The sequence below is a fragment of the Cyclopterus lumpus genome, chromosome 10, assembly GCF_009769545.1.
Source record: "Cyclopterus lumpus isolate fCycLum1 chromosome 10, fCycLum1.pri, whole genome shotgun sequence".
In the NCBI taxonomy this organism is placed as follows: Eukaryota; Metazoa; Chordata; class Actinopteri; order Perciformes; family Cyclopteridae; genus Cyclopterus; species Cyclopterus lumpus.
Window position 1 is genome coordinate 19,471,724 of NC_046975.1, and position 102,724 is coordinate 19,574,447.

The following is a 102,724-nucleotide window of genomic DNA, read 5'->3' on the forward strand; positions in this document are numbered from 1 at the left end:
CGTTTGTCTGTTGACTAATTATCTGACTTAACTGTCGGTCTAGCTGGATTAATATTTCCTAAATATTTAGCTAACCTAACTTCAGCAGAACTTTACTCAGCCTGGCTACAGCTAAAGCTAAAATAGTGTCTAGCTAACCCTAGTTAACGTTAGCTCGTTTACATATGCGTAAACTAGCTAGCTACAACAGTAAGTTAAGTTATCTGCTCTCTGGTCGACAAAATCTTCTATTCTATTAAACTATATTACAACGTTGACGTGGAAGTTAGACAAAGATCTGAACAGGAGGTAAGTCATGCATACAATTTGCTGTTTAAATCAATTCATTAACTTAATTTAAGTTACATTTTTTATTACTTTTATTACTGACGTGTTTATTTTAAAAGGGACATAATCACAACACATTTCATCAAATTACATTTATTATTTCCACACTGTATCCTCTGTCGGTGTGTGTGTCATGTTTTTATGAACAGTGTGCATATTTTGATATTATGGGAGCCAAACAGCGAAGCTATATTAAGGAGTATAAACACTTGTGTTGATATCGAAGCTAAACAAGATTGTAGTTAATTTAACTCCAGCCATGTAGTTTTAAGAGCAACAGAGTTGAAGAAAAGAAGGAGAAGAAAGAACCCTTCAGAAACATTGTAGTATTTGGCTAACGTTAGATTTTTCATATTACACAAAAAAACATTTTTAAAGCAGTGTTGGTGTTTGTTTGATCTGTCTCAAATCATTTAAATATTATTTTAGCCACAGTCAGTTTTTAATCCTATATGCTATATTATTTTGTTTAAATGCAGAGAGTATGCAGTCTACAGTAAACTGAGACATCTGTGGGCAGAACAGCTATAGGGTCATCTGAGAGCTGATAGGTCAGAGGTCATCATCATCATCATCATCATCATCATCAGACAAGCTTCTTAGCGATGAAGAAGTCTTTGAGTCGTTTCATCTGCCAGAAACCAACAGACAGCAGAACAGAGGTCTGCACCACGGCCCACCAGAGCACTTTACTGTTGGTGTCCTCACTGATCTGACGAAACACCTCCTCTTTCTCCTGAATGATAGATATATAGATAGATAGATAAGATGAGATAGATAGATAGATAGATAGTAGAGGTGGGGTTCAGAGAACAATTTCAGAAGAAACACTTACATTTATTGAAGATAGCATGTCAGATGGCCTATGATTTACCTTAATGCAGGCTGAAAGATAGTCCTCATTAGCACTATCATGGTGAATATTAAAAAAAACTTATTTTGTGGTGACGATTACTGTTAGCTAACTTTCTATCAGTTACGAATACTGTTGATTTTATAACAGCAGGTACCAGATTGCTTTTCTCTGAGCTCCTTCTTGTGCAATGGACTCACATGTACTGTCATATCGTGGGATTGCTATGTTTGCAGACAGGACAGTGAAATGCTGATTTACCCTCTGGTACTCCTGTTGACTGGTGATGTACATCATCTGATCTACAAGGTGTCTGAGGCTGTATTCCAAAATCTCCATGTGGTTTTTGGTCTTGTCAGTTTTGGGGTCAATCGAGTGCTCTCCCATCTGAACATCCAAATGTAGCTTCTGTGTAGCACGATGGGGGGGAATAATAAGTGGTTATTAAAAAAAACAATTCTCCGATTTGTTTTCACAGTAAACCACAGAGGTAACAGAGTGTGCGATATACACATGTAATAATGTGTTACTGTACGTGTCCCTCTGTTTTGATTACATTTTCTGTTTGTGTCTGTAGGTCTCACCAGCCTCTCTTCAGAAAAGACAGCAAACCTCGTGGAGTTGGTTTGGAAGCAAAGGTAGTGCTGACCAGAGGTGTGAGCTGTGAAGGTGAATTTACTAAATTTACCGTAGCGTTTGGACATCAGAACCTAAAGAGCAGGGAAGACACTGTCAGGGCAACATTTCCTCATCTATGGCTCAACAAACTGAGGGTCGGTGAAGGGAAGATGGGTTTGTATATGAAAAGGATTCAGGTATAGCTGGTAGATTATCTCATGGATGTCGATTCATTGTTTGGCATTGCAAAATCCTCCCCCAAAAAATGTTGTTTGAAATGAAACTGAAGAATTATTTTTCATACTGGGACCACATGAATGGGCAAAAAGCAGTGGGAGGAAGTTAATAAGCACATTTTCTCAATTACTGTACTAAAGTACACTTTAGGGTATTTTTATTTTGTGCTACTTCATACTTCTACTCAACAACACTTCAGACAATAATAATGTACTTTTTACTGCATTATTCGTATTCACATTTAAAGTACATGTATTTAATAACAGAAGAGTACAAGTTACTTTTCAGATCAAAACTTGTGATTTAACTGCCCAAAAGTATATATTGTATTTTAAATTAACTCCAATTTAACCAGCATATTCATGCTATATGCATCAATAATAAGGATCCATTAATCTAATAATATTACACTGACAGGGCTGACTTTTGTACTTTTACTGAGATACATTTTTTATTTTAATTTCTAGAGTTTGGTATCACTAATTTTACTTCAGTAAATGACTGACAAATAGCTTCACTGGAGTTCCAGAGTGATAATAACAAAAAAAAGAGAAAAAAATGCTGTAAGTCTTCATTCAAACCGTGCAGTGCTGATCTTCAGTAACACTGAAATGCATTTCATCCTTGTCTGGGTTTTGTTTGAATGGAGAAACCAGTCGGCACATGTTTTATCGTACCATCACACACACATGTGTTAGTGTGCTAATAGCTTGATGAACTTCTCCTGTGAGTGCAGTACCTCATAGTTTGGGTCTCTGACTGTCACAGTGACGCCGAAGTGAGGAGAGTGGGAGAACGTCTTCAAATCCCAAGGCTCCAACAAGAAATGACCTGAAGGTGAAGCACAGTCTCACATGAGTGCATTCACATACACAGTCGTAGTCAACGTCGTTAGAAAAGGAAACATAAGTAATAAGGATTAGATCAAGCATAAAGAGGGAATAGAAAAAATGCACTTTTATATAGGACTTTACTTTAAAATTCAGAATATTTACTGTGTACACACAATGTAATATTTAATATAATATATTTCTTGACATGAATAAATGTCAGCCAACAGAACAAACACTCTTATTGTTGGACATATTGTAGGAAACATTAAGTATTTTTGAGTACAATCAGCAGTGTGTACATTGAATGGAATACTCTTTACATTGTCATGACTTTTTGTTGTTATCACAAAGATGCTACATTATTACATAAATGGCTTTTGCACTTGCTGAAGTCAGGGACACACAAGCATGGAGGTACATTTGACATAAATGTGTTATTCAACAATCCCGTGGCCATCCACAATACAGTTTTCCAAATCTTACTCAACATTCATTACCTCTGTTGAGATTGTAAACGACACTCAGGAGGAATATTCCCTCTCCAGGACTCACCGGTGACCAGCATGTCTTCAGGAATCTCCTCGATGATGCACTTTTCCTCCTTCTCTCCGAGATCAAAATACATGGCTGCTGCCAACATCAGGTAACACTGGAGGAGGAAGCCAATGCCTCGCAAACTCATTTTCAGTTAACAATGTGCTATCCAATTACAATACATGTGACGGTGACCGAATGTTTGGCTTGTGGTCCAAGTTGACTTCTGCAAATTCTAACTCAAAATGTAGGTATTTTTCATCGACTATAGCCGAACAGACATGTCCAATAGCATAACGTGGACGGCTACGAGGGGAGCAGTTTGAGTGTGAGAAACTCACAGGTGCTGCTTTGTGTGACGAGACATTCTGGTCGTCTGGTGACTGGGTAAACTGGGAGCCAATAGCAAAGCTGAAAAAAAAGATAGTGATTGATTGGGACTGAATAGCTAAAGTTACAGATAATCCAAGTGTGCTGATAATACACCAGCATGGAAGTAGAAGTAGCATTGTGAGCCTTCAAATACATCCCTGGCACATAAAGTGTTTTCTATTGCCATTATAAAGAAAATATCCACCACTCAGGATAATAATGTGAGAGCGGCGTTACATTGGATTACACATGTTGATGTTTAGATTGCTAGGCTTGTTCAACACTGCAGTAGACTTACTTTCCACTGCATGGCCTGCTCAGCATTTACGATACTAAATGGAAAGGGATAGATGCTGAACTGTCCCCGAAGGCATAAATCACAAGCTACAACAAGATGCAAGAAGAGCAAGTAATATATCCGCTTTGGTTGTCCCTCCAGTGTGAGCATATGCACGAGCACACGATAGTGATTGATGGTTTATCTTGACAAATGCCCTTCTCATCTGGCCTACTGATATATTTCACATTTTTGGAAGTACTCTTTTTGTAATTTTAAACTTTGTTTTTCACCTTTTAACCTTTTAAGCAGTAAGGATTACCATTGTCACCGTTACTACAGTATGAGAGAGCGTTCAAATGTCTTTGGAGATTTTAATTCAAGCCTAGTTGCCATACACAAACCCTAAATGAGGTAACTTTCAGAGTAAACCCCCGCACACAGAATAAATCCTTCTCATTTTTAGCATCTGCAAAAGTGGTTATTCCTCAAAGTCAGCAAATAATCAGTTTTCCTTCTCCTCCCACACACACGTGGTGCAGAAAGTGTGAATACTAAGTCAACATGTTTAATATACTGTAACAGCTTTTGAAATAGTAAATTCAACTGCAATTAATTTATATGGCGTGTCCGTGGTACACATACTACTCTTATACTATCATTACTATTCTACAATTCACAGGGAACCAAATAGTGCTACCAATTATTTAGTTATTACAGTATTATTTTAAAGATTGTTCCTGTGGAAAGAGTTTTGATCTTCTTGTTTTTTGTATATAACGAACATTATTGGGGGACACACACAGTACCACATTTTTCACTTTCTTCATGTATCCTGAGCATACCAAAACAAACTCCCTGAACCCCTTTTGGTATGGCAATAAAACCATGTTGTTTAGTATACATTACGTATTCTTCATCATATAGTACTACTGTATACTTGGCGCATGCTTCACACTTGGCTCCGTCCGGCTTAAGTTGATGAAACAATTGTTAAGGAAAGCCAGAAACTCGGTCTGCTCGTGATTTTCTTGATTCTCTGTCGCAGTAATTTTCCTCTTCCTCGTCATTCAAAACGGAAGGAGCTCCCTTTTGCACCAGATGTTTCTTTCTTATTGCCGTTCAATCTGTCAGCTGCAGTGCGCTGTCTGTGTTGCTTGGTGGGTAGGGGTGGGGGCAATGAGAAGCTTTTTTCTGAAAAAAAGAGGTCACCTTACGTGTAACTGCTGTCTGTTCTGGCTATTAAATGGGACTCCCACTTCATAGTGGGATGAGCGGCACTGTACGTCGCAGCATGAAGTACACTCTGTGAAATGTCAGGTCCTCCTGAGCTAAATCAACATTTGGTGAACTGTTTTAAATCGTTGGTGAGCACAATCATCAATTTTATGAGCGACACCTCATCAGGGGGAATCCTAGCCAACACTGGGGGCTCGACCCCCCGGGTCAGCCAGTTGAAATGATTTCTCTCTACATTTAATTTGATCCTGCAGCGCCAGTGTTAGGAGCCCAAATGTGTGGTTCAGATTTAGAGGTTAAACTAAAGAAGGATTTTAATCCAGGTGTTTTTACTCTTAGTTGTGATTGTGTTGTGTAGGCAATGAGTCTCCAACTGTACACACTATAAGATACACTTATCAATGAGGTCACAATATCTTAAGATATATTTACACTTTATTGATCATACAGAAAAAAATACATACAACATTTTTGTGTATAATTTTCTTTTTTTTCCAAAAAAACTACTATTATAACATAAAGGCCTACAAATTATTACATTGAGATTTGATATACTGTACACTACAGGTTCAAATCCTGTCAATAAATATATTTGTTGACCACAAGGGCTCTGTGAATGTTATGTTTTGAATGCGGGGGAGGGCCGCACATAATTTCTATGTCTGACTCACTTTTTATCTAGCACAGCTGTACTTCTGCTCACTGAACAATTGAGGCATCATGTTTCCCCAAGTGCCATAGCTGACATTTGGATTTTCTGTAGTATTTCTTTGATAAAAAGGTTTCAGATTTCAAGTATTGTGTGTAAGTTTTCTTCTTCTTTTAAGTTGCTGGCACTTGTAATCCACTGTGAAAAACAAATGTCAGAAAGGTCCAATTATAACCAAATTGTAGTGTGAAATTAAAACAGCAATGTTTTATCCCCAGACAGTTTAGATAATCTGCCAAAACTAAATTGGTGTCTAATAGCCGCTGTGCCAAACTACACTTCTCTAGTGCTGTCAGATCTATCAATGTGACTTGAGGACGAGACCTTTTCTGCAGTTAAACAGTCAGACAATCAATCAGCCATTTCCACAGACAGCAGCTTGGCCAATGGAGGAAATATTGGCGTCCACTTCATCATACTTATGCCTCATGTGAATACACCGTGGACCTTTTCCTGTAGTTTCTCCGCCTTCGTCCTTTCCTCCCTTTCCTGGATTTCCTCTCTTTCTTGTCTCTCCTCTCCTTCCTCTCTTTCTTCTCCCTCCTTTCCTGGCCTAGTCATAAACAGTTGTCTTGTAAGCACTTCCTCTCCTCCTCCAGCAGGGGGCAAGCTAATCCACTGTTAGCTGAGTGCATGATGACATAGCGTGTGCGGTGCTGCACGCCTGAGTCTCCACACTTGCTTTTGCACAAGCCCCAAGGAGACCACACTGACACTTCGCAGTCCAGAGGGGTATCTGCAGAGAAAGGGAGGGGGGGATTATAAACACATTGACATTTAGGCTTGATTTGTAGTTTTTGCAGCTCTTTTGCTCTTTATTAAAAAAGTGTAGAAATTAATCAAAGGGAAATGCAATAAATGGTAGCATACTGCGTTTGCAGCTCTTTAGGAACCCACAGATTATTGGCAGTGGTTTTACTTTTGGCTATTTATATTATTGAAGTCTTATGTTACATGAGATGTAACAACATGTAAATGTTTTTTTTTGCTCTTTCTCCAACATGGTGAACTTGCCAGGCTAAGTCGTTGAGAGCTTCCGCTCAGCTGATTTGTATCACAGACTTAGTTGTCCGCTAAAGAGTAGAAAAGCAGCAGGATGGGCGGTGGCGGTACGGAAGAGACATTGATGGACGGTGGGACGGAAGGATGGAACAAGCAAGTCAGATCTCCCCTCACTTTGTGTGTGTGTCCATCAAGGACAGAGGTGACACAATGCTGTAAGAAGCAAAAGTGATCTTTCTTTGTATTTTAACAGATACTGTGGAGCAGGTGTTTTCTCTGCAATGAAAGTTGTTGCTCAAGCCCCGGGGAGGGGGCATAAAAGAGAGGGAAGGATAAGCAGATAGAGGGGTAGGATGGAGCATTGGGATCAAGGCAGGAAGCCCCAACAGATTCCTGGCCCTCTGTTGTTTGTTGATGTGTAGTCAGGGGAACGGACTTGTAGTCTGGGATGCTCAAAACCTTTAAAGTCAGGGTGACTTCAGAGGTTTGAACACTGAATCTGATTTCTGTGCTGTCTGCTCTAATGCCAGGTCTGTTTCCTTTTTTCGCCTCCCAAAAAAAACTATCCCGGTCAAGTCATCTGTTTAGACTTTCTGTGGTTAGTTGTTCTTTTCTCCCCTCCTTGGAGAACATCATCCACACTGACAGGTTGTTTGACTCGACTGCATTGTTGGCTTTGCCTCTAGTTTGACAATCTTTATCCTAATGTTTCCCAAGGCCTCTTTCTATTCTCACTTGCAGTTGGGCTTTCATCTTTTACTCTTTACCGCTAATCTGTACGACAGAGAGTCTTACGACAGAGAGTCTTACATTGTGTGCGAAGCAAATATAACTATACCCAGCGTCACCTTGTGGATCCAGATCTTGTTAAAACATGTGAGTCTGCATCCTATTTTGATTCACAACCAAAATGTTTCTATACAGAAGTGTCCTTATTCTTCTTTAAATGCATCTTTAGGGTTTTCCACTGGTTGCCAGATGTGCCCCTGGCACTTTCGGATGCCCTGCCCTCACTTGGCTCTTCTGGTTGGAAGTTATTGAGTTTGTGTGTGGCCTGTAATGGTTCCCAAATGCTTTCATTTGAGTCAGCAAAAGACTTAAGACCCAAGCTCCGTTCTTTTGCGCAACTTACAGCTTTTGATTATTTTTTTTGGAATGCTTCTATAACTCGATCAGTGCAAGTAAAATGGAGAGAGGCAGACGAGGGTAGGTTTTTTCATTTTGTTATACCTAAAAAATATTCATAGTTTAGTTTCACTATTGGATATTTTGGCCTAAAGGTACCTTGTTTTCTAGTAAACAGTGTTATGTTTACAATACATGTTTTTTCCCAAAATGAATTGGGTCAGACCTCCGAACCATTTGTGGGGTGGAGCTCTGGTCATTCAATTGAATTATTCCAAGTTTCTGTTTAATAAATACTTAAAGACATTTAAGTATTTAGTGTTTCGAAATTACATTTGTTTTCTCTAAAGAAGATTGAAAAGGTTAATTTCCATTACAGTATGTATGTTTGTAGTCTTCTTCTTTCCTGCCTTTTCGGGCTCATAGTTACGCTCTGAGCAATCCTGTCATTCACTGTTCATCGGGGAAAGAGTTTGACAGGAATTTGAGTGCACCTTGTGCTCATGCAAAATACAAAGAAATGTTGATCCACTTTTAAAAACTCTATTTTCAGGATAAAATCGAACACTAGTACATTTAAAGATATTGCATGTTTTGTTCTAAGACTACATTCAGACCAACTGTGACATTTTGAAAAACGCAGCCCTCCTATTCATTTTAATATTGGGACTATGGCAAACAGCAGGGTTTTCCAACAAAAAAGTTGAACCCTATACAAACTTTCCTGAAATGCGGCATTATCTGACAAAACATTGCATTGGCCAATCATACACATTCCTATTATATAATGTTAATGTTGCATTTTTACTGTTTTACTGTTTGTCGTAATGAAAGTTAACATTTTTACCTTTATAACTTTCCAGAGCTGTAAAATCCTGTCTATTACTACTATTCTTCAGTGTCTCTTTAGCCTTTTGAACACATTAATCTGTTACTCAACAACACACCTCCATCAATTTGTTTAGTAAGTATAATTACAGAACCATTCAGTTTTTTCTTTTACTGGTTATCATCAATCATTTATACAATGGTCATCATGCAAGTGCCTTATAATCATTAACATCCCACATTTTAGCCAGTGCGTGTATCTTTGCTCCTCAGACTTACTTATGACTGTGTCCTCAATCTCGTTTCCTGTTAGTTGGTTGGACTGGGTGGGATCCACGAGTAGGCTGATGATCTGATTGTTCTTCCTTATCTTAGTCAGCATTACCTTGGCAATGGGCGGCAGGTGCTTCAGGCGGGGGTAGTAAAAAGAGTTGGCAGGGTGGCTAGGGGAGGAAGAAGTGATCTATGGAGGGGAAATGGACCAGGTTAAGTTCATGTTCCCTGTTCATACGATTAGGGCTTTTTGGCTTTGGATTGATGGATGTTGCATGTCTTGGCTCAGGCTGACCCACCTGTGTGATTTTGTCCTGTGGCATGGTCTCGAAGTTGGGAGAAGAGAAGGTGAACCCGCTGTCGGTTCCTGCATCGTATGGGAAAAGCTCCAGCAACACGTTGTCTTTCCAGTGGTCGCCGTCACACAGGTCAAAGCTCTCCACTCCCACAAACCAGTCCGGACTTGGAACGAGATGCACAATAAACGACAGCTGCAGATAGAGAGGAGGAAGTAGACCGTGAGGAGGAAGATACAGCGTGGGGGGAGAGAAACAAGAGAAAGAGAGGTAAGTGAGGTTGTGGGCCGGAGTGAGAGATGGGAAAGACATTGGTGGGAAAGAAAATAGAAAAAAATTGTTATTATATGTCACCATATATGATTTGGACTTGGTGTTTGTCATTGGATAACTGTTAAACCTCATGACCTGTCAGTTGAAGTTTAATTTTTTCTAATTGTATTCAATGGGAATTACAAATATAAATGAAAGCTAAAATGCACAAACCCTAACCCTAAACCTGTATACCCTTGTTGTATCCATTCCTTTAGATTCTAGTGTAAAATGGCTTTAATATCCCAATTTTGGCCACAAAACCACATCAGATCCTTCCATCCATTTAGTTTTGCTGTCCTAAAACTCTACTGGACTCACGATGAACAGTTTCTGAAAAGTATCTGAATCAATTTGGCAGAGCTAGAGATATCGTCTTTTCTATTCCGTGGATTTGTCTTTCTTGTCAAAACTCTCCCCCTACATTACCTAAAATGCAACTCAACAGCCGCCAGTGTGGGTTTGCAATACTAGTTGCGGCCAATGTAAATTCATGCGGCTCGCCTAAAAGCAATGATGAATAGCTGGCTAGAGAGTTCGAGTAAGCTCACTTCTTAACTCCACATCCTCAGATTTGTTCTTCATTTTAGTCGTCAGCCCGAATCATGTGACATCACTTGAGGCAATTATTCAGACTACGTGCAGCTCCCTCTGCAGCCCCAAAAGACTTAATAATGCTCTTCACACATGGTGTGTATAATTGGATTCCCCTTTATATCGCCCAATTTCTTTCACTGTGTTATAATGTGTCTAAGCATGTATCATCATACGCCCACCTCCCTGCACCTGCTGTTATTTAAGCACCAGACTACAGATTCAGTTTCCAACTGGCCTTTTTCCATTTCTCTCATGTCGACGACACGCTCTCGCACACTCACTCCGGCTCGTCTGTTTTCCAAGCCTAACATTGTGGTCAGACGTGTCCTCGATTTTTACGACCTACCCAGAGGCTCATCGGTAAGGGGATTACCAGCCAAATAAATAAATTAGGCTTGCTACATTTCGGAAGCTCTTTAGGGTGCAGCACATGGAAAGAACCGTCTGGAGTGGTTGTAACAGTAACCGCTTTGCTGCGTCAACCTACTTTAAAAAAGCACAATACCGTTCTTTCTCATAATCGAATGCTTTTTATGATTTCCTTTTAGCGGTGATGAGACAGCTTATTACTTAAAATTTAGGTAATTATAGTTTCTTTTAACAACCCTGGGTCTCATTGTATAATTTTGGCTGTTGTTACTCACATTTGTCGTGCACATGCACAACCTCATTGGAAAACACTTCACAACAGAGTTCAGAGGGGCAAACACACTCCTGATCGAGTTCAAACCAGGAAAGCCTGTCACCACCTTGTTATACATGCAGACCTTTATGGAAGGCCTCTAATACACTTGATGCCTTGACCCAGAACAAAGGGAACCACTTGTTAAGAGACTTACATAAGAGTGCTTGGCGTAGACCTCAAACTCTGTGTTTGTCTGGCCTGTGCCTCCCACAACAGCGGGAGCGGAGAGGACCCCATAAACACTCTGGATACGTTCGCCGGCCGCTTCGACTTCCTTCATGAGCGTCCAGGCCTCGCCTTTCTCTGCAAACTCCCTCACTCCGTTGCTGGCAAACGCATTACGCTGCCACATGTGGTAATCGGAGCTGTGGGTGACACCTGAAAGCAGCGAGAGAGGGAAAGGATGTTAGTTGTTGCAACAGGTATTAGTCTGCATGCAACGCAAATGTATATATAGATTTAATGGGAAGAAACATTTATCCGTATGCTTTTCTACTTTTAGCAAATAGAAATCTTTTGCCCTTGACTTCTTGTGTACTGACCAACCAGGACATTCTTTTGTATTTACTATATATTTCTCTGTATGTAGTTTTCTACATCAGCTACCTGTTCATCTTCCGACCAGTATACTGTGCCACGTCTTCGACCAACGAGGACACAGTATAAAACCAGCTTGCTGTGCACTCACCAATGAGGTTTGACCACTGTGCAGGGGGACGGTAGACAGGATACTGTTTAGGGAAAGCTGCCCTGGTCCACTTGCCAAAAAACGTTAGCTTGTACTGGGCTGTTTCTGAGGCTGTGCACACAGGGCCGTCAGTAGGAACAGGCATTGAATGAGTGCCTTGACCCAGTGTCAGCATCATGACAATCAGGTGGTAGAGTGCTCCGGAGATGGAGAGGATGTTGCTTGAGGTGTCCATGATGATGAAGGCTGCAAGGGAGGAGAAAGAAGAGAGAAAAGTCAGTAAAGGCAGTCATTCTATCTATTTATCATTTAGTATAATCACCATATATTACTGACTTTTCCATGCTTTCTGCTATGCTGTTGCTATACACTAAGAGTAATTCAGGGTCGACCAGCTGTTAATATTTACGTCTTCATTCAAAGGAATTACCTCATTTTATTCTGCTAAAGTGGATTTTTCGTCACTCTTTATTGTACACATTCACTACCTCTGCCCCTGTGCATTTACAAGCTTTGCAGTCAGTAATTGTTTTCCCTATTCATTTTGACGTCTATACTTACAGTTTTTCTTTCACTGTCAGATCTGGTACATGACAAGACAAAGAGAACTGGTGAAAGGGCAACGGGTCTGGCTGCAGCATCAGTTTTGAGTTTAACAAGTGGGGCATGTGAGTCAGAAGGGAAATTTCTCAATTAAACGTTCTCAACAGTCTTTCCACTATTTAGACTTGCAAACGCAGTTTTACGATTAGCAGAGGGAGATCTTGCATCAATCAAGACGCAAGTAGTAACAGTTTGGTGTTTGTCGTTGCCATAGCGACAGTCTGGTGAGCTGCTGAAGAATAACACTGTGTGAGTTAACTTTTCCTAACTTTAGGTATCTCATCGTGTCTTCCTCAGCAGCTACATGGCGCTCATCCTGCAATCTCCCTGAACTCTTTGACTAGTCTGGGTCTCTTTTATACATACTTTTAAGGGTATGATTAAAAAAATGTCATGAATATGTTTGAACAGTCTCTGATTAATGAAGAGTTAAATGTTCCCCATTGGGACATTCATTTTTAATCATAGCAACACATCTTTGCTTCTTGCAAAGATACAAGTAACAGCATGCAAATAGTGTGAAATGCAGTTTGCGTCATCAAGTAGAGCACTTATTATCTCACATTTTGCTTAATGCTTGTTTAAGAAATGTCTAAACTAATAATAATAATAATAATCTTACATATTTACTCTTAATCGAATCATTTTGAATGTTGATATTTTCATGAAAGTAGAGCAGGACTCACTGATTTTGTTCAGGGTTCCAGATGAATGGAGGGTTGCAGCAAATGAGTGGAGAGGAGGGCTGGAGGTGAAGAGAAGGGGAGAGGAGAGTGGAGGATATGGCTGTCGAGAGGAGTGACTGCGAACCTCCAAGTCCTCTTTCGCCTATTTATGTCTTCCAGGAGGTTCACCCCTCTCTCTCTCTCCTCTCCCTCTTTCCCCTCCTTCCCCTTCTTGCTCCACTCCCCACTTTACATTTCTTTCAGTACCTTTCTATCTGCTTGTCAGTGACTTTCCTGCCCCCCTCTTGCCCTTTGACTCAGGTTCTCCCTCCTCCACTCTCCTCCTCCTCCTTGCTCTTCTAAGCAGACCATTAACTGGCTAATGTGTTCAGCAGTTCTAGATGCTCTGCCAGGGGTCCTGTCAGCTCTGTGGGTAGAGTGTCATTTCATAGTATGATACCGTAGGTGTCTATATCTACAATTATGACTAATGAGGCTAATGTATTTTCTTTAGAATAATCTAAACTTCTCTTGTTCAGGTTTTTGGAATTGCAGCTGAGCTGCTAGATCCAATCATGTCTGGAGTTGTATTGCCTGTGTCACAGTCATTTTGAAAACTCATTTGATGTGATATTAGGTCGACTTGAGGCTTCAACCAACAAGAAAATACTGAGGAGGAAAAGTCTTTACGAAGGTTATTGCAGGGGTGTACGTTACAGATGAACTCCATCCTGGCAGCAGTTCACCTCTTTTAGTCATTATTTTGTTAAAAATTGCACAGCTGTTACGTTGTAATAGAGGGGACTGTGGCAGATCGTCCTTCAATCAGAAGGTCGGCGGTTCGATCATAGTCCATGTCGATGTGTCCTTAGGAAGACACTTAACCCCAAATTGCTGTATTGCGATACAAGTCCATGTACTATTTAACATTTCATACAAATAGCTGTAATAATTTATTATTTTCCTCATTAAGTGATTTGCTGAATATTTCCTTAATTAAACAATTTATTTATTTATCTTATACCTTTCCAAAAAATGAAAAGATGCCTTTTACATTCTCCCAGAGTGACGTCTTCAATTCCTAATTCGTGTCTGACCAACAATCTGAAACCCAACGCAGATCCATTTTCAGATCCATTTTGTCTTGATTGCATTCAGTTGAATCGTATATCTAAAAGTAGTGGCAGGAACAAATTATTTTAAATCTCTTTGGCATTGATGTGATCAATGATCATTGTTGATATTGTGAAAGCATGAATGTTATTTTGCTCCGTTGCATTTCAAAGGCTGCATTTCTGCTATGACATTAAAGCTTTTTGGATGTTGAGGCAGGTGTATTTCCACTAAAAGCTCTTAACTTTGAGCAGCTGTCACCAAAAATAAAGTGTCAAACCTCACTTTTATATTCAAAGCGATGGCCATATTAATGCATCCTATATTTACATCACATAATCAACAGATTATAGTCTTTTTAGCTGTAATTGTTTTGCGTTTTTTTATCATGTTCCACAAATAAACACAAGAAGTACATTCAAGAAACTCACAAAAACAAACATGGCTACAAACGCGGAGTGCCTGTGGCCACGTTTGCGTTATAAAACTCCGGTTTAGGCTGGACATGAACAGACGAGACAGTGTCTCTGGGGTGTTTTACAGTGTGTGATGTGTGACTAACACACCGACAGACAGACACCATAACAGCTGCTGTTTTCTCCCAGATCCTGTGTGTTGTGTGTGTCTTTAATCTCTCAGCCAGGTTAGAGGGGATCTGTGTGTGCGCTTGTGTGTTTGTGTCTTTGGAGGTCGCGGGTGTGGCGCTTGACCCACTGAACCTGGAGGTGGCAGACTCCATGCGGTCACGTGCAAACACAATATGTGCCAGCATACTGAAGCGGCATATATGAATCATATGATTTCCACATGGTCACGTTTCTTACAAACACAAACTAAAACACACAGACCACTTCCCCTAAGTCCGCCTCTCCCAATTTCCATGATTTATTGTTTAAGAGTCAGTCAGTGACATTAAAGTCTCACCGCATTTAAGTCTGACCGAAGAACGAAGCAGCACGAGCAAACGGGTGGTTTTCAGTTTTTCTCCCTGGGTCATAAGAGTATTGCTGGCTCAATTTATGAGGTGGATTCTCTGGTATCATCACGGTAGAAGGCAGCATGGTGTCATATTCACTAGAATTCCTGTGTATGCAGACATCCACACTGTGGCTGTGTCCTTTTTGTCCTGTATCCTGTATCCTATGTCCTGTGTCCTGTATCAAGACCCTCAATCCCAACCAAGTCCAGGTCTGTGGTGCTGGTGTTCTGACCCATGACTTGCTGAATTGCCATACAGGGATCAACGAGTGGTGGTAGTCGTAGAAGGTATCTTAATAACATTGAGACGGGTAGACCTGTCAATAGACACAACAATCCCCACTCAAGATCCAGTTACACACTGAGGGGCTGAATCACAAATAATTTGCCCTTTTTTTGCATCTGATTGCAGTTATTCACGTGGAAAAGAATACATGTTGTCTTTGTGTCGGCAGAACAATGGCAGAGAGAAACTTTGGGATGTAATATTCCAGAATAAATCCGCTTCAGTTAGCAGAAACTCTCTGAAGATGCTAATAATTTCACTTTTTTTGCGATGAGGCTCACTGCTTTATCCCGTTATTGTTTTTGGAATTGTTGTTGATCCGGAGACATAAATTGCGGACTCACTCTCACATATACTGTCATGGCCTCAACTTGTGCTATTTCATTATCGCCCCTTCTGTAGTGATGCACGACTTCTGACTGGCCTACTTTGGCTTTTTCTTCTCAGCATGTGACTATAAACGTACAGGCAGGTCTTGATTGTCGGAAAACGGCCGGTCGTATGTTGTTTGGAAGGAAACTGTAAAACCTGGGAGGAGGGTCGAGGAGAATGCACGTCAGGAAACACCACGCGAGCCAAAGAGGCGAGTCTGGCACGTGTCTGCAGCAACTGCAGTGGGAGTTGAGGATGTGGGTACATATTGTGGTGGGGAGCTGGGAGTACTGCCGGCATTCTACATATATATACTGTACATTTCAGTGGTAGTAATTATGATGATGATGTGTGGATAGAGTAAATCTCTAAAGAAAGGGGTCAATACACTATAACTTTACATCTGACTGTCCAACTGGCTTCATAGTGGCTGTGTTCATCTGAGCCCTAATGCTTTTTAAATGATACATAAAGGTTTTATTTAATTCAAGCATTAAGACATTTGACAATTAAAGTCATCACACTGGAAATGTGGTTACTATGGGAACAAAGTGACACCAATATCTCACACATACTGATGTTTGCATTGAAGGCTGTTTGCTCCTGCAGCCATATTTTCCTCGGAGATTTTCACTTTAGTTCACCTCTCTCCAAGGACCCCCCTGGAAAAAGAAAAAAAAAACGTTTCATTTTTTTGGACCATATAAATCACATATATATTTGAACATACAGTATAGATACGACATTTGATTTTGAAAAAATAAGCATGTTTGTTAGAATTTGAATTCTTCATATTTATATAATTCAAACCCCGTTCTTGATGCTATTTGTCACAAAGTTACTGATGAGTCTACAAAACAAGATGTGATCATCAAAAGAAACAGTCACAGTGTGCTGTTGGATGAAGAGCTGCTGGGAGCATCCTCCTCCTGGAGTCTGCTTTTTCTATTGCTCCCAGTTGTTGATACGCATGTCATTTATAACTCAAATGTGGGATCTGTGGTATTAAGACCTATTTTTCCGTTAGAAGGACAGGCGTCAGATCAAGTAGAACTGCAACATTTTAACTTAAACCTAAATATATTCCTGCTTTCTTTAGAAATATGTCTGATTTAAACAGATACTGTATATTTACTTTTGTTTGGGGGGGGGGGGGGGGGGGTTAGTTGTGAAAAGATCTGTGAGTTTGTGGAGCAGGTTTCTGTCCTGTGTTTTCAATTATGGTGATGAGTTGAGCTTTAGTTTACATTTTAATCATAGATCGCGCTTTAATCAGTTATTACCCAATTTACATAATCAGTTTTATTTTAAATCAAGTGTATGGAGTTAATTGTGACACTGTTAAGGCAATGAAAGGGTTGGAGACCATATGAACTGAGCACTGAAGTGTCAGAATTGGACATTTTGTCGAGTGCACAGTATTTCTTACATAATTCCAACATTTTATAAACCAGAACAATACTTTTCCTTGGCTGCACCCACTAACCCTTAATGGTGTTTCATATCAATAAGGGTTGTGAAACAGATCCAATAATTTTCATGTGCAGGCACAAACTTTAATTTCCAAGAAATATTATCCAAAAACTGGTTTTCAAGCTGGAATTTACTTTGTCGCCAAGTAACATCATCAAACCTTTCAACAGGAACATTGATTTCAGCGACTGGGTGAATGTCAGGCTGCTGAAGGGCCACCGAGGGGCCACCATGTGTCAACCCAATGGGCCGGAAAGCCTGTCAACAAAACAACAGGGCTCCTTGTTGTTGGGGATAATGGCGAGCGTGGCTATGGTGACAGAATGTGAGGTCATTGTTTTGACGCTTTGGCTTTGTGTAAGAGCGGTTTAGCTCAACTGACCACAGGGGAGCTGGAAACTATAATGAACACACATTCACACGTGGACACAAAAAGGGGTTCGGTCCTTTGCATTGAAACACAAACACACATCCACTCAGCTGAAGGCAGACGAGTGTTCTGCCTGAGGATGTTTTATCGTCTCATTTAGCCACTTGTTAGCAACCGCCTTTTTTAAGAAGCTGTGGGATATTTACTGAAGTATTTAGTGCCGTGGAACAAAACCAACCAGAAGCCCATTAAAAAAAATAAAAATGGATTTTTTGACGAGGGAACCTTAAGTGCAAAACTGCTTACTAATTTCCGGGTTTTAGGGTGAATTAGTCACTTTCTTCTCGTCTCGCTTACTTTCCCTTATACCCAAACACACCTGGTCTTAGCATTCAACCCTTTTCACACTGTTTACTCCCCTAACTTCCACTCAGCGTTTCCCTGGGGTCTTGTTAGAGCAATAATCACCCCTACTTTCCGGGAATAATTTCCTCCACTGTGTGGGAGCAATCTGTGTGCATGTAAATTCATTTGCACATTTCTGGATAAATTGTGTGTGTGTGTGTGTGTGTGTGTGTGTGTGTGTCCCTAATGGAAGCTACAGTTCATAGCAGAAATCGGGCCAGTGGTGATATTGTAGATATCCATGCAGCACATGGCTCGCTCTGGTTGTTGGCTGGAGCTTTTCTCGTGTTTATGCGAGTTGGGCTGCCTCGTGAAAGTCGCTAAGGCAAATCATCTGTCGGTGACCCCTCGGTCAACTTAAAATTATTAAAGTTTTTTTTTTTAGAGGCTAGATGTATAAAGAACGCTGTGCTCTTGTAAACACTGTTGTGCTCCATTAAACAATTAATTCACAAACACATTGGGCACTAGGTCCACGGGATGCTGTAAAGCTCACCTTTATTTACCCGGGGCTTTTCGAAGCCATCCTAGAGCCGGTTGCAACGCACATGGAGGAAATGCGTCCCGCCAGGGCCCGCCAGCACCGAGGAGAGGGTCCCCCCAAACCGATCAGCCAGGGTCCGATTTCAGGTCGTTCTTTTATTTCATGCCGTAGATTAGTTCAAAACAGTGGACTCTATTTACAAATTGTCCTCAAACTGTAGATGCCGTTTTGAGCAATTTTAAACTAGTAAATTATGTTATTATTTAATACATTTCAAAAGAAATGTCAATATTAACACACAGCATTGATGGTTTTCATTATAGTACAGTCATCTAATTTAGCTTAAGAAACACATTCAAGTGTGCACTCTTTAATGTCGTCAAAAGCATAACTGAAACTGATTTCTATATTTAAAAAAATTTACAAAAAGTAGAATCTTGGTTTCAATTAGCCAAATCTTATGTTAATTTTTCAGATTTGGGTACAGCCCTGTATACTAGTATAACCGTTCTGTGATTGCTGTTGGACTTCTTTGTTCATTGTTGAATTCATATTTTGTACTTTTACTGTAAATATACTCCGGATTTCACCCATTTAGGCTTCTTTTAGTGTTGGTTGTACAGACTCTGTGACCTGCCTCAACCCTGTGATGATACATTATCTGAGTCGTAATGTTTGACTCCATAGAAGCAGACTTATTGCAACCGACTTTGAAGGATTGTGCCATTAATCATCAAAAACGTCAGACAGGCCAATATTAGATGATCTAGACCAAAGCGGTTTATATCTGAGAATTATGCATGACCAGCTCTGGTCCAGGGTATTAGGTATTAGGTGACCACAGAGTATTGAACCGCAACGCGCATAAATGCATCTTTAGGGGAATTAAAGCTGCTGAGGATGCTGTTCTTGTTCCCTCTCAGTTGTGTTGTGTCTTTCACTGGGATTTGTTGGGCAGTTGGTACCTGGATTGCATTGTTCAGTTGTAGAAGAAAGCTGCCAGAGCACATTTGCACATGGAGAGCTGTAATGCCAGAGAGGGGTCATGTGGAGGAGAGAGACCTAATGGTGGTGAGTGAGCCATCACTGTCGTTTAGTTTTGAGTGGTCATAGCCTTTACCGGATTTCACTTTGGGGAAAAGGCTCCAGCAGAAAAGTGAATAGTTAGCCCATTTTCCTTATGTTTTTAAACTTTTTGGTTAGTTTTTCATTGCCTTTTTGGAGATCTCAAATGGGGCCTGTAAAGTCCATTGAACCATTGAGATTATTCTAGGGGTGTCCCAATTCATCAAATCCACCATTTGGCTTTTTAAGGTCACTTTTTCGATTTGATTTGCAACTTTATGCACTGACTTTGCCATTATTGCACTATCAAGTCTTGATTTGTAAAGGTCAACCACATTGGTTTTATGCCCTTAGAACTGTTATTTATTTACAAATTATTCTTTAAAACGGCTACATGGTATCATAGTGTAATATGTGCGGCATATTTTTGGCCATATGGTAAAATTGTAAGACATGTATCACTGGATTACTGAAGACTTATAAACACAATGATTCTTGGTTCTGGAGTTATAAGGAGCGTCTGCTTTCTGTTATTTCTAAGCACATTTAGAGATCGTGATGAACATCGGAAATAACAATATTCTCAGGAAGTGTAAATCACACTTAATCTAAAACTATTGGTATAATGTCTGTATGTTCAAATTTGACTTGATTCATAGCAGGAGTGTACATTTTGCAACAATCAGGCACCTATTGTTTAAATGTACCTTAATTTAAAATAAATTCAATAATGTAATGCTCTACTGCCCCCAGGGGAGGCGCAACTCACAGTTGGAAAACCTACAGTGGACTGGGACATTGTTCTGTGTTATTGTATGACGTTGTCTTGGGCAGCTGTCAAAGGTGGGTCCGTTGGTTTTAATGAGGCACGGTCACAGTTTAAGAGGAAACATTTACTTTAATTCTGGGTATTCAAGTGACAGGATGCGTCGTACAGGAGGACATCTAATAGACTGGTTTCCTGTGACTGAGACTGTATTGCTCTTAGTCTCTGTATCTCCAGCAACCTATACAGCAATTTGATCCACCTTTCAACTTCTTCTCATTCGTGAAAATCTAATCCTGAAAACAGTATGTCTTCGGAAGACATTTATTGTTTCTTATAAAGGGTGTAACAACTATGTTGTGTGGTTAAAAGAAAAGAAAAGTAGTACTAATATAAAACAGGTATTTGCTCTGACAAAGAGTGTCTCAAGAAGAAGCTAAACCAGAGACTCATAGAAGGATTTCGAGAAGCAAGTACTAACATTTTAAAGGCTAGAATCAGCTATTTGTCTGCAAAGAAAAAAGATTATTTGTTTTAAATGGTGGCTGATTAATTTTCTCTCAATTTATCAATAATTTATTAAACAAATTGACCCTTATCCCCATACATTGATTATTACCTGTGAAAAATGTAAATATTTAAAATTGTACCAGTTAAACTTCCAGGAGGAAGATGATACTTTTGTGTTTGGTATGTTTTTCGTTAGAAATGCCTGCTAAAGAAAGTGCATTGAATTATCTTCCAATAATCTGTCAAATATATGCAACTGTAGCCTTTGAAAATAAATAAAAAATAAGTAAGTGGAGAGGCCTATCATTACTTTCTTGGATTTATATATTTGTATTACTTTTTCTTCTGTTGTTATGCCCTGTATGTACTTTAGTCTTATCCTTGTCACCTGCTTAACATGTTTGATTTTTATTGCAGTTCCTTCAGTTCTGACTTCATATTCTTCTGTCTTCATTTCTTTTTCTCCGTCTGACTATATTTCAATATTTTACCCCCTGCTGTCTTTGTCTCTCTCTCCTCATCCAGTGTAGACATCTCCTCCTACCTCCTTCACAGCCTCGCATTCTCTTTTGGCCTTTTTCTTCTTTCTGACCCTCTAAAGTGAGATCCCATCATGTTTTTCCCATCATGCTCTCCTCCCACCCTGCGGTGAGGCGGTGAACCCCCGGCCGGAGGTATAAAGGACATGATTTACAGGGCCCCTTCGCAAAAATGAAAAAAGAAAAAAGAAAGAAAAAAACTTTAAATGAGAGATCAGTTTTCCAGCGCGGTTGTCTTTTTTTTCAGTGCAGGTTTCACTCTTTTAAAGCTTTGACTTGAAATACGGTGTTCCGGCTACGACGTGGTGTGGTCCAATTTTGCAAGGTTGCAAAAGTGCCAAAATGTAATTCCATGGGAGAAGAAAACTGATAAAGCCGGTTTCAGTTTTCGCCATGCTTGTTCAAAAGGGAAATCCAAATGGGGGAGGAAGTGGGAGTAACAGTTGAGCATTAGGTTCCAAAGCAAAGCATTGACACATTGTCATTTTCTAAGCCTACACATCCATGTGTAAAACTCATAAAAGCAGCTTTTCACAAAATGAGAAATAGCTGATCCCCCTTAAAGGTCCGCCCACCTTAAGTGAGCCTAGGATGAAGTTTTTGCTAACTTCGGATGAACCTCCTCCGTAGCAATTATTCACCGACAAACAAACTGCGCACACACTGCACTGCTACATTCACTTCTATAACGTTACTGCTCACTTTATACGTCACTTTTCTTTATCGACTGCACACTCGCTAACGTTAAGTTATTCTATAAAGTAGTTTGCAACTTGTTTAAAAATATCTATAAGATGTTGTATATTGCCAAATTTGGAGTAAGAATATCAGAACACTTTTGGTTGAATGTGAAGTTATTGGTACTGTCCGTGTGAACACGTTCGATAAGCATGTCAACATTTCTGTCAAAAGCAAGATTACCAGGACTGGATTTCTGATACTCTGTCACATGGATGAATATTTACAGTGAGAATCATTGCACAATGATGTTTTTGAATTACTGAAGCAAGACACCATTTCTTATTACTCAAAAATAGTAGTTTTTTAAGTACTGACATGGAGCGTGAGCTGGATTTAGATCGTCGTGAAACAGGTTAGTTTTACCCGAAGATGATACTAATCCTGCTCTAAATATATTATATTTGTAGGATTAATTTTTTCCTCAAAAAGACATGAGATCTAAAACTTCCTCCCTCTCACCTGGGAAAGGTTGGAAGCATGTCTGCATCTTTAACAGAAATAACCTGCTTCATTCTTATACAGACTTACACCTGGGAGCTTTCCAGCATCAACAGTCTTCTGCTATTGACGATAGCCAACAGAGTCAAGTTGATCATACAAAACCTCTAATTGTGCTATGAAACCACAAATGGTATACTAAAGAATCCATTTAGGGTTTGACTAAGCCGATCACTGATTCTATAAAGTGCTGTAAACCCTGTAGTCTTAAAGTGAGAGCATAAGGCTTGTGGCTGGAAAGTCACTAATTTACATCCTGGACCGAGTTTAGAAGAAAAATGAATACAAGTTTCCACTCACGAAGCAACCAAGACGTTTTATTCCCAACTGGTCTGATGCAGCAGGCCTATGGAGAAGACAATGTTTACATTGGAGAGCTCCAAGGTGGTTGTGTCTGAAAACTTAGCCCAGACTGTACTTTGATATAAATGAAGTGAATGAATGTAGTGAGAATATAACCTCTAAATGCTGAATTTATTAAGTTCTGCTGCCACAAAACGGTTGCTGCACTTCATTGAGTACTTATTTTCTTCTTTTAAAACATTTTTTCCATATCAAATTCACTTCATTAAAAGCTGAACACCTGTTGTGCAGAAGCTGCAGTGGTGACTGTTACACTCATTCAAGGAAATATTTGCATTCAGCCTGGCTTTGCTCTTACGTACATCTTTATTATATCATTTTTTTTTGGTATTGGCAATTATTGTTATTTTAAAATACCACTGTCTACCTTGATAATAATATTAGATGCAGTTTGAATTAAACAAAACAGCAAGACCACATGCTATATATTACCAACATTTCAAGCAGTCAGTTTAAAGTGTAGGCCAATCACTACATTCACAGAGTTTGTGTTGTGATTGTCGGCCGGACAGGGTGTCCCGACTGTTGATAGACTCGCCCAGTATCATGGCCTGTTGGGGAAGAGGCAATCCATTGGTTTTGTGTACATCGACATTCTTTTTTTTTAATGGCTGGGTGAAAAGCATGCCAATGAAAAGTCAATTAGCATCTTATTTCATGGTGTACACAAATTAAATTAATCCGCATGATTAAGCAACAGTCTGAGCAAGTGACTCAGTATTTAATATCCAAAAACACCTGGCGGGTGGGAGTGGGAGTGATTGGGTCCAACAAACACAAGTATTTCAACCACAGGTGTTGTTGTTTTGTTCCCTAAATCTAACTTTCACTTTTAACTTAAAGTCCAAAGGGAGTGTTATGAAAGTAACCAAGTATTTTCTTAGTCAATAAAGATTTAAAAGTTATTAAACATTTGATTATCTTAGTTTCATGTTGCTTCAATGTATCATAGACCTTTAACAAGCATAACAGAACAAATGCTTGAATACCAATGTCTCTAGTTAAGGATACAACATTGTTTTAAGCTAATTTGACATATTTCCATTTTGCATTTTATCCCCCGTTGATGTCATGTGACGCCCAAAATCGAACTTAAACGTCCATCAGTGAAGTTGGGCAGGAGCGCGACTCGTGTCAGGAAGACGTTTGTTGGGCGATCAAACATTCAACCCGTTGGGGACTAGTTGAGTTTAGGTTACAGGTTTCTTTGTTGCAACATAATAAGAAACACATTGAGTCCTGGTCGTCATCTTATCTCTCCTGTTAGTTGAAAACAACGTGCCGCAGACAGATGTTTCTGAACCAAAACACTGTCAGACAGTAACAGCCTAGGCCCATAAATTTCCCTGCTGGATACCCACCATTCCATCTGTGCTTCAGTGTCAAAACAAACCCCAAACACCCATAAATAAGGGTTGCTACACTCGCGTAACCACAAGAGTAAAACTACTGTAGGCCTACTTTCTGGAGTTTACCAATTTGGTTTTGATCTATTTATAAGCTCTGTTTATGTATCTAAAATAACATTTATCCCCGAAATCTTGTGTTTTTGGTGCAGTGATGAGGTCCATTTACTGGCAGTAAAGCACAACTAGAAAAGTAAAAGGCAGTTAGTTTGCAAGTCAAGTAAACAGGCTTACAGTTGGCGTGCACAGACCAGAACAAATCCAAAGTCAGAACAAGTTACAAACTTGCAATCTCAATAGATTGACATCATATTCTAGGTAATACATCTGTTTTGTTCCCATCCATTTTGATTATGTAATCGAAGAATAATGGTAGGAGTAAACTGATAGCACTGCTTCTCCTGACCATGATGTGGTAAAGCAATTTGTATGTCGTGTCCTTGACTGGAGTTTGGCTCTACATGATGATTAAATGCTGGTTGGAGGCTTGAGGATAATTATTAACTTCAATATCTAAACAAAACTGTAACGCAGAGGTTTGTGGCGCTAAAAAATAAAGCTAATTTAACCCATAAATTGGTCAAATACAAATCAACAGTGAAGGAGAAGTATTTCAAATGTAACATCTGTTTTGGACACTGTGGAGAGAAGCATGTAGCTGCAGTATCAGACTGTAGCAACGGGTCACACTAAACATCTTATATTCAGACTCTTAGATGTAAAACGTTTATTTTTTTGTGTGTATCGTATTGTGTATTTTGAAGAACAAGACATTTAACGAACACTATGAACCTTAATCTTTCCCCACATTATAAGATGAAATGAAATGAAAAACGGGCCGGTGAGAGGTCGTCTGTACGTTGTGATTGTTGGTCGTGAAATGAGTTGGACAGAAGTTTGTCTGGCGTCCAGGCTGCGATACAGAGGAGTTACTAATAGTTTGGAAATGAAGAGACGGGAGGATATTATATTATCACGGCAGTCAAAAGAAAAACCTTGAATCCCCGAAGACGTATACTTTTCACCCCGCAGAAAAACATCAATCTTAAACTCTTGTCTTGCTGGAAAAAAGGTGAAAACGTGTGAGATAATCTCCCTGGCTTCTAGTGCACGTTTAGGAATTACCTTTTAAAAAAGTGATGACATTGTGATTTGGGATATTATCGCTCCAGAGGTGTAGCGAGATAACATCAGTTGAAAATTGCTTACATTACACTGAATGACCTGTCAAGATGGATCGTTTTTGCATCCTGGAGAAAGCGAAAACCTTTTTCATTTTCAAGGTGACTATATATACTGTATTTTATATTTTTATTCTACAATAGGCTTCGAATGGTTTCTACAGACGTAAAGTTCGTATCACTCTCTCAGCATGTCGGAGGATGTCATCTTTAAATTGAAGGTGAAAATGAGGCAAATTTGAAAATGCAAAATGTCCACAGAATTGAGGAGTTACATAATGACACTTTGTCCTAAATTCTCTGGTGGCGGACGAAACTCTGGCCACTTAATTCTGCAAGTCAAAGCCTGAGTGACGGGCTGTTGAAGTAACCGGGACACACACACATTGGGCAAAGTACTCTGCATGCAAAACAGAGGGTATCACACACTTCCTGCGCTCACGGTGACACGACTTCGCTTGAAAATGAAGAACAGGATGAATAAAAATGCAAGAACACATACAGCAAACTTCTGTATGGTTTGATATTTGACCAGATGTCTGCACAAAGAATAAACGACAGACTATCGGGTTTTGTTATTATGTGATGGGAGAATTGCACTGCAGAAAAAAGTGTAGCCACACTCACACACAATCCGAAAGTCTCATAATAATGCAGACATTTCTCGATGGCGTTATTGCAGGACACGCTCGCACACCTTATTGGCTTTCAGCAAGTCAGCCAGCAAGATCGTCTCGTGTTCCTGGTGTCTCTCTCTGTTCAGGGATTTACCGTCTCTCTCTGGGGAACCATTAGGCAATGCTGCTCCGCTGCCCAGAAGTCTTCTGCTTCTGGAGAACACAGCCTTGCACCAAATGCAGAACAAACTATCAGGAGCACCTGTTGTTTCCATCAACCTGGCTGACCAGGTGAATCCAGGTGAAACCCGCCCTCACGGAATGAAATCGCCTTCTGCCGTCAAGGCTTTAACAATTCAAAATCGCAGACACCAAAAACCACAACGGCTCAATAAATACGAAGGGGATTTGTTTTGGTGGCAGCGCTCAAGACATTCAGGGGGAGGGGAGAGATAAACAGTAGACCATACTTGTCACTATAATTTAGTGTTTAACATCAAGCATTAAACAGCACGGCATGCCTGTGGCATAACCGTTGACTGTTTTTATAGTGTCTGTGGCATCGCTTAGATGTCGGTGCATGGGTTCAGGCCAATTTTCTTTTGTATCCTTTGTATGCATTACTGACATTTCTTTGAGCCAAAAAACGCATTAGCCTTGTTTCATGTTGACATTTGATGAGAGTTCAAGGGACAATGAGCTAAAAGGCTGTGATCAGTGAAGGTGTAGCCTTTATCCGCCCTAAAAGACACACTGAACTGCACACGTGTGACATTCGTAGTCACTGTAAGCGACGAACAAGAACACAACCAACACATTTTGCCTTAATAAGCGTATGAGACTGCCAACTGATACCAAGGACTCCCTTCATAAGCCGGACATTGTTTTTTATTTGTATTGTACTTCTTACCATATCCTTGGAGATAATACATGATTTAATGCTTATATCTTTTAATAGCCTTGTATATTATGAAGTCTTAAAACAATTCATCAGCTTGAGTGATCAACAATTATTTTGAGTACATCGTGTGAGTTTATATTGTATTCATGACATTAAAGAATATTTTAGAGTTAAGACAACTTCCATTAAAACAAAAGTCCACGTTACTGCCCCCCGTAAATACCTGGAATCGGTTATTGTCCTGTACTGCATGTGAAAGATTACAGTGAGAGTTATTATTTCCATTTCTTCCATACTCTCTGGTTTCCTGTGACGTCTTAACGGCGCAATAAGGTCCACACTTGTGTTTTCATAGGTGCGAGCAGTTACCGCACAATAATGTGAGCCGCCGTGCCTCTCAGGTCTCTCTTATAATTAAATAATAGCGATGGATTTGAGAACCAGAAATTTGAGGAAGGCGGGTTTCTGTACCTGACGGCCTCTTTCTAGATAAGCTACTGCAGCACAGCTCATGACAGTGACTCATGACCGCAGCTGTTTGCTCACATGTTGCTGTATACATAACTGCATTGCTTGGAAACAATGTAGTTTGGATCTAATGTATCTGATCCGTGCCGCGTGTGTGTTTGTGTGTGTAGCAGCGTTTGGAGCATTTGTTATCTGTATGATAGTCGTTTCAATTTTAATAATTATCTGTACGTGATTAAATGCTGCAAACATCTTTGTCAAGGAAAATTGTGTTTTTCTCTGTTTCACATTAGCTGAGTAGATTATTTATTTATTCTACAGTTATGGCAACAGAACAAAAATATATATTTAGACTCATGACACTCACATTTACATCTTTTTATTCAAGTGATTTGCTTTCATCTTGTATTAATAAACCATATATTCACAAGCAATGCAACTATAGATAACCAGTTCTTACTATATATGACATCCAACACATTTGTCCTAATGTTGTATATACACCAATATACTTTGAGATAAATGTGTAAAATTTGAACTCATCCTCAAACACAACATGTTAAAAGGTATTTGCTTCATTATTGTAGTCGTAGACATCACAGCATTTTCCTGTTCAATAAAATCAGAAAAATGTTTTCACCTGCTCCTTCATCTGTTCTCATTAACACCATAAAAGTAACCCAGACAGAAACGTGGCAAAAGATTCTTTTCGCATGACATCATCACTTTAATACAATAAGACATGTACATCTGGCCTGCAGAGCAGCCCAGTAGCTGGAAACGATATCATAACTCTGCAAAAAAACAAAACAAATCTGCTGCAGTCTTTTATTGCATCAATAAGACATTTAACCCGTTCCTTGTCTCTTATTGAAAGGATTTCTGAGTTAGAGCTTCGACTTAATGAGAATTAAGAATTGTTTTTCAATCCACTTGATGATAAAAACCTGAAGCTTTTTGTTTCATTTTCTCTCAAATATCCAGTGGGTATAGCTCTAGTCCTCCATCAGGAGTGAAATGACAAATATGGCATTGCTGTTATAGCATCATTGTCTGGACCATCCCTGTCACTACAGTTTAAAGCCTGTGTATGTGACATTCATCAGACGCGGACCAACCAGTAGGAATACAAACTAATGAGGATGATGAGAATACTCCTTAGTTATAACTTGTTGCCTTGCTGTAACTTGGCATTGGTGGGATGGAAATAGTTGTAGTCACAAATGTGATTTTAACTAGAGATGCACCGATCCCCATACTGGTATCAGACATCGGGCCCGATGCTGACTCAAATAGTTGGATCAGGTATCGGTGACAATGGGCTGATCTGTTATTCGGGGACCAATAATGTAATAAATATAAATTCAGAAAATGTACGTCTATGTATTTATTTGAAACATTCTGTTTAGCACTGGTATCGGATCAGCGCTGACACTCACAGACGAGGCATCGGTATCGGGACTGGAAAAGTCGGATCATTTTTCTCAACCCTTTTTAGTTTAGTTGCAACATGTATGTATTTTACAGTTCATTGATGGTCAAGATTCAATCAAAATAACTAATCAAATTAAACTGGACTCAAACACAGAGAAGACAACCAACACATGCAGCATAAAGCAGTTTAAGATGGGGTTACGTTTGCTTAAAAATGTCCATAAATAAATACTAAATAGACAAATGAATACATATTTCTGATGAAAGCAGGCAGAAAGCTTGACACGGCCCACTTGGCCTTGAATGAGTTCGATGAAATTCCCTGTCAAGTTTTTGTTTGTGTTAATATTGTTAGCGATCAGATAGTGTTTATATTATTAAAAGCCTGATTACTTTATTTTTGTCTCTATTAATCCGTTTTTATTTATGCAATGAGGAGAGAGGTTGCAAACACCCGGACAAATAAAAAACAGAAATAATCAGTATAATGTATTTTGGGAAGAATATGTCACGTCTGTGTCTGAACAACCATTGAATTATGATTGAGACAACAGGCAAAAAGTTTTTTTAGATGTTACATCACTCAAACTAGTTAACCTTTGAAACCATACTGTTCTCTACTGGTGGATACTGGTTAGTAGTGCTCCTTCTCCGACAGTGTGTTGATCACCGTCGACTCGGCAGAGATGGTGATTGGTACATTAAAGCACCTTCGTGGATGACGTGGCTGTAGAGATCATAATCCTGGATCTGTTTTGTGTGACCCTGTATGCATCACAAGTAAGCTCATCTGCGTTGAGCCTAACATTCTGAAGGAGTCATCCCTCAAAAAGCTTCCTGGATCAACGTTTCGGAAAACAAGCTGTTATTAATCTATGACAATGATGGTGAGCCGCTGACATGTGATCTGAATTTATTTTCCACTCGTTCCTCGGCGAAGACGACTTTTATTGATTTGTTCAAACACAATATTGGACGCTTCTGCACATGGTGAGATGTTTTTTTTGTGGAAATATCCCAGTTGGGATTGTGTTGTGTTACTTTGAATAGACAAAGAACTTTCTATGATAACAGGTTGTTGTTTTGAGGCCTGGGATAAGTTGCAAGTATGTAAAATGTCTTATAAACTCATGGTGAGTTTTAATACATAAAACCATCATAATAGTAGATGTGAGAGTGCCAGAGGGCAGAAAAAAAACACTCTAGCTTTAAGATGTTTTTGCCCAGTTGCATAAATCTTCCTCTAATATTTAATTTTTTCCACACAATCTATGTTTCTTAGCAGCCGATCAACTCCCATGTACACTTCTTCATTCCTAGCATGTTGCCCCTCCTTCAGTTCAACTAGGACAACAGAGGAAAGGTACACATAGAGGAGTTCAGTACGACATCTGAGTTCAAAGCTAATATGTTTAAAATGTATTGATAATTCTAACATCTGATGACATCAGTTTAGGTTTGAGACACTCCTGGGGAAAAACCAGCGCAGTCTGTCTCTAGTGAGGTCAGTCGATGTAGATGTCGTCATTCGATTCCTTGTGGTTTCTCCTCCTCTCTTCCTCCTTCTGTTTACATGGATCGTGGTTATCTGGATCGTGGTCCATGCCTACTGCTCATTGTTCATAATTTCTGTCGTATTCATTGAATGTGTTGTAACGCTGTTCATTCTGTCCACATGACATCTATTGCTTCTGTCCATCCAGGGAGAGGGATCCTCCTCTGTTGCTCTCCTTTTTTCCCTTGTGAAAGGGTTTTTTCTATTATTTGGGAGTTTTTCCTGATCCAATGTGAGGTCCTGGGACAGGGATGTTGTATGTGTACAGATTGTAAAGCCCTCTGAGGCAAATTTGTAATTTGTGAGTCTGGGCTACACTAAATAAACTGAATTGAATTGAAGTGTGTTTCAAACAAAGTGCTCGTTGGCCACACCTTTCCAAGTGAACACTTTTGGTACATTCACAAAACCAATAATCCTTCAAGCAAGGCAGCGACCGCCCTGGTGTGCTGAGAAAGTGGAAACATGGTTTGAATCCCAATCTTGAGCTCTCGTTTGTCATTCTGTACGCAACTAACTCGGCCTCTTTTTCACGTTTACAAATAAGTGGCTCTGAATACCTGAAACCTAAAGCACGCACTGATTTTCTTCGTTGAGCGATTATTGTGTCCCCCCTCTTTACAATGGCAGGCAGTGGGGGTCTAAGCTGGGGGTTTAGCCTCGCACATTCGCTGCAGTACAAATTGATATATATATATATATACAAAAATCCCCAAACCAATACAAGGAGCACTTTTCAGTCCCTAGACCAACTGATTGTGTTCATTGTATGCGTGCACGTAGTCCTACATTTATCAGTTTTCTTCTCCGTGTGTTTATGTGAACCACATAGCATCTGTCGACTGTCAGTCCCACCCAGCTCACATACATGTGGGCAGAAAACTAAACCCCAGAAACCTGGCCGCAGAATCTGGTTCACCACCTTCACACAGACTTGTTTGGCAAACACGCAGAAACACGTTGAGGGGAATGTGAAAACGTGACCGAGACTCAAAAATTGAAAAATTGTTGTGCAACATAAAATACTTTATTTCGGGAATCGTCCGCCATCTTTTTCTCATTTTCAATCTTTTCTCCCCCTCCCTTTTTTTCTGTTTTGTTACTTTAGCTGCCTTTCTCATAATCTCTGTCCTCATTCGATTCCTTGTGGTTTCTCCAGCAGCGCAGGCTCTATCCAGCAGTCTATTTATTTTTCATATAAACTATCACTGCGTCTTTCAGCATTGTGTGGGTCTAACAAAACCCATTGGCCAGAGATAACAATATGATCTCCTTTAACAGACCCAGTTCAGGCGTTAGAGCCAGTCTTTTTGACTGGTTAAAACCCCAAATATTGAATGCGGGACTCAGAGGCCTAAACTCCTCACAACCCTGCATGTATGGCCGGCAGCGGCAGTCAAAGGGTTAATATCTAATGCAGGAGCTCTCTACTATATTACCATATCACCATCTTGGTAACAGTTGCTGCAAAATATAGTCAGTGCTAAAAGAAAAGGTGTGCTTTGTCAAGCTAACTCCCATCCGTTGTTGACATTTCACAATCCTTTTTAATGATGTAGCTTGGCTGTAATATCACAACACGTTTTCTGCATGTGTGACACAGTGGCGGCCAACAATTGTTGTAATAATTGCTAAATTGAGACAATAAAGCTGGCAAATTGGAAGTGCGCCATTTTTGCTTGCTACCAACAAAATAAAGGTGACCGGCCAAAGCAGCCAATGGAGTTGGCACCTTTCAGGCAGCCGCCAGCATTTAAGAGCACGTGTCTGGTGTTTATTAACCTCCAGACATTTTTCTTGGCAGGGTGGAAGGGCTCTGTGAAGCAGTATGTGGACCCATTGGAAACTCAGACCCTGAAACAAATGCTGATGGAAATCCTGCATTTGGTGGGGAACTCATCTCAGCGGGGTGGCTCACCTCCTGAATGTTAGGGCGGCCACACTTTGGTGAATAATATTCCTCTGTTTGGCTTTATTTGGACTGTGACCAGTCGAGGGAAAAGCCATAGAGAGAAAATGTCAAGAGGAGAAACCACAAAGAGGAAAGAGGAAAGGTGAGAAGAGCAGAGGAAAGGTGAGAAGAGCAGGGGGAGAGGAAAGGGAGAGGAAGTATGCTCTGTGTCTATCATCGACCAATTCATCTGTCTCACCTCAAGCAAACACACACCTATGTCTTTCTGACAGAGAGTGTACGAATCTGACCTAACAAGGAGTCAACATGTCACAAGGGATCCAAGTGTGTGGTCTCAAAGTGAAAACAACTTTTGTATGAATCTCGCTGTACTGGTGGCAGCTGCATTCAGAGGTCGACAGGTTGGCGAGTTCATTTAAAAACATTATCCTTAAGTTGAAAATGAACTCTAAGTTCTTCATTGTTCTCTCGTAGCGCATTGCACATGAACTGCTTTGCCTTAACTGTGCAGTCAAATCAACAGCTCGAGAGCGTAACCCAATATGTAAATTCATACATCGTTATTTATTAAGGCTTTTGGTTGTCTTGCAAATACAGATTTTTTTCACATAAGAACAATATAAGAAATAATTGAATGGTGCCAGCCTTCTCCTTTAATGAAGGTGTTTGGCATTGTTGCTGCGAATGACGAACACATAATTTAGAAGAGTCAGCCCTGCGTGTCTGTCCTTGGCAGCTACATTAACTCGTACCAGCTCGCGCCTGTCAGTTGGTCCTCGCCTGTAAACACAGAGGGTCTATGAATTGTTGTTCTCTTGTCTCCTCTCCAAAATAGCTTTTAATCCCAGTCTGCTCCAGTGATATCCGCAGTAAAAGATGTTGTTGTTTCGCTCATAAATGTGCTAAGAGCCAACTTGCCAAAAATAAGAACACGCCTCACTGTCCCACTCGAACCCTGTAAAACAGTCCTTTAACATGGATTAATGTGAAGTGCCTTGCCCAAGGGCAGCTCAGTCGTATTTCCTTTGACGAGCGGAGAGTGTTAGTCATTCATTTTCCCCCCCCAAAATGTTCCTCTGCTTCTCTCAGGCCAGGAGCTCTTCAAGCTTAGTTGATATTCACAAAGGAAGATGTGACTCTCACGTCTGATAGTGGTCGCCATTAACACATTTGCTCCCAAAATGTCCCTGGCGGCATTGTGAGCATTTCTCTTCCCCTTTGCACAGTGCCCTTCGGAGGTCCCCATGCCGCTTGAGTGAAACGTGCCCTATGCCTGTTTTCTTTTTCTTTTTTTTTATTGCATCTGGTTCCCATCCTGCCTCGTGAGGTTTAGATTAAACCATCTTGAGTTTCCAGCTGCCGGAGAGCCTGTTCCAGTGGCTGTAACTTAGAATGGATGAACCAGAGAGGGAGAGAGAGAGAGAGAGAGAGAGAGAGAGGAAGTGACAAAGAGAAAAAGAGAGTGTGATGGAGAGATTTGGGGGTAATCAGGGAGCAAAGGAGAGATAGATAACGAGAAAGACAAAGAGATGAAGGTCTTTCCATGTCCCCCCGGATACAGTCGGTTCAATTTGAGGTCTCACATGATTGGCAGCGTACAGCTAACAACCATTTCTCCAATAGACAAAGGCAGCAGAAGAATAGACTTGGCCTCTGAAACGTTTAACTGTTGAATAGATTCTTGAATATTTATGCTGTATCTTATTTCTACATAAAAACCTACCTACGTAGATTGAAAGAAAAGAGTCCAACTTTTGACTCATCTCGAGGCCTTTAAATGATTCAATGATGGAAGTCTCTACAGTGCAGGTGACGTTGCTCTTCTGGATAATCCACAGCGCAAACAAAAGCAGATTACATATATTTCATATATCATTATTCCATACCACACCATATTTATTAATATTCCATATTGTAGTGCTTATTGTATGATCTCTAATTTAAAGACTCTGCTCCATGTTCGAGCAGTCAATAACTCAGTCAAGAAGTGTTGACAACCACGGCACTAATGTGACACAGGTGCGCTGTATAGGTCTCGAGGAACACCCAAAGATGAATATGGATTTATTGTGTAAGTAAATTAAACTAAAAAACAGATGCAAGCAGCAGAGCCACCGCAGATTCAGCTGTCACATCTGGCTTGCGTGTCTTTCTCCTCAGTACGACTGTTTCAGCTGTTCTAGTGACATCTGTTGGAGTCAGCTAGTAACTTTATATTCTTTATAGTTGATGGATGCAAACTTCTAATGAATCAAACATGTGTCTAACTAGTCATATTTGAGTAAAGTGGTAGTTTAAACACTTGGCGCGTGTGAAACCAGACGGTTGCTAAGTCCTTTTTTATACTTAATATAATTCTGTTTTTCAAGTTCATACCGCATGGACAAAGGTGATGAATGTAAGCGTACTCAGGGTCAGGATGCATACACAAGGATGTTGATTTACATTGTTGCAATGCAGACACTGAAACTAATTTCATTATGGAGTAGCCTGATGATTATTTTCTTGATCGATCAATTAATCATTTGGTCTATAAGACATCAGAAAATAGTGAAATCTGCCAAAAGTGATCTCTTCATATGTTTTGTTTTGTCCGATCAACAGTCCAAAGCCCAAAGATATGCAATTCACTGCAATAAAGGAAAGCGGTAAATTCGATTTATAAATGATCTAAATTGTAAAAGAAACAATATGTAACTTGTTATAACTAGTCTTTTCACAGCTAGAATTATTCACGGATGTTTTTTATATATTTATCAAACATAGTATACAGTGTTATCTTTATTATTAATTAAGTGATACTAATTTAGTTCAGACATGAATAAGACACAAACTTCACCTTTCCACAGTTTATTTCTTTTTAAAATAATTCATACAAATGCATACAGTCACAAACATATCTTTGTCAGGTTGTCAGTTTTGACCAAAAATAATGATATTTACTGTAGAATATAGAATATGTATACTGTATATTGCTACGCCTAATACTTTACCATAAAGGGGACCACGGTAGGCAACAGTAAACTGTGTGTTACTACCAGGGATGGAATTTCAGAGAGCACCTCGACACTTTAAACAGTTCACCCTAAAATCAAAAATACACATCTTACCTGTCGTGCTATTTATCAAATATTGTAGGAACTTATGTTGGATATCCTACATGAAACTACTTACAACCAGGTCTGTGGACTATTTTGAGTAACCAGGTTTTTCAAATGTATTTGTTTTGACGCTTTGAGCCCCAAAAGCCGAGAGCCATACAGTCCCATTATGTTTGAGAGAAGGCAGGCACCTCTACAGCTGACATTTCCAAAACTAACACAATCTAGATTGATAAATAGTACTGCTGTCAACAGGTCAGACATGTATTTTACATTTTCTTTTGGTCGAGGGGGGCTGTCCTTTTTAAAAGCGTGTCTGTTGTTTTTGCTTGTGGCCCCCATCAGTTTGAATGAGGAATGCTTACAGTTTGTATCAGGAAGTATTAGCAAAGAGTTTTCCCTCCCCACATAACGACAGTGACATTTAAACATCACCTCAGTAACTTCTTTACTAGCCAGTGAGAACGCAGACATACTGGGTACAATGGGTCGTGAAATTTCCATCCCTGATTGCTACTTTTACTACCGCACCGTGGAGAAGACCAGGCAGGCAACAGTGGACTGTTTTTCACTACTCAGCTGCTGGTAGAAGGGGATCCAAAAAGCACCGTCACTTAGCTGTCCTGCTAACATCAACAACACTTGACCTGGAATCAGTGAAACCAGACGGAAAAAGACTTTCAGACCGTGTTGACGTAACAGCATCTTGTTTACTTGTTGAGAACGTCAACAGTGAACGCATCGATCGCTGGGTCAGTTTGCTGCCTTGGATTTGAAGTCTAGTCCGAAGCTCTTTTTTTCGTGTTTTTACAGCGTTTCGTGATGGCAGTTTTTTTTGTAATGATGCCTTGTGGAGAGTGCTAGCCACCGCCCCTTCTCCCAGTGCTGCTTTTTCAGACACAGATACAACCAAGTCACATTGACACAGGCAGGCAGAACACCATATGTACACATAGACACAGAGGCCACAGAGGGCGGCTAAACGGTACACTCAGGAAGGACCCATCGTGAAATGTGAAAGGAATACGAGACTAAAAGAAAACGACGTCGTGAAACGTCTTCGCTGGTCAAACTGGCCATTGAGTATTTTTTTTTTAAAGTCTTGACAGGTCCATTTGGTAGCGGATGAGAAATATTAGACATTTTTGTCAATTTCAAGGACATAGCTGTTCCTCATCAGTCGGTAACCATTACCTGTTCTTTTACTGGATGAGACATCTGTACAAGTGAGTTTAACTTCAAATAGGAACCCAAAAATGTTTTTGGCAGAGAGCAAAGCATTTGAATAACTGATTAATAGAGTTTTTCCCACGACTTCTGATTTGACAGAAGCAACATGTTGCGCATCATTTGTAAACCTTGCCGTGCTGTTTATGGTCTGGTGATTTGGACAATGAATGTGTGAAATGGTGGAAGCACTGGATGTTTAGACGTGAAGACCACAATAATGACCTGCTACAAAATATCAGTGCATTGCCTTGTACATAACCTGCTTTGTTTGAAGCAATTAACCCGACCAAGCATACCATTACACCACCTCCCGACAGCCTTTCTTCCCACAACCCCCTCGATATGGGTCAAACATTTAACAAACAAGTCCCAAGAGCAAAATCGCATGCCCCTTAAACATATCAAACAAAACAACAACAAAAAACATTAGATCAAATTAAGCTCTCGTTAAAGTTCTTTGCATCTAATGTAGCAGGACACGAAAAGGCAAGCAGGTAGAAAAACAAAAGCACTAAGTGGCATAAAAAGGTATATTTAAAACAAATTTAAAAAATAATATACCAACTGCGGAAACTTAATTTCCTGAGATGGTGTGCAAAAAGCTGCCTCTTTTTTTCTCGAGGGGGTGGGGAGGGCTTGGGGCTTGTTAATTTGAGGACAATAAAACGAAACAAAAAACAGATATTGTATTCTCAAACCAGTTTGGCTACATAGAGAGATCACACAACCCTTGTTTTTGTTAAGACTGGCATCCAAATATCAGTATCTTCTTGCCGTAAGTCTAAAAACTGTACACAGACAGGTTACATTCATTTCATAACCTACTACTTTTACTTTTGCTTGTACATCAAACTAAGGAAAGGACACAGAAAAAGAGAGAAAGACATGAAACCTGCCCCTCTAACTTTGGACACACTACAGTCTAAGACAGCAGAATTTTATGCAGAACGTTTTCTTCCCAAATCAACAGATATATGTTATTGTTAATTTTTTTTTACCTCTGGCAGTAACTCGACTACTGTAGTTGTCGTGTGAAGATCATCCTTGAAGGATCCTTGCAGTCTGTTTGGAGCAGAGGACAACTGTCTTGCTCTTTGAATGGGGCACCTGACAGCTATCCAGTCCTCTTCATCATCCTCCTTATCGTTACCATCATTGTTTTCTTCTTTTTCTTCTTCTTTGGAGTATGAACCGGCTGCTGGGAACCAATTTGCCAGAGTGTTTAGAATCGATTGTTACTCGGACCTCAACCTGTCCGTCTGACACCACCTGTCTGATGACAACTCGTCACTATGGAGCTTATCGCTATGATCCTGGTTGCCAGGCCAACCTCCTCCGGTCACCAGACAACACAGGCAAGCGTGTGTGTGTGCGTGTGTGTGTGTGTTTGTGGCTACAGTTGGTCATTCGGATGCTGCTCTCTGTCGCCCTCTGGTGGCTTGACTGTATTTTGTCCGGGGGACGGGGCATGAGGAGGGTGTGTGACGGAGGGCGGGAGGGTGTGTGTGATGGGCACGGCGCTGGGCACGATGCCTTCAACTGGTGGCAGGAGGACGCCAGCTTGCAAGCTCACCACTCCTGGGGGATACCTAGAGAGAAGAGGGGGGGAGGAGAGAGAGAGAGAGAGAGAGACGCAAAACTGAGTCATCAAAGTAAAACTGAAACTAAAATTACAAAATGTGACCTTGTTTTGACCTGCACAAACACATTGGAGTAGGCCTCCATTAAATGCCAATTTAATATTAATATGTATAGCTTAATATTTATCTGAATACTTTGGTGGTGTAATACTGCAGCATACTTTAGTACCACAGTGTATTGCAACTCCACACAGTTGGGGGACTCGGAACATGCATTTAATTTTTAAATGTTCAAAATAGAGCAGAAGAGAATAATAAATTCAGACTTTTATTCCAAAGTATCGGTCAAGCTCCAGAAATGCTTGATCCTACACTTCTTGATCAGAATGCAGCTCAATAGAGTCTTTTCAAAAAGATTCTTAATCAGGATTATTAAATCTCAGAAAAAAATGACCATCACAAAGTCCCAGTCACACATTGTTATTCTAACACAGCACTAATATTCTCTATATATCAGTTATCTTCTGTCATTCTCTACTTTCAAGACATTTGGCCGAACTTATCAATCACTTTACCAGGGTTTGGGGGAGAAAAATCAAACTGCACTGACCACTACTGGTTTCTTTATCCTGATGATTATTACCTATAAGCCCCGTTGAGCTCGGGGTGAACGGTAGCTGGGTCAACACCTGCCCAGTGGTTATTCTGGGAGAGGAACTCCTTATTCACACAGTTCTTCAAACTGTCCGGGATACGACCTGAACAGTATAGAAACGGGGCAAAAGAAGAAAAAAAAGTTAACAGGGAATTCAAGTTAATGCACACTGGGGGAGCGTTACTGTACTCACTAACCCATTTTCTACAGAGAAAATAAATGTCAGACAAGATTAAACGGGTCAGTGGTAAAAAGACTGAGCCACTGGGGGAAACCACAAAGGAGAAAATGACATAGAAAGAATCAGGAAAGGAGGATGGAAAGAAAGAAAGTAAGAGGCAGACTGGAAAAATAAAGACTTTAAGTCTCTCTGTGCTAAAGTCCAAGAAGAACGGTTAATGCTCGACTGCAATAGAACACCCCAAAATATTTTTATTTTTAGCATGCGTGCGTGCGTGGGCGCTACCTGTGATAGCCCTTCGGATCTCCCTGGCAGCCTCTTCTCTCATCTCCAGCGAGGCCTGTTCGCTGTACCAGGCAGCGTGTGGGGTGCAGATCAGGTTGGGAGCGTCCTTCAGCGGGCCCTGACTGAAACTGACCAATGTACAAACACAGTGAAATCAGTGACAGCTGCAAAGAAAATCACGAGATAGGGCGCGTGTGTCCTTGTGTGTGTGTGTGTGTGTGTGTGTGTGTGTGTGTGTGTGTGTGTGTGTGTGTGTGTGTGTCCTTGTGTGTGTGTGTCTGTCCAAGGTGAATCTCGCATTTGCTGTGATTTGTGTAAATAATATAATGATTATTTAACTTGAACAAGTTTGGTCTTTAAGCTTTTGGGACATTATTTATAGTAATAACAATGGTCCTGAATGCCATGAGATTACACAGTTTAAAGTCAAAACCCACCACATTTTCCAAACCCAACATCCCCTTGTAGCTTTTATTCACTGTAGGAATTCATAATGTGTTTCTATATCCTGCCGCATAACACAAGCATCCTGAATAGCTTCCATGCTTCAGCTCTGCATACCTGCCTGTCTGGCTGGAGTGGATTTCAGACTTTAGGCATCCTAAAATATATTGTGGAGCGATACCGTCGGCTACAAATAACACAGGAAAGTACTTGAAGTATTACCACTATAGGTAAATATATAAACACCACCATAACCTAAAATGTTTAAGTTGAATTATTAGTATTATAGACCTCCTATAGAAGATACAAAACCCAAATATAATATAAAATGTATTTGGTTCAGAAAATGTACGTCATGCGTTTAAAAATATATATTTTCTTGTAATTAATGACATAATTGAAACTAGAAAGGTGCACTCAATAGAGTGCAGATCTCCGCCAGGTGTGTCTGCAGCAACATAACCAACAGTCAGTGAGTGTGTTACCTGAAAGGCTCGGTCTCATGGACATCCAGAGCAGCGCCACGTATCCTCCCCTCTTTCAGGGCCTGAGCCAGGGCCTTCTCATCCACCAGACCCCCCCTGGCCGTGTTCACCAGGAACGCCCCCTGGCGCATCTTTAACACACATGAACACACATTCAGCTCTAATAGGTCACAGCTTCACCTGATTAACACTTTATATTGATCTAAATTGGCTGAGAACATTTAACGGTAATGTTATTATATCATATTCTATTGATCTTTCTTTCTTTTCACCTGCGCTCTTCCAGCGAGGTCAGAAATACTTAAAAGTATATCCTGTGTCTTGGGATGAAAATTGTCCACGGGGCTTAGCCCTGGAGATGAAGGACGAACTGATATTTCAGAGTTTATCAGTCATCATATGCAGTGAATGACCTCATTCATCTGTATGCCGGCAGTGGGCTTCCCCGAGTAACCGCTTCTTTAATATTTATGGTCATGGGATGCAGGGATAAATAAATCATTCAAGTGTGCGTATAAGGGCTCATAAGTCTGTGTGTGTGTGTGTGTGTGTGTGTGTGTGTGTGTGTGTGTGTATGTGTGTGTGTGTGTGTTCTGCTGTCCCTCCACCTGTTTGATGGTGAAGTCGTTGATCAGGTGGTGGTTGTGTTCATTGAGGCTGCAGTGCAGGGAGACACAGTCGGAGTGGAAGAGCAGGTCCTGAGGAGAAATACAGGGAGGGTTGCCGAAGATGAATCCCAATCTTCTATCGACACTCTTCTCGGCAGCTTAACCGCCGCACGAGCGCCACAGTAATCATTTCACGAGACGGCGGACCGTTTCAAAACGTGACAACATAAACATTCTAAACGGGCCACTTTGTAATTCCCGGTGCAATGTTTGTAAATGCAGGAGCTGGCAGGAAGTTAACTTGGAGCGAAGCGGTTGGCTTAGCAACAACATGGCAATGAAACGTTCTATACCATCATACGCAGAGGAAAAGGTCAATGCACGTGTGTCATGGTAGATGGCGTGTAGTGTAGCAGTGTAATTTAGTCTGAATCGGTGAATCTGAATCTTTGTTTTTATTTGGCTAGAATCCTTATGGGACTTTGATGACTATCAATTGTCACCAAAAGTATACGGTAGTTAATGTTCAGAGCTACTTTAGAGAAATTGTTCGGTTTTTATATGATGTGTATTTCTAAAACACCTTCCAAGACAAAGTTACAAAGTGATTGACAGTGAAAGTAAATCAAATCCAAAACACAAGATATAAAACATAATAAAAAAAATAATGACAATACTATCAGTTAAAAAAAAATGCCATAACATAAAATGGAATTAGACAGTGGCCACTGTTGGCCACTTTAGTCAGCTTTATGGTTTAGTAATCGATGAAGCAATATCCTAAATACAGCGGTTTATTATTACAGAAGACAACCTGAATTCTTTTTACGAAATAAAGGACAAAAGAAATAAACTGGAAATCAATTAGCTTATAGTTCTTTTGGCCCCACCATTTTTGCTAGTGTCTGTTTGCTGTGGCTGTAAGTCGTTGAAAAATCGCTCCACAAGCCGGTCTTAAAGCTGTACAGGTGTGGATGCTTCTGAATTTAAAGTGGCCCCATTGTGTGTGTGTGTGTGTGTGTGTGTGTGTGTGTGTGTGTGTGTGTGCGCGCGCTACCTGTAGTGTGGTGACCCTTTGCAGTCCCAGGGATCTTTCTACCCCGTCAGCCAAATAAGGGTCATAGAAGATCACATTGAAGCCGAAGGCCTTGGCTCGCAGGGCTACAGCCTGGCCCACTCGACCTAGAAACATACAAACATAGAGGCGCACACACATTACTCACAGGAGCATGTGAACAAAAGACGCAGTTTACATTGTGTATGTTCTCTTTTTTGACGTTTGCCTTGTAGAAATAACATGATTCTGTGGCTGCACGCGTCTGTTCATTATTACTGAAAAGGCTTCCAGACTGTTCAGGCAAGAGATTTGCTTTCTGTTTAATCCGCTTATATTTTATTGGCATTAACTTTTTAGGAAGTGCATTTAGCTGAGCTAAGGACAAAAAAATTAAAATGGAAAAGAGAGATGAAAAATCCTTTGATTAGAAACTTCAGTCCAACTTCCCTCCGTCAAACAAAATGAACAAAATGAAAACCTTTGCTAGCGGCAGCATGTGTCGCTCGGTTATGCTCATGGTCCCCAGAAGATGAATCCTAATGACTCGTGATCACCTGACTTTTACTCTGGCGCCACCAGCTGGTTGTTTAGTGAAATGTTTCAACAATTTGGTCCAGACAGTCATATCTCTCAGGATGAATGTCATTTCATGAATTTACTTTTCATGTTCTGTTCACTGCTTCAGTGGTGGAGTAAATATTTAGTTTTCTTACTTAAGTAAAAGTACCAATACATCAATGATACACCAATGCTACGAAATGTAGCAAAATCATATCAAAAGTACTCATTGTAGCAGTAGAATGTCACGCGAGATATATTATTATAAATTACCTTATTAGATTTTTAATATTGAAGCATGAATCTCGAAGTAGCATTTTATAAACTCTTGAAGCTGCTCGAGGTGGAGTTATTTTTAACTACTTTATATACAGTTAAGGTTTTTAAATATTCATCTGACAAATAATTACAGTTGTCGAATACATGTAATGAAATTAAAAAGTAGAACATTTCCGTCTGAAATGTAGTAGAGTGGAAATATAAAGTTTAATACCTCAAAACTGTACTTAACTATACAACACTAAGATATATATATATAACTGCAAACAACTATTTGCTTTTATGGTAGTTTGTACCATTAGCACGGTTAGCTTTGAGCCGCCAGCTAAGGCTTCGCCATGTTGAGAGCTGTCTAGAGGCAATGGAAATGCTTCCAATCTGGTATGATGCAGCTTCAAGTCCAGCACACGTTAGCATCTTACCATTCGTACAGCCACAAGACTGCTGCCTGTAGACTCATTGTCTTTAAGACAGAACGATAAGTAGGTCTCGCACGGAGTCACATGTATGCTGTTACTCACCGAGCCCGATGAGTCCCAGTGTCTCTCCTCGGATCCTCGCAGCTCCTGACGCCACCTCTCGGATCTGCTCCACGCTCTGAACCCGCGTGCCCTCCCGGAGCGCCTGGCATGAACAACAACTAATGAGCACATGCAGATATCACAGAACATTACAGTTCAACACTCAGTGACCAAAGTCTAAATCCTTTTAGATATTGTGATCATGGTGATGAAGTACACTAAGTCTTTTTACTGCACCTTCTACATCTCACATCAACGTCTCTCAAATTCAGCGACACGCTCAAGAAGGCGAAACGTTTCAACTTTGCTGATTTGTCAGTCGACAATTATTAGTAACTGTCGCAGCTTACATCGTGATAATTGGACGCACACCTGTAGCCAATACATTGAGAGTCGGTTCATTTAAATCCAGTTAATTCCCACGCAAAGACACAAACCTGGTGCAGCCAGGTGGTGCGTCGGTACAAAGTGAGGATGTGACACAGCGTCGAGTCCGCCGTCTCCTCCACCGATGCCGCTGGCATATTACACACAGCTATGCCTGTTGGACCAGAAAGCAGAGAAGGATTAGTCAAAGCTTTTTGGGCCATTTGATGAAGTTTGGCAAAAGCTGTTTTTTGGAAGAGAAGTGCAGACCCAAGATGTCGTGTCAGCAATTTTCTCTGCAAACACTACTGGCTGCTTTCGAATTGCAGAGCGTCTTGGTGGAAGGAGATAGGGGGACGTTAGTTAGGCTCTGGCTGTTGCAGGACAGACATGAGTTTAATTTTTTTTTAAATATTTTTTTTAATAGCAGACTTCTAGCAAACATGGCAATACCTATTGGCATCATAAAAAAAGAAATAGGGGGAGATTGGTGAAATAAGCTGTTGAGTAGTGGTGGAATGTAACTCAAGTGCTGCACTTGAGTACAATTTTGAGGAACTTATACTCTACGTGTTCCCAGTTTATTCTATTCTTTATCTGACAGCTTTAGTGACTGGTTACTTTGGAGATTCCAGTTATTAATACAGATATATGTCAACTTGTATCTTTTAATTAAGCTTCCTAGCATTACAAAGCAATTAAAATGAGCTCCACCTTTACCAGCTGCAACATTAAAGACGATGCGTATACATGCATATATATAAATATACAGTTATATATAGTATATATTGTATTGCTACTTCTTCTTGAGTCGAAGATCTGGGGACAAAACTGTCTTATTTGCTTGTTGTGGCTCGTTGTTTATGTTAATCAATGCTTCAGTCTCAACAGTTGGAACTCCACTCTTTTGCTTGTGATTGAAGGTGTAATTAATAATATCAGCAATGGCTCTTTTCCATTTCGGGGTTCCAGTCAGCTCTCCCCATGCAGAGCTAAGCTTGGCTCTGGATGGAACAATAAAAGTGTGGCAGCCTGCTGTGAAAAGTAGCTCTGGAGTTAAATGGCAATTTATTGAAAGTCACATGTGTCTAAAGCTGCAATTTAGGTGAATTATGTTAGTAAACAAACATTCCGCTTTGAGCTACTTGAACATACTTGTTCCTATTTACATGGACGGTTACTGTGATGGGTATTGAGGACAGAAAACACAACAACTCATAGTTGCTCTCCACTAAAATAGTTGCAAACATTCGCATGGCTACAATATCTATGTTGTATTAACACTGGTGAGCCATATTAAGCAACACTGTGTCGGCTATAAAGCAGTAGCACGGCTCCTAGAGATACATGGATGAGTGGTGGTGTTAAAGGACGGTGTTGATGTTCTTAACGCATAAAGAGTGTCAATGATATAGACACTGATAACCGTGCAGCACATGACCAACACACACGCTCACTTCCTCTGTGTGTGTGTGTGTGTCCTCACCCAGTTCCCCGGCAGATTTGATGTCGATGTTGTCGTAGCCGCTGCCGATGCGGACAATGATGCGCAGACCTTTAAACTTTTCCAGGTCTTCCCTCATCAGAGTGATGGTGTGGTACATCAGAGCTCCTACAGCTTCATTCAGCACCTGTAGACACACAGACACACACACACACACACACACACACACACACACACACACACACACACACACACACACACCGTTTGACTTGATTAAACTGTATAATAATAATAAGGGCATATTTGAAATGTCTAACTCAGTGCAGCCTTTTTAACCTCTGCGCTTAAACAACACCAGGGCATAAAAGAGTGTCTGTTTGCAGAGTATTATGATTGTGCTTTGAGTTCGTATATTACAGAACAAATGGACAAAATGCAACGGCCAGATCATGAGCGTGTGTTGTGCGTCGGCGTGAGGGTGCACAAGTCAAGCGTAGCTTTGCGGGAACAACTTTGGGCGAGTGTCAGCGGCCAGAGTTCAGTCACAGTGTTTCCATAATCTCAGTATCTCAGTTGAGGAGTTTTTTTCTTTTCCAGGATATGCTGTTTATTTTTTTCTCTCATCCTGTTTTTTAATATCACTGCCAGCGTGGAATGACTGCTTTTCCTGAATATTACCATGGAAACTAAGCTTTCGGAACCACAGGCATCAAGATCTCTCCCTCAAACACAACTAATCTAATTGACATGGGATCCTCACTGCAGGACAACGGCTCATTGTTTTGATTGAAAAATGCAATATTTTGACTCCATAGCAGATAATTTGATTATCTCCTATCGAATGGGAATATATGGCTGTGCATTGAGTCGCCTTTTAATTGGCTCTTGCAATCTTAATCTTAATCTTACAATGTTTTTCTACTGTTGCCAGCCCTCCTCCTCGTGTGTGTCAGAGAGGATGAAAATGACATGCGGTTCAATTTCAATAAAGAGGCCCTTTTAATTACACAATGAGGTAGCTGCTTACTAGAGAGCCAGAGAGAGAGATAGTGAGCGAGGGAGAGCCATCTGTTTCTCCCACTCTGTGGGTTACTGAGCACGCTCACAGAGCGCGTGGGCCTGGCAGACGCCCAGAACGAGACGTAACCCCGCCAGACATACAAAACCATTTACAATCCATAGTGACGGTGGCAGAACCCGAGCCTGACCCACATTTCAACTCTTCCTTTTTTAATTGCTTTACTTCTCTTTTTCCTCAGATTTATTTTCCTTAATACGGAGCCAATATTCTTTCATGAGGCCACTACTGCGCTGACGCTGCCTTCATGTCAGTAGACAGAAGCTTTCACGCATTATTGCAAGGTGGTGACCCCCACTGCTCTCCTTGTGCTCACATCTTTCAAATAGCCGAAATAAACACAGTTATTGTGTTATGCATGTGGATATTGTTGCAGTCAGAAACTCAGAGCTGCACTTACAGGCTGACGTGAATGAAATAAAGTCGGAATGAAATTACGTGATATAAGGTCTAGGTCAGACAAAAGATGGTTACATATAACGAACAAGGGAAAAGAAAGGACTGGAGCCCACTGATGGACGTGCAACCGTTTATAGTGCAAACAGACTAATGTTTGGTTGGTTGATGTTTGATTGGTTGATGGTTAAATTTACTAGAAACGTGGAGTTTGGATTAAGCTGACATTGGTGTGGTGAGGATCATATATATAATATATAAATATTGATTTGATGCATCCTACTTGTGTGTGTGTGCGTGCGTGCGTGCGTGTGTGCGTGCGTGCGTGTGTGTGTGTGTGTGTATGTGCGTGCGTGCGTGTGTGTGTGTGTGTGTGTGTGTGTGTGTTCATGATCTAGTTAAGTGTGTTACCTTCTCGTGGATCTCCTGTGTGGACTGAGCGTCACAGAAGGCTACGGTCGCTACGTCTTTCAGGATGGGCATCTCCACCGTGCAGTCGCGTCCGTCCAGCAGCGCCACCAGGGGGCGCGGGTGCATGGGCCCGTTCATAATGGGTGGCCTGATGCCTAAACACACAGAAAAAATGAAGAAGTGGCCGATGATCAAAACCAAAGTGGAAATAGTCTCTACTGCCCGTAGGTTGTGTAGAAATATGTTCAATCAGCACCATTATTTATTTTCTGCTGCTGCGTTGAGATGATGCCCTGCTTATGCCTGCATCCCATAATATTTCTGCTCTGGACTGATGCAGTTGCTATGACAACTGGTCGTGTTTCACAACGTATTACTTTTAAAGATGTTATTGCTTCAGTTTAATTATTACTACCTTGAAGTTGTCTGACTCTTTGAAACAGGCAGTAATTGGGGAGATGGATGAGGAGGATACAGGCTGGGAGAGTATTATAAAATACTTGCCCTTGACCAGAAAACAAATGAGACAGCAGCCTGAAGCTCCACATCATGTCTCAATGTTCTCTTCCACAGCATATCTTGGTTTAAATTGAGTGTTAAATTACAAACGTGCAAAAGGGGATATATTGCAGCTCTAAATCCATCAAAATGTCACTTAAAATGACATATTGGTATGTTCATGAGACAGGAAGCGAGTACCTGGAAGCTGGCCGAAGTCTGTCAGTGTGGGAATAAGAGTGAACCCCTTCAACCATTCGGCAGGATGTTTTGTTAAATCGTCTCTTCAGACGAGACCATTACTCCTCGAGTGCTGCCAGGCCTTAGAGGAGGATAAGTGGCATTTAACAAGGCAGATACGCCCGACGACCCCACTAGAGGGCCGCCGCTCAGGTTCAACAAGAGCAGTGGTCGATGGGGGGCACATTTATTCGTTTTCATTAACTGTTTCCTACCACTGCAATCTGCTGGGATCTCCCGGTTTGACTTTCCTTTCAGGTACCTGAAGAGTTAATGATTCCAGGTCACTGACTGAGAGCCAAGACATCTGAAAGATGGACGGATTCAGAGGAAGAATGTAATTGGGTCTCCTTGACGCGCAAGGTTTTGACGGACCTCTTAAGCCCTGTAGATGAAACGAGCGCAGAGGTATGCCCGTTAGAGCCGATGCTGACGGGACCCATCGCTCATTCCTTACTTCTCTGTCTCGTATCTCATATGAGCAATCAACTCCGTCATTTCACCCAAAATATTCCCCCTCAAACTCTATCTTGGTCGAGATGAATAATACAACTGGCGCGTCCTCTCAGTTTGACACTGTTTTCCAGTTGCGTTGGGCGAACTTCCCATGAAGGTATTCTTTATTCCTTGAACCAGTCATTTTCAAAATCAGCATTCTACGGCCTCCACAATGTTTTTTAAATGCCATGCACCCCTCAGAATCACACTTGTGGAAAGAGGTTTGGCAACTCCAAATCTAAGAAATGGTCTGGAAAACCTGGGCTTTGAAACTGAGGAACACTTTTCCCTCCCTAAAGGAAAACACTCAATAATAACTCCCAGTATTTATCACTGATCTCTGATTTTCAGTGCTTTCCCTTTTGTATTTTTGTCCGGAAGCTTTGTAATCTCCCTGTTTTCTTGTACTTCATCTATTGCATATTTGTACTCACGTTAGTGAGTTCACGTTTCCCACAATGCCTTTTGAGAATCTTCAGAAAAGAGGTGTTAACCTTTATCATTTAGAATGATAGAAATGCCAAAAGGGATTATCTGCTTTATTAAACCTCTAAATACTCTTGTGTCTTGTTCATTCACAGCTAATGAAAGAGACATTTGTAGATCTGATGTCTTCTTGTACGACTGTGAAGCATTAGTGTAAAACAGCTCAGCGAGGCGCCACTGCTTTCTGATGTTAGAGGTTTCAGTGTTTTCAGGAGCAACATGTTTTTACAGGCAATATAAATCATTGCTGTTGCATGAACATGATGCCACATCATCCACGTTTGGCCAGTTACTACTACTGTGGGTTTTCTTCCGTACATGTGCTCCAATGGTGCAGCTCAGTGACCAGTAAGTGAGGGCTGCGTTGTGCTGGGCACCTCCCAGGACTAAATAAGCTGTATGAATAATATGAATACAAAGCAGGAAAGTACTGGAGAAAAACAAAACTTCGTAGGACAAATGTAGATGGACGGCCCACGTCTTTCCCACGGAAAGTAAATTCTTATTTAAAAATGTTTTGCTCGGGCTTGCAAAGGGGTGATTTTTAAAAGGTGGTTTCCTCCGGTTGTTGTGTGAGCCAGTGTGCGTGCATGGGGAAATACTGTTGATGTGATATTTTGAAACATCAATATCTTTTATTTGATATATATATATATTATTTTCAAAAACTATACGTTATTTTACAAACAAACTACTTATAACCTATTTTTAAACCAGCACATACTTCCTCCTGCATGTGTCGACCAGCAGTAAAGCCAAGCGTGGGAGAGTGCACGTCACTGTAACCGGGGAATGCATCAGTGCAGAGAGCGTTTGGGATCATGGGTTCAGTGCTGACATGTGCACCTGCAGTCGTAACAGTGGTTGGATGTGGAGACACGTCGTTTTAGTTTTGGTTGCAGAGATTTACTGCTTAAATTTCTAACATTAGCAACTTAAGCAAATCTGGGAATACTTATGGTAAGCACCTGTATTGTATCCTGGTTTCTGCCTTACAGCATGTTGTAGTCATGACAACCTGAACCTGAGATACAAGCACTTACAAGACAAAATGATCAAAAGGTGCAGAGAAGAATGGACCGCCCAAAATCCAGCACAATCCATCCCTCAATTTCTGTTTCGTTCTCTTCTCCTTGTCAGGTTGCAGCAGGAAATCTAAACTGATGAAGCAGCACCCACAGACCAATAAAGTGAAACTCAAATATTGCTCACAATGCCTCATGTGAGCTGCTAAAACATTAGCTTTCCATAATAGGATTCGCCCGGAGCCAATTGCATTTACACATCAATACAAAATCAATGGTGCACAGCTGAGTAATCGGAACTCTGCAACAGCTAAAAAGTCCTCGGCCGTCGTCGTGGCTCAGATGTAATCACAAGTAGCACACTCGCCCGGAGGCGCCGCACTCCACTAATTGAGCCAACAGACTTTTCTGAGCTTTCATTTGAGCAGAAAACACAAAGCGTGTTTCAGAGATGGCCGATTAAAAAACAAAAAATCAAATGGGCATGATGTTCACTTGCACAGGATAAGGAAATCTGGTCAGTCGAAGCAGTTGTGCAGCAGAGTGGCGTGTTTGGAGAGTAGCAGCCTACTCACACTCAGTCAGGCTCACACTCAGTCAGGGTGAGAGAGGAAATAGCTTTCATTCCAGCACCGAGCATGACCTTGGGAGGACCAGCACCGTTGACTGCTGAGTAGTACTGTATGATAAAACACCCATTCATTCTCTCTCTGTCTTTCCCCTCACACACACACACACACACACACACACACACAAACCTCAGCAAAATACTGCAAGTATTAATGCACTCCCTCTATTCCTAAATCCCACAAAACTCAAATGGCAGTTTTTATTGAAGGCATTTTCTCACATTAAACACTCATTAAATTATTCTTGTTATATTAAATGACTGCAAATACTGAGTTCCTAAACTCTAAAAACCTCTTCTCTCTCCACTCTCCCTCTCTCATTACATGCAGTGCTCTCTCTCTCTCTCTCTCTCTCTCTCTCTCTCTCTCTCTCTACCCCCCATTGCCTCAGGGGTGGGTGACTGCTGGGAGTTTTCACAGTGCAAACAGGCCTCTTGACAGCCAATGGAGCTACAGCTCCGGCTCTGCTCTTGCCATCCATCCAGTGTTTCTCTGCAACTGAGCTTTGAATCAGGATTCACCGGCGCATTTGGTAAACATTTTTTTGAGGCAGCGTTGCAGAAGGGATTTCTAACATCCCGAATGGAAATGATGATAATTGCTCAATAAAATGAATAACCATCGTGTTCAATAACCACCAGCATGTTCACAACTCTGCTATTGCAATATGAGCTTATGGGCCTGGGACGCCATATGAAAATTGCATCTGTCGGAAAATTTGTAATCAGACCAAAATAACGCTAAAGCTATTTGACTGACATTTAGGGACGGAAAAAGCATCTGCCACGGACTGCTGGGACTGAATCATGCGAGCCGGTGGGAAAGCCCTGCAGCATGCATGTATCCAGCTGTCATTGACCAGCTCACAAGAACAGCTGGATCTTTGTTTCGGTCCCAGGGGAACGAGACAATGTTATCGGACTGTCAGTCAACGGAGACGATGATCATGTGTTTTTAAACGTGCGGGTCACAGGGAAGTCTGCCAGCCTCGGTAGAGAGCGCTCTGCCAACACGAGCTGCGACACCGAAGAACCACAACAACTCTCTTATAACGAGGGTTTTTCATTTCCAGAGCATCTAGTTTAATAAATGACATGTTTTAAAAACTAACTTTAGAATACTGTGAATTCACAATAATACTTAATAATCAACTTGAGCTTTAGGAATTTGTGATGGGCAGTTTTTATTATTTTATGGATCAAAAGATTTGGAAGACTTTTAAGCGATCAATCAATGATGAAGATAGAGCTAAATCAATTAATCTATTAGTCATATCGATCAGCAACAATTCGGATAACCGATTTAATTGTTTAGGTCAGGCTTTTGCTAGTTCTAGCTTCGAAAATATTATGATTTGCTACTTGTTTAAATCATTTAAAATTTATATTCAGGTTTTGGTCTGTTGGTTAGACAAAACAATATATTTGAAGACGCCGTAGCAAAGGATTTATCAATGAGTGGATAAAACAATAAGCTGATTAATTGATAATGAAAATAATAGTTCATTGCATCGCCACGTAAATCGTAAACACGTATTTTGCGTTGACCACGGCGCCCATGAAACACTTCGCAGCCACAACACGAAGGCCTTTCACACATTGTGACCACGGCTCCCTGAACTAAAAGTCTCTGCTGTGAACCTCGGCAACATGACGCATTCGCATTTCAGAGACAGAGAGTGGAGCGTCGCTGTCGGCACCTGTGCTCAGTCAGCTGTCTGCAACTGTAGCAACCAACAGCACGGCTGATTTATAATGTCACTGGCTCTTCTGGCATGCAGCAACGTGGCGTGGTTAAAAAGCCACCGTATCCTCGTCTGTCACCCCCGTCAGTGTTGCTCTCGCCATCCCTAAATCTGATTCACTTTCAGATCTCCTGCTCTCATTTCACTCTGGTTTCCCCCGGCTTTCCTCATCTCTCTTGCCGTATCCTTTCTTTCTCCCGTTCCGTCTTTCTCTCCAGCAATAAGAAAAGCCCTGATTTTAAATCATCTCAGTGTGTATTTGCTTTAAAAAAAAAACACACACAAACACACACACCTGAATGTCCAGGTACAAAGTGTTAAGGTGGCCTGATGTTTCTGCAATATTTTATTCTTTCTTTTTGTCTCTCTATGCACACTTCAGTTCCCAGGAAGGAAAGACGCACATCCCTCAACACCAGTCCTACACACACACACACACACACACACACACACACACACACTCAGCCCCACCCATATACACAGAAATACAGGTACCAGCTCAGCCTACTAACCCGCGCAAATTGACATGAGTCACATTCAGTGGTATCCAAGCATCTCACTCTCTCTCTCTCCCTCCCCCTCTCTCGCTCTCTCTCTCTCTCTCTCTCTCTCTCTCTCTCTCTCTCACACACACACACACAGACTGGTTTTCGCAGACACACACATAAGCAGTACTGTATCAGCAAGACAGTTCAGGTTTGTCAGCTTTTTGTTCTCAGAACTAAAGACACCAGCAGCAGAACAGACAATGAGATAACAACGGAGGGAGCGGCAACAACAATGTTTGGCAGCGGCTTCGTTGTGGCGGCCAACTTGGAGTCAAAGTTTGATTATGCATATGTTGGTTCCAGGTGGACTGTTATTTACTGATCCCTCAGTTTTAAACCAGTTCCTTGTGTGTATTTTGGTCAGCAAGGAGGTGAATAGAGACCGGTTATGGTTTGAAAGCACAATGTTCCGCTTGATAGAAACTACGCTGGATCAATGAGGCCTATACAAGTAGCCGCTCCCCACCACACTTTACTGCACATCCTTTCCATGTGATTAGACAACACATCAATTCTATTGAAAAATACCGTTCTTCCATTTCATTTTGTAGCAGTTTTAATTCATTAAACCCGTAAGCTTCTGAGGCTGATGCACATGTAGCAAACTGAATAAAGGGAGCCAGTAAACACTTCTGATATATACGATGTCATCAACGAAGGATGTTAAGAAGCACAGTCTTGAACAATACTTGCACGACAGAAAGTAGTACATTTAAAAAAAGTCACAATCACTTTGAAGGTTAAATTGGATTGGGTTCACTTTGGACACTGGAACAAATGTGCCCATTATTGGATTAATAAAGCTACGAGGCATTTATTGTATTATAGATTAAGGGTTTCCAAACTGGCGCCCTTGGATCCCACAGGGGGTCTTTAAGTCAGTTCCCCATCAAAACTATTTTTTATTTCACTTGTGCTTCACACACTGATTATGACTGTTACTGCATATGCGGACCGTCTAGTTGAGTAATCGCAGTGGATTCAGAGTCAGAAAAGCAGGAGCAGATGCATACACTGTTCACATTTAGTGTAGCTGTCACGGTTTAAAATGACATAATAATGAATCAAATATTACAGTGAAAGCATTTTATTGCAGACAATGCAAAACTGCCAGCTTGAAGGCTGCTCTCTCTCTCTCTCTCTCTCTCTCTCTCTCTCTCTCTCTCTCTCTCTCTCTCTCTCTGAAACATGAACACCATCTAAGCAAATCTCTCAGAACAGACTCACCGATAAATGAATAACAACAATGCACTTGTGCTTTTCATTTAGCTCGAAGTGGAATACGTACTAATTGCTTTCATGGGATGTAGCTCTGCTATTTATTCTGTGCATGATGCCACTCGCCACATTTGCCTTTTTTAATGATATTTCTCAATAAAATGCCCAAGCTGTTTCCAAGTATAGTTAAATGTAACTAATCATTTTGGCCTGCCATCATTGCAGATGGCAGGCCTTTAAGTGCCCATCCTTTTAGTTGCTGCTGGTAGATCTATCACTGCTGCTTCCCTCACAGCTCAAGGTTTTTTTAATATGTGCATTAGATATAATAGATTAAGCCTTTCGATGCTTATCAGTGCGCACAGTCTCTTTGCTGAGCACTCGGTTCTTTATAGATTTATAAGTGCTGTCAGTTATACCTGCTTCGGTGTCCATTTTTTTACACGCTATTATTATTTATTTTTTTACAGTAGTCAGGCTTATGAGTTTAAATCAAATCCTCAACTCAAAATGCTAATTAAAGTGTGGGCTGTGCAATATAAAAAGTCAGCGTGTGCCAGTGTGTACAGTATATGGTAGGTCTAGCATGGAACCTCTATTTAACATTCATAGTGTTTATTAAGCTTATGAAAAGTAAAACAATTTCACGACAACATTTAATCCACTCCAACAAGTTCATTGCTGTTAATGCCTCTTTGTTTAGTCTGCGTCGTGCAGGTGTGTTTAACGCCTTGTGAACGATATGTACTTTCAAGTGAGGGGGGGGGGGGCTCGTGATTTTTCTAGGTTGGCAACATGTCACAACATGAGCAGTTTGCCTCCTTCTGGTGGGAAACTGCCTGGAGTTATTAAGCACAATCTCATTACGCGTTACCTGTAATACGCTTGTAAAATGATTCTATGAGTTCAAACTCGAGTCAAATTATGTAGTTTTCACTTTAGCAATGAGATTATACTTTCACATTTTATCGTGAAAATATTAGATGTTTAAAGGCAATTTCGGGGAGGGTGACTGGCGTGTGATTGTGTCAGTGATCGAGGTTTTTCTAATCAGACTAGACGCCTTTCAACACTTGTGGATCAGAGGACCCCTGCCTTCCGAAGCATGAATCAACACATCCATCAATCACCCGGGACGACCGACTGATTGTACATCAGCGCTGAATGGTTCAATGATGTCGGCTGTGTGCTGCAACAGATCCGATGACCAGATGAGCGTCACGATTATTGACGGGCAGTGATTTGTGCGTGAGCATCTTACAAATGTCAACCCTCTCTCAACCATAATTCACATGGTCGTTATTCCTGTGACCTTGGATTCTTTGAGCTGTTAGGGGCACAGTTAGGGCGGATGTGGAGATCACTCCAGAAGCAAAGAAAGAGAGGGGGGAGGAAGAGGAGGGGAAGGAAAAAAAGATCAGAGATGCAACTTGAATCTTTGATGTCATCAAGAGACACAGCCCGCAGCCTGTTGATGACATCACAGACTACAATCTCTACAATTTCTTTTGGGAGAAACAACTTCCCAAATCCAGATGTAGGTGACCAACGATGCAATGATTCAGCTAAAGGGTGGACGATCATTTATCCTCACACCCTCTTCCTCCTCCTCCACACCCGCACCCCCCCTTCTTATTCCTCAGCAGCACCTTGATCCCATTTTCTAGAAACGTCTTTTCCAGCCCCTACCATAAGTAGCATCTGTCACCTGCCTGTGAATCCGGCTGTGTGGATGCATGTGGACACTTGAATATGTGTGTCAGTTGAGTTCCCTGTGTGTGTGTGTGTGTGTGTGTGTGTGTGTGTGTGTGTGTGTGTGTGTGTGCGTGCGTGTGCATACGTGTGTGTCAAGGCAACCGCTCTCCGTAAAAAGAAGCACAATGAAAGGGAAATATGTGTCATGTCCTTGCTAGCCCTCGAAGGAGAGAGAGAGAGAGAGAGAGAGAGATCTATTTCTGTCGCCACAAATGGAGGTGTTCAAGCAGCCTTCAATAGCAGTGATTTGCCTCTTCACACACACACACACACACACACACTGGGAGCTAGAGAAAAGGCGAACCATTCAGCGAGACTGGGGCCGATAAATAAAAGATAATAGAGTGAGAGAGAATTAAGAAGAGAAGGAGGAAGAGGAGTCGGAAAAAGGGAGAGAAAGAGAGAGAGAGAGAGAGAGAAGGGGGAGGGGAAGAGGAAGGCAGAATAATGTAGAGTTCCTAAATATTGGCACACACACACACACACACACACACACACAGTCCCCGACATAAAAGCAGAGTGCTAGTTGTTTACCTAGAGGCATGCCTTTGTTGAGGAGATGTGAGCTTCCCATGGTGTGTTCCCCGGCCGGCCAGCACAAAGCAGAAACCTACAGCCTTCACACAGCAGACATGAACAGGAATCCAGTCAGCATATGGCGGCTGTGGCCAGCTACCTCGCTTCCCGTAGTCCTTCTCCCAGCCCCTTAGTGACAAGCATACACATGTGCTCCCCCTCCTTTCTCTCTCTCTCTCTCTTTCTCTCTCACACACTCTCTCCCCTTCCTTCCGTCCCCTTCACTCGCCCGCTCTCTCTATCTGTCTTACCCCTCCCTCCTTCCCTCCGTGCCTTCTTTAGCTACCTCCCTCACCCTCCCTTTCTCACTTTTTATTACAGCAAATCTCTCTGTCTTTCCGTCTCTCCCTCTGCCTCGGAAAAAAAACTGAATGCAAGCGCTGCTGCACATTTAAGAGAGTGTAAAAGAGAGCGTGTGTGTGTGTGTGTGTGTGTGTGTGTGTGTGTGTGTGTGTGTGTGTGTTTGAGAGAGCAGGAATGGGGAGGAGCTAACGCTGGCCAAAATTCATCTTTTGTTTCCTGAAAGACGGCAGGGAGGGAAAAAAAGAAAGTAGAGTTATGCAATTACAAGTCTGAGGCAAGATAGGCAAAACTTTACAATTATACAGCTCATTAAACTTAATTGTAATTAACGAAAACATGTTATGACACTTTAATCAGCGTGTGTTTCTCTAACCAAAGTGAATTGCTGGTTTTGTTTTTTCTAATTCTACTTGAATTTTACATTTAAGTTTACTTTACAAATATAGATCTGACTTCCAGGTGTGTTGGTGTTCATTCAGGACATTCCCACTGGTCATTTTTATTACGTATGAATATTAAACCATTCAGCTTGAGAAATATTACATTGTACTAAAAGATTTCTATGAATTCAGAATTTCTACGGGGGGTAAATGTGGTGCGTTTGCCCTCAATTTGCATGCTAACAAACATACTTTGTGATAATGAAAAGCATGCAAAAACCCACATTGCTGTTATTCTCACTATAGAGTTGTACAAAAGTGTTGCTGACTATACTGATTATTATTTTGTGTGACAAACAACACACCTCATTACTGTTGTACTTAGCAAAAGGTAGCAATTTGCTTGTTTGATCTGCGCTGTGTCTGTCTTCAGTTATTAATGTGAACATAGTGTTTAATCAGAAACCTTTAACTCCTCACTTTAATCTCTTAAACTCTCCTTATATGGGCTTTGGTCGGCTGAACACACATCTACTTTCCCAGGCTCTTTCTATCCCTGCAGTGCTGATGTTACAGTTACTCTCATATCTACACATGGCCACTTGATAACGCAGTGATATAAGCAGCCTCAGACACCCCCCCCCTAACTGCCATGGCCTAACCTAGTTTAACAGCAATGATGGTTACATCACATCCCCACTATTGGTAAATGTCACAGACAGCCAGTGGGCGAGTTGTTCAAATCCCAAAAAAGTGTCAGAGGGTCAGAGGAACGGTAGTTTTCGACACTGTCGATAGGTCGACTCGTGACCTTTGTCGGATGTTATTTCCTCGACCATTTATCTTCAACCTCTCCCGTCAGATGCGGGCAACATATTTAGCTTAAAAAAATACTCTTCATCTTCAAAGGACAATTACCAGTGTGCTCCTCCTTTTTCTTTTGTGCTTCTTTTAGAAAGTGGAGGAGGGCTTTACGTAGGAATTCTTTAAAGAGTAGATAGCTCTGAGCCCCGGGTCTTTTCCTTGATAAAATAATCTAACTGGAATCTCCAGCTGTTAGGCTCGTCACCAGCTCGCTTTACCTCAGTCACGATTGACACGCGGTCCGATAGCAGATCAATCTGACTGAAATGATGCCCAATCACGAGTCTGCAAGGTTACATATAGTGTGAGGGACTGCAGGTCAAGACCACCAACAAACCCAGCCACTGGGACTCTCTTCACTTAATGATGTCCACACCAGATGGGGCAGCCACGGCTGGAAAGGACATGACTCAATCATTCCTCACAGCAGCAAGTAAACAAGGAGACTATTATGACCGTGGTGGTAAAGCAAAACATGTGGTCCAAAAAAAAAGGAAAAAACACATTTTTGACACAGTGAATATGAACCGCATTCAATACACTTAAGATCAAAACTATAGGCTGTGTCTCCCTTTTTTATTTTAGGAGCTTTTGATTTGCTTAGCAGATTGAGCTGCCCAACGTCTCGCCATCATAAGCAAGATGCAATGCGCCTCCAAAATTATGCAAATTGAATGGCTAAACTGATTAAGCGCCCTAATTGACAACGATCTCTACTCTTGTCGTGACGCCACACACACACGCCGTGAGGTCCTTGAATAATGCCAGTTGCATGCGCAACGAAGAAGCGGTAATGGGTGCAGGTGCAGCTTCAGTTACCAAAATTCAAACTGACAACCAGGAGTCGACAATGTGAGAAGCTACAGGCACATTTACCGCGTCGGCGGGGCCCGAGGCGAAATCACTCCGACCGCCTCTTACACGCAAGAGACAAATGTTCCCCGGGAGGTTGGAGGAAACATGTTACATATTTGGTGCTTCTAAATAAGGATGGAGAGAGAGAGAGAGAGAGAGAGGAGAAGACAATATCTTGACTCCTCTCGCTAAAGAGAGAAAGTAGATAGAGAGGTAAATTGGAGAATAGATGAATAAATAATGATCGGCAGGATATTTAATGCTTCTCATGAGGGGAAACGGGGGGAATAGGAGAGAGAAGAAGTGAAGGGTGGATAGATTTAGAGATTTCACCACCTCACATTTCTTTATTTAAGCGTCTCAGTCTGTCATGTGTGCAAACTGAGCAGATATTCACACACGTACTGCGCAAGGTTGGACATTAACAGTTACACCATTTCCTCTCTTTATCACTCAACACCTGTTGTTCTTTCTTTCTCTTCCTCATTTTTCATTTCTCTCCTCTACAGACTCTCCTTCTCGCTCCTCACCCTCTCTCTCTCTCTCTCTCTCTCTCTCTCTCTCTCTCTGCCCCTCTCTCCGCTTCATCTGCCCATCCCCTCCCTCACTCCTCTCCATCTCCTTACCTCCTGCTCTTCCATCTGCCCATCTTGCTTTTCTATGCGGCCCCTCCCAATTTCTCCCTTCGATAGCATTCCCTCTCCCCTCCAAACAACACTCCTTAGTCCCGCATCTCCTTCACTCTCTTTTTCCATCCTCACCTAGCTCGCCATACATCTCCGCTCCCACGCTACCCCGCCTCTTCTCACTCCCTCTCTCTGAAGTCACTGCAGCGTGTCTAATGGCTCAGCTCCCTCTCAGCAGATCCACCAAGCGGAGGCCGGGCGAGCAGCAGCCTCGACTAACGCCTCCCCAACCGCTGTCCTTATCAAGACTGACAGCCAGCCAGACCCAGAGCTGCACACATGATTACAGAGACACATGCCTGCACACGTACAAAGATACAAGACGGAGACATAAATACACACTCACTGAAGCAGTCGTATGCAAAACAAATGCATTGACATGCTGAAGTAAGTAAGAGAAAACATGTAACCAAGCATGTACACACACCCACCCACTCACACACACACACACACAAAGAGTGTCAGATGAACGATTACACTCTGTAGCGTCAAAGAAGCAAAGTGACCATCGCACTCGCTGTAAATGTGCAGATGTGAGCACGCACAAGTACACACACAAGAACACGCACACAGCCAATTTGATTTATGGATACTGACAGTGAGCTGCAGAGCAATGTGGACACGCCACTACAGAGGAGAGGGCAGATACGGGAGAAACTAGCAATTTAATCTACTAGAGGGGGAGACGGTGGAGCGGAGGCATGAAGAATCTAATCCATATCTGGAAGAGCAGAGTGAAAGGAGGTGGAATAGGTAGGACAGAAACAAAAGAGATGAGTGGAGGAACAGGTTGTTAGAGAAGAAGGGTGAGGGGGAAGAGGAGGAGCAGTAAACCAAGAGGAACTATTGATCTTACAGAAAGTTTGAACATTGTAAGATCTGAAGGTTCGAGGACTTCTGTCCTACAGTTAGAAAGCTGTCCCCTCTCTCCAAAGAAATACTAAATACTTCAGCAATCTTAATATCAACCATAATCCTGTGTCTCATTCTTATAAAGTGTTTTTTTTACTTCATCATAGTAACATAATTTACCATCGGATACTTTCTCAATTAATTGTTGGGATTGTTAAATGTCATACAATTACGAAGAACGCCCCTCACAAGTTTCTACGTCCCGCGGTGTCTTTAGATTTGATTTGTCCGACCAACGGTCCAAAACCCCAAAAGATTGAATTAATTATCTTATAAGACCAAGAAACGCAGAACATTATTACATTTGAGAAGCAGTTACAAGGTAATGATCTTCCAATAAGGACCAAATTCAACATCTGGCACTCTTGTTTTTACTACTATTATTGTATTGTATTGTGTCTATTAAGTACACTTGTGTGTGATAAGATATGATATTTCCACATCAAGCTAAGGCTTTATTATAGATGTAAATGATATTAAGAATATTTGTGTGTATTTTTTTTTTTTCAGTCCTCAGAAAAAAAAGACTAATAAGCTTCTTTCCAGATTGATTACTAATAATAAAAACGTTACACCAACATTCAACAACCGCTCTGGGTGAAATCCATCATAAAAGATGCAGAAATACCCATTTCTCTGCCAATTTATTCATCAATAACAATAACAATACTCCTGTCACACAAACTGTACACACACCAACAAAGATAAATGTTCATATTCATAGTCACACGCAAGCCAGCTTTTATACAGTAAGTACACACATGCAGTTATATCTCCTCAAAGCCAGAACACAGTGCAGAGCCCAGCTGTAAGCACAGCCGCTGCTATCACATAGACACACACGATGTTACACACATAGACACTGGCACACAGTCATACATACTACACACATGCCACACACAGGAAGCACTCGATATGGGGGCCAAAAGTACATCACAAACCTTGCATCACCTTCCTCTCTGTGTCCACTGTTCCACTTTGTTCCTGAGCTGGGTGGGGGTGGGGCATGCAGTAGATAATGGGCCAATTGTAAGCCATTAGAGCTTGTGCCAGCCAATCAGCACAGCGCAGCCCTGGACATCAGCCAATGGCAATATGTTCACTGGCTGCAGGGGGGTGGGGGGGTATTCTCTCACTCACACAGCAAAAGACATGTGGCCATGATATGGAACGGCTGGAGGGGGAGTCACTGGTTGTACTAAATGACTGTAGCCTGTACTTACATCTTTTGTTTTCTTCTTTTGTTTTACGTCTGTCATTATTTTTATGTAGTGAAAAAGATATAGGGGCTGCACGGTGGCGTAGTGGCTAGCACTGTCGCCTCACAGCAAGAGGGCCGCGGGTTCGATTCCCGGTCGGAGCGGTCCTTCTGTGTGGAGTTTGCATGTTCTCCCCGTGGCAGCGTGGGTTCTCTCCGGGCTCTCCGGCTTCCTCCCACAGTCCAAAGACATGCTGCAGGTTAATTGATCTCTAAATTGCCCATAGATGTGAGAGTGAATGGTTGTATGTCCCTACATGTGCCCTCGATGGACTGGCGGCCTGTCTAGGGTGTCCCCTGCCTTCGCCCTATGTCAGCTGGGATAGGCTCCAGCGCCCCGCGACCCTAATGAGGATAAGCGGTATTGAAAATGGATGGAAAATGGAAAAAGATACCGACTACAGATGGTTGACTAGAAAACTATAATTCCTATTTTTACACTTTATTAAAGATGGCTGTCAAAATGGGCAAACAATTCAGGATTTCCTCCTCCTCATTAATGTCAGTTTTTTAAACTCAGATATTCGATTTCTGACTATCAGCGTGTCAAAAATTAGCCCCACAAGCAACACTCTAAACATAAAATAAGATTATCTAATCTAATCTAAATTATTATAATATTTGACTAATCCATTTATCCTAATAAAAAAAGAAATTCATGAAATGTCAGAAGATAATACAAAATCACTCATCACAATTTCTTGGATTACAAGGTGACTTCAATGGTTATTTTAATATTCATTCATGCTTTACTTATCAATGACTTCAAACAATTGATATGTGATTTTTAGTTCGCTAAGTTGGAGATTAATTTGCTGTCATTCAAATTAATAAATAATGGATGCAACGTTACACCACCTGTCCCGGTCGTCCATTGTTTCTGGTATTGGCAGCTGATCTAACAGATGTGCTGTGTTAGACAACAGGAATCTGGTCTTAAAATAAAGTTCCCTTTATAAATGTAATTACTGACACAGCTCAAACTCACTGCTGCTTGTGGTGCAAATGCGACCCCAAGGAATACAAGAACACATGCTGAACGATTAACTTGTTCATTATTTACTGAAGTCTTGGATTCAATTACAGAAACATTTAAGAGTCTGGACTGCATTGTTTAATGTCAATGATGATATATTACATTTGTCTTGAGCCTTTCAAGGTACCCAATGACCCTTTACACATATGGAGGCAGACACAAACAAAAAAAAACAAATAACAGAAAATAGTAATAGGAATTACATGTATGAGCCAGTGTGGACAGGTGGGTGAAGTGATCAGCAAAAAATGGAAATTCAATTCCTAGGAATTGACAACTGGGCAAACTGCTTGTGAAATGTGCTCATGAAGAGCATGTGGTGTGAATGAGAGATCCATTACAGCTAATACATGCACCGTGTGGTTTGTAATGTTTTGTCTGCAACTCTTACATTGAATAAATATAATTCTTAATCCAGCTTTCAAACAAGGATTTGCTACTTCACATAAGAAGAAAAAAAAGTATTCATCAAAGCTTCTCCCACAGTCAGTGCCGACACCGTGCCGCCAGGTGGCGGTAGTGAGCGCTGAGGCCATTCTGAAAAAAAAAAAACACAAACAACCATAAGAAAACCAGAAAAACCAAGATGGCGGTGCAAGAGACAGCATCTCAACTGTCGATGGCTCTCAAAGTCCAAGAATATCCCACCCTGAAGGTAAACGAAAGCTGAAACTTTCTTATATTAATCCCCCACCGATTATGATGTGTCCACAATACACGATGCGTTTGACGTTATTTGGAAAATGGGGGTTATTAGTTAATTTGATAGCGAGAGCAGCGTACTTGACAGGGAGGCTAACGTTAGCTGGGCCAGTTTAGCCAGGTAGCAGCGTCCACTAACTAACTGCGTTTGATAAGCCACATTACAAATAAAGCAGTTTGATCCATACAAAATAGCTGGTGGCTAGTTATCTGGCTGTATTATGCCCTTAACGGTACTTATTACTGACGTCAAGTCAGTCGAAGGCCTCAGCTGTTAGCTTAAATGGTCCGTTGACCTGACTTCTGGCGTGTCAGTGAACGCCACCGCACGTTATGTCCGTTAATATAACGTTCCTGCGCGATCGTTATGTGGCTTATGTGTGTGTGTGGACGAATGTAACGGCCGTGCTGAACTGAGCACACAGCCGATCGGTGAGTATACTTCGGTGAAAGGTATAGCGGTTATATTAAACGGTAAAATACCCCCATCACCCGCGGACAGAACATGTCACAACGTGGTGGCTGGCCGGCATGAGTGGCCTGCTAGCCAGCTTGCTGCGCTGAAAACCAGCATTGGACACCTTTTTTTTTTTTTTTTTAATCGTCGCAAAAAGATGAATAGCCGGCCAGGATAACGTAACGACAGGCGTGCACATTCTAACTGGCCGGAAGATGGATCGGCTGAAACAACTGGAGGGGGAGGAGAGAGAGCCCTGTAGCGCCTCGCTGTCAGGCAGAGGATCAGTCCGGATAGTTAGCGCAGTGTCATCAGATTGACGCCGCTGCCTCTCTGCACTTTTAAAATGGCCAGCGAGAGAAATCACAGCCCGCTGCCGCGCACACATGCGCCGCTCCTCCATTCCACATAACGTTACTGCGACACCGCCGCGAAATGACGAGCTGAGACGAGCCCCGCTCCTGTGCTTCGTGTGAAAAGCACGTTTTGTGAGTAGCGATGTATAGACAGCGTTTATGTGTCTGTAACTAATTGCATGGGGGGGTTGTCATGATGAAGATGTATATATGTATGTATGCGTGTCGTTGGCGATGAGTCCATCCGTGTTCAGGGGGGGGGGGAAGGCACGGCACGGCTGTGATTTGGGGATATGTCTTGTCTTTGCTTGGATGCTGCAGTAAAAAGGATGATGGGCACCATTTTAAGACAAGAGTGATGGTTGTAATTGGTATCAAATGGGGGTCTTCAGCTGGGGGAGAGCCTATGGAGCTATATTGAGGCAGAATAATACAATCACAAGGATGCCTGACACTGACACTGAGAAATCTGCTATTCTGCATTACCAACACAATCTACTATATGTTGGGTATTATGTGCTTATTTAAAAAAAAAATATGTTTTGATATGTTCAGTCAAAGCAAGGTGTGCCTCAAGTCTTCTTAAAGAAAATGGTTATTTACGTGCATCAATGAAAACAGGCTTTGTGACCAGTGGTTTGTTAACCGGACTGCTGAACATACAGGCCCATCCCAGTGAAATGGTGACATAATGCCACAGAAAATGTGTCTGTATTCAAGGTATGTCAAAATCTTTCAGACATGCTAAAATCACCTACCCCGTTTAAGTATTCTGATTATCATTCACATTGTTGTGCACTGGCTTGTAGCTGTCTCTGGAGCCGCCTCCCAACAAATCCTGACTGACAACCACTCGCACCGTGTCAGCCTTAGCTGTCTGAAATATGTTCATGACTGATTTACATGTCCTCATATCAAATAGACCATGGTTGTATGGAAAAGAGTAACCCGATATGTAAGATCAAGTAGCCAATCATATTCAAAAAGGTCATCTTTTTACAAATGATGTGGTTTATTTTATTACCTTCTGTTAAACTGTCTAACTAACTCGGGTAAAAGGCCAGAAATAAATCGAAAGCTGTATATGTTGTGATACATGTAGTACATAATCTGGAAATTCATGAGAACCATTTTTGAAGATAAAATATCCAGGTTCGAAGGCCTGTTTTGGATTATCCATTAAATGTAATACCTGGGAAATAACATGTGCATGGATTTTTTTCTTTTCTTCCATTTATACATAGGGGATGCACCGAGTCAACTTTTTCAGTCCTGATACCTGGGCTTTGGGTCGTGGCTGATACTGAGTAACAATGTGATCCGGGTGTTTAATTGATAAACTCACTTTGTGGAAGTGACTGGGATCATTGTTTTATGTGTAAGGCAACATCAGGCAATGCTGTCCTCACTTTGGAGAATAAATACATCCGTGCATCTCTACTTATGCAGCATGACTGTCAAATACATGGTTACTTGAGTCGAGAATATAACAAAAGCAGTTGAAATGGTCTCTATGGTCTTGTTCCAAGGCATTGCTGCTCAACCTTGTTTGTTTGCACAGACTGGGGATTGTATGCATATTATATGAATTGATTTGTCTTTCTCATCTTGCTGTAATCATCAGCATCTACTGTAGATGCAGATGACCCTCTCCCCTCCCATCAGGAGCAAACCCTAATTGTGATGTAGCCCTCAGGGGGAATACAATTCTGGAGACGGATGTAGAGCCCATGCTTTTTTTTAAATATGTTCTCCCTCTTACAGCCTTACACATACCTGAGCAGAATAAGCCCCCTTATAACTGCACACTGATGATTACGAGTGCATACTAAACTGTTCTTTAGTACAAGCAAATATCTGAATCATAGGGCACGCTTGCATAGTTATCCTCTCCGTTAGTGACCTGTGAAATTAACTTGACTCTAACTTGAAAGAAATAAAATCCTGTAACGGATCAAAGTGCATCTTTTGTGTGTGTTTTTTTTTTTAATGCAATATCTCAGCGAAGTTACCACAACAGTCAAATTAATCTGGTTCCCATGTACCTGTGAAGTCACCTCATGTTGTGATAACACCGCACTGTTTGCTTTGATCATAGATAACACTCTTTAGTTTTTGTTGGATTCAGGTCATTTTCTGCCCTCACTCTGATCAAGTTGAGGTTTTCTTTTAGTAGACGCCACAATCACATTATATCTGACTTGTTCTACGTTTATTAGGGCCAAATATTAGCCTTTTTTTTATACTGAATTCAGTTCACTTCATGTGGGAAAAGAACACATTTTGGCTCATAATGGTGACACATAAGAGAAGCTTCTTTATAATGTATTATAGTTTTGGTCAAAAGCTTTAAACGCAAATGTGTTTACGTGGATCATGTGTTATTCAAGTTGGTACAGTACAAATTAAGATGAAGCAACATAATAACATGATACCGTTTGGCTTATCAGTATTTATTCGGGTTGGCTCTTGATTGCTAGTTTGTGTGTTTCTTCTTTTCTTTTTTTTGCCCTTACAAGACGGGATATCTATACAAACTACATTTCTACAAAGTAACCCAAACACTCAGGATGGCAGAGTACAGCTTTTGTTTCATTTACAGAAGATCCAATACAGCTCAGCTATTCAAAGAGCCTAGATGGCCCTTTTGCAAAATACAAGCCATAATCTGCAAGATGTAATGTTGCATATATTCACTAATCGGGCTTTGCAAGTGGCATGCTTGCTCTTGGGCACTGCTCAATCTGAATGCCTGATGCACGGAGGTAACTGGCCCGTTGTGTTGTCGTTGCAGGTGCCGTACGAGACTCTGAACAAACGTTTCAGGGCAGCCCAGAAGAACATCGACCGGGAGACGAGTCACGTGACAATGGTTGTGGCAGAGTTGGAGAAGACGCTGAGCAGCTTCCCTGTGGTCGACTCCGTAGTGTCACTGCTGGATGGAGTGGTGGAGAAACTCAGCGCCCTGAAGAGGAAGGTCAGGGATACGGATGTGCATGCATGTACACACACACACACACTTTCACACAGCAATTTCCTCTCCAATGTTCCAAGAAGTGTTTTTATGTATAGCTTATAAGTTGTTGTCCCGTAAAAAGCCATGAATCGTGGGTTCACACCAAAAGATGTACTAAAAACATACACAATCCTTGGAGTTCATTTGCCTAAATCTTGGCCACAGTGATGATACTTCAGGAGGGCCATCTGCACATCAAAGCGGAATAAATAGAACATTTTTATGTTCATGTTGAATAGAATTAAGCGGTGTTTTTAGATAATTTTCACATCAGTCGAACAATGTACACGGAAATGGAAACAAAACTCCCAAAACTCTTGAATCTCTTCCTCATCTTTTTCTTTTAGTTTAATTACAATTGGTTGGATGATCAAGCCTTTTGACTTATGCAGCCTCTGTGTTATTGCTAGTGTTGAGTTTCTAATTTCTAAATAATTGACTAATTTTTAAATTGAGGTGTTGCCTCCATTATTCCTGTTTTCAGAGGTCTGCTCTTAAATAAATAAAATGGTGATTACAGAGAAAATCAGACCGCAACCGAAAGTTTGTTTAACATAGCGATTGTATGTGGAAGGTTTATCACATCGATCATGTCTGTTTACTCTGTTGATACGATACAACACTTTAGGACCGGGTTTGTCAACTGTGGTATTATTATTATTGACCCTGGTACTTACTCCACCAGCAGTATCTCGTCTACAAACACAATCTCCCTTCAGCTAGAGCGAACTGTTAAAAAGTCACATTACTCGCCCCCGTTGACAAAAGCCCATTATTGTGGCTGCGCTTTTCTTTATGTGGATTGTGTTTGTCAGCGGTGGAATGCGGCCTGGCCGTCTATCTAGCCTGAAACAGACGGCGAGTGATCAAAACACACTTCTGCCGTTCAGTTTTTTTTTCCTTTTGTGCCAACATGTTGTTCAGCCGGTACTTTGTGACATATACACCATGTGTTGATAGTGTTGGAAGCTGGGCCATACTAGATACTGCGCTGGTGTGCTGGGTTGTCATTTCCCTCCAAATATGTTGGGCCAAATCTGGTCCCTCGGCTAGAAGTCCAAACCTCAAGAATACAATCTGAAAGGGAGAGTTAATGAGAGAAGACAAAGCAAGGCAACTTTATTTTGAAGCCCAATCTAACATGGTGTACGTGGAACAGTGCACAAAGGAATGCAATAACGTAGTGTACAATTCAATCACTGTTTTCTTACTTCTGTGTCAGAGAGTTTTCTTGTGATTTTATTATTTTTTTTCTATAATATTCCGTAATCAGCAGTGCAACAGCTTTATAGTGTTTCTTCTTGTTTAAAAATTAGCATTGTTGCATATTATACATTTAATAAGATTCAGTTTGGTTAATTACATCTGAAAAGAAAACCTCTAAGTAAGAAAATGTGAGCTTCCTTCTTCCAGGAAATGCAGTTCTGCCGAGAATGGATACTTATTGCCCATCAATATGAAAGTAGTTTTTTTTCACGATGCATGTTCAGCTATGTGTAGAAATCTTTGATCTTCTTGTGCGTGTGCTGCAGGCTGCAGAGTCCATCCAAGCGGAGGACGAGAGTGCCAAGCTGTGTAAGCGTCGCATCGAGCACTTGAAGGAGCACAGCAGCGACCAGCCGGCCTCCGTCAACCTGTGGAAGAAGAAACGCATGGACCGCATGATGGTGGAGCATCTGCTGCGCTGCGGCTATTACAACACAGCTGTTAAACTGGCCAGACAGAGCGGTATAGAGGTGATTGTCTGTGTGTCAATGATCCACTTTGTCCCAAGGTAATTCAGAAGACTCACGAGTTCTTTGAGTTCACATAGTATGTTGCATTTCAGAGCATCGGGACAAAATTAAAAGAGTCGCTGATGTTGTAACTGACCTTGTTGAACTTAGTCAGTTTAACACATTTATTGATGTGATTTGTTTAATCCTGTTACCTGAACATTTGCACTTTTTGATGAGTTAATTAATCTCGTTGTCTCTGAATCTGCTGCTGTGGACAACCAAGTGCGTTGGTTCTTCTGATGCCCTTCTTCTCCATCAATACATATCTTTAGGACCTGGTCAACATTGAGATGTTTCTCACAGCTAAGGAGGTGGAGGAGTCTCTGGAAAGGCAGGAGACGGCCACTTGCCTCGCCTGGTGCCATGACAATAAGTCCCGCCTTCGCAAGATGAAGGTAGCTCATTTACAGTCAGATTTTACCCCGTGGATCAAAATGGTTAAAGTTGAGATAAATACTTAAAGGCTTAACAAACAAACACAGGAGTAACTTAATGAGTTTATGGCACGCTCACCAAATTCGTATTGCATATTTCTGAACTATATTCAGCCACGTAGCACTATTTGTGCTCAGAAACAGACCTGACTAAATCACTCTGTTACCGTGTTAATCCGAAACGTATCCTATTAAACCAAAACGTACTTAGCGCAGACCTCCGCCAAGACAGAATAGGCTTCCCAGTTAGCTGCTACTGGTCAAGTCAACCTTGTGCTGCATGGTTAGCCCAATTTTGAGATGCTGAGGCATTAGGAAAGATGTTTTGTGACTGAATTTGAGAAATTTGGTCTTGTTTAGCTCCAGTTCACGGCCAAATGAAGATCCATTTTAGTGCCAACTGTTCCTAATAACCTCTACCAGCTGTTAGAAAAAATCCATTTGGGTAATGATTGAGAGGCATCTTGAGAATCTACCAGCGCTGTAGGAGCTTTATGAAAGGGATCAGTTTTCTGCCTGCTCTGCTCTAAAGGTTCATGAAGGGCAAAATGAAGGTTTGGCAGCACTTCAGTGGGTTTGACTTACTGGCATCGTCTGTCTGTTTCTTTGGCAGAGTTGTCTTGAGTTCAGTCTGAGAATCCAGGAGTTCATCGAGCTCATCAGACAAAACAAACGCATGGATGCAGTCAGGTAACACACACACACACACATGTGTTTACAACTCTTTACCTTACTTGCGCTTAATTGCAACGTTTGCCTTATTTTAACTCTAATTGAAGTCTTAAAACAAACACTGTCACCCACTGATCATCTTCTGGTGTGTCTCTGTGCATCTCAGACATGCAAGGAAGCATTTCAGCCAAGCGGAGGGTGGACAGTTGGATGAGGTTCGGCAGGTGATGGGCATGCTGGCCTTCCCATCAGATACACACATCTCCCCATACAAGGTGAACAAAGTATTTCCTGTTATAAATATGTACATAAAATCTTATTTGGTCACACCCATTTTACACACGCGTTGTTTTTTCTACATTAGGCTATACTCATTTGAGCTACTTCACACATGGGAATGCCAATCTCATCTGAGACGTAGCTGAGACGCATCATTCATCTCATTAAATGCAGCTCTGCTTACATTCGGGGCTCATCATGATGAACGTTAATTTAATTACAGATGAATCAGAAACATAACAGATACTTGTTCACTGGCATCAACTTTAATCATATTAATAATACTAATGCGGCAATGAAATTATTTCAAGTGGAACTTTATGGAGACCAAGTGGAGACAGAGGTATAGCAACAGAACCGCCACTAGAGGGCCTCCGTTGCCTTAAACTCAACTCCCCCTTGAGCTACTTTTCACTTAATGGCTGCTTTCAATAGCAGTGTTGATACTTTAAAATGTCCACTTTAAAATCCTCTGAGAAACAGACTTGTATCATGGCACCACAACAACAATGCTTCATCTCAAAAAGCATGTTTTGCCTTTTTTCTACGAGCAGAGAGGTTGGACCGAGCCGATTTACTGTGACAACATTTTTCCAGCTTCTAGAGCCAGCGTGACAGAAGCTGAACTGAGCATCTCTTTCCTCATTAATGGCTAAATTATCATCAAAGTGGATTTTGTCAATTCAGTTATTACTCATTCTGTGGAAACAAATCCCCTCACGTCCCTTTGTGGGAAAACATAAATTCACTTCTGAATTAACTCGGGCTCAATACAAATGTTGGCACCGTTGCTTGCAGACAAATAAAAGCCAGTAGCTGTCATTTAATTTAGATAAAATAGTTAGAAAGAGTTATTCAGGTTTTTAAAACCGGTTGCCCAACTCCTCAAGTACACTATGCTTATGAGCAAAAGATTCTCGTCTCCGTTGCCTTGATCGTGATTATAACCAGCTTCCACAGGAGTCTAAAATCACAAACTACCCTGACGCTGTTGTTGCAACACACACGCTAAGCGCTTCACATTTTGCTTCTGGGATTGAATATCCTGGTTACAGAACACTGATGTGTGTCATGTGTTTACATCCCCCCAGTGGCTGCAATGTAGTTAACAAAGGAATAGGAAACAAAATAGCACGTTGAGTTGTGACCTCGCTGTATGTGCATTCTCAGTACTGGGCCTGAAGTCTGGCTTTGACTGTCGGTATAAAACTCTTCTGTCTCTTGTTCTTTCTGTTCCATCAGGATCTTTTGGATCCAGCCCGCTGGAAGATGCTGATCCAGCAGTTCCGATATGACAACTACAGACTGCACCAGCTGGGAAACAACTCTGTGTTCACTATCACCCTACAGGCTGGTCTGTCTGCCATCAAGACGCCGTATCCTACCATGTTTTATTTCCAATAATAAGTGGCTTCAGTGGCTGCTTTAAATTTTTTTGCTATCAAACGAGGTCTTGATCACACATAACGTGTCTCCCTCTTCTCTTGGCTCACTCTGTTTAATGAAAGTGAAAATAGTCCCTGATATGCTATAAAATACAACCTCTGAGTGGATTATTCCGTCAACTGATGCTCTCTGCTGTGAGACCCATAATAACATCTCACTTATGTTCCTTAACCGCCATGCCTCTTCCAGTCAGTGCTACAAGGAGGATGGTACCTCAAAGAACCCAGACTGCCCAGTGTGCAGTAAATCCCTCAACAAGTTGGCCCAACCGTTACCCATGGCCCACTGCGCCAACTCCAGACTAGTCTGTAAGATCTCTGGAGAGGTCATGAATGAAAACAACCCTCCAATGATGCTGCCTAATGGATACGTCTACGGCTACAATGTGAGTAAACAAGATGATCTACATTTAAAAGTACTAGCATCGTGAGCTAAAGCTATTTCTGCTTTTAAAACCCAGTACGGAAGAAAGAAAAAGTCGTATAAATGTTTTTTTATTCCGTCTAATTTATTATCCCCTGCCTCTTCCAGTCTCTTCTGTCCATCCGCCAAGATGACAAAGTGGTGTGTCCCAGAACCAAAGAAGTCTTCAACTTCTCTCAGGCTGAGAAGGTCTACATCATGTGATCACTCAGATGACCCGTCTGAGTATTAACATGATCAAATACGGCCCCGTCGTTCATCACCTGTGACCGGGCCTACTGAGAGAGCCACCTGTGGAGAGCTGTGATCCAGTGCCCCCCCCCCTCACAGACGCAGCCGGCATTTCCCACAACCCCCCACCCAAAACATGATCAGTGCAAGTTCGCCAGTTCTCTTCCCCTCCCTCCCATTTTATGACACAGAAACTGGGATCCTCTCCTTTGAGACTCTGGTTTTAGATGGGGCTAAAGAACAAGAAGTTGATTGATCTATTCAAGCACAGGGACTATCCACATTGTCATTATCAAACAACAAAAAAAGACTGATGGGGTGGAAAAACTGCTCAGTAGTTATTTTATTACAACAAATAAAAACCTGTTGGGGTTACTTTGACTTTTCACTAGTGGTGTTCCTTTGTTACAAAAAAAACAAACGTGTGCAGTGTTAACTCACTCCATTAACCAGATTAACACAAGATTTTGGCCTTTTTAAAGGCAAACATGGCTGGCCTCCTGGTCACGTGGTAGCATTTCATTCTGTGATGCATGCGGTTGACATCCTTTGTCTTCTAGCCATGTTTTTGGTGGCTTTGGGGGAGGTATATGTTAAACGCCTACTGTTTAAACTGCCTATCTTTTGCATTTCATCCCCCCTCCTTTTTTAGGGTTTGGGCCGCAGTTTGGCTCCTTTTCAAATGTAAATATTAGTTGGGAATCCATCATCCTCATGTTTAAATTCGGGGGTTTTGGGGACAAGTAACGACAACAAAGATCATCCTTTTGCTAAGATGCTCTGAACTGAACACGTCTTTTCTTGGGTGTTGTAAACCTGATATAACCAACAGTATCCTCAAGTTAACTGGTTGTTCAGAAAAACGTCTCATCTTTAAGGACGCTGATAATAATAATTGTGGTGTATTTACTTCCATAATTAAATTTACGCAATATTACAAACAGGACAACCATTTTGGATGTGTTTTTTTTTTTTTCTCATTATTATTGAACAAATTGTCTTCCTTTTTTGTGTTTGAGGTTTGCCATTTCTCCAATTTCTCTATTTTTTTCTTCAACTAAACGAGAGTGCATATCAGTGAATTTAAGGATACTTTTTTTCTGTTTTAAAGATGAAGCCCTGGCTGCTTTTTATTAAATTAAACACTTCTCAAATAGTTTTGATTTCATAACAATTTTTCCACCATTTGAAGAAGACAATAAAGAGAAAGGCAGTGCTGATATTTTTTCTGTCTTAGGCTGTTGAAGTCTTCTCTACGGGGTTTACGTAGCATAGAGGTACACCAACTGATAACACTTTACGTAGTTAAATGCACACAGTACTTGCCTTTTTATTTTAGAAAGTAAAAGGCATGAAGAGGCAGAATCAAAAACCTTGACTAGGCTGTTGGTTGAGGGTCAACTTTTGGCCATCTGATAACATCACTCATCTATGACTTTGAAAACCTGTTATAGAAGATAGATGGAATATGATTAGATTAGGATGTTCACACATTTTGGACTTCACTGAAAACAAATGGCCCTTAAATTGTGAAAATGTAACCCTAAACAGCAACACGAAGCAGTCCAAAAAAAAAAAAAATGCAGTTTTATGTTAAACATGATCAATCTGTGGTTATTCATTTCTTCCTTGTGTTTTCTTGACAAACCAAAAGTTGCCTCATTTGTGTCCATACATGATTTGGAACTGTATCTGTAATGACACAGACTGTCCAGTGTATTTGTGTCGGTAGAATAGATAAAGGGATTGTTTCGTGAGCATACTGCCTCATAAAGATTTCAGTGAACTTTGATTTCAGTGTTTCATTATTTGCCGTGTCCACTTTGCTCCGTGGGCTTCAACATTAACATCCCCATAAGCCCAGGTAGGTGTGACGAGATTAACGATTCACTGCAATTCTGTTGACATGGAAATGAGACCAGGTGGTGTGTCTTTCACCTGAAACTACATCGCTGCGGTTGGAAGAGGTCATCTTTCTGTGTGGGCAGGTTTTTTTTGGTGTAGCAGTTGAAAAACCTGCTTACAGGTATACTGTAGTGTTGCTGATTTAAATACACGAGCAAGGGAAAACAAAACAAAAATAAACAAGTTTAGGCAGTACAATTGATTTCTCTCCAGAATTCACTCAATTTTAACTCCAGAGATAATGATTCAGCCTCTAGGAAGGTTGTATTGTGTGCTCTTGCATAAACATTTAGTGTTTTGGGAAGGCAATTATTTCTGTTATTGAGCATTCTTCAAAACAAAAAAATGTAGGAAAATGGCAAAAAATGTAACATCTTAAAATTGTTTTATTTATAACAGCCCAAAACCCCAAAATACAAAAATGAGTGACAAAACAGATCATCAAACCCCCAAATGTAACTATTGGTTGATGAAAAACACTACACAAATAATTGCATATTGATTGACACTTTAATTATTACAGAAGTGCAGTGTTTTTGCTTTAGATTTTCAAGTAAGAGGTGTCATGTTGAATTGGAAGACGCTTTTTTAAATGTTGCCTTTGCACTCACTGCAATAAACTGACATATTTAAACCCCGTTTAGCCCGTGAGGCTATGGACCTCTTGCACTAACCAGGCTGCTATTGCTGTTAATGATGAAGTATACTTTTGTGAGATAGCCTAATTTCTCTCACACTACATTTAATGTATTTGACTTACTAATTATGACCAAGAATGATTTGGGGAGCTTCGTGTCTTGCAGTTCCTAAATGTAGCTCTTTTGTTTATCTTTTAATTCGCATTTATAAATATTAGGAGGACGGCGTTTGATCGATACATGTTGACACACAGAAACCGTCCTGCAACGATACTGCGCTTCAGAATACTACACAGTGTTTCTTTCATTAGAAGGCCCTCGTTAACTTGTATATTATAGTAATTTTAAGTAGTTTTAGACGTTTTAACAGAGCATCTGTTGTCTTTTGTCCCGCAATAGACAGAGCAGCGGATGGGAAGAGGCGTTACCGAAGATCAAGCCGGTCTGACGTCACAGTGCGTCCGGTATAAATGCAGCTGCGTTCATCCTCAGCCACCATTTTAAGATTAGCACATCTTTCAACCTAGAGCAACCTGTAGTTATTCAACAATGACTGACCAGCTTTGCAAACTTTTCGTCGGTGGCCTAAACGTGGACACAGACGACGATGGCCTGCGCAAGCATTTCGAGCAGTACGGCTCCCTCACCGACTGCGTCGTCGTGGTGAACAAGCAGCTGCAGCGGTCCCGCTGTTTCGGCTTCGTCACCTACTCTTCGCCGGAGGAGGCTGACGCAGCAATGGCGGCCAGGCCGCACACCGTCGACGGCAACGCGGTCGAGGTGAAGCGCGCCGTGGCGAGAGAAGACGCAAACAAGCCGGAAGCCCTCGCGAAGGTAAAGAAGATCTTCGTCGGCGGTTTGAAGGACGACATTGAAGAGGAGCACCTGAGCGAATACTTTTCGCAGTACGGCGAGATCGAGAAGGCCGAAGTGATCTCGGAGAAGGAGACCGGGAAGAAGCGAGGCTTCGGCTTTGTTTACTTCACCGATCACGACGCGGCCGACAAGGCGGTCGTGGTGAAGTTCCACACGGTCAACGGACACAAAGTCGAAGTAAAGAAAGCTCTGACGAAGCAGGAGATGCAGGCGGCCAACAGAACCGGCATGGCGCCCAGAGGCAGAGCCGGTAGGGGCATGAGGGGAAATCAAAATGGCTACCCTAGCAGGGATAGCTACAGCGGAAACTACAACTACGGAAATGGCGGAGGCTACAACGGTGGTGGTGGCGGTGGCGGCTACGGAGGAGGGTACGGCGGTGGGCCATATAGCGGTGGTTACGGAGACCAGGGAAGTGGCTACGGAGGCGGCAACGGCTACAGCGATTTTGGCAGCGGCTACGGCCAGCATTCCTCCGGCTACGGCCCCATGAAAGGGCCTCCCTTCGGCGGGCAAAGGAGCGCAACTCCCTACAACAGAGGAGGTGGAGGCGGTGGCGGCGGCGGTTACCCACGAGGGGGCTACGGTGGCGGCTACTAAATCACACTAAAATCATCTGCCATCCAGCCAGGATTTGGACGTCAAAATCTAATTCAAAATACGGGGCGTCTGCCGTGAAATCCAACAATGGCAGAGAAACGGACACTGAGACACCCCCTAATCACCAGACCTCAAAAACCCAAACAGGTAGGAAGGTCACTTCCCAGAAAAACCTGATAATAACGAGCATATGTTGCCGTTCAACTAGGACACATTTAAAACGATGAAGAATTTAAAAGAAAGCGACCCCTTTTTTTATTATGTAACGTTACCCCACGCACAACGCGTGTAGCTGTCGTTAGAGTTGAATTTTTTTATTTGCGTTCACGCGTTGTTTTTTTTGCAAATTTCGATGTAGGATTGTTTTTGCTGATTTATCCTAATATTTTGCATTTTAAGCAATTTAAGGTTCGTTTTTGTTTTCTGGAGTAAACCGTAGTGTGATTTTCAATGTATGAGGATGAGAAAGCATGTTTTGTGGTCTTGGATTTCATAGCTTGTTAAACTTCAACATCAACTTGTATCTTACTTGGGTCGGCGAAGGTGGGAACGTGATACTGCAGGATCCAGTTTCCTTGTTTCCTCCCCCACACTGTACTTAAACTCTCCTCACTCATAGTAATAGTTCCAGTATTATACTATTGTTCATTTCTCATTACCTGTAGCAATATCTAATGTATATTGTATACTTTCATGTCTGGAGAACACAAACCTACTGTTAAAACACTTTGGTATGCTTATGTATGTTCATTTTAAATAAAACGTTATACCACTTAGCTTAGTTATTTTACTTATTTAACCAGGCTTCCTCAAGTTTATCCACAGGTTTTTATAAGTGTCATCGTCTTGATCTTTAGTTACATGGCGTCCCAGTTTATTCCCTTAACTCAGGTGGGTGAAATGGTAACCGAATTATTGTAGTCTACCCACAGCCATTGCATGTAGGCTTTGTAGGGTTTGACCTTGTTTTAAACTTATGTGGTTGCTAATGTGACTTTTTTTTCCCCCCTTTTTTTATTTATTTGAATACGTATTTAATGTGGACATGAGGGCTCTGATATTTATCTTTGATTATTCCTACTTCCTATTAGGTGTTCTTACTCGTATTCCAGTATGCTATCCCAGCCATAATAGCCGTAGCAGTTTGTTTTTAGGCTACATCAGGACCCTGTTGATTACCTGGGGTCGATTGTGATAGGAGTCTGAAATATCTCTTTAGGATATCCACATCCAGCAAACTAGGTATGTAAATCAACCTGTCTTCACTCTGTGTTGGTCAACAATGTATGGAATCTTTGCGATGGTGCACAAGTGTGCCATTATTATTTAATCTTAAACGACATAACTGACACTACAATCACAGCTCAATGCGTCTTATAGAGCTAATCTTAAAATAAAAACAAAATGGGAGTGGGTTACTCGATTTGGTCTTAACTTTTAAGTGGGTGGAAGGGGACCCAAATTTTGTTCCGCCATTAAATGAACTAATGGAACGAGTAACTTGGTGTCTCTTCCAGAAAACCTTGCTCTGGCCAGTTTCTCACTCTTGTTTCTCTCCCATCTCCTCCAGGTTGCTTCGGTAACCTGGGCACGAGGACATCACCCCCGAAAACGATGGGGTGTGTCTCCACGCTGACAGGGTGCGGTTGTGCCTTCTCCCTCTCAGGTGAAGTCAGTTTTCGAAAAAGGATTGTCCAGTGTGTTTGTTTTTTTTTATTGTTTTTTTTACAAATGCATTTGAAAGTCTCATGGGTTTTATTCTGAAAAGTTTTAGTTGATTGGTTGGGAGTTTTGATAACACAGTGCCCCCAGTGCAATCATAGATGTTTTCACAACAACTAGCGACGACTATTATGCTGGATCTGTGAAGACGTTTTGAGTGGTTACTTTTAAATAACAGTATGTATTAAACAATGACTGGGAGAGCTCTGGGAGAAATTGTTTGCACTTCTGGGCACTGTGGATTTCAAAATGTATTATGTTTCTATTTTGTTTTTTTAAATGTTGACCACTAAATTATTGTATTTTTCAATATTAGGAATTCCTGGTTAAGTAGGAGAGGTAAATATACATGCCAAATGCATAAATATACTTTGTGCAATGTCACACATTTACAGGTATTTTCTTTCCCCCTTCAGTAGTACGGGTTAATGAAATGTGAAGAGCATTAGCTGCCATTTTGCATGTCACATATTATATAATATAAAGAGCCCGGAGGCTTAACATGCGCCTATGTTGGTGATGTTGTAATTTGTCTGCAGAGTCGTTGGAACAAATGATGGAAAGTAAAGTGTTCACACGGCCCCATGTGTTTCTTACAGTAACTCAATCGGGCAGTGGCGGCCTTGATTTGCACGATTATTGTCCGTAAACCTCAAGCCGCCTCAGGTGGCAATGTTGTTGAACAATTTTTATCAATAAAAACAATTGTCTATTATCCAACCTAATTTCAGAAGATCTGTTGGCTCACAGCGCGTTTGTACTGCAGTTTACTCCTCTGCTGCTTGATACCGGTAACTAGAGACGTGGAAACTGCTGCAAAATGAACTGACTGCACTTTACGTTACATGAGGTGTCGTAGAACACCTGTAAGTTGGTCAGAACTTGAGGCAACATGCCCGTTGTTATATTACAGTCCTTAACTGTGGAATGCTAAACTTAAAAGCCTCACTTTTTTTGTAATTACAAATACGGTTTTATTGTGATTAATTACCATTTATCAGTTCAAAATTCAGAAGACTGGCAGACCAATAATCTGGTGTGTACATGCTTTAATGTTTTGTCTGCTGGCCAAGTCATTTATTAACACCTTGCAGACAATGTACAACTGTTGGTATCATGTCCACATGGATAAAGAAAACTAATGTAAAGTTGTTTTATTTATATATATATATATATATATATATATATATATATATATATATATATATATATATATATATATATATATATATATATATATATATATATATATAAACCATGTTGGAGCTCAACAACAAACTCTTGATGAACAAATGATACATCTGACAGAACAATCTTGTTTCCTCAATTAAGCAGTGGTGCCAAGCTTGTAAGAACAACCACTGCAATGAGACATTCTTTTTAAAATAAACCCGGCATTTTGATTTTTGTCTTGCCTGGAATGATATTTAATACAAGCACAACCTTAAAACCATGTAAATGTAAATTACAGAAGTAATCCCTCAGTTTTGTAAAATTGGAGGATTCCTTTTAACAAATCCTGTCTGATGTACTGCGACGATTCAAGAGACCCAAGTGTGACAACTTATTTTATGTAACAAATACTATGTAAGTGATGGTTGACGTGGCGACCGGAGTGTGAATTGTACTTTTGTTCTCTTACCTCTTTTTAGGATAATGGTGCTTGACGATTTCTGATCATCCCATAGGAAAAGGAAACTTCTGTCATGTTGGCCGTGCTTTTATGAATCTACAATAAATTATATATTTTTATACACCAAGAGCGTTGTTATGTTACTTATTTACATGGAGGATAGTTTGGTTTGCATGTCTTTCGTGATGATGCCCGTCAGGAAGGGGTTATAATGAGGTTGTGTGCTGATGGTCATTAAATGGATGTTTGTCGAGCTGGTGAAGTCATGGATCTCAAGTTGGCGGCTATACTTATGTTTCATCCAACCAGACTCTTAAAAAGTATTCTGATAGGAGTTCAGGACTTTGGAGTACTGTGTGTTCAATCCTTAAAATCTTTGGTTTCAAGTGACCGTTTTTGGCTTGCCTGTGGTAAGATCATAACTTTCACATTTCGATTGAAACAAATAGATTTGTAAAGATTGTTTTGATGGGTGTCGCCTTCATGTGTCCCATTTACAGCCTAAATTAAAAAAATGTTGCACTTCTATACGTGCACAAATATGTTTGACCGTTTTAAAATGAGTCGTGCAGTTTTCCTGTTGAGTGCTAAGTCACCAAACGGCATTGTGTGGGTATGATTGAGGGTGAACAAAGCCTTTTTTAATGTAAAATCCTGTTTATATACATATATCCAGTTTGCCTTTGTTGGCTCGCCTGTAGGTCAGTGAAATAGTCCATCATTGGCAGGAGAGGGTATCACAAACAAAACTGAAATAAAAGAAAACCGGCTTGATAACCTAGAAGTCTGAAACTCCAGTGCTTTTTTTTAAGTTTGTAGAATTTGAATTTGGAGTCAAGACTAACCATAAGGAGCACTGAATGGCAAGAAAACTTGATCTGGTTAAGAGTTTGAGTTTTCCCAAAAAACAATACTGCAGCTGTCCCTGGAAACAAGTTTGTCAAAAACCAAGCTGCAGAAGCGGTTAGTGGCAGCTTGTGCTGGCTCAGAACGAGGGCGTGTTGCAACATGCGTTAATCTTCATTGGAGCTCTGTATAGTTTTTAACAGCAGCTGGGGGGGAGGGGACACATTTCACTTACTGTGAAAAGACTGACTTCAGCTTACCTAAACCGTACACTAAGCCCTTTGAGGCTGAAGTGGGTCAGCACTATTTCAATATGTGTATATATATGTATGTATATATATATATATGTATGTATATGTATATATATGTATGTATATATGTGTATATATATATGTATATATGTATATGTATGTATATATATATGTATATATATGTATGTATATGTATGTATATATACATATATATGTATGTATATATACATATATATGTATGTATATATATATGTATATGTATGTATATATACATATATATGTATGTATATATATATATATATATGTATGTATATATGTATGTATGTATATATACATATATATATATATGTATATATATATGTATATATACATACATACATATATATATATATATATGTATATGTATATATACATACATATATATATATATATATATATGTATATGTATATATACAGACGTCCTCTGTTCTCTTCCATTTGTTCCTTTTAAAGGTTGTTTTTGTTAAGGGAGTTTTGACTAAAGACAGGATGTTGTATTCTGTACATATAGTAAATTATTTCACTTAAGATAAGATCGCAATAATTTATCTTAAAAGCACAGACCTAAAACGCCAAGCACTAATAGGTCATATTTACTAACAATAGTTGAAGGTACAGCTATTATGTTCACAGCCACTGAGTATAACATATTTGACACAGTATGAAGAATTAAAAAAGTAACCTGGTCCATCAAAAAAACTCACTTAGTCACTCATCATGTGTTTGCTCTTCCTTGAGGCTATAGTATTTATAGTGTAGTATTGATAAGGATAAAAGGCCTGTGTGATCACTTTTCTCTTTTCTGAAGCAATACATAAATAGTCTGAGGACATGTTAACATTTGCACTGGACATCGGCATTTAAATGAAACAATAACATATTTATATTAAATATATGTTCTTATCAAAGGCCTCAATTAGTTAGATTGTGCCACTGACTAGGCGACACAACAGCCCATATATATTTCGAATTATGTTAGGATACCCTTCAACTTGCATTTTTAATAGATACTCTTAATGCTAAAATCATTTCCGTTATGTAGAAGAGCATTGAGGCTTTATCGTGATGAAAGCGGGATGACTGTTTCAATTAAGTATGCAGCATCCATGCTGTGGTTGTAAAGTACCATTTATATAAGAATTGGGTGATGAAATAGGACATCGCGTTATTAATGTGTTTCGTATTGTACTACTAGAGCATAACGAACGACCACAAAGGCTGAAATTCACGCTTCCCTTTCTCCTCAGCAATTAAACCTCAGATTTCCGACACCACTTGAAGGCAGCAGCAGCACGATTCGCCTGCGAGCCAATGGGAGCGGTGACTTTTTCAAGATGACCAATCAGCGGCGTTTACGTCTTACGGAGGCAATATGTGTCAAACGGCCCGCCCTGACGTTGCTCATTGAAGAAGAAGACGGACGGTATCGGCATACCATCCACTGAAGAGATTCAATCATGTCTACCAAACTTTGCAAGCTGTTTGTCGGCGGACTGAACGTGGAGACGACAGAAGATGGCGTCCGCAAGTATTTCGAGCAGTTTGGCACGCTTAACGACTGCGTGGTGGTCATGAACCAGACGCTCGGCCGGTCCCGCTGTTTCGGCTTTATCACCTACTCGACTCCGCAGGAGGCCGACGCAGCAATGGCGGCTAACCCACATGTCGTCGAAGGCCACGACGTGGAATTGAAAAGGGCCATAGCGCGAGAAGACGCCAACAACCCGGATATTCTCGCCAACGTTAAAAAGATTTTCGTCGGCGGCGTGAAAGACCACATCGAGGCCGACAACCTGACCGAGTACTTCTCCCAGTTCGGCGTGGTGGAGAAGGCCGAGATCATCTCCGACAAGCAGACCGGCAGGAAGCGCGGCTTCGGCTTTGTCTTCTTCGAGGACACCGACTCCGCCACCAAAGCGGTGCTGACCAAGTACCACACCATCAGCGGGAACAAAGTGGAGGTGAAGAAGGCTCTGACCAAGCAGGAGATGTCCAACGGCGGGCGAGGAGGGAGAGGTCGCGGAAGGGGGATGCAAAGCTTTAGCGGCGGAAGAGGCGGCGGAGGCTACAGCGGCTACAGTGGCGGCGGCGGCTACAACAACAACGGCGGCGGCGGCTACGGTGGAGGCGGAGGATACGGCGGCAACGGCGGAGGTTACGGCTACGGCGGAGGATACGGTGGATATGGAGGAGGAGGCTACGAAGAGGGAGGCTACGACAACACGATGGGGGGTGGGTACAGTAACGGTGACTTTGGGGAAGGCTACGGACAGCAGAACTCCAGCTATGGTGCAGTGAAGGGGGGCAACTATTCCTACCGGACCCCGGCTCCATACAACAGAGGCGGCGGTGGAGGTGGCTACGGCCGAGGAGGTGGCGGTGGATTCAGCGGTGGCTATTAGGGCCCCCCACCAGTTCTTGTGATGTTCATGGGGTAAATTCTGATTTACAGCGAACTTTACACACACGCACGCACACACACACACACACATTACACACGCCTGGGTGAGGGGTCTTTGTTGAATTCAGTCAAGGGAGCAGTGCCCATCACCCACACAGAATCAATGAGACTGTCCTGGATCCTGGCTCCCCCGGACCCCATCTGTCCTCTTATTCCACACATTATGGACTTTACTACTAAGAATTGTACTTTTTGTTATGTAGGGGAGGGAAAGGGGGGGGGAATACTTTCTTTGAACCATTTGTAAAACCGTATCAATTTCAGTCACTGCTTCTCAACTCGGAATTGAGTTTGTTTGTCTTGCAAACCAGCCAGATGTGTCTGTTATTTTTGCATCATGAACTCAGGGTTTTAAGTGATGTTGGTGGCAGTGTCAGGAGTCATGGGACTCTATTGCTCGAGTTTCTTGATCCTAAACACTATCGTGACAAAAGTGTTTTTTGGAGAGAAAAGTCACGGACTGTTTTTGTTATCTGTAAATTTACATTTTCCACCCGTCCCATAACAGGCTTTTGTTTAGATTAAACTGTTTTTGAAATCCATGTTCACCCTTATGTTTGATTCTGCTTTTATTAAAGTTTTTAATGTTTTGAAACTCTATCAAATCTCTCGGTCTTGATTCAAATTGTGTGGGTTATATTTCAAATCATCCTTGTGGAAGCTAAAAAAAAAGTTGGATGCATTTTTTTTTATCACTACTTGGATAATTTGCCTTTTTGTAACCCTGTGAAGATCATAAAGCTGCCGCCAGGAGGGAGTATTGTCTGTAAATGCACGCATGTCAAAGCATGCATCTTCATTTCATCGGCCATTTTACACCGGCACGGTTTTTTTTAGCTGATTTGTGGCAGGTGTTTTTGTTTTTTTAAGACTGTAAATTGGAAAATTCATTAGCAAATACACTCACTCGAGGATTGACATCCAAATATATTCACCGTGGCCCACATGGGTGCAGTGTTAATACACTGATTTGTATGTTTTTCAAAATAAAAGATTTTTCTTATTTAGTGATGTATCATTGAATGTTCAGTTGCCTTTTGTGTGAACTTGTTTGAATAATGGGGGGAACGTATTTCAGTTCAGTGTCACCGTGTCTAGTATCTCAGGAAGATGGGGTTGGTTTTACCTTCAGAAACCCGCTCACGTGCAGTCAATTTAAGAAAGCTGAGCCTCACTTGATTCACAATTCTTTCTGCTCAGCGTGTGTCATATTCGAAATATCATCGAATAGATTTAAAGAGCAGCTGGGATGTCTAACGACATTCAATGCATAATTACCAACAAAATAACTTGTCGGGGAGATTTATCTTAAGTACGCACTGGCAGACATTGAAAAGGAGGTCTCACTCTGACACCTTTTCTGGGTACGAAAACGTGGCTTTCTGTTGTCAAACTTGTTCTAATCACACCAAAGACTTCTGCTGTACACAAGAAATATAAAGGCGTTACGACAACATAGAAATATAAGAATTTTTTTTTTTGGAACAAATTTAAGATAAATAAGTAGCGATTGGATAGTTAAATCCAATCGAAAGTAACGTGCCTACATTGAATGAATGGTGTCAATAAAAATCTATCACACAAAAGAACTGCGCAGACGTCACATTGAGTTAGTTCCAGATATGTGGTGGATAACAACTGAATGCTGCTTCCCCATGTTTAGTTTCGACAGTAAGCATTCCTATCCCAGATGACAGACTGAAGTGTAGTGGAATATCAGAGAAGTTGTTGACATTAAATCACACAGTGCTATACACCAAGATAAGCATATGTGTAACCAGATCAACCAGTGTAAAGATGTAATAACTGATCTAACAAAGGAGAAAATTACCATAACACATATAAAGCATATTGCATTCTCATTTTTCATTGCAGCATCAAACCTTGTTGATGTAAATAAAACCAATTTACTGCTGCTTTTCCAGGATCTTGGCCGGATTAACCTGCTAGGACTTCCCTGGGGGTCATGTTTGGTGTTTTTAAGATGACACAATTGACCAATTGACAGAAAACTAAAAAGCATTTACATTGTTATATTATCAATCAAGTCATTGGTTCCAGTTTCTTGATCAGAATCATCTCTGTTGGCCAAACATGTGTGTAAATAAAGGAATTTGACATAACAGCTAAGAACAAGAAGAAAGTTAGACAAATAAAGGGAGACTATTATGTGGTGTATCCATTATCCATTTATATATATTATAAAAGTACAACAAAAATAAAATGTTGATATACAAGTCAAATTTTTCTATAAATTGTAAACAATATTAATAGTGCAAAGAAATACATATTAAATAGATGGATATGTTTCGAAGGATTTACTGTATTATATTATTTTAAATACATTTTGTACTGTTGGTAGGGCACCACAACTTAGGACATTTAAAGACATCATCTTGGGCTTTAGGAATTCAGAAACATAATGTTTTCAGGATTTTCATTCATTCTTTTCGACAAAATGGTGAATAGATTCATCTGTAAAATAATCATAAACTAGCAGCCCTATATAATTTAAAACTTGAAATAAATCAATGGCTCTAATGTGCAGGAATTGTATGAGTATTTTTTTGTTTCCAAAATTGCACTTCCAAATACTTATTATTTTTGCATTGCATGCATAACTTAGAAAATTCAATAAAGATAATTACCCGAAACATTTTTTATTTAAATTCTTCAGTCAGTCATACTAGAATACTACTGTACACACGTGCATGTTTATATTTTTATATTTATTGTTTAACTCTAGGTCTATGTTTATTGTTATGCACCTTTAACGTAGTCCCATTATTTGTATGTGCAACGTACCTGGCAAATAAACGATTCTGATTCTGATATCTTCTTCATTTTTTTTAAAGTACGCAGTGAGTCCTCGTGTCAACACACGATCTCTCCGGAGCCGCGCTGCGCTCATGCCTGCCGTTGTGTCCGTGAGGATGGACGGTGTGTCGTTGGGGTGAGTTGGCTCAGCGATGGGGGATTATTTCGTAAAGCTGTGATTCACGCTGCTTCTACATCTGTCGGCTAACATGTTGCCCCACATAGTCGCTCGGCCACGAAGCCGACACAAACGCACGAGCTCCTGTGCGAGCGCACGAACTCGCGCTAACCTTGTTGACTAGCTAGCTCCGGTGACTTAGCTAGCTGGTTGGCTTCCCAGCTGATGCAGCTGAGTTTCTAACGCCACTCCCGAGTTAACGCGTGGACATCTGAACTGTCCTCAAGTTGTCGCGTGTGGGAGAGCGAGCTGCTTGTAAACCGGCTCCCCAGAGTATAATATTATCATCCTCGGTACGATTTAAGGTGCGTTATGGCGGTTGACGGTCGCTTTCTTTTAGCTCGTGTTAGCAGTGCAAGCTCAACAGATTCAAAACAAACAGCATTTTATTTGTTAACTTTTTTTTTTGTTTTCTTCATATTGATTTAAAAAAATAATTTTTTTTAAAGGACAATTTCTGTAAAAGTCAGAATTATGATTTTAAACTGATCCGTTTCAACACATGAATCCTCCTGTGGCTCCTCGTTAATAACGCATCAACAGTTCTTTACTCATTGAATCGTGTGCAGACAGAACAAGGGTTTATTGTGATTATTCACGATAACACTGTAACGTTACTGCACGTACAGTCAGCTTGTCTCACTGACAACGTGACACGTGTTACTCAAGTAAACGTAGGATCCCCCAAAAACAACAGCTGTTATATGAAACATTGAGTAACAGGAAATGTTTTCGCTTTTCCTCTTTGTGTAACCTAGGAGGGCTTCAAGAAGAAGGCTGGCTTTTATTCAGTATGTTTCTCATCGTCAACAAATCCAATGGAAAGACTCAAACCATCCATAAATGTATCCCAGTCATAAAACCTCAGAAGGCAACACAGTTTGACTTTGTTACAGCTGCTGCTGTTATTTAACCAAATGTCCATTAATCCACGGCTGACTACAGTCCCTTTTATAACTGCACTCTTACCCCTGTGTGACATTTGTTCAAACTATAGTGCTCTAGCCTTTAAAATAAAGATTTAGATTTGTTTATGTTTTCAGCACAAAAACGAATTGGGTTCTGGAATGAGAGCCACAGACGGGTCGGGGAGGTCAGGACGTGTTGAGAGAGGCACACATTGAGGGTTTTGGTCTTTGCGTGATGTTTGAGGATGTCTTGTGATTGAAAGATGTGGGTCATCCTCAGCCAATGAGGCATGCTTGAATGATTCTTTAGTGCAGTAAGGACGTCAGAATGTGACTTTCATCATACATTAGCGTCTAGGTGGTATTGTGTGTCTTGTATAGGTAGATGTTGTTTTATTTCATGCTAGGGATGCACTGATGCAACTTTTTGTTTTTGCAGTGCAGAGTAATCAAAGTGATACGAGGCAATAAATAGTCAGTGGCCTACAGACCAAAACGTAACTGAGTGAGGAAACCAAAGTAGTGACACATTGCACGTTTACATACTTGCTATTTCTATGGTATATCACAATATGGACAACAGTGACGAGCATTTGATTTAATTTTACGGCTGTTATTCAGCATTGTGTCCGTGTCCCGTCGTCTCTTCTTAACCCTGGCGATGAACCAGAAGGTAGCCCGTCTAACTGTTTGGGTAAAACGTCTATCTCCACTGATCCAGAAACTGCCTCTCATGTCTCACCAGCCTGGTGGCCACACTGGCCTCGCCACGTCCAAACTGCAACACGGATTCCGAGGAGGACACGGTGAATGGAGGGATGCACACCTTCAACCAGACGCACATGAGGAAGGCTTTCCAGCTGATGAACGACCTGAGGAGGTGCGTTTGTTACGGCGTTGTTTGTCCCTACAGATAGAATATAGCTACTATATATACACAAGGGCCTTTTTCACTGTGGTAGGACATATTTGTTATATGTATAAATAAAGAAATGGTTGTCACTCTTTGAAAGTAAAAGATAAATGAAAATGTAATGCCACAAGTTGGTTTCACTGCTGCAAAATGTCAATGCAGCGTTGAAATATCTCGACCTGAAACTAGAAAAGTTCCTCCAAAAACATTTGACCATCTACCTTTCATTTCTACCAATTGTTCATGCTTGTTCTTATTGGTTTCAGTTTCATAGAAATCCTCAAATCTCAGATAATTATGTAGTCCATATAATGGATAGATTTATCCAACAATAGCATAAATACAAGACTTAAGCTTTTTTCAGTTGTGTTCAGACGAGATGGGTTATAATAAATCTGCCTCTCTTGCCTGGTGGTGATATTAAAACCTCCAAATGCATCAAACCAATATCTTTAAGCACAACCCTGGAAATGAAAACCGTAATTGGCACGTTGTCTGGAAGGCAGCTCTCCTCTCAACACTTGGCTTCAAAGACGCTCCTTTTTTCCTGGCTCCTATATCCATATTTGCAGACAGTCATAGCAAACACTTTTTTAGCTTCTCACTCTCTGTTTCTCTTCATACTTCAGTAAAAAGATGCTGTGTGACGTCCAGCTGGTGGCGGGGAGCGTTGAAGTGCCGGCTCACAGGGTGGTGCTGGCATCCTGTAGTCCCTACTTCTGTGCCATGTTCACAGGTACACACACACACACACACATACACATACACACACACACACACACTATTGTTTGCTTGACCACATGTCTGATGGGTGTGTGCTTAACTGTGTGTTTTGTAGGTGACATGAGTGAGAGCAAAGCCCATCAGGTGGAGATCAGAGAGGTAGACGGACAGACCCTGAGGAAGCTCATCGACTACATCTACACGGCTGAGATAGAGGTCACAGAGGACAACGTCCAGGTGAGAGAGAGAGTGTGTGTGTGTGTGTGTGTGTTAAGCTGTGTTTCCACCATGAAGTCCAGTTCAGTTCGTTACGCATTAGTAAAAGTGGTGGATCAGTCCAAAAGAAACGCTCCATTCTTGGTACCACCTCCATCGGGGTTGAAGCGAGCTCAGACGATTCTCGACGTTGGAGTTAAAACACTGGTTGGTCAGAGAGAGAACCATCACTACCGCCTTCATCGGTCATTCTGCACAAACCCGCTGTTTTTAAATAGCCAACCTACCGGTAGGTCAATAGTGAGCGACATTTTTAATTCACTCAACCCCGATTACTTAAAAAAAAATTAACAGATCGCAAAGTTCCACTGTCCGACTGAGCACAGGTGATGTTTCATGTGTCGTTTCTACGGCGATCGGCTGATAAACCTGAGAACTGCAGTCGAAACGCGGCAGAGAGAAAAGGACGCGGTGCCAAAGTGAGTCGAACCGAGTTGTGCCGCGGAGGCCGAGGGGAAGCTCGGCTTTAGCGCGTGTTCGTGAAGTGGGAGAGCGAGGAGGAAGGAAGTGAAAGGGTCTTCCTGTTTTTACCAGACGCTTGTTCTTTCTGGTGTGGTGTTCAAAATTCTCAAAGACACTTACATTAAAATCATCATAAAAGAGCTATACACTTAAAAACATAGAACACACGTTCGAATCGTCACATATTAAAAGCAGTTTTGATTTGGGATTTGAATAAATATAAACTGTTGATGTCACAGCGGCAGGAACAGAATTGGCAACCTTTACTTGTTTATCCTCCCAACATTTCTTTGTGAGCTTTTCCTTCCCTCTTGAGGGTTCACTTTAAACATTTTGCTGCATTTCAAAACAATAGCTCAGGACATTTTTGTCCCAATTCTTTTTCCGTTTTTAAGTCAAAGTGGAGTTGCTGCTCCCGGAAAAAAAAGATTGGCGCTCACCGCATTGATCACAATTATAAAGCGTCCTTATTGTGGAGAAAGAAACTTGTCTTGACCTTGGTCCTGTTTGCAGTCCAACAACACAACAAGCTGGTATTAACCACCAAACATCTTTTATTTTCATGAACTTTTGGAGTGTGCAGTGGATAGTGATTTTGAACCCTCTTTTTGTTTTACTGTTTACTCAGAAAACATTAATTTTAGGCTTTTGGTCTAATGTCTAGCGGTTAAGAAAACAAATCTAGTTGGTGAAAGTGCCAATCCTTTTACTTTCTCAGTTTTTCTTAGAGCACTTTTCAAAACAGACGTCTGCTTCAGTAAATTACATCAAATGTTTCAGGCAATAAAGTTGCGAACAATCTGTATCCGAGACAAAATGAGGAAGAAAAGAGAACAGAAAATCTGGTTTGTCCGTTTTAATTTTAGACCAAAATGAACCTGAACCCGAGGAGCCGGTGTTTATTACAAGAATACATGGTGGCTGGTAATGGTTGTGAGCTGTGCTTTGCTTGGAAAGCTCTGGGTTGAGGCCCTGTTTTTCTTAGTGGCATTAACTCTTGGTAACTGAGGCTCTGGCGCACAGTTGAATAAAGGCAACCGGATCAAGCTGCAGGCAGGAAACTTCCTCTGATTATTAGCACAGGAAGTGTGCATGGAGAGAGGCAGGAAATCCTTCCACTGTTAGCAGCGTGCCTGCCTGATTGGCTCACTCTTTTTGTGTGTTTTGACTATCCAGTTTTGACTCTCCAGCTCATATCCAGCTCATATTCAGTACAACATTGTCTCTACGCTTAAAGTTCTTTTGAACTGTGTGTTTTCACCGTACAATATCACTGTTTGTTCGTGCTCTCCCTGCGTCCTGTGTTTGTGCGCTCGGCTGCCCTTAGCACAGTTTCAGTGGGTCCGATGCTCCCTTTTTAAGAAGACGTAAGGCTTCAGGGCAGCAGAGGAGACCGTAACGATACACAGTCGAGAGGATGGGTGAGTGTTCAGACACAAGAGGTGGAGAGGCAGATGGGGATCGTCTCGCTGACCTAGTTAGGTTTATGTGTCGAGATGTAGCAGAGGGTGTCTTTGTCCTGTAGCCGCATGCTTTCAGCAGCACAAGATTGCCGTCATAACTTTGCAGAGTTGTAAAATCCCGTCTCGAGTATTATAAACTGCTTTCCAGTGTTTTCGTGACTGATTCGAACTCACTGATCCGTTTGTCAAACTGGCCTCCGTGGATTGCGTTTCATCACCTCGCCTCCGTCGACACAGCCCCAAGTTTTGATTTATTGCCGAGCATATCTCGCACAATATTTAATCTTGCATCACAGTGTCAACAATATTTCTTTGCCTTGTTCTTGCCTGGCAAATTAATTTAAAATTGGGTGTGTTCTCAAGTGCTGTTGCCCTGCACAAAACCCATATCAGTGTGTGTGATAAAAGAGACAATTGGCTCCATTACACTGTGGACCAGTTGCAGATGATGGTGTTATCGTTGTTGTGACCGAACAAAGCTGCATGAAAAGTGGTTGTTCACATTCAGCCAATACGCATGACAGGGTTCAAAGCCGAATGCAGTGCTTTGTTTAGGTTGCAAACTCACTATTTTCCGTGCACAGACGACACGTAGTTGATGTCATTTAAAATATTTTGCTTGCTGTGTAGACAAATTACCAAGGTTATATGTAGGTTAATGGCTGGTGTGCTGGACTGATTGGTAACTGCTTGGCAAGTTGGTTAATTAATAAACTAACTGACTTCCAGCTACCCTGAATAATTGTGCTTGTACCTGTTATGTTAAAACGTAAATCTGTATAATGACACAGGAAAAAGAGGGCCCCAAGTCGGTTCCCTCGGTTATTTTATACGTGTGCGACCTCATTGCAGGTTCTGCTGCCAGCAGCCAGCCTCCTCCAGCTGATGGATGTTCGTCAGATCTGTTGTGAGTTCCTTCAGTCGCAGCTTCACCCCACCAACTGTCTGGGCATCAGAGCCTTCGCTGATCTGCACACGTGCACGCAGCTCCTCGACCAGGCCCACGCATACGCCGGTAAGCTTCTCGATGTTCGGGGGTGTAACTGCTTCAGCAGCCCTAAAATTGCCTCTTTGGTAAGAGTTTTAGATGTTGCAAATCTTCTTTGTTGCATTTGTTTGTCGCAGAGCTTGTTAACTAAAATATTTAGTTTGTGTTTTGTCTCTCAGAGCAGCATTTCTTTGACGTGGTGCAGGGAGAAGAGTTCCTGGGCCTTTCTCTGCAGCAGGTGTGCAGCCTCATCGCCAGCGACAAACTGACTGTTTCCACAGAGGAGAAGGTCAGAAAGCGCAATATATATATACACACACACACTTCTGTAGTTTGATCATTTCCTTCCTTCCTGAGTGGTGTTCTGAAAGAACACAAAATAACAGATAAAGTCTCTCAGCAAAGGGTCGAGATCAAGACATTTTAGATCTGTGGCTGTACTCAAGACATTCATCCTCATCAGCAGAAGTATTCCAGAGGACGTTGTGTCTGTCTGCTGTTCTCCACTAAACAAGACAAGTCTCAGCGAGCATCTGTGTGTCATCAGTAGTCAAAGTGACGGAGACACACTGTCATACGCTTCAGTGTCAAACTGGCTGCTACTATCGGTCAACACTGAATTATCTGCTATGATTTATTCCTGGATGGATCCATACAAAAGTATAAGTCTACAACCCACATGTTTTACATTCATTTTTTTTAACTCAAATCGTTGGCACATTTTAAGGCTGTGAAGATGTTAAAAACAAGATAACTTCCTGTTATTCCCTCTTTTGAGACCTTCACACTTATTTCAATGATGGATAACCAGATATTTATCCCAAATAAATGTATATTGGGTTACATACACATGGCAGTTCTTCAAGTGAAACCACACTCGTACAAAACAAATGTATAGCTCCTTATTTGATAAGCTGAAGTGGCTTTATTACTATACTTTATTATTATACTGCATGAAAGTACATTATGAGGTTTATTTTGTGTTACATTAGACATGTGTGTATGTGTTGTGGCCTGTGGAAGATGTTTATGCTGCATCTTGGTAGAGTGAGTTTTGTCTTTTTGTTGTCCGGTGTAGTCAAGTCACAGCCCACTTTCCATTAACTCCTGTGGCTGTCGTCCCTTTTGTGTACAACGGGAGGGGCACCGAGTCTCTCGTCTGCCTTGAGTGTAGCTGCTCCAAAGGCCGAGAGGAAACGATCGAGTGTGAATGTGTGTAAATCGGTTAAATCTAAAGTCGTAGATCTTGGAAAACATGCAGAACAAAGGTCAGTCACCTCTGTCATGCTGATTTCCTGCTGGGAGCAACTCTGAATAATCTATGATGGTATTTAACTTGGTATCTCCAGCTAGAACGATGCCATTCACACAATGAGTGAGTCAAAGAAGTCGTGGGGCGTGTCAAATCGTTGGAACAGTGTCTGAAACCTTCTCTTATCCAAATCTGTCTAATCAGTTTGGGCCTTTCATCCCAAATAAACCAACGTTGTTCTCATGAGAACCACCAAAAAAACCATCCTAAATGTTTAGGAGCACTGCTCCTGCTCTTAATATATAAAGAGTGGAACAGCTTAAGAAGTGCTTAACATATTTATTTATTTTATGGGATGAGCAGAAGTTTTCATTACAATATCAAGATAGAAATATAATATGCACAGACACAACAGTCTAAAACTACTTTAAGCCAAATAACCATTTTATAGAAAAAGTTCCTGTCTGCATTTCTGTCTTTTCAGTGGGAGTTCACACGATGAACATGTCTCAGGATTTTACAAAGACGGACCGTTTGCCTTAGAAACAAGAGGTCTTGAATTCTATATTTGCAACAAAAACAAAGCTTGACTCTCCCCTCCATCTCTCTTGCAGGTATTTGAGGCGATGATTTCGTGGATCAAGTCCGATAAGCCAGCTCGTCTGGAGCACATGCCCAAACTGATGGAGCATGTCAGACTCCCACTGCTGTCCAGGGATTACCTGGTGCAGGTAAAAGAAAGTCTCAATGAGGGACACTACATATTAGCAGATCCTAGGAAATCTACAAATGCTGTAGAAAGTGGAGGCCTCGAATTTTGGTCTCTCGAAAAGTAAATTAAGGAGAAATACAAAGTCTAAAAATGAGTTCCACATCAATCTGATTGTAGCTTTTATTTTTCCTGAGCTGGGTAGATATGGTAAAAAGTTTGTTCTACAAACAATACTTAATATGCTTACATGCACTTGAGTAACCTGGTTAAAGATTCCTTAATGTCATGTAAATTAGAGAAACCTGTCTCTCCTCACGTAGATTTCTTCTGGAAAACCCCAATTTCACTGCCATTTATTAAGGGAATTGGGCTTCTAATGGTCTTTTTACGTTTAAAAAAAAAAATGTTATGTGCTTGATAATAAACTGCAGACAGAGAAAGTAAAGTAGAGCAACTAAAATGAGATGAGACTTCATTATAGTGATGAATCACATTTCCACTGCGGAATATTTAACCATTTGGTCACATTCAATGTCAATCCGCTGCGACACAGACTCACACACAGCAAAAACAAACTAAATTCAGGAAGTGGTAACTACTATATATAAATAAAATAAACAAAGTTGCCGTGGTTTCCAAATAAGGTTGATGGGAGAGATCAGGTGACTGACCTGCGGCATGTTTGTATATGTTTATGTTTATAGGAACCAAGTTACTCGAGTGCATTGTAAAAGCAGTTTGACCCACAGCAAGAGAAATAAGAATAAACAAAAGACCAAGGCAGCGTCTCACTAACTAGTGAATTAATCACAAATAACTGCGAACAAAGAAAAGACGAACCCCAAAAGAAGCTACTTCAACCCACCAGTGGTCCAGCGACCCCACTTGGATTCTCCCCCCCCCCCCCAAAGCTATGATTAGGTGCACAACTCAAAAAGTTAAACACAAATACAACATTACATATTCCATTGTACCCAATTCCTCCAGCACACCAATACATAATGAAAAACAACTAAACTATAAATGGATACCTGAAAACAGCCCTCCCCAAACACACGCCCTCCCCTCCGTAGATGAGGCCTCCCATACACTGAACTCCCGACGTCCGGCCGTACAATGCGTCCCACGCTACGTCTCACTTGTGGCGAGAGAGAAAGTGGACGGCGGAGACACAGAAAAGATCCCGATTTCCCAGCAGGTGTACCTTTATCACCCAACCAGGGCCCGTGCAACCCCGTTACCGGTCCAGCGGACCCAATCTCTTCCACCCGTCAGTTCCACTTGGTTACAGTAAATAACGGTGAAATCTGTTTTCCCTGTTCCAGATCGTGGAGGAAGAGGCTTTGATAAAGAACAACAACACCTGTAAGGATTTTCTCATAGAGGCAATGAAGTATCACCTGCTGCCAGCTGACCAGCGGCACCTCATCAAGACCGACAGGACCCGACCACGAACTCCTATCAGCATCCCAAAAGTACACAAAAACGCACGTATACAGTGTCACACAGAAATATGTATTTACCTTGAACAAAAGCCGCCGTATTAGATGTGTTCTTTTCTTTGGTAAACACACCTCCAATGGCTCACACTGCCCGTGCAGGTGATGATTGTGGTGGGCGGACAGGCTCCAAAGGCGATCCGCGGCGTGGAGTGTTACGACTTCCAGGAAGATCGATGGTACCAAGTAGCGGACCTGCCTTCAAGACGCTGCCGGGCAGGTTAGTGTTGTATGAGGCTGCATGTGACTCTTGACTGTAGTTTATTCCGACAGTTCTTCTGTTTTTCAGCTGCTGAACTCTTATCTAATCATTCACTTTGATTTAAAAGCCGAGCCAGAACTTGAAGCTTCCTGATTTTATTCATCAACCCCAGAATTCACACCAAGTATGATGCACATTTGAGTATTAAGTGTGTTCCAACTGCATAGTGTGTGGAATTTGTTAAATAATACATAGAATAGGTTATGTGGATTAACATAAATAAACAATGTTCAATTGGACGGTAGCTTAGACGTCCATCGATGGTCATGTGATGCAGAGTGGACTTATTGCTCATGTTTACTTCAGTGTGAACAATCTATGCAGTACATACTGATTGAGTAATATTTAGTATGCAGAATGTTAGCGCGAACGCACTCTGAAGAAATGTAATATTAAAGCATTAAGGAAATGTTGCAGCAACATATTAACCAGATTCCCTTCATGTATCAAAAATAACCTAATGCTGGATTGTCCCTCCTTTCACAGGCTCTACCAAACAGTATTAATATAAAATGTAAAAGCAGGTGAAATGTTCTATGTGATGGTTTATCTGTGTCACAAGATTCAAGTCTCTGTAGGTGGATTTGTACACTGAAATACAAACTGCTTTTAAAACATGAGCAAAGCTTCGTAATGTAGATCTTAAACATCCGCAGCCACTAGTCGGTCTATTAAGGGTCAGCAGCTTCAGCTTTCTACCAAATGCACGCAGGTCATCGTTATACGGTCATTCCTTCTGTCCATGTCCAGGTGTGGTTTCCGTGGCGGGCCGCGTCTACGCCGTCGGGGGGTTCAACAGTTCGCTGCGGGAGCGAACGGTGGACGTGTACGACGGCGTGAGAGACCAGTGGACTGCGGTGGCGAGCATGCAGGAGAGGCGCAGCACGCTGGGAGCTGCGGTGCTGGGGGATTTACTGTACGCCGTGGGGGGCTTCAACGGCAGCATAGGTACACACACACACACACACACACACACAGATACAGATACTGGTGAATATTAGTATCACAATCTGTGACTACTATGTAGAGATATGATTGCACAAATAATTGATTATAAAGTCCTCGAACACACACACCGAACCACATCAGTAGAAACTGGGGAGATATAATGTGTAAAAAATATTGTTATACTTATAAGATTTTTTTGGTGGGGTCACAGAAAATATACCAATTCAATTTGACCGTCTGGATTCAAAATGTTTAAACCTACACACACGCAGTCTCATCAGTGATAATTGCTAATCTGCTATGTCTTTGTGTTTTTACCTTTCTCTCCTTCAGGTTTGTCGACAGTAGAAGTCCACAATTATAAAACCAACGAGTGGATATATGTCGCCTCCATGAACACCAGACGCAGCAGTGTGGGTGTCGGGGTGGTCGATGGTGAGACAAGAAGTGTGTGAGGGACCGGGGTTGCAACACATGCCATTTTCAAGGAAAATCTAGATGTCGCCTATTGTAATGACTGTCTGTCTGTCTGTCTGTCTGTCTGTCTGTCTGTCTGTCTGTCTGTCTGTCTGTCTGTCTGTGTGTGTGTGTGTGTGTGCAGGTAAGTTGTATGCAGTAGGAGGCTATGATGGAGCATCCCGTCAGTGTCTCAGTACAGTGGAGGAGTACGATCCCGTTGCTGATCAGTGGTGCTACGTAGCTGACATGAGCACACGACGCAGTGGAGCAGGTACAGACACACACGCGCGCGCATACACACACACATGCATATATACACACACACACACACATGCATACACACACACTCATGCATATACATATACACATGCACATGCATAGTACACACAAGGAGGAGCAAAACTATACAGCTGTAACCCTGACGCTTGGGTCTCCAAAAGAGAGACACATGTTTACACACTGGGCATATATCATTTTTAATTGGATACAGTTTCTTAATTACATTTTTCTGTTACTTGTGGTCTTCCGTATGGCGCAACAGCACCCTCTGGTGGTCTGCAATTGTACAAGCCCGAATCCTAGAAAGAACACAGCCATTACTGCTCATTACCCTGTACTGACATGAAGGCCCCCTTGCTTGTTTCTAAATACACATGAAGTCATTCAACATCTTCATTATTGTTGTTTGTCCAGGGGTTGGTGTGTTGAGTGGTCAGCTGTATGCAGCAGGAGGACATGATGGCCCCCTGGTGAGGAAGAGCGTTGAGGTGTACGACCCACAGACCAACAGCTGGAGGCTGGTCTGTGACATGAACATGTGCCGACGTAACGCAGGTCAGATCACGACCTCCGACACACGGCACCCACCCACCAGTTGTTGCACATCGGTCGTTACTGTCGCATACAAGCGGGTTAAAAAAAACAAAAAAAAACAGAGACCGCAGTTTTATGGTCACCTGTAAAATACCCAGACAGCTGCCATTATGCAGAGGATATATTATATCAGTGATTAAAGCAGATATGTTTTAAGCTTATATTCAGGGTACAAGTGTGTTAATAGCAGCTTACACTAGATGTGAAGAAGAGCGTCTCGGAAACCAAACTCACCCAGACAAAAATCATTAAGCTACAGCTTATCTTCCCGTTTAGTAAATAGAAACCTCCAGCAGAGGAAATGTGCAACAATCTCAAGTTGGTTCCGGGGATATGACTTTACATTGTTGGCCGATAAAATCCAAAGATGTGAAACATGCACCGCATTTATGGGATGTTTGCCTCAGCACCTTCTTATCGTGGGCTTCATTTGTCGGACATTAAGCATGTTTTGCTGCTTGTTTTTAGACAAAAGTTTATGATTTTATTTCCATCTTATGTGCATCTGACTGTTCATCTGATCATATGAACTAATGATTAAATGATAACACACACACGTTTCTTGTGTTAGTCTATGAAATAAAGTTTTGGAACCCCGCAGATCTTTTGTTCCCCTGATAAACGCATGATAACATATTTTTTTACTTAGTTTCCGTCGCATACCAGACGACTTACTACCTCAACTGTACACTTTATTTTGACTCTATGCAGAGCTATCATAACCTCTTAATAGATCAAAAAGTGACTGGGTTTTGTCCCACTCTGACCTCCAGGCGTCTGTGCCATTAACGGGCTGCTGTATGTGATTGGAGGAGACGACGGCTCCTGTAACCTCTCCTCGGTAGAGTTCTACAACCCGGCCATCGACAAGTGGAGCCTCATCCCCACAAACATGAGCAACGGGCGCAGCTATGCAGGTATGCGCGCTGCACACGAGGCCACATTTCTGTCACATTTTCCGCAGCTGTTTTTTCTCGCTCACTCCTCAAATTGTTCTCACTCCCACAGGAGTCGCAGTGATTGACAAGCCGCTATGACCAGGGCCCTCCCACAGCATCGGCTCTGCGTCGGCAGGGACTCGAGACGCCGGAGATGAACGCTGTGCAAACGGTCGGGCCGCTTTCAATCCGCAGCTGATTGAATCCAGGATGCAACTTGAGGTTGTTGTTGTCTTTCCGCTAAACCCACAACCTGATTTTGTTGCTATGATCATTTAAATGTGTGAGATCCTGACCTTTTTTAAAGTACAATGTTGCACTGGATGAAAAACAATATCCGCGAGAATACGGGCTCATAAGAACGTGGGACTTTTTTTGTTGTTGTCGTGATCCTTCAAATGAAAAGCACACGCGCAGTGGCTGTATCAGCTGACATGAGACTCGAGTGCTTTAGATGCTCTGTGGCGTGATGGACCGCATCCAACCTGGGAAACTGAATACTTTTACAACACCAGCTTGCTGACCCGGCTGCCTTTTTTACCGTTCTCGGTGTTGCTGCGATCATCAGGACTTTGTGAAACCGGCTCGTTTGCAGCAGCGTTCGCCAAGATCCTGGAAGTCTGGTCACGCCGCGGGAGACTTTTTTGAAAGAACTGATGGGACTTGCCACCGATTCTACAACATGCATCAGCTCACGGCAACGTTATTCCTGCCCCGGCCGTCAGCCGGTGCAGCTGTTCAGGGGATCGCAAAAGGCCCACGGCTGCCAGAGTGTATCTGTTCTCAACCCCGGGGGCCTGGACCTACAGAGCTGCACGACAAGTCAAAGAATGTAGACAACATCCTGTATGCAAATCTGCAATGATATTTAATATTTCTAAGATTGTTTTTAAAGAGGTTGAGAACCACTTGCTGTGGCTTAAACCCCGAACCAGTTGATCCGGGTCGACCCAGTAGGACTTGAGTCTGTTGTCGACACACTACTGATGCACTGATCACTTGCACTGACTGATCCCAGACTGGCATGCTGGCTTGCTGCCTGTCTCACTGACCTGCTGCCAGCCGTCTGTCCGCCTGTCTCACTGACCTGCTGCCAGCCGTCTGTCCGCCTGTCTCACTGACCTGCTGCCAGCCGTCTGTCCGCCTGTCTCACTGACCTGCTGCCAGCTGTCTGTCCGCCCGTCTCACTGACCTGCTGCCAGCCGTCTGTCCGCCTGTCTCACTGACCTGCTGCCAGCCGTCTGTCCGCCTGTCTCACTGACCTGCTGCCAGCCGTCTGTCCGCCTGTCTCACTGACCTGCTGCCAGCTGTCTGTCCGCCCGTCTCACTGACCTGCTGCCAGCCGTCTGTCCGCCCGTCTCACTGACCTGCTGCCAGCCGTCTGTCCGCCTGTCTCACTGACCTGCTGCCAGCCGTCTGTCTCAGTTGCTCATCGTACTCATGGGAGCATTTAAAACTCGCCATTGAACGGCCAATAGTTTCATCAGAAATTGATAAAACAAATGTGCCAGTTATGCCGATCAGAAGAGACACGCGGTGTTTTTATCTCTTCATAACAAACTGAAACGATGAATTGTTTCTGTTTTATTGTGAAGTGTGTCAAAATGCACTGTAGAAATTCTACTGTAAAACTATAATGTCAAAGAAGCAGGTTTGAGATCTTCTATTTATTGTTTTGGGGGCATATGATCACATCGCATTTATTCTTCTCAAAGGGAGGTTCTTGTTTTCATTTCCTCCGCCTTGTGACACTCGATTCACATCCTTCAGACGACGGCGGGTGTATTTTTAGATTATTTAGTTGACTGATTGGTGCCATAGCTTTTTGAAGAAAAGAGATTTATAGAAGCGGCTTTTCTCAGCCAAACCTTTCACTTCTGCCTGCAGTCTTCCAGAAATCATGGATGCGATTGAATGTCATTTCAAAACCTTCTGAGGAAAAAAAAGTATATGGAATACTTTTTAAAAAAACATACTGTTGTTTTTGTATGTCATGTGTACTCCAATAGTCCCACCTCCATACATTTTGACTGACACAATTTGTTAAAGCTTGCTTGAGATACTGCAACAATTGTTTTTAAAGGGAATCTCGAGTGTTTACGGACAAACATACATTTTTATAAAGCTCTTAAATCAACACTCCAAATTCCCGGAGCACCGCTGACCGTTGTTGTGCAGGCAAAATAGATTATGTGGTGCATTCAGGTGTCTGCACGTGGGTCGGGAAAATTCACAATTTAGTGATTAATCATGGAGTGATATTAGAAGTCAAGATGTCTGCCATTTGAAATCATTCAGTCTGTATTTCCTCCATCGGAGATACACAATAATTACTTTAGGTTATTGAAATGCTCCAGACGATAATCCACAGGAAGTTATAACCATCTATACAATTAGACAGGTTAAAAGATACAAACAAACGGCAGTATGGTAGATTTTTGGGTCATTGGAAACGCAAGCTAACAAAATAATTTCACGTCACGGTCCATTTGGTAAGAGTCGTCTCAAGAGGACTCAAAAGCTCAGAAATGGACCGTGAAGTGAGATCTGCTGTTTTTGTGAAAAAGGAAGTTCTCACTGAGCAGATGTTATATTTTTAAATATAAACTGTGGATGTTGTAGACTTAACCGTTGACATTGCGAGTGCATTATCTGTCGTTTGTTGTGGAGATTGTGACATTTGAACTTTCATACATTCATAGTTGAAGCGTGTCAAACTTGAAATAATTTAAATTAACTAAACATATTAAGCTTAGGCTTACTTTAAACTGACCTTTTGACTTACTTCAAAACTGGCTGACATTGTAAAATTCCATGAGGTGTAATATTTTATATTCTCTATAAAATTTTGTAATTTCATTATGACTGGCAGATGTTTTTTAATCATTACTGTGGATTATATATATATATATGAATTATATTTATTTTTGTATTATTACATCTTTCTTTTATATCATCTTTTTAAAGTTTGTTTGGCCAGAAGTATTTATGACGTTTGCCTTTTCACAGCAAAGACTTCATAGGTGTGACTTATAACACTTATAACTAAATGGATTGTAGCTATAATTATTATATAATTAATTAATGTTATTAGTTACACCTGTGGGTTTGATACTGTGACGTGTGTAACTGTGAAAGGGCTTCACCAGTAATGTGTCAAATAAATGTACAAGCACCTTTTAAGAAAAATGGCATATATACTTAGAAAAAAAAAGAATAAGTAACTAACATAAGGCCGGGGTGTTAATCTTTAGCTTGTAATGTGTCGGCCACTCGCTGGAAGTGATTACACATCAGTGTCATACTACACGTGATGACTCATAAGAGACATAATGACAAATTAATTATGAATCCCGGGGAGTGTCTTGCCAAGGAAAGCAGTGGGATTCATAAGAATTTAGGTAAAAATAATTTGAGTCTAAAGTCCATCCATTCATAGCTATGGAAACAAGGCTCATGCACAATGACGGTTATAAAACATTTACGTCTTTATGATTTGACAACATATTGAAAACCAGCCACAAAATGGCGTTTTAGATTTAAAAAAATACTTTTTTAGGGCCTTTAAATATTAACTTTTTCAGCCCG

The 102,724-nt window shown here is 41.3% G+C and overlaps 7 protein-coding genes across 14 annotated transcripts; 4 read left to right on the forward strand and 3 right to left on the reverse strand.

Annotated features, from left to right (window-relative positions):
* Positions 1-913: 913 nt before the first annotated feature.
* Positions 914-3,550, reverse strand: si:ch211-255i20.3 (transmembrane emp24 domain-containing protein 11). The gene is made up of 5 exons (XM_034543291.1): positions 3,421-3,550; positions 2,775-2,866; positions 1,765-1,890; positions 1,442-1,588; positions 914-1,063 (listed from the first exon to the last, which is right to left on the reverse strand). Exons 1-5 carry the CDS (start codon positions 3,548-3,550, stop codon positions 914-916), a joined length of 645 nt encoding a protein of 214 aa, XP_034399182.1.
* A 3,006-nt stretch (positions 3,551-6,556) lies between these two features.
* Positions 6,557-13,201, reverse strand: spon2b (spondin 2b, extracellular matrix protein). Its single transcript, XM_034543293.1, has 6 exons — positions 13,095-13,201; positions 11,806-12,051; positions 11,272-11,495; positions 9,527-9,718; positions 9,234-9,417; positions 6,557-6,735 (listed from the first exon to the last, which is right to left on the reverse strand). Exons 2-6 carry the CDS (start codon positions 12,038-12,040, stop codon positions 6,557-6,559), a joined length of 1,014 nt encoding a protein of 337 aa, XP_034399184.1. The 5' UTR covers positions 12,041-12,051; positions 13,095-13,201.
* A 22,143-nt stretch (positions 13,202-35,344) lies between these two features.
* LOC117737375 (C-terminal-binding protein 1) lies at positions 35,345-61,398 on the reverse strand. 6 transcript variants are annotated; one of them, XM_034543295.1, is made up of 12 exons: positions 61,348-61,366; positions 56,365-56,447; positions 47,190-47,344; positions 45,347-45,491; positions 43,932-44,035; positions 43,495-43,597; positions 42,137-42,261; positions 41,080-41,169; positions 40,472-40,602; positions 39,543-39,670; positions 39,065-39,179; positions 35,345-38,430 (listed from the first exon to the last, which is right to left on the reverse strand). In XM_034543295.1, exons 2-12 carry the CDS (start codon positions 56,402-56,404, stop codon positions 38,235-38,237), a joined length of 1,332 nt encoding a protein of 443 aa, XP_034399186.1. In that variant the 5' UTR covers positions 56,405-56,447; positions 61,348-61,366; the 3' UTR covers positions 35,345-38,234. The 6 variants fall into 6 exon arrangements, with proteins under 6 accessions (XP_034399186.1, XP_034399185.1, XP_034399187.1 ...); XM_034543294.1 differs by lacking the exon at positions 61,348-61,366 and adding an exon at positions 59,570-59,669; XM_034543296.1 differs by lacking the exon at positions 61,348-61,366 and adding an exon at positions 56,716-56,819.
* A 1,860-nt stretch (positions 61,399-63,258) lies between these two features.
* maea (macrophage erythroblast attacher, E3 ubiquitin ligase) lies at positions 63,259-74,286 on the forward strand. The gene is made up of 9 exons (XM_034543300.1): positions 63,259-63,355; positions 67,010-67,192; positions 68,764-68,967; positions 69,282-69,404; positions 70,057-70,133; positions 70,282-70,390; positions 71,637-71,770; positions 72,030-72,225; positions 72,372-74,286. Exons 1-9 carry the CDS (start codon positions 63,287-63,289, stop codon positions 72,465-72,467), a joined length of 1,191 nt encoding a protein of 396 aa, XP_034399191.1. The 5' UTR covers positions 63,259-63,286; the 3' UTR covers positions 72,468-74,286.
* A 1,232-nt stretch (positions 74,287-75,518) lies between these two features.
* Positions 75,519-79,995, forward strand: LOC117737865 (heterogeneous nuclear ribonucleoprotein A0-like). Of its 2 annotated transcripts, XM_034544088.1 has the most exons (3): positions 75,519-76,660; positions 78,084-78,179; positions 79,888-79,995. In XM_034544088.1, the coding sequence occupies exon 1, from the start codon at positions 75,587-75,589 to the stop codon at positions 76,511-76,513; it is 927 nt and encodes a 308-aa protein (XP_034399979.1). In that variant the 5' UTR covers positions 75,519-75,586; the 3' UTR covers positions 76,514-76,660; positions 78,084-78,179; positions 79,888-79,995. The 2 variants fall into 2 exon arrangements, with proteins under 2 accessions (XP_034399979.1, XP_034399978.1); XM_034544087.1 differs by lacking the exon at positions 79,888-79,995 and having other exon boundaries at positions 78,084-78,955.
* Positions 78,078-84,065, forward strand: LOC117737864 (heterogeneous nuclear ribonucleoprotein A0-like). The gene is made up of 2 exons (XM_034544086.1): positions 78,078-78,179; positions 82,252-84,065. Exon 2 carries the CDS (start codon positions 82,462-82,464, stop codon positions 83,404-83,406), a length of 945 nt encoding a protein of 314 aa, XP_034399977.1. The 5' UTR covers positions 78,078-78,179; positions 82,252-82,461; the 3' UTR covers positions 83,407-84,065.
* Positions 84,066-86,315: 2,250 nt separating this feature from the next.
* Positions 86,316-101,995, forward strand: klhl3 (kelch-like family member 3). 2 transcript variants are annotated; one of them, XM_034543805.1, is made up of 15 exons: positions 86,316-86,418; positions 88,114-88,248; positions 88,911-89,017; positions 89,120-89,241; positions 92,058-92,220; positions 92,373-92,482; positions 94,060-94,176; positions 95,483-95,632; positions 95,759-95,876; positions 96,669-96,866; positions 97,200-97,313; positions 97,468-97,596; positions 98,019-98,159; positions 98,972-99,115; positions 99,207-101,995. In XM_034543805.1, the coding sequence occupies exons 1-15, from the start codon at positions 86,375-86,377 to the stop codon at positions 99,233-99,235; spliced, it is 1,821 nt and encodes a 606-aa protein (XP_034399696.1). In that variant the 5' UTR covers positions 86,316-86,374; the 3' UTR covers positions 99,236-101,995. The 2 variants fall into 2 exon arrangements, with proteins under 2 accessions (XP_034399696.1, XP_034399697.1); XM_034543806.1 differs by having other exon boundaries at positions 97,200-97,301.
* Positions 101,996-102,724: the final 729 nt, after the last annotated feature.

Coding starts and splice junctions, on each gene's coding strand:
- LOC117737375 (XM_034543295.1), bottom strand. CDS start 56,404: ATGGGAAGCTCACATCTCCTCAACAAAGGCATGCCTCTAG. Junction 44,036..45,346: donor CAAATCTGCCGGGGAACTGG/GTGAGGACACAC, acceptor CTGGTCCAACAG/GCATAGCTGTGTGTAATATG. Junction 42,262..43,494: donor ACTGGGACTCATCGGGCTCG/GTGAGTAACAGC, acceptor GTATGTTTCTAG/GTCGAGTGGGCCAGGCTGTA.
- LOC117737865 (XM_034544088.1), top strand. CDS start 75,587: ATGACTGACCAGCTTTGCAAACTTTTCGTCGGTGGCCTAAACGTGGAC.
- klhl3 (XM_034543805.1), top strand. CDS start 86,375: ATGCCTGCCGTTGTGTCCGTGAGGATGGACGGTGTGTCGTTGGG. Junction 92,221..92,372: donor CCAGGCCCACGCATACGCCG/GTAAGCTTCTCG, acceptor TTTGTCTCTCAG/AGCAGCATTTCTTTGACGTG. Junction 98,160..98,971: donor CATGTGCCGACGTAACGCAG/GTCAGATCACGA, acceptor TCTGACCTCCAG/GCGTCTGTGCCATTAACGGG.
- maea (XM_034543300.1), top strand. CDS start 63,287: ATGGCGGTGCAAGAGACAGCATCTCAACTGTCGATGGCTCTCAAAGTC. Junction 67,193..68,763: donor TCAGCGCCCTGAAGAGGAAG/GTCAGGGATACG, acceptor CGTGTGCTGCAG/GCTGCAGAGTCCATCCAAGC. Junction 71,771..72,029: donor CTGTCTGCCATCAAGACGCC/GTATCCTACCAT, acceptor TGCCTCTTCCAG/TCAGTGCTACAAGGAGGATG.
- LOC117737864 (XM_034544086.1), top strand. CDS start 82,462: ATGTCTACCAAACTTTGCAAGCTGTTTGTCGGCGGACTGAACGTGGAG.
- si:ch211-255i20.3 (XM_034543291.1), bottom strand. CDS start 3,550: ATGAGTTTGCGAGGCATTGGCTTCCTCCTCCAGTGTTACCTGATGTTG. Junction 1,589..1,764: donor TCTTTTCTGAAGAGAGGCTG/GTGAGACCTACA, acceptor CGTGCTACACAG/AAGCTACATTTGGATGTTCA. Junction 1,064..1,441: donor GTCAACAGGAGTACCAGAGG/GTAAATCAGCAT, acceptor TCTATCATTCAG/GAGAAAGAGGAGGTGTTTCG.
- spon2b (XM_034543293.1), bottom strand. CDS start 12,040: ATGGACACCTCAAGCAACATCCTCTCCATCTCCGGAGCACTCTACCAC. Junction 9,719..11,271: donor TCTACGCCAAGCACTCTTAT/GTAAGTCTCTTA, acceptor CTCTATCTGCAG/CTGTCGTTTATTGTGCATCT. Junction 6,736..9,233: donor GATTGAGGACACAGTCATAA/GTAAGTCTGAGG, acceptor CTTTCTCTGCAG/ATACCCCTCTGGACTGCGAA.